The sequence below is a fragment of the Cyanistes caeruleus genome, chromosome 2 (assembly GCF_971803275.1).
Source record: "Cyanistes caeruleus chromosome 2, bCyaCae1.hap1.1, whole genome shotgun sequence".
Taxonomy (NCBI): domain Eukaryota; kingdom Metazoa; phylum Chordata; class Aves; order Passeriformes; family Paridae; genus Cyanistes; species Cyanistes caeruleus.
Genome location: NC_141702.1, coordinates 117,138,996 through 117,282,516, shown reverse-complemented (window position 1 = coordinate 117,282,516; position 143,521 = coordinate 117,138,996). Strand labels below are relative to the sequence as shown.

Genomic DNA, 143,521 nt, shown 5'->3' with positions numbered 1-143,521 from the left:
GTGAGGCTCAGAGAGGAACATGATTTATTGTACTCTCAGCTGTGGAGGAGGAGCTCATCCACACTGGGTTTGTATCAGACCCACTTGGCTACGCTATTGGAAGAGGATAATTATTGAGCTATCGTATTGTATGGTTATTCCTAAGTTGTTGATTTTTGGGGTGGTTTTTTATTGATTTCAGGAGGCAGCTAATTGCCATATGGCAGCTTGATGTTAATGTTTTATGAAGATCAGGAAACAAAAGTTTATGAAACAAAAGCTTTTGTATAGTAACTGCAGAGTTTCAAGAACTGTTTTATACTTCCTGACAGTGCAGGTCTGGCTTAATGGTTTGTTTTTACTGCTTAAGAGTGTAAACCTTTCTTTAGCCGATGTGTGGAAATTATATCCTCATCCCGCATTACACATTTCTCATTGCTCATTACTCATTCCTGCTTTCATTGCTGCCATCTGTAATCAGAGCTTTACTGTTTCAACTGCATGCAAAATGCTATCCTTTGCACAGTAAGATACTTTTCCTTAGCATTCATCCACCCTTTCAAAAAAAACAAAAAGGTGGGGGGAAAAGGGGGGGAAAAAAAAGGGGGAGGAAAAACCTACTCTGTCTATATTGTTTTTCTCTGTTTTGGGTGGAGTCTGTGTTAGATTTTGGTTGCTAGATGGTTTCTGTAGTAACAAGCAGAGTAAAATCCAAGCCTGAAAAGGCACTTTTAAAGGTGCCATATCTTGCCTGAAGTATTATTTATCTAATTATGGTTATGGAATGTTTAGTTTCTCCTTTATATGAAGGCAACCTCTTTTGGGAGTGCAGACTGCTGCTATGAGAACTCGATATGTTGTGATCTTAAAACAGGAGAACCACAAATCTTGTTCCCAGTTGACTTAAGCTGCTGAAAATAATAACAAAAAAGCCAAAGGCATTAAATGCATTTTTAAAGATTGCTACAGGCACAGACCACTTTGGTTTTTAGTTACATAGGAAAGGAATAAGAAGCTAAGTTCAGAAGGACACTTGGATTGTACATGTTAGTACAGTAAGGAGGGTGTTGGATACAAGCAACAGTGGTTTGTTTTGTTAGACTACTGTGTACAAGGAAGAAATCCCAGCTTCTTCAGAATATGACTTTTCAGTACTCCAATTTTTTTGTTTATTTCTCCAAAGAGGCTTTGCAGGTGTGTGAGAAAGTAGGCACACACATGGTTACTGCTTTTGCCTTGCTTAGGCACAAAAAGAATTCTGAAAGTATTTCAAGATTGCTACTTTTCTGTCTCTCCAGTACAAGTAATGTACTTTCATTACTTGTATTCCTGACAGTCTTGTCTGCAACAAACAGTAATGGTTTCCTAAGGTGGAGTTTCCTTTTTTTGGAATCTCATCACCTGTCAGTTCCCTCCAGGATTTAGCAACCTTCTGTCCATGAGCCCTGTGAAATGGGAACTTAGAAAAGCAGCTACACCGGGTTTGTCCCGGTTCTGTGTCCTTTGCAGAGACAGCTTTGTCCCAGCCTTCAGCAGGAATCTTAGTTTGGGATGGGTTTGAAGGGATGCACCCACTGGGCACAGCAGGGGCACCCCAGAACAGCAGGGACACCCCACAACAGCAGGGACTGTGGGTGGAACTTGCCTGAAATCTGAGGGCCAGAGCTCATTTCCATCTGTATTTCCATAGTGCTGGGAAGGCACTGAGCTGGAATTCCTGCCTGGGCTTGCATTGCCCTCCGTAGAGAAGAGGCTGAGAGCTCTTGCACCTCTGCAGGGGCAGGGAATTTGCAGTGGGCAGCCTGGTTCTTGGCTAGGAGAGCTGGGTCTGCTCTTTACTGTTGGTTCTTGCGGGGCCTTCTGCAAAATATGCTTGGCTGCCTCCACTGAAGTTAGACCAGAGCCACTGAGGGAGGTCTGCAGTGGAAGGGACTGATCAGTGTGGGTTTAGTTTGAAAAAAGGCAGGGATTTTCATCAGGGAAATAGGGGAGGACCCTGCAGGCTTTTGAAGCTGAAAGTGTTAAAAGCTTTGAAGGGGACTTCAGGTAGAGCAGAGTAGCAAATTGATAACATTATGAAAGTTCAGGTTCCCACAACAGCCTAACTGAGGAAGATTTACAATTTAATGAGGCTGATAATCCCATTAGAGATTAAATTAAGAAGGTTTTTCTGGGAGATCAACAAGAAAATGATGAGTATTGTACAGTAGATTGGCTCATAATGCCAAGGCTAACATGTACTTCTTGCACTGCAGGACACTGTTTCATTCAGTGTGTCTCATTAAAACAAAGCCTTCAACTCCAGCAGTGTTTCACTACAAACAGAAGCAAATTATTATTATTTTTTATTACTATTACTACTACTGTTATTACTATCATCATCATTCTGGAAACAATATGCAGATTAAAAGATGGAAATATCAACCAGATCTGCAAATCAGCACAGCTCTACTGAGCTGGTTCTCAGACAATCCTGTTGTTTTTATTAGAGCAAATCCTCAGGAGGCAGGGTGACCACATATGAAAAGTAATGTATTTAAGGTAACGATTGACATAACTCCTGTAGCTTGGAACTTGCACAAACCACTTTTTATGGCATCCTGCACACCCTAGTGATGGGAAAGTATTGTATGGAATAATGACTCTGTAACCACAGACTTCAAAAGTATAGAATGTCTGCAGCGTGATGGAAATAGCTGTTTCCACATCAATAATGTGCTCACAGGCATATGGAAGCTTAATTGCGAGGCCAGTGGTGATGGGAGGAGGAAGGGTGAGGGGCTATCTGCCTGTGGCTGCCTCTGCTTTACAGCCAGAAACAATGATTCAATTCATGATAAACTTGAATTTTGCATTTTTTTCCTCAGGATTTATTGATAATTTCATGTGGGACTTCATAGACCAAGGGAGTTACTGACTCCTTAGGAGTTAGGAAGAGAGATAGGGTTTGTATTATTCCTTATAAGCATCACTCTGGCTTGTTGTGTTAAATTGTTCTATTTTAAGGGTGGTTCTAACACAACTTTTTCTCCTGCTCATATTTTCTCTTTTCCTTTGAATGAAAAACCTTTTACTTAAAAGCAATCTCTCAGTTTGAGAGCTTTTTTTTTTTTTGAGAGCTCCAGCTTTTTTGGTCCATTTTCATGAAGAATCCTGATTTTCTAGTTGACATCATAATGGTAGGATGAAGGTTGTTTTGATGTCACAGTCTGTTGCTATTGAAACAAGTCCTAATGCACATGGAATATGTTCTCCTAGCCCTGGCACTGTAGATGAAAGGTGGGCCTAATAGCTTTAAATGAAAAAAATGAGTGGTTTTGTTCTGCAAAACACTGGTATTATTGTTACTCTTTTATTCCTGTTATTCAAATGACAAATATGTTGTCATTTTACTGCTTTCAGTGTCCAGACTTACAGCAGGATTACTTTAAATCTTCCCTTGCTGGAATCTCGTGAGGACACCATGGAGTCTGAGATCCTTAAAATTTCCCCACATTCTCTGGGGAATGGCACCTTGAGACTCAAAGATCAGAAGGAATGGAATTGAAATTCTCCTTTGCTTAACCACTAGTACTTTTAAAGTCCATCAACATTTTTAGTTGTTTAGGATTAGCAGTAACCCATGTTCTCTAGATGTTATTACTGAGGGGAGGATCAAAGACTAATTGATTCATATTTCCTGGTCTGCTGATTTATTTTTTTTTCCCCTTTTGTGTTATTTTATGTTTTAGAAATAGTTAATGGTTAACTGCTTCTTGACATGTTAGGCAAAGAAGTCTCCCAGGTTTGTAGATGAAAAGATTTTCATCTTTGAAAATATAACCCAAATGTACCCTAGAGGGCAGAGTCATTTAGAGAGAGCTGCTGCACACCTGCCGGGTTACTGGTGCGTGCCCACTGCCTGTTCCTTGGAGAGAGGGACCAAACCCTGGGAAAAAGGTGTTGGGAGCATGGGTGGAGCCTTCTGGTTTTTGTGAGCAGCAAAAGGTGGAGAAAACGTCCTGTGACTCTCCTGTGTGAAGGTTCTGAGAAAAAGAAACCCAACCAACAAAAATATATTTAAAAAAAGAATCAGTATTTTGCGAAGAGCTCCTTATAACCCAGCAGGCCACGCTGCTGGCAGGTGGCTGTTGCAGCTCAGGCCTGCTGCAGGGTCTGAGCCTTTTTTTGAGGGATGCAGTTAATTTTCAAATAGAAGCAGCTTAGTTTTTCTTAGCAAAGAAAACAATCACGGCTCTTTTCAAGAGCTTTCTCTTCTTGAGACCTGAGCCACTCAGGGGGTTACTGCCTGCTTTTCCATCCAAGTGCTGAGCAGAGTTTGTTGTCAGGCCTTTCTCCATGGCCTGGGTGTCTGGGAAGAGTCTGGGAAGGTCTTTGCAACTCCTCTCAGTGGGAGTAGTTCCTTCAGGGTTTCATTCCTCTCTTCTTTACCTCGTGCATCTTGGGGGGAGGGAAGGGGAAAAAGAGAAGGTCAAGTACTGGGACACTTTGAAGAGTGTGTCTTTACCAAGATTTGGTTTTTCTCTCTTCCTAGAACTCTCATTACATGATCCTGGTTTTCTGAGCCAATTGTTAGCCCAAGGCCAAATCCTTAACCTTGGGCTAGATAACAAAAGCACAGCTGAGGTGATCTTGACTCCTTTAAAAAGGCTGTCTGCTCTTTGATGCACTCAGAATGAGACGCATAATTCATTTTAGTTCCAAAGGTTGTTCTTAGCATGGGAAATTAGCAACCTCCGTGATAAAAAGTCAGCATGTTAGGGTTGTGTGTGTGTGTGTGTACGTGTTTTATGTTGATCTCTGTCTTCCACTGCATTCCACATCCTGGAGGGTGTTGGTGTGTCTGGGGAGAAGCCGAGACCAAATCCTATCTGGGAAGTTTTGCTTCGTGTCTGCATCTGTTCATCCCAAGGCCTGAGGACTTCGTGCCAACGATAGGAATCAGCATTTGGAAAATGTAGCTTTCTGACTTGCAGCTCTGAATGTAATTGGAGTGTATGCTCTGGAGAAACTGTGATCAAGGTTTTTAATGGATGTCAAAACTGGTTTGTGAAGTACAGCCCTCACCAAGGACCCCAGAGGCGAGAATGTGGTGTCATTCAGTGCAATGCCTTGCAGTCCTGCACAGAAACTCTTCTTTATGGTGTGCAGCTCTCTCCAGCAGGTCCTTTAGGAGTTTTTCCTTTGGGACAAGGCTCCTCCATCATTATCCTGTTTTGCTGAAGTCTTTGTGGTGCTCTGAATAAATTTGGGGGTTTATTTTGTGCTGCGTTCTAGCAAGCCTGATGGCAAGAAACAGCATCACTGGTGCTGTAGTGTCAAGTGGGCCAGGTCACGAGAAGCAGTGGAATTTAGAGGCAGGCTGACAGCAATGGGGAAGGGCTTTTGTGGGTGAAACTTAACAGGAAATGCTGCGAGTCAAATACAGCATCAGGAAAAAGATGAGTGTAACAGTGGGGCCTTCAGACCAAGGACAGGAGAAAGAGCAAACTACTCAGCTGTGGAGCTGGAGTTGGAAAAGTCCCTTGTTGTCCCTGTGTGCTAATTCTCAAATAGCTCTTCCTAAGTGGTCCCTAGCTGCTTCCTAAGTGTTTTGTAATGATATGTACCTTAAAGAATTTGGAGATGCCTAAATGCACTGCTGTTTATCCTGTAGGGTAGAGATAGATAGCTCCATTATATGGCATAATGACAGGTTTCATCCCTTGGTAACAAGTTTGCATGAGGACCAGGTCTGGCCAGTATTAAATTGGAAAGCAAAGATGGCTTTGTGATTAAGGTGCTGGAGTGGGACGCTGGAAATCTGGGTTCAAGTTGTGGGTCAGCCATAAACTCCCTGTGTGACCTTGAGCAATATAATTATTCCGAGACTTCAAAGGTATCTAAACAATTTGGACACCCATTTTCCAGTCATTTTAATTAACTGGGATGCTTTGAAATGCTCAGCTTTAATCTCTCTGTGCTTAGGATTCTCATTTGTAAAGGCAGGATAATAATATTTCCTTGCGCATGAGGAAGATGTGTGCATTAGGGATTGGGAAGTGTGCAGCTGCTCGGAATGCAGCAGCTTGCAAACCTGGTGGTGGGGGGAACATGTTGAGGGGTTTAAATCCAGGTATGGATGCTTTGTACAGGACAAACAGCCCATTCCATGTGGGCAGGAACTGGGGGACAGCTCCTTATTGCGATATATTACCTTCCTTTTGGTTGATGGGGGATAAATACCACTGCAAGTAAACTGCAACCAAAATATTCACTGAGAGCAGCAGCTCATTTCTTCAGGATTTCATTTTGCTCCATAACAACATCTTGCTGTTTCTTTAGTATTCTGTCGTTCTTTAATAGTGAACATTAAACTTTTACAGGACAAAATGAGTAGTTATTAACATTTCCATTTCTGGAAACATAACAAGCTGTGCTCCCCCTTTAACCTCACCTACGGTTCTGTCCCTTTGCCCACTGTTAAGTGACTGTGTAATGAAAAACCTGCAATGCACACAGGCAGAGGGAAGGGTTAAAGGAGCCAAGGGAGTCTTTAATTCCTTCGTTTTCTGACTTTTGTGGGTTTAATACACAATCTTAACATTCCATTAGTAAGTGGTTGCATTTTTTTCTTTTTAACCGAAGAGATTAAAGGTTCCTTCAGATTTTGCATTTTTTCACTACTCTTTAGTCGTGTCAGTTTTGTGTGCTAGGCAGGCAGGAGGTGAAAATCTGTCCTCAGTGACCATTGGTGCTGCTCTCAGAGCCCAGGGCTGGATGGCTGGGAGTCCATAGGGGACTGCTGTTCCCTGAGGAATGGCTACCAAGGTCCAGGGTAGGGAAATATTTCCAAGCCCTTGGATCTTGGGTTCCTCACTTTACCCAGTGAGTAAAGGGCTTTGTAAACTGCTTGCAAAACCCTGAAGTGTTATGTGCTGTCAGAACATCTGATCCTGCAGGAAGTTAATCAATATGTCAGTGATAAATAGATGTTGAAATAAGGTTTTGTATTTAAATATGAAGGAAAGAAATGGCTGCTGCTCTAAATATTTTCCCCTGAATCAGTTGCATGGGTGAATTTGATGTGAATCAAATCAGAGCCCTTTTCACTCCTCTGTCCATTATCTTATTGCTCTGTGGGCAAGAAAATGTGACTCTCCCACGTTGTGTTAGAACTGTGCTAGGCTGGCAAGGGAGAAAATTGTTATTTATCATAACTAACTCTCAAATCTGCCTGTCAAGATATGTTTTTCCTCTTGAAATTTGGGGTTCAAAGCAACCATGAACCAGACTTTCTTTAATGTATTTGTGGGGTAGGTGAGCAACTATTCCTCAGTTTTATTCTAAATTCTGTATTCTGACCATCCTGGACATTAGATGGAAAATCTTGTTCTAAAACTTCACTGAAATAAGATAGTGAGAATTCTGGTTGTAATTGTCACTGAAAACAAGACAACCAAGGGTTGTAAAGGATTTGGGGTGGTAAATGCTATTTCCAAAGATTTTCCTTTTACTTAGATTTAATTTTTTTTACTGAAAGTGAGCTGGTGAGACATACTGTCAAATTATTACTTCATATATGTGCAAGCAAATATCATCTCTAAGTATTTTGCAGAATAACAGCTGCTTTAGGATTAGTCAACTAAACATTTTCAGATAGCCTCACCTCCTAGAACCTGGTTATTTTTCTCTGTTTGGTAGGTGCACAGTTTAGAAACAAAAGTAAACAAAAATGGGAAAAGATCAGGTCTAGATATATACCAAAAGTTAAAATTACCTTAGATAAAGAAAACTGCCTTTGTATTTTCCAGGGGAAGATAATACAATGAATTGACTGTAAAAGGTAAAGAACTAAATATGGCAATGACTTTTCTGATACTGGCCTGATTCAGCAAAACATTCACATTCTTATTACCTAGTTTGTTCTCTTGGCCCATGAAAAACTTCTGGACAGAACTTAATTTAGTGCATTGTTACAAACTCTGATAGCTGCCTGATTTTATCAAAGTTCATGAACCTTTTGAGCTGTGACCCCCCTCATGCCCCTGGGGTTCTGGAGAGGGATTTATGGTTTCATGTGCAAAACAGTGTGAAACTTGGCACTTTCACATGGCCTGAACTCTGACAGCTCCAGGAGCTCTAAGTGAGCTCAAACCAGCTCAAGAGGCAAAGTAAAGCTTTATTGAAGCTCACTGGACTTGGACCAAATTCCATGTTACAAAATCTAACCCTTCATGTCCTGTCATTGCCTTATCATCGACATGGAGGAAATCCATGCTGCGTGGCTGTTGTGAAGATAAATTCAGGAACATTTATCAGGTGCTCCAATGAGGATGGTGACAGTGGTGGTGGTGGAGCAGGAGCGCTCAGAACAGAGGTCAGTGACCCAGATGTGAAAGTCTGGAATGTATGGATAGGACAAATCCTGAGCTCTTTCCTGCTGAGGAGCCAGGGCAGGCCAGTCATTAGGGCTGTCTGGCAGGGAGAGTGAGTCACAGTCAAATCACACACTCCTTTACATCACAAGCCTTTTTCAGGGCCTGTGCAAGCTGCAGCTCATACTGAAGGCCAGGTTTGCTTCATACTAACTCTGCTTTCACTGAGGTTGGGTGATTATGAGGGGGAATTCAGCTAAAGGTCAAAAAACCTACTCGTCCCCTGATTTATGAACCACAGAGGTGCAGCCTGTATCCAGGTTCATTAAAATATAGCATCAGGTTCCTAAAGTTATTCATGTGCAACTGGGCAGGTCCCCATTTTTAAATGGGGCAGGTTCCCTTCATTTTTAAAAGAATTGAAGTCCCTGGCAGTCAGTGGAACTGATGCTGGGGATTGGGCCCACAAAGTACAGAAATATTTCTTCCTTTACTCATTTCCTGGCTTTGCCCTCTGGACTCTCTGGCTTTGGAGCTTTCATCACTCAGGTAAGTCATGTTATGCCTCTTCTTACCAGGTCCTGAAATAAGCCAGTATTGCTCACCTGAATTGGCTGTCAGTGAACACTTCTGTGTTGCATTGCTGGTATTTCTATGCAGTTCAAAGTACTCCAGGGATCCTCTACAGGTGGACCTGTCAAAATGGACCTTTTTCAAAGGGGTTTGTGATGGTTGCATTTACATGGTGTGGATCCCAGCTGTGATCCTACAGCGTGTTTCTGATGGCAGGCACCTCGGCCTATGAAGTCCCAATAGGAATATTCTGCTGTGAACTCATGCAAAAGGCTGGTTAGCAAGAAGTGGGTTTGTTTTTCTGGTCATAGGCTAAACCCTTTCAGGAGAACTGAAACTCCCCACATCTGCTGGAAGGGGCAGTGTGGTAGGGATTTGAATTGAAGCAATTTGGGAGATGTGTGGAATACATGAGGGACAACATTTTGGTGCTGGTGCTGGACAGAGTTGACTGGTGGAAGCTGGACCTGCTGCTCCTGAATAAGGAAGAGCTGTTTTGGGAATACTTGGCTGCAGTATTGTGAGATGGCTTTTTAAGCACCTGAGGAAAGTGAGAAAAGCAAGTAATATAATAATCACTCAAAATTTCAAGCATGTGGACTTTGGCTTGTTCAAGGAACTGGTAAGCAGAATCTCCTGGGAGTCTGCCCTGAAGGACAGAGAGACCCATGAAAGTTGCTTGATCTTCAAGGCCAGCCTCCTCAAAGCAGCAGAACAGTCCATCCTGATGTTCAGGATGCTGAGCAGGTATAGCAGGAGGCCGGCGTGACTGAACGGGGAACTCCTGACTGATTTCAAATGCAAAAAGGAGCAGGATGGAGGTGAAAGCAGAGACAAGGAACCAAAGAGGAACACAGAAATATTGCCTGGGTGTGTAGGAACAGAGTTAGGAAAGTTGAAGCTCAGCTGGATGAGGCTTTTGGAGCGTAAGCGGGTTACTTCTACATGCGACACAAGGGAGACCAAGGAAGATGTGGGCCCTCTGCTGAATGAGGCAGCTGATGAAAAACATGGGGAAAGGCTCAGGTGTTCAGTGTTTTGTCTGGGTTTTCATGAGGAAGATCTATTTCCAGCTCTCTGCACATAATGGCAGAGCTTTGAGGGACGAGGTGGTACACCTCTCTTACATGAGGTAAATGAGGCACTACGAGTTCATGGGGTCAGCCAGGATGGTCAGAGGCTGCTGAAGGCCTGAGAATGTTTAACATCATCTTTGGTTGGCCCTGATGAGACACAGAGCATCCTTAGGGAGTCTGCAGGGGTCACCAGTACAGGACAAGTGGTTGGTGAGCTGGCCAGAGGAACCATCAGAGAAGTGAGTTGGGAAATGAATGCCAGTTCCTACAGCTGGCACAGAAATGCCCTGTGCAGGTGTGGGGGTAACATTTCTTCACCTGGGGAGCTGGGAGTCCTGATGGATCCAATGTGCTCCTTGGTTCCTGCAGGAATAAAAGGCAGTTCTTGCTGGATGGCCTGGCCTGACTCTTGCTCATGAGGATGCCACTGGAGAAGTGCATCCAGTTTGGGACTCTGGCAGAGGTACAGGCAAGCTGGGGAGATCTCAGGGAGCTGTGGTGGCCCAGCAGCTGGGCTGGTGACAGGAGGAGAGGTGGGGGAACCCTGATTGATTTAGCGCTCTGCCATGACCCAAGGGCTGTAGAGGAGATGAAGCCAGAGTCTTCCCATGCACAGAAGAAGGAGGCAGCTGCCATGAATTATAGCAAAGAGAAATCTGACTGAATATAAGGACAAAATTCTTCACAGCACTAATGTTTTAGCACTTGAACCATGAGAAATTGTAAAATTTCCACTTTGGGAGAGTTCCTGGACTTGGCTAGTAAAGGTCCTGAACAACCTGACCTAACCTGGACTGGCTCTGTGAGCAGGAGGTTGAAAGAGAAGAGCTCCAGAGGCTCATTAGTAATTCTGATTTTGTGACAGAGAGAAAAAAACTGAGCAAGAGCAATAGATGCAGCAATGTAAATATGGTGAGTTATTGTTTCTGTGTACACAGTGTTATTTCTACTTTGTGCTCTATTTAATGAGCAGAGAAAAAGAAAACATTGTTTAGTTTTCTTTTTTTTTTTCTTCTCCCCAAAATAATCAAAAATGTGTAGGCAGATGTGCTTAAGTGTGCAGATCTGGGTATCACATACTTGTTGAGACTGTCTAATATCAATGAAATAATGTAAATAATAACGGATCATTTATTTTTGCCAGTTGTTTTTTCTCATAAATAGCAGTGGATTAAAAAAGATCTCTGTGTGTACCCAAGACACCTTAAAGCTAGGTTAGACCTGAACTTTCACAAAAAGGATTATTCAGTGCAGGATAGGAAATAATTTTAGTAGAAAAATAAAATATTTAATTTCTTTTCTCACAAAGTTATCATAGCATGTACAGGAACACAATACAATGACGTTTCTGACCAGTTAAAATATTTTAGAAAGCAAAGAATTTGGCAGCCACTGGCACCTGCTGAAATACAAGCCCATGCTGGAATATCAGGCTTCTGCTGAAATATGTGCTGAGAGTATTTTTATGTTTTAAATATGACTTCCCATCCTGGTATTTGCAGGTGCATTGTACTAAAGCGAACACAATCATTTTGTTAATTGCAGTTCAAGCTCATTAGGGAACTATAAAGGCAGAAGAATGAATGTAACCGTGCATTAAATGGTAAATGATTTTGGGGTGGGAAGCAGTCAGGTGTGTTGCCCTAGGCTATGATTTTCCCCAAATTAACATACATAGCAAAGAAAGAAAGAATGAGGCGGGTGGGAAGAAAGAAAGGCCACAGGTCACCAAAGCAAACCTCCCAAACTCCAGTGGTGCTGAAGGGAAACATCAGCTGCACAGTCTGCCTGGGACTGGCTCGCACCAGCACGGGTTTGATGTTGGGATTTGGTTTGTTCCACCCAAAAATGGTGAAATCCAAACCACCTCAGCATTGTTCACGTAGTTAACGTGTAACTGAGCTCCAGCAGGCCACAGCACAGCTCTGGGATGGGCAGCGTTCATGGCTTGTATTGCAAGCCCACCTTGAAGCGGTGTGCGCTTGAGCAAACAGCCAAACATTTCCCTCAGAGCCCTCACGGAATGTTTGTAAACTCAGAAATGTGTTTACTGCAAAGCTTGGTTGCTTCCATCTCCCTGCCGGACTCTGGAGCCAGCAGGGGTCCATGGAACTCCAGATGGTTGGACAAGCACGTTTTGCTGCCTCAGAATAATGATCACTGAGCAGAATGAAAACCTTGCCAGCACTTGGGATCTGAGCAGCAGCCCTGAGTGTCTCAGTGGTTGGGTCTCTAGATGGACACGGCTCCAAGAGTAGTTTCTTTGGCTGGCTGTGGTTTGGAACTTCTGGAAGATCAGACTCATTTCTGTTGTCTCTTGTTTTCTGTTTCACCTTTGTTTGAAGTGGAAATACTTGTTTTGAGCAAGGAGGAAGGTCCTGGGAGAACTGAATGCAGAACTGAGTAAGAATTTTCCCCTGCAATGATTTCAGCTGATACTGATAGAGATTATTTTATGCAATAACCCCTATTTTTTTTTTCTTTGCTCTTGTCCATTTCCCAAAAGCATTTCCATTTTATTTGTATAAGCAGTCTCCAAAGGCAAAAGTTTTGTGACTTTCAGAATATACCTGTAGAACAGCAGTTGAGGTGCAAATGACCTGAAGATTTCTCTTAAAGCTTTCAGAGAAGGAGCTGTTTTCTGTCTAGTCCTAAAAGAATTCCTTTGATAGAAAAAGAGAGAAATACCATGATTTATTATTGCTTCTGTCTGGTAAAACAATATACTCCTTAGCCAGTGTTTAATCATATTGGGTTCAATTTCTTTCTTTGTTCTTTAGTTGTTTCCCAAGGAGAAAACAGACTTTTGTGGACAGTCTTTGCTCCAAGCTTAAACATAGCTATGAAAAGCAATTAGTCCAAATTAGCAAAAGTGGTATAATAGTCACTAATTTTATAATTATTCACAAAAATAATTGCAGTCTAAAGCCCAGAAAGTGTACATAATAGACAGGAGGATTAGTATATTTTTTCTCCTCACTCTCATGTAGCTGGTGCTGTGTAGGGTCAGGGGAGAGCTTCTGGAATGGACTTGGCTGAATTTTTTCCACCAAATCCTCTGTTCTTTGAAGTCCCAGCTTTGGTAGCTGCAGACAACTTGATTGTCCAACATGAGACCAGTAAAACCAGATTTTGCTGGTAGACCCAGTCTCTGTGGTGGCTTCCTTTTGAAGAACCAAATATGGACAGTTAATTTGCTTTTGGAAGTACATAGTGTGTAACGAGATGGATATTTGTTCCTAACAGCTTAAACACAGAGGTGTGTTCTCTTGTCTGCTGTATCTATTCCAAATTAATTCACTTGCAGCTTTTCTTAGCACATTTGTTATTTGCCTGTTATGTGTAATAGGTCTGCAAAGACAACGTAGGCAACTTTGTGAGTCTAAAATTAAAGTTCTCAGTTTGAGGTAGACAGATGATGAGCTGCTTGGCTCGGTGAGGGAAAAGTAAGAATAAAAAACCTTCTTGCCTGACAGCTAATCAAAAGTCATAATATTAGAAAATCAACCATGCCCATGGCTAGACTGGTACAAAAGTCACCTTTATTAATGGCATATAGACAAATAAAGTAGAAATACTTTGTAAATATTAAAGGAAGGAATTTCAGCTATAGTGGGGTTTTCTGTTATTATGATGGGTGGATCTGAAATCTAAAATTTCCCTGGCATTTGCTGTAAATCGGGACAAACCCTTCACAATGTAGGAGTTTCTGTGGCAGAGTTTCTCTGTGTGTGTGGCATGTGGCTGATGTGGGACTGGCACATCAGCCTTTTGGGAAAAGGAAAAAAAGAACTTTTTCTTGCCTCGAAACAGTGAGATATCAGCCAATTTGAGCAGCTCTAGCACCACCGTGCTGTTGAGATTTGGCAGCAGAGTGACTTTCACTTTGCTGCCAAACTCGGCCACTTAATGAACATTTCAAACCTCTCCCCTCGCACGTGCTCGGCTGATGTTTGAGGGGGAAACCTGGAAACCCTGGCCTTTGCAGAGCCAGCTGGGGCTTCTCCCTGCTGGGGGGTGGCTGCTCTCCCACATCCAGCCCAGGATGGCTCTGTCCCTTGGGGAGATGGAGGGGGACATGGTGAGAGGGGAATTGCTCTGATTGTATTTCCATAGGGGAACAATCTCAGAAATGCCTGCATGGCTGGGTGAGGATCTCCCTCTGCTCTCCCAGGAGAGTGCACAGAACAGAGGAGAAAACAGGGCACAAGACTTAGGTATTTTGGGGAGGTGATATAGAAAAGTTTGTGCTCAGCATGTTTCCTTCCAGAATCCTGACGTGGAGCTGGCATTTTTCCATTCTGCAAAGGCCCCAGACAAAGCTCTGCAGCTCCCTCTTGTCTGCCCAGCAAAAGGCACTGTCTGTCCTTCACACAGGTCCTGTGCTTGCTTCAACTGCTGGAGTCTCTTCAGCAGCTCCAAGGGTCCCAGCCCTGCTGGAATTTGCTTCCAGCTGTTCAGAGGATTTTTTTGTAGCTTTATTTTGATTTGATTTTTTTTTTTTTTTTAAGTCAAGGACATCACACACATGTGTGCAAACCGTATTTAAAAACATTTAGGATATACCAAAATTATCTTGCAACTTGAATTCTCTTCCCAACTCTGCTCCCATTTTCTGTGCTGTGATACAGCCTTTAATTAGACCACTACAATTACAGACCTGCTTGGGGAATGAATCAGGGTTGTGTGGTAAAAGACACCATTGTCCAAGGATCTCTACCCCATTTCTGGCAGGAGTGGAAAGATGAATGGTGAGTGAGGTGGGGGTTTGTGGAAAGGGGAAAAAGTATTACAGTCTGCTGAGATGTTCACTAGGGAATTAGCACTTTCAGTGCTTCTGCCAGAATGATTCCAGGCAAGTTACTTAAACCAAACTCTCCATGGGTGGTCACTAATTTAAGTGTTCCTCATATTCTGGGTATCTGACTTGAGACCCAGGGTATCAGCCTGAAAACCTGGGCAGTTTCAGGAGAAGCTCAGGAGAGCTGCAGTGTAGAAAATACCTTTGTAGAGCTCTGAAAAATGGAAAATCTTTGGCATTGCACTGTCCCCATAGCCATGGATGCTTCAGCTCCCCTTTTCCTTCTTTGCTTCCCAGCCTGTGAAAGGAGGAAGCTCATCCTTTCTCTATGCTGGGAAACAGCAAAGATAAACTGATATCTGTGCAGTGTCCAGAGGGCCATGGCACACCAAGGCAGGGCTGCTCTGCCTCAGGCTCGAGCCCTGGCTGCCCAAGGGGGTCTGGGAGCACCCTGGGGCTCATCACACCGGGACCAAATGGCTTTGGGGGGTCAGAGCAGCCCCTTTCTCTCCCCGGCTGAGCCCGAGACAAGCACCAGGAGTGTGCTCTGCCATCATGCACATTCATGAGGACAGAGAAGGTGGCTCCATTTACCGTAATTCTGCCTTTTTCTCACTTTTGGGTGCTTGGCTTTGCAGGAACATCAAGTCTTCTTTATCTGAGTAGCAAACATCTCCATACACCCCCCAGCAAAAAGAAAAATACTTTCCTAATGGTCCTTTGAGGCAGAAGGCGCTGCCTTACTGACTTGTTATTAGGAAGAAAACTTGGATGCACAAATGTTGATCTTTTGCTGCACAGCAGTTTATGGCTGGATAAAAGGTTTCTGAAAATAGGTTTGATTTAAATAAAACAAACTCTCTCCACTTTAATTTTTCATGTGTGAACTCTTCAGAGAGCGCTTCTGTCAACGTCATTACAGCGCATGCCATTGCGTGCCAAATTAGAAGTTTCAGGGTCTTTGAAATTAGGCATCTGTTATCTCTTGCCTGGGGTTTACTTAATGAAAACAAGAATTCAAAACACGAATGCGCGTAATCTTTGCAAAAATACTGATGTTTACAGTTTGACCTTTACTTTCTAGTGTTTCACTAAGGGCTAAGTATTTGGAATTATGCTTTGGCTTATAAATGTTTATCATCTAATGGGGATGACACCAGAGTTCCTGCAAAAATAAGAGTTCCTTGGAATAATGTGACTGAAAAAAGTTCCACAGTAAGGGGGAGAAAGGGAAATGATTGGGATTTCTGGGCAGGTGTCCTTACCCTGCCAGCAATCCTCCTTTTCTGGGGGTGCCCGCACAGTTCCTCACTGCCTGTCCCTGTGCTGTTCCTGCCTCCAGGTAAAATCCAGGGCTCTGGGGGAGGCCCCAAAGGCCATCCTGCAAAGCTGGTGGCAGTGCTGGGCAGGGTAAGAGCTGCAGTGGTGTGAGCCAAGGGACAAGTTCATCCCACAGTATGAGCTGTGTGAAAGCTGTCTTGCAATAGTGGGGCTGTTCCTGCAGCTGTGCAGGAAAACCTGCTGGGTTTTGTCCTGGTTTTCCAGCGCTATGTAGGAGGCTGTAACAGGTGGGATTTCTGGTCAGTGTTTTTAAGCAGCTGGAAGAAGGGAATGGGGTCAGATATGGTGTAGGAAGGGCCAAAAGCTATCATATAGCTCCAAGTTTTCACTTTTTCTCCCTTACCACACAGTATCCTGCTTTTCCTGAAGTTGTCATTCTCTGTAGGGGATGCTGGGGCTGCCCCTTAGCTACAAAGTACTACTTTTCACTGTGCCTTTTCCACAGGTGCAGGAAGTCAGTATCAATTCAGTTCAGAGCAGGTGGCTCAAGGAGCCATTCCTGTGTCCCTTTTTCTCTGCTGATATAAACATGCAGGGATGATGTTTGGATTCCTCTGCTGTCAGTGAGGATAACTCTGGCTCAGTCTTTCATGGGTTTCTTTTATCAATTCTGTTTATTGATGAGCTTATTGCTTGATTTCTGTCCCATCTTGTACTGTTTTTTCACTTGGCTGAAGAGCAAACTCCTCTTCCCTCTCTCTCTGTATGTGCTATTCCATTTCTTTTTCCCCAAATTTGGCAATAAAAAATGGAGCAGGTTGACAAACTTTCTGCCAATGTCTCCAGCATTCCATAGGATTCATTAACCCAGCCTTGAGGAATTGCTGGAACAGGGAGCTGTGCAGGAGTTGGGAGTGAGAGGTCCTTCACCATGTCATACCTTCCCTTCCCCTCCAGGAACAGGGCTGATAAGTTTTGTTTATTGCCTGCCTTTGAAGATATTTTTTAGTATATTAAGTAGTGCAGATATCCTGATGTTGATGGTTTTTCAGGCCTGGTGGTAAGGAAGACAGTCCCACCTCTGTCCTGTCCTCCTCCCTGTGTAACCTTACCCAGCAGGGTGAAACACAACCTTTTGAATCCATAGGGCATTTTTTACTTGTGGAATAGACAGAGATGCAAACACAGTTTGTTAGGTTGCACATTTGTCCAATTTCCTGATAGAGGCAAAGCTGCTCATTAGCTCACATGAACTGGAGAGCAACAAAAAAAAATCCTCAGAGATATCACACCAAATTCTAATCTCAGTTACAAGAGATGTGTGACTCCAGTGGTTTTGGGAAAGCTATTGCTAATGGGTCACTAAGAGCAGGATGTAGCCCACCTTGATTTATAAGTATTTCATCCTGGTTCATGTATTAACAGATAATGGCAATGCTAATTTGGTCTGAGTGCTGGAGGTGACCGATGCATGTGCCAGCTGGAATCATCTGGCCACAGGAAAAGCAGAGATTCTCAGGTTTAGGACAGGCTTGCAGGCTGTTAGACCAGACATACATATTTATTTAAATTATTTACTCTTGATTAGCAAAGAACTTTTTTTCCTTGTTTTGGAACAATTTGTCTCCCAGATTGGGTGGCCAGAATTTGGATTCAGATTTTGTTGAGAGGACTGCTTGACATGATCTGCCTTGCTCTGTGTGTGCTATGTCAGGGTGCTTCAGCTATTTTCCCTCTGCTTTCAACATTGTGGTTTCTAAATTCCTCTTCCTTTCAATGGCCAGTGGCAGATGAATTCCTTTTCCTTTCTTATGAACTAAGAGGTGCAGCAAAGTGCAGCCACTGGAATACCAGTGTTTCCATCAAAGTTATGTATCCTCTGTTAGGACAGCTTTCCAAGCCCAGCGAGTGTTTATGTGGAACAGTTGAATTTAGTGGCTTAGCATCTGAATAGTGCCATTATTTTTTTTCATGCAACTTTCCAGTACTTCTTTCCACTTTCCCCACTTTTCCAAGCAGGCCATTGTTCAGTGTTATCTCTGAAAGCACTGTCAGATAACACTGGACAATCAGTGGTACAGTACAGACATTGGGTTGTTAATTATCCACTCCTCTATCAGTGTAGTTGTGACAAGGGGACTTGTCCTAATGGGGTGACTGGTAGGAAGCTGGCTGCTTTCCTCAACCTGCAAATGCTGCATTTATGTTGTCATCTGCATGTTTTGGTTCAGATTTTGGTACATGCACACTGATTTCACTGCCATTCTCATGTGTCTTGTGTGTCTCTCAGGTTTGTAGGTATTGCCCGGTGACCTGGATGGCAGCTTTTCACATGCAGTACTAAAACAAAAAGAAACAAAAGAAAGGAAAAAACAAACCTCCTTAACCCACTAAAACACCCTGAAACACACCCTCCACACCCCCCACGTTCCATTAGAACATTTGGGTTAAATGCCAGTGGAGGGTCCAATGCAGAAAAACCATTTCCTCTCAAGTTTCTCAGCTGTGTGCTGGACCAAGCAAACATCCCAAGGGCAGAGGGCAGGCCCTGCCACCCACGGTCGGGGCTGTGTGGTGAAAATCCCAACAGTGACAGGAACAACACAGTTTTACTGAAATGTGGTTTTTCTGGGCTTTTGTCGTACCTGCAGTGTATTGGCATCTCTGCTGTGGGAGGATCAGGTCTCTTACAAGAGGGACCTGCCCTGTGAGGATGCTCAATGTGTTTTCTGTCCTTCTGTGACATTTCCTTAGGTTTTGGGTGAAAGACAATCCGTGTAGTACCTATTTCCAGTTCTAGTTGGGGAACAACCCTTATCAAACACACTTTTATCCCCAAGCCTTCTGTTTTAATCTGAGCTTTATTAAACAGAATTATAAACAATTGTCATCACTAACACGGACAAAACCACATTTAATCCCGAGGGTCCGCTATTAAATTTTACCCTCAAAACTTTTGTAAGGAGTCCGTGCCTAGCATCACCTTGGTTGCCTGGCTTCTACATCCACCAGGGCCCTTTTTTTTTTCACATTTCTAGTTTGCTGTTGAGCTGCCCATGTTTTGTAACAGGGCTGTAAGAGTGTGAGCCCCTTAGCTCAGGTGAGTGCTGCTCTCTCTCTGCCGGGGTGCCAGACTGTTCCTGGAAGCAGGGAGATGCTGTCTCTCAGCACATTTCCTGCTGCTGGGGATTGGAAAAGCTGCTTGCCCTGGGAGCAGATGGCCACCTCTCCACCCATCCTCTCAGGTATGGGGAGGCAGCCAAACCCAGCTTAAAAGAGCAAAGCGTAACCTGTTCAAAGGAGAACAGAAAGGAACATTTTTTCAAACAGCTTAATGAAGCACTTGTTAAGGACTGCCAGGGACACATTTCCATTCTACACAGGATATTCATTAGGAAAGTAAACACCCTCCAGCACCATTTGTAGGAACAAAGCAGCTTGCATTTTCTAACGAGGTGTTAATTTAATGAAGGAGGGGACTGCCAGAGGAGCAGGAGGCAGCTCCCAGGGACAGCCACCTTTTCCTGGAGGAGGGGGAAGCTGTGCCTTTCGCTTTGCCGGCTGCTGGAGGCAGGGACGAGGAGCTGGGAGGATGCGGAGCTCCAAGCGGGGCTCCCCAGAGCCAAGAGTCTCGGCTGAACAAGCAGCTCCCCTCGAGGCGAAGGTTTCAGGGTAACCTTGTGGGTGCTTTTTCCCGGGCACCGGGATTGATGGGATGTATCTGCAGGGGCAGCTTCCACTTTGCTGCCCCTGGGCAGGAGCCCAGAAATTCATTTGTGTGGGGGCCGTGCTCCTGCTCTGTGCCCTCCTCCAGGGCCTGGAGTTTTGAGACTTCCCAAGTCTCTCTCAGGGTCCCTGATGCTTTATTTGTGACCCCAGGGCAGGGTAAAGTAGCAGCTACTCAGGTGTCAAAAGAGCCAGATATTTGTTTCACAAGGGAACTCATCCTGTGGAAAGGTTTCACATTTTTTCCCTTTAAAATGAAACAAACCATTCTGACTAATTTCTTTTCTGTGGGAAATTGTCCTTCTTAAACTGATCCCACACACAGACACGAAATGTCACAGCTTCTTGCAAAATAGAAGCGTGGCAGATCAGCCACCTCTGCTCTGGTTAAGGTATCCATGGATTTGTGACTCGCTGTCCAGAAAGAGCTGGTGCAGGGCTAAGGTGTGTTCAGGCACGGGTCAGGGAGTGAGGCACAGCTCTGGGGTCACTGGCAGGAAAGGGGGGTGGAGTGTCCCAGCTGGCTTTTCTGGAGAGGTGAGAAACACCCGGAACACTTTGTCCTGCTGCAGCTGGGGGATGAAGGTAATGTGTGTGCTCCCAGGATGAGCCAGGTGTCACCGAGGGAGGGCTGGGAGGCGAGGGCGAGTTTTTCTGCATCTCATGCCAGGATTTTAGCCTCAAGCTTATCCCTTATTTTCATACATGTGTGTAATTCCCACCGGGGAATTTCTACCAGAGCATCCAACCAGCACAGTTGCTCCTCGTGGGGACAGGGCCAAGGCAACGTGTCCTCCCAGCTCTGGGAGAATGGGAATGCCTGTGGAGCTTGGCTGGGGATGAGGTTTAGGAGTTGGAGGGAAGGCACATGACATGAGGCCGGATCTCATTTGAGATCCTCTCCTGGTTTTAGATCAGAGCATACAGCATGCGGGAGAGGAGAGCAGAAATAAGGCCACACGAGAAATTCTGGCCATGAACCCATAGAGTCATTGGGAACACTGGCACAAATGAGGTCATTTCTCATGTTTATATTTCTGCATGCATTGTACAATCCCCGTTCCTCCTCCTCGTGTCACTGAGATGTGAAGGGAATTTCCTGCGCACGCACAGCATTGTCATCTTAGGGCTTTTGTGAGCATAAACCACTTCAAGCAGCGATGAGGAACAATACTCTGTTCTGGCAGCAAAAACATAAAGTTGGGAAAACTCCCACTCCCTCAAATCATTTTCCTTCTGGCTGCTTGATGAATATTTTATTTGAAGATTAGGAGAAGCGGCCGCATTTAGCAGCTGCTGCCTCGTTCCAGCACTCTCAGGATGCCGAGGTTGGCTCTCCAGCACCGTAAATCAGCCCGGCTTCGCTGCAGGGGAGGGAGCTTGTGCAGAGCCCACGTGGAGCCCTCCTTTCCCAATGAACTGTAGCTTTTCTGTCAGACCTTAAAGCAAAAAGCACATTGGAAGGGGCAGCTTTCACCTTGCAGTGTCTCACCTTCAGCTGCGGTTCACTCACCGCAATGGGACAAGTTGGAAATAAGCGTCTCCTTAGGCTTTGGGATCCTGTGAAATAGGAATATATGTATTTCTTTGGCTACTGAATTAAAAATGCTGCTTTGCACTGGGAGTGAGGGATGGTGGGACACGTTCAGTCACAGGGTTCTTGTCACCGGGCCAGGTCTGGAGTGATGCAAAATGAGTCAGTATTCTACTAGAGTTCAATTAAAAGCAGATGTGCAAATGAAGATCATCTCCTGCCCACCCCTAAATCCTGCCCCCAGCCTCTGGCCTCGCCTCAGCTCTGAGGTGGTGGCTTTGGGCAGCAGAGCTTTCCTGAGGGCAGGCAATAAAGCCATTCCAGAGCTGTGTCCCAAGCCCCAGGCTAGAGGGGAGCTGTGGAAATGCAAGGCTGGAGCTTGGGGTCAGAGCCATCGGTGAGAGCAGCCCCGAGGCTGCTGCAGTGGGCACAGCTCCCCCTGCCCTGCACTCCCCTGCAGCACATCCAGAACCCAACTTTGCTGAGGTCCCACCCTGGGCAGGGCAGCTGCCACCAGTGAGGGGACAGGCATGGGGCAGTGCCACGGTCCAGCAGACAGACCTGAGAGAAATGGTGGTGCCCCAGACACTGCAGTAACACCCCTCTTCCAAAATTACACTTGAAAGAGGCTTCAGAGTGCAAAAAAACAACAGAGAAAGAAAAAAAACTGAAAAAAAAGCCAACCCTCGTGTAAACCCCAGGGCTGGAGGAATAAAAGTGCCAGAAAACATTTATATTGGGCTCCCTTGATATCAACACAGATGAAATGGATCCCCATGCTTCCCTCCAAACCGCAGGCTCTAAAGTGGATTCCAAATCCCATCCCCACTTTAATTTAAGGGCCTCCCAATTAGACCTTTGGATGCCTTTCAAAGCTTTGTATAAATTGGAGATTATGCATCCAGCAGCAGAGGCTTGTCTCCTCTCAGAGCAGCCACCGGCCGGAGTGCGCTGCCCAGGCTGCCCCGGATTCTGGCAGGGAAATTCGGGTATCAAACGTGTCCCTGTGGCCCATGGAGGGTGGCTCCAGCCCCGCTGCCTCAGGACAGGTTTCTGCTCCACCCATTTGGTGTTAGAACTCCCTCAGTGCTGCTGCCGAGGGCTGGAGGTGGCAGGGCTGTGGGAGTGAGATGTTCTCCGGTGTGCTGACTGAAGTGGAAAAATCTCAGGAGAGGGGAAAAAAGTAATTCTTTTAGTTTGATTTGAAATGTTTTTTGCTGTTCTTCCTCTTCCCTCCTCCCCCAAAGCAGCAGTCAAAAACAAAAAAAACCCCTCATTACAGACCATGGCACAAATTCAAATAGTTTTGGTCATGCTGTATTTTTCCTGGTTGATTTTAAAGACTTGTTGTTGTTGTTGTTGTTGTTGTTTCCCAGAACGAGGATCCTCCTGTATTTTCAGAAGAAATAATACAGTCCTAGGTAGTGGAATCTTTTGGTGGGAGAAGGAAGAACCAGCGTTTTTCATTCCTGTGTGAACCCCAATGTTTCCTCCAGTCCCACCTGCATCCCCTCTCCCATCTGCCTCTGCTCCAGGGGCTGCCCCCACTCCTGGAGCTTGTGGGTGATTTTTATCTCCAGGACTGAGCTGTTCCCTGTGTGAAGGGGAGATGTCCCTGTGGAACGTGGGGAAGAGAGCTGTGGGCACAGCCACCTTGCTGTTAGTGCTGGATGGGGACCAGTGAATGACTCCTTTTCCAAGGGTCGCACAGGATGGCTGGAAAAGGCTTCCCTAAAGTGGCAGGTGATGTTGGGTGGCTGCTGTGGTCTTGCATTTCTTCTGCTTCTCCTCATTTCCCACCTGCATTCCCTGTCCTGTGCAGCTGCTGGACTGTCAGATCCAAACAGACTCTGGCTCCTGTCCCAGGCTGTTTGGAGATCAGGAGCTGCCACTCAGAGTACTTTGGATTTCCAAAAAAATGAACCAAACCTGACAGAGCTAGTTTGTTTTATTAAGCTGCATATTGTTGTCCTAAATTTAAATATCTGCCTTTAAATATCTGCCTAAATATCTTAACTTTAAATATCTCATCAGGCTGCTGAGCCCAAACTCAGTCTTACTGGGCCAGCTCATTGCACTGGCACTACCTGGCTTCAATGAGTGGATTAATTTAATAATCAATGATTAATTGAGTAAGGGCTAGGGAACTCATTTACTTGGGCTTTTCCACATCAGTTTGGGTCTGGACTTCCTGGGGAGCTGGAGCTGCAGGGAGTCCTGAGCCTGGGTCTGTCACTCAGCAGATTCCTCACTTTTTGGACCAGTTGATGGGTGCCAAATACAGGATTTAATTTTTTTATTCATCTCTTTAAAGTCATTTTTCATGGTCAAATGCCCTATTTGGCATAGTTCAAATTAGGACAGTCTTTGTTTTTGGCAGAGGAATGGAGCACTTACAGGATGGCTAATTTGCTGCTACCACTAATGCCAACTGCTTCAAACTACTGAGCCTTGAGTGAGGCATGTAGGGCCTGACTGAACTTTAAGGTTTTTTTCTTATGCACAGGAATGTCCCATTTTTATCAGTCTTCCCTTGAAACATGAGAATCCTTCTTTAAAAAAAAACAACCAACAGTCAGGAACAAAATAATTGCAAAACCCAAAGGATAAATCTGTGTCTGTTAATGCAAAAACCACAACGTCACCATTAAACTGTCAAATTATCCTCTGTTTAATTTCTATATAAAATTTAAAACTTGCTGCAGACAGCCAATAAACCTCAAGGTGATAGGACTTGTTTCTGCTTCCATTGAAGTTGGTGGCAAACCTCCCATTTATTTTGGTGTGTAGGATCAAACCCCCAGCACATAAATAATCCAGCACTGAAGGTGCTCTATGACTCTTCTGTCCATATCTCTCCCTTCCTCTCTGAAAACTTCTGAGGCTGGGCCCAACATTGATCTCATGCACAGGCTGGGAGCATCTTTATTTCTTTCTTTATTTTTTTTTTTTTTTTCCCTTCTCTTCTTTGTGGGTTTTGATCTCTCCCTTTGAAATGGAAGCAGATTCCCTGCAGGGTGCTCTGTGATCATTTGCTGGGTGTAGTCGCATGCTTTCACTTCTTGCTGTAGGTGAAATGGCTCATGTGCAAGGATATTAACTCTCTGCTAGGCAGGAGCAACATTCCATCTGTTTTCCTGGATGTTTAACAGAGGAGGCAGCTTCCCCCCAGCCCCATAAAGCCTCGGTGTGTGCCTGGAGTCGTGCAGAGCTGTGGGAGTGCAGCATGTGTGAGAGGAGATGTTTTAGGGAGAGGCAGGTCTTGCACAGAGCCAGGGATAGCCGTGCTAAATAGAAGATATCACCTCTTGCTGTAAATTCATGGACAATCTAACACTTGTTGTCAAATATGACCTACTGCTCTAGGAGAAAATGTCATTTCCCCTTGGTTTCACTGGAATGAAGCAGTTGGAGAGGGAAGTTGAGGAGGGAAATTACAGTGATGGGATAAGGGTTGGGAGAGAAAAAAAAAAAGTCTGTTTTAACAGGAGAGCTCTGGTTAGGCCCAGCCCAAAGAAGTATGTAAGAATGTGCTTGTGATTTGCTTCCAACAAAATTTTTAAGCCCATACTTAACTATAAGCATGAGTATCTCGTTGCTTAAGGTTAAGCACGTGCTGAAATACTCATCTGGAGGTAAGCCCTGGCTGGCAGGGCTGGAAGAAACAGAGATCACATAATCAACCTCCAAAGCAAGAGCCTAATCCTACCCAGTCAGCTATTCTGGGGGAGTTTCCAGGAAGGCAAAGAGGTTGCAGGAGGTGGATCTGCATCTCTGATCTTACAAATTTCCTGGCAGGTGCAAAAGCGACTGCTCTGAACAATACCAGAGGTGTTTGCAGGATTGGCCTAAGGCTTTGTCTGCAGTAGCAGATGAGGTTAACAGGCTATTTAAAACAAACAAACAGCCCCACCTCCCTCCAAAAATTTCAGGAAGATGGTCCCTGTGGTTGTGGTGTGATTTTAAAAAAGATTTAAGTTCTGAAACTGTTCCTATAGCTCTAGAAAAAAAAAAAAAAAAAAAAAAAAATCAGTCTTTTCTCCTTTGCCTCAAACGGTTCTGTAAATTCATATCCTGAAGTAGCATCTGTATTATGGAATCAGTCTGGGCATCTCTTCTTGCACCCTCACATCTTGGCTTTTCTTATTATTTTTTTAAAAAATACCAGGTGATGCTAAGCAAAATGATGTTTACTAATTATGAAGTGGGAATTTCAACAGGAAATTTTCCAAATAATTGTGCTTAAGGAATGTGTGTGTGTGTATGTGTAATGGGGTAAACGATGCTCTTTACTCCTGAAAAAATACATGTGCACACACATGCACAAAATAACAAGGAAGAAAGGGAAAGGAAAAGCATTTGCTTAGGGATATGGAACACAAAACTGATTTTATTTTACGCCCTTGGAGAACATTACGATGAACGTGGTGCCATCTCTTACTGTCTGTGAAATAGGGGGTGGTGTTTCTAGCAAGCAGAGAGAGGCAAACACGAAAGGAGAGAGCACAAGAGCGCTGCTGCAGGGGCTGGGGTGGCCACGCTCTGCTGGGGGCACGGGGGGGGCTTTGGGCACTCCAGGCTCCACCCAAAGTGGGCTCAAGGGTTTTCATTGCTTCTGGCAAAGGCACTGTTGATGAAGCCCCTGGATTTCTTCTATCTAACGGAGACGTGAGCGAGGCGATTGAAGTGTTTCCAGGTGTTGCTGGCTCCAGAGAACGCTCAGGAGGGGTTTTGGTGTGCCGGTGGTTTGTGCTCTGCAGTCGGGGTCTGTCCTGCAGCACCACACCCTGGGACAGCTGGGACACCCCACAGGGACAGCAGCATCACTCCCATCACATGAGGCTTTGCTGCCAAAGTGCCTGGTGGCTCTAGGAACGCCCTCCTAAGTCACTGCTTCAGCCTCTGGTTTAGCTGGACTGCACTGCAGAAAAGGTCTGGATCTCAAATCCCAGCGATGTGTTTGGAGGCCAGGCTGGGTCTGTCCCAGGATGAAACAATCAGGTGGAGTGACATGGATGATGATCATATGGCAGGGATACCTTGGTAAGGCACTGTGGTAGGTGGGTCCCAGACAGTGTTCCAGCAAAGACCTCGCCCTTGGATTTTCATGGAGCTCATGATCCACAGAAAAAGGTAACAACGTGCTGGAAACAATAGAAGTTATCTGCAAGCATGTTCAGGAAGGCCTGGGGCTTTCAGATGCAAATACAGAAACATATTTAACATCTTGACTTCTATTCTTTTGTCATAATACAAAGTGGAAAGACAATGTTTAGTAAATGTTTACATCTTACAAAGGGGAGTTTTGCAAATTGCATTGTAGCTCTTTGGGAGGAACCAGGAAAGAGGGCAGGATGTTAACAACATAAAAAAGAATGGCAATAAAACCCACCCCTAATATTAATTGTCTAAGAGGAAATGCATCTATCTCTCATCAGGACATTGCAGACTCTGCTTTGCATTGCTGGAAGCCTGAGAACACTAATCGTTTTTTGGCATGGAGAAGCAAGTTCTTGCATACTTGAAACATAACTCATTTACAGTTGTTTTGATGGATGCTTAAAGCAGCATGGAGAACCCCCAGGTCCCTTCGGCTCGCGAGCAGCAGAACTCAGATGTAGATCTGGCTCAGCTCCCCGGCGTGGGAACTGGAGGGGACTGCTCTGATTAAACACCTCCATTCTGTTTTGGTCCTGAGGTTGGCCGTGTTATGCAATGAAAATCTACCAACAGTTTTCCCTGTGAATTAATAACACACCTGAAAGGATTCTCGAAGGATTGTTCGCACCGGCGGGATGGCACGGAGCCACCACAGCAGTTCTGCAGCGAGGTGGCAACAGCTCACACTCCCCGAGGGTCTGGGCCCCGGGCAGGGCTAAGGTCGACCCAGTGCTAGGAGGTTAAAAGAACAGGGATGCCTAAATGCTCCAAGGTGAGCTTGGGAGGGAGGAAGAGCCCAGGGAGCTGCAGCCTCATCCTCTTCCTCCTTGCAGCAGCAGCTGAGGTCAGTGCAGCAACGCCGCAGGACACGGGTGATGGGGGAAAGCAAGGGCTGAGCTGTAAGAATGAGCCCCCAAAATCTGTGTGTGCATTTGTGCACAGGTCTGGGTATGGAGAGAGGTGGAACAACAGGTTTGTGGCTGCAGTGAAATCCTTCATCGCTGGCCAATGCCAGACAGGGTGTAAAAGCCTCAGCCGTTGATGTTGTTTACTCAGATGTGAGCCTTTGCCCCACGTTTCAGTTCCTCCCACACTGCTGTCCAAAGATGAGTTGGAAGATGAAGATTAGCACCATCACACAAACTCCTGTGGAAAGGGACTTGTGCTCAGCCCCCAGCCCATTTCTCATGGAGCCCAGAATGCAAAACCCTGAAGTAAAGTGGTTCCCATGGGCAGTTTCTCTAAGTGGTGAAAATGGTTATATTTACATTGAATTATTTTGATTCCATTCTGAATGGAACTCACAAGTCCTGTGAAGCTGCAATGAATGACATTTCGTTTGTTGGCAGGAAAAGGAACAGGGTTATGAAACGTGACTGTCAAGGATTCCTGCATGTAACTCAGGTGTGGCTTTCTATGGGGAAGGATGCAAAGATTTCTGCATGGAAATCCACTTGTGGAGATAGAGAGCAGCTGATGCCAAACACTGCACAGCCAAATTTTTTCTTTCACACAGGCTACGTCAATGCCTGTGCACCTCCCTCGTTCCAGGTGAACCAGAGACCTGCTCTTTTGCTGCTGTTATTTTCACAGCATTTTCACTCCTGTTCTACATGTACCATCCTTAGGAAACTGGGCAGAAGCACATTCCAGTAGTTAAATAACACCTAATTTTTTTTAGCTCAGTTTTCCTGCATCTCTTTCTATTCCTCCCTTTCCCTCCCCTCCCTTCCCTTCCCTTTCACCTTGAAGCATCCATTCTCCCTATCGGTTCATGGCTGTCCGACCCTGCCGTTCCTGGTGCTGCACATCCCCCCTGACAGCTGGAAACTCTGGGAGCCTCTTCCTGCTCCACCCTCCACCCAGGAGGTTTTGGAGCCCTGCGGGGAGCTGCAGACTCGCTGCTGGCTGACTTGGAAGGGCAGGAGAACTGCTCCAAACTCCACCTGGTAGTGAGGAAGGTGCAGGATCTGCTTGACCAAGAGGCTTTGTGGAAAATAGTTCTGGAGGGAAGGAAACCTCGGAGCAGTCAGGGCTGTGCAGGAGGCTTGGGATGGAAGCCCTGGACCCTGCCAGTAATTAATGTAATAAATAATAGAAACAAAATAAAATTCTAATTGTCCAGGGTGAATATTGGCTAAGATGCTCATAATCATGTGAAACCTCCACTAGGATCTTCTGTGAACACAAGTGAGCTCAGAGAGCTTTTTACAGCCAGAATCTCCCTTAGCAATGCTGTGTCCTCACAAAGTGGGAATGATCTGCAGAACCTTTAGCATTTTGCATCAAGATTTTGTTTTTTTAAGGATCCTTTTCATAGATACTGACTACAACTTGTCATACATTTGCACATGTTGGGCTGTGATAATGTGGCAGCTGGGTAAATAAAGGACATTTAGGATATCTGACTTCCAACGTGATTAGTACCGGGAATTTTTATTTGTTTTTATTGCAGCAGGACAAAATTTGCAAAATCTCCCAAATTGGCTTAAAGGCTTAAAGTAGCATTTTTAAAAGCAATTGGATGTTTAGGCTTTGGCTTCCCTCTCATTTTCTGTGGGAGAATGTTAAGTCGAATGTTCAGAAGCATCACAGTTCTTTAGCCAAACTCCTTGTGGGTACTTGGTAGGTTTCCCTTCCCTGTTTCTAATTTGGTTTATACCCCAAAGCCAACTGGTTTTTGCTTTTCGTTCTGTGGGTGGGAAAGCTTGTGAGAAGGTATTAACAGCTCTGCATCCCAGGCGAGTGATTTCTTCTCTGAACTTTCCTGGATGCGTGGAGGAAATTCTTCTCCAAATCAACAGCATGTTTTCAGGCCTTTGTTGTTGTTGTTGTTTTGTCAGGCTGATCTACATCAGGAAACCTGAGCACCTGGAGAAGGTTCAAGTGCAGACTGAGCTTCAGGTCTCAGCATGGACTCGACAGATATTAACAACAACTACAAATCTTTCATCAGCAGAGCTCTCCTGCGTGTTCGTAATGCCTGAAATATTGTTTATGGCTCAGGGTCTGGTGCTCTGGTTGCTCTTCTCCGTGGCACACACACAGGATAAGCGATTCCTGCCCTTTCGGCAGCTTTCACCTCTGGTTTGTCTCTGGTTCCCAGCTGGGGTTGGTGCCCTGGGTGCTGCAGCCACCAGCCTGGGTGGGGTCTGTCTGTCTGTCTGTCAAGTGTGGCCTCCAAATCCCTCCCTTGTGGTGGGACATCAGCTGGGAGCTGCTCCTGCCAGCAACAGGCGCGTGAGGCACAAAATGAGATGGTCACAGGCAAGCTGCAGGGTCCTGGGGGAAGCCACACTTCCTCCAAGTCATCCCACTGTCCTGACCATCACAACTGGCTGCTCACAGGCACTTGCTGTGGTCCCAGCTCTTCCCACTTGATCCAAGAGGGAGAGCTACACTGCAAAGCCCTTCTGTCTCCTTTGCTGTGTTCTGGAAAAGGTCTTTGTTTCTCCTGTGGCTGTTAGAGGGGAGCCAGTCCCTGGGCTCTGAGCCTCTCTTCTTCCTCCTTCACTTAGCAGGAGTGACAGCCACCTCCTAAGGAACATCTCCTTTCCAGAGGCAGAGGACAGCTGAGTCTGACCTCGGAGGAAAGGCTGACCAGCAAAAAGAGAAGCAAAAAGTGTGAGGATATGATTTTCTCTTGGGGTGGAAAGGCACTGAGGAATCTCCTGTGCCAAGGTTTACCCAAGCTTCCTTTCCCAAAGCCAGCTGGTTTCTGTCACCCTCAGAAGCCCCCAGAGATGTCCCCTGAGAGCTTAATGGGTCACAGGTTTGGGTCAGAGTAGTAATTCCTGTAGCAATTCCTCAGCTGGGGGGAAATGTGTGCTCCAAACACAGCAGGGACCACAAAAAATAGATCATTGTTTAATCAGATTGTACTTCGTGCTAATACCACATTTTCTTCCTCCGCGAAAAGATTGGTGAAAACTTCAACTACATTTCCAAATTAAATTTGTTAAAGTGCTGCACCCAGAGTGTGTTTGGGGGAAAGCCCGTACCAACATTAATTTAAAAGTTCAATTCAGTGCTGAGGGTTTAGGGCTAAAAATGAATTTAGCAAGGTACTAGTTAGGCTTTGATGCTAATTATTTTAAGTATCATAGGTTCTGATTCACAAGACAGTAATCACAGGTCGTTATTACTAACATTATTAGGTTAAGTTAAAAATTAGCTTTTAGGCTTAGAGCCTCATGTACTAATGCACTCTGAAATGAAACACCTGTGTGATGCCTTAACAGACAATTGAGGGAAATTAGGCTCCTTAATTAAATGAGCTACAACCATGTCTGTTGTTACACTGATAAAAAATGGTGTTTGCACCTTTAGACAGCGATTTTCCATTGCTGAAATGGGACACTGGTTGGAAAAAATGATCACAGATTTTGCAGAAGAGCTGTGACTTTGCTTTGAGACATTGGGGTCAGTGCCCCACCCGCTTCCAGGAATAAATTGAACCAAAAGTAATTTTGTTGGCTGGACTCTAAAATAGGATCAGCACGTAGGGGGTTTTTAGGAAAACACACACACAAATGCAGTTTTCTGACACAGCTTGGATGGCAGGGGACAGTACAGACTCTTTTCTTTCTGAGACTTCCCTGTTTGGGTGCCTCTGCCACATCCAGCAGCAGCCCTGGCGTCCAGGGAGGGATGAAGCAGTTCCAGCAGGATTGGCTTTTACCTCTGAGACAGCTGTGGCAGCTGGGATGGATCCCCTCACCCGTGGTGCTCCCATCTCCTCTGCCAGCTCAGGGCAGGTGATGGCCCTGCTGGTGTCTCTCCAGCGCTCCCAAGACCTTGAGACAGCACAGAAAGGTGGCTCCAAGAGGCACTTCCCTCTGCCTTTGTGCTCCACTGGTGCTTTGCCATCGACAGCTCCTTTCCAGGTGCACTGAAAGGTACTCGTTTTAATAATGTTTTAAATGGGATGGTTATTTCCATAAGGACTATTCTACTTCCTTTAGCTTAGGTTATCTGTGCCACAGAAACTTGTTTCATTTGGAAGGGCCTGATATTTGCATTTCAATGGGACCCTCTAGGTATAAAATCCATTGAAAAGTATCTGCAGGCGTGTTTGTGTGGGATTTTGGTTCCTTTGCATCTTGCAAAGAATTGACAGATATTTAATTCAGAGAGGGAAGGAAGTAGGATAATGTCCTCATCTCCAAGTGTAAAGTTTCTTTACAAGGAACTATGGAAAGCATAGATAATTCAATTTGCCCAAAAGCATAGCCCGAAATAGGGCACAAATTCCAACCTCTAATCCTTCCCTGCAGCCACAGGATCATCTTCCTCCTCTTGATCATAAAGAAAACCCAGGAGCTGCTGTTGTGCAGGAAGGCAGGACAGGGCACTGCACCACAGGGATGGATTAGGATTATGAGGGGCAGCACCTGGAGTGCGGGGGCCAGGGAAAAGCAAATGCAGCAGTCACCAAACCAGTCTGGCTGCCCCAGCCCAAGGGAACACGCTCCTCCCAGCCAGCATCAGCCCACGGGGAGTTCAGCACAGAGCAGGACAGGCCAGCAGGGCTCCAATTCACCTCTTGCCCTTCACAAGGGGTTTGGGTTTTCCTGCCTTTGTTCTTGCTGGGGCTGGGGTCTTTCCTTCTGTTTTTTCAGACACATCAGGGCCTCCTGCCAGACAAAATGAGCCTGGTTTGCAGCATGTGTTTTGGTACATGTCCATTACATCCATTTTTCTCCTCCACCTGTCCAAAATAGGGTAGGGGTTGGCTTTCTTTTTTGGAATGAACCTAAGAAAAATACATGACAATGGAATCTCCTCCTTCCAAAAATTGTGTCCAGCTGAAAAGCTATCTGCATCACCAATATGCATTCAAATATACAAAACCACTCTGGATTTTTCTGATAAATCTCTCAAGGAAAACCAGAACAAAAAAGGGGAACTATTGCATTGAAATTGTTATGGGGAAACGTACAAGAACACCTGCAGAATGTGGAACCTCAGGAGCCAAAGACTCCCTGTTATATTTTGTGTCTTGAAATACTGGCAGATCCCAGTTTATTGGGTTCTCAAAAGAAAAATAATCAGTGGATTACTCAGTCGTGTCTCAAAGCACTTCAATGTGCTGAGCATGCCATCTCTTTTTGGTTTTCTTTTTCTGGAGAGAGAAGGAGGGAGATGGAGGAAGAACTGGGGAACTTGGCACGGGGGAATGGCTCTTTGACTCTCATTCCACTGCTTTTGCTGCTGGGTAATTAGTTGGTTGCCAGCGGTGTATCTGGCTATAAACAGAATTCACTGCATCACCCAGGAATGGTGGGTGGTGGGAAGTTCTGCCCATGGGGCTGTGGATTAAGTGTGTTGGTGCTGGAGGATAGGGTGTTCCTGTGAAGAGAGAGCCCTCGACTTAGGAATGTGCTCCTCACAAAGGTATGCCAAAGCCCTGGGGCTCCCGGCATCGAGGGTGTGATGTAAGATACAGCTCTTTGTTGAGAGCTTTTCTCCTGACATCCTTTCGAGCCAGGCAGATGTGTGGATATCTCCCAGCAGTTACTCCTGGAAGGAAACATTACTGGATATCCTAAGGGGTAAACAGTGCTCAAAGCTGAATTCAGAAGTGTTGTCTCTGTTTTCTCTAGCTCTGAATGCGCTGCTAACTATTTTTAGGGTGAAGCACTTATGTCTTACAAGCAGTGGCCGGTTTCCAGTATGGATCCCAGACCTGCAGAGGTGTCCTCTTTGAAATCCAGAGGCATGAGGAATCTGCCAAGACTTAGAGTTTCATTCCAGACCCAAAGCTCAGATCATACTCGGTGAAGGAGCTGCCACAGGGAGATGGGATTGGATGGCTTGGAAGAGCACGAGGCAAACAATGGGGCTGATGCTGGGCTCCATCCACAGCCCTGCTCCAAAGGCCAGCTCCTGGCCCTTCAGCTCCTTGTAGCCAGAAGAGTTGAAAGAGGACCGAGCTGGTGGCCTTTCCTGAGGATGGCAAGCAGCTGTGACCTGCCAAGACAAGGTGAGCACACCCTGCACCTCCCTGTGCTGCCACTTGCCTTTCCTGGTGTCCCTCACCCTGCTCTGCACAGGAATCTCCTGCTACCCCTTACTCAGACATAGAGGTGCTTTCTTCTGTAGCTTCTTGGGGCTGTCTGTGAGCTCCCTGCCTGTGATGAGGGAGAGACCAAAGCCACCAGCCAAAGTTATGGTTCCATGATTCCCTGTGCTCCCTCCTTTGGCTCATTTGCATTGCAGGACAACTGCTGCTTATTCATCCGTGAATTGTATTTTCCATCCCGCAATTTTCATTCAAGCTTAGGATGAAAGCAGCTGCTGTTGTGTACATAATAATAAGGATATTCAAATATTTATTACTAGACTTTTTAAGAGTCTTTCTCACCATTCAGGCTGGAATTTTACCCTCAAGTAGTCTAGTTTCTGGTTGTTTGAAGGGGTAAGGTTTTTAGTCCTAGATGGAATTGAGGGAGGAGAGGAAGAGAAGGGATAGAGACAGACACAAGCTGATGGATTCTCTCTTTCTTATCCCTGTATTTCTGTGCAGCAGCCCAGTGTCTGGCATTCCTGGTTATGTGGGATTCCAGGGTCCAAGCAATGACCGTGCTTGGTTGAGTTCAGTTGCTTGCCCTTGGGTTTCCACCTCTTCCAGGGAAGAGGAGCTCCTTGTGGCCTCCAAAATTCACAACACAACTGATGCTGAATGCTCAGAAATCCTCCTAGCTGAAGTTTCCTAGCTAATGCTATTTCTATCAACTTTTCCCTTCTGCTTTAACTGAGAGAGGATCAAAGCACTGGGAGCAGAGAGCTGTCATTACACAGCCTAGGAATTCTGTATTCCCACCTCAGATTTCGATTCAAGTCGGGGATCGTGTGGAATTCCTCTGAGGCCAAGTGGGTTTGGATGTCAAACCCAGAAAACAATTTTCCCATTTCATGTGATGTGGGTGTGTCACAATCCCTTTGGCCTTGCCCCTCCGTTACTGGGCCAGGCTGTGCTCCACCTCAGCTGCACTTCCACTGGACTTGAGCTCAGCCTCAGCTCTTGTAAGGAATATAAAGTCCAGCCAATGCCTCTGCCTTTCAGGTTCCACCAAGAGCACTTCCAGTAGCTCTCCTAGTGAATATTAAAATCTACTTACTGCCAATAAAGCACTAATGATCTGTGCTTCAAGGGTATCTTTGATGTGATGATCTCAAAGCAAATCAATTCAGGGTTATCCCACACCCATGCATGAATGTATGGAAAAATAAATCCTAACTTCACTGGCAAACTGTGCCATAATGGATGGTGCCTCACTCTGAGGTCCCAGAGCCTGGCAGTGATGGAGGTGTGAGAGATCCAAACTAAAACTGGTGTTATGGCATCTTCAGCAAACCATCTTTGTTGCTCCGGTGAGTCCAAGTCAAACACTTCATTGGAAAGTTCCCACATAGAAAAGAGACCCCAAACAAACTTTTGTGCCAGAACAAAGTCAGCTCCACTTGCAGGCTGCGAGCAGCAGGCTCCACGTGCGGTGCCGCAAACCTGACATGAATCAGAAGGTGTTTGCAGCACTCAGCTGGAATCGGGGTAAAGAAAAGGGCTGTGCATTACTCACTTTATTTTGGCAGGATCTCATGGTTTATCAGGCCATGCACAGCCCCTGCACACAGGTCCCTCTGCAGGAAGCTGGGGCTGCTCCCACCAGCAGGCAGAGGTGGAAATCCAGCCCCAGCCCAGTGCTGAGGGGCTTGGCCCATAGGTCTCTGGGAGAAGAAAGGTTACAGACAACTTTGCTTCTGGGGTCTCTACACTGCAGTGGCCTTTGGCTGAGGAGGCACTTCAGCCTTTTCTGATTAGGTTGAGTGCTCTTGTCCTGTCCTGCATCCCTGAGTGGTTGGATGCACAGATGGGCAAAGAAGAGGGGTGAGAGTCACCGATCGGTCAGCACTCAATTTTTTGTGCAGTACATGAAAAATCTGCAGGATTGCACAACAAAAGCTTTCCCTCCCATGTCACACTTTGCCCTGAGCACTGATGGCAGTGGGACTTGGAGTATATTTGGAAATATTTAAATGCACAGTTCTGGCAGAGGAAAGGGAAAATGGCTTCCCTCCAACTACCTCAGGTGAGGAATATTTTCTGCAAATTGCCGTAAGATGTGATGCTTTTTTAAGGCTCACAGCTCCTTGAACACGTGTCTCCTTCTAAGGGATGGATTCCCTCCATGCTGACAGAGTTTCTCGCAGTACAAGCCATGGAAGATGTAGGCAGTTCAATGGGAACAGTCCCTAAAGCTGAGCAGATTCTCCCATTTGTCCAGTTGGGAAAACATCTGCATGTGACCAGAGGCTTCCACGTTAATCTCACCCTTTTGCAGTTCTGGGTTATCCTTTCGTGTGAGTCAGATTTTGTATCTATACAAAGAGAAGCTTTAAACTGCCTCAAGTGAAGTATTTTTCCAGTACTTTAGCACTAATTAATCATTAAAGTGCCAAGATCAAAGGGTGGGGAACTACAGTGTTGGTATGTTCTTATGATCACATTGCGGCCAGTTCCTCTCATAAATCCTGGTATTTTGTGAGTTTCAAATCAAATCTCCCATGGAGAATGATTTGGCAACAAGATGGTGGGCTGCTTTTCTTTGCACTTTTCAGAAGTTAGGGGAGCTTTGACTCCATGAGGAATGCAGGATCAGCCCCACAACAAAAAGACCAACCATATTTTGGACATTTTGGCACCCAAAGAAGCCAGTGATTCAGGCATGGACATGAAAACCCAATCTTATGGAGAGAGAGTCCCTGTTCTGAAGATCTGGTAGCTCAGTCAGAGAAGCAGTGAAATGGTGGAGCCTGGAGCCTATTCCAGGGGTAACAAGGCAGTTAAAAGGGTGTAAACCTCACCATGAGCCAGCAAGACTTACAACTGAAGTGCTTAAGTTACTTCTGAAAGTGAAGCTTTTAGAATAATGCTGCCGCTTTTGAAAAAAGCGTAGCCTAAGGCCGTGAGTTCAGCGCAGATGAACTCAGCGCTCAGTGGCTGCTGTCTCCTCTCTGGGACAGCCCTGGCACCTGGGGATGCTCCAGCTGCAGGCAGAGGCGTGGGCATGGCAGAGGTTGTGCCTCGGCTTGCTCTGATCCCTGCACCTTCCCAGAGCTGCCACGGGGTCCTGCCTCCTGCAGAAGCCACAGCGCTCCCTTTCCCTCTTTGGTGGGGTTAACTGGTGAGAAATCTGCAGCACCCGAGTGCTGGGGAGCTGGGGAAAGCCAGCTCTAGTGCCCATGGCTCATTAAAGATGGAGAGAGGAACACAGGGGGTGCACACAGCAGGTCCTGCTGCTGGTGCCCACCCCTGCACGCCACAGCCGAGTCCAGCGGCTCTGGAGGAAAGGCAGAAGGCAGGAAAAGGTGTTCTGCTTTTGTAGGGGCTGAGCAGACCAAAGGGCTCCGTGTTTTGTGTCTGCAGCAGGAGAGATTGGGGAGCAGCGAGCCAGAGGTGAGGCTGGGATTGAAGGAGGGGCAGGGCAAGACAAGCACAAGCCAATGGTACAAGCAACAAAGCATCTGTAATATTAATGGCCAGTAATGGCTGTCCTAGCAGCAGACAGAATGGAGCAGTAGTGTTTCTGAAATGGCTTTTTTTTCCAAAATATGGGATGTTTGCAAAGGCCACTATTCCTTCTTAAAAAAAAAAAAAAAAAAAAAAAAAAAAAAGAATAATTCCTTTTTGCTCTCTTTCTTTCTTTCTTTCTCTTGTGGGATGCCTGGGACTTGACAGTGTGGGCTCTTGTCCAACATTTGTTCTGACCTAGATTTTAATCTCTGCTTTGTTCCCCTTACCTTCTGTTCAGCTGGCTACCTCTAGAAGACATACATATAATCTATAAAACATTTGTGTTTCCCAATAATTTTAATTTCTATTTTCAAGAGATACTCAAGACTGCAACAGAAAGTTTTAAATAGCAGTGCCCATGAATGTTTTGAGCTGTCAGGGCCACTTAAATAAATGTAATTGTCAAGGGACGTGCAGAGCTTTACTTTGTAACCCACTGGTTGTGACAGATCGAAAGCAAAGACAAAAGGAGGGAACAAAGTGCCACCCTGGGAGCACTGGTACCTGTCAGTGGTGCAGGGCAGCTTGTTGGGAGAGCAAAGGTGCTGTGCAAAGTCAGACGTGGAGGGTCCTGGTAACCCGTGCAGTTTATTGAAAAAATATTTTGTTGGGAAGTGTTTTCCTGGTGGGAAGCTGGAAACACTGCTGGTTGTAGGGCAAGGCAGAGCAGGCCATTCCCTGCTGGGGGTTAGAACCACCCGGCTGTCACATCTTTGTGCTGCCAACGAGCACAGCCTTCTCCACAAGGAGGTGAAGGCTTGGGGAGAGCTGGGCTTTCCCAAGCCATGGAGATGTGTCCTGCTGGCTCACCTGGCCCTTCTGCAGCTGGGCAGGCCCACGGGGACAGGTGTTGGGGAGGATTTCCCGGCGTGTGCCATGCTGGGGTTTCACTCTGGAGGAACCACGTGTGTGCACAGCTCACATTCTGCAGCTACTCCTTGAGGAGGACGAGGTGATGGTGAAACCCCACCGCCCCTCTCCTTCAGGTGCGCACCGCCCGCTGAAATTCACCCGCTAATCCTGTTTGATGAGCCAGAAAGAATGTTTCAAGAATGTTTCATCCCTCTGTAATTTTGTTAACCTTTCCTGGCAACAAAGAAGAAAAAAAGGGCAGGTAATGAAGTTTGAAAGAATGTAAAACCTAGACAGCATTTGGGAAGGGTTCGAAGGCCAACACAGGACTTCTCCACACGGCTCCTCACTTCATCTGAGATGTGGGAAAAAATCCCAAACAACCTTGTGGGATACTAATTCAGTCCTTGGTTTCTTTCTTGTATCAATTCTGCTAACTGTGCCTTAAATTTGGGCCAGATGCACGATGGGTTTTATGATGTGGTACTGTGGGGAAATCTGGGCTGGATTTAACAGAGGCTCTTCTAACAGGGCTGCTCTGCTTGGGATGCTCCAGCTATTCCCTGTGCCCCTCTGGGAATGCCTTCAGCAGGAATGAATGCTTGGGGGCACCAGGTGGGTGAGGTGATGGGGGCTCTGTCAGTGTGGCGAGAGGAGCAGACACTTTCTGACACGCTGGGTTTTGCAGGGTGCCTTCCCTTGTTTGGGCAGAAAATGTCAGGTTTTGCTCAGGTTCATTCCTGAGTCAGTTGTGTGCTGCTGCAGGAACCACATCTGTACATTGCCAGGGCACATCCTGCTCCTTGTCCAAATGGACAAAACAGGCAAAGAGGGATCGTGCTCATCCTGGGGTCTCATCCCCCCAGCCGGGCTGGAAGCAGCACAGCTCAGCGCTATCTTGCAATCAAAACCTAATCACGAGACTGTCCTACTCCTTTCTGATCATGTCACATCCCAAAAGCTTTGTGGAGGATCAACCAAATCTCCTGTGTTTTCATTTGCTAAGCTCAGTCAAGTGATACAAAGCCCAGAGTGCTTTTTCTGCCAATCTGAATTTGCAGTGATTAAATTGCACTCTTCTGAGGGTTAATTTTCATGGACAGATATGAATAATTATAAGTTAATATGCTTAAGAATCATAAAGAATATTTGGCAGTCTTTACAGCTATTAAGCTAACTGAAATTGGCATAATTCTTTTGAATTTAGGCTCTGTAATTTGGTATTGTCTCTTTTTTTGTTCTCTCCTAATAATCAGATCTCTCTTCACATCTTTTCTCCTCTTTACCCAGCATGTTTTTCTCAGCTCAATTGGTTTTCTCATCACCTGTTCTTAAATCTGCCAGCTGCTACAGAGATTGAGAATGTTGAGATGACTAAACAACAAGGACCCTGTGCATGTGTCTGTAGGTATAATTTAAACACAAAATTCAAAAATACCCTCCTAAGGCAGTGAGTTCCTCACAGTATAAAACTTCCTACAGGAATCTGGGGCTGTGAGTGAGCAAAGCCACCTCAACACCAGCCTGTTGAACTACATGTGCTTTATGTAATAAATAAATACATCATTTATTTATTATATATTTAAAAGGTAAATTGTTGGGGTTTGTACAGGACTAAATGACTACAGCTAGTGCAATGCAGGGTGGCAAATTGGGATGCAACAGTTTGTACTGAGGACAAACCATTCCAGTGGAACACAGAGTTTACCCATTTTTTCTGTGCTTTTGATAAATGTAAATAATTTGAAAAGTTCTTTATGCAAGGCAGAATCACAGCAATTTCACTAAATTTACTAAAAATTAAGGAAAATGTAGTCAGAAAAGGAGCATAAATCCAGTAACTCGTGACTCAGGACTGAATTAAATTCCAACTGAGACACAAAATGTCTTTATTAGACAAATTTCTGCCTAGGATTCATCCAGGGAAAAATTTAAAAATACAATTTACCCCCTATTTTTATCTGTCTTGAGGCCCTGTTAGCTGGGCAGCTGTGGTGCTGATGAACTCAAATTTATGTGTTCACTCTTGCAGTCTGAGACAACAGAGTGTGTGCCCTTGTTTCTGATGCTTAGCTCTGAGATCCAGAGAAACACTGAATTTCATACAATATGAAATTATGAGCATGTTTTCATGGTGATACATGAAAACAAGCGTTAAAGTTAGATAGAAAAAGCTGAAAGTGTGAGTGTGTAGAGTAGAGAGTTTTCTTTAGTCACTGAGTGAAAAAGTTAAAGTTTAGAGTTTAAAACAGTTTGGAAAGCAGAAGACAAGATGGAAGATTAAGACTTGTTTCTTTTCCTTCTTCATGTTCTTCTTCTAGAGATTTTTGGGTAATAGTGAGTGATTGGACAGAAAATGCCACAGTGCAGCACACAGGTGATGGGTCATTGGGTCATTAAGAAAAACAATATATGTATCTATTGTTAATTGGATAAGAATAAGTATAAAGATAAAATAACTGATTCAGGGCCATTTTGTGCTTTCAAAGCCAAAGTGAGCCACAAAGTGAGCCACAAGGCCATTTTGTACCATCAGAAAGAAATGAACCAGATTGAGGTGAATTGAACTTGTGCAGATAGTCTGGAGAGACCCGAAAAGTTTTGTGATAACATCCTAAAAAACATGAGAAACAAGATCCCAACAGGCTTTGGAGCTTTTGTCCTGACCCCAAGGACTGTGGTAAGTGGGACTCCCCATGAGGGAGTATCCCCAAGGAGCTCAGCTCAGAGGAAACTGAGAAATCCAGGAGTGAAAAAAAAATACAGAAGAAGTGCAGCAGAATCAGAAAGAGAAAAAAGAAACAAAAAATAATTTTTAAAAAAGTAACATTCACAGGGCATCAGCCATCGCTGGGCTCATGCACCTGAGGTGGCACCAGGAGAGACCATCACCCTCAGCTCATTTCTTCTTCCCAATTTCTTGGTCCTTGAATGCCTCAAGGATGCCACTGACTGACAGCACACTTCCCCTTGGGATGTGATTGTACAGCAGGGTCTCACCTGCAGCCCTGCCCTCTCACACCTCTGTGCTGTGCCACACGGGAGATGCTTCCTGGCTGCTTTCCTGGCTGCTTTCTTTCCCGGCGTAGGAAGACGTGGAGAGGGTGTATTATCATTTCCCTGGCCATTGCAGGTGCAAAGAATTCAGTAATAATATTTGTTCTGGAGCCAAATTGCTCTCAGACTGCCTCTGATGTTTATTCAGTTGAGGAGAATTACCCAGCTCTCAGGCTGCACAAGTCACTGGGTAAGAATTCCCAGACAGGGTAGTTTTCTTCCTTTTATTTTATTCCCTTTTGAAATATATGTCTAGACGAGTGACAGGCAAACGTCAAATGGTTTGGCTGCATAGTTGAATGGTACCTGAATATTTCCTCCCTCAGTCCATCCCCCTAAATGCACTTGACCTGTCCCAGTTCCTGGAAACTGGGCTGAGAGCCTCAGAACAGTCTGTCTTGGGATCTTTTCATCTCCTCCTGGTGTTGAGGAGTTCAAAGACCTTGAAGCCATAGAGCTTTTGCAAATACTTTGTTTTTTTGATTTCAGTTTCTGTTGCAAACTAAGAAACAACCAGGAAGCACAAAATGGTAAAAAAAAATAAAATACATATGTATATTACTGGCCAACCCTCCAAACCTTAACCTAAGAGAAAGCTGTTCTTAGTTTGAATGAAAAATGCAGTTTGATAACAGGAGAAGTGTTTGAATCCCCTTTTAAGCTCATTTAGACTTGGAGCTTACTGCCAGTAGCAGGCTGCCCTGGTGCCTGTGGCACAGAGCACTGCAGACATTGCATACTCCCATGGAATGGGCCATGCAGGACATTTCACTGGAAAAGCTCATGGTTGTGGTCACAGGAGCCAGAGAGATGCAGCTGGACAAATCCATTTGATTCCAGTAGGATTTCACATGGATTAAGTCTGTGGCTGGGCTGATGGCATTTGCAGTACTGGATCAATACCTTCCTGCTCTAAAATAATGCCAGAGCCAGTGCTGTTTCCTGGAAACAGTTAATTAAAGGTGAGTGAAGGCAGTCAGGAGTCTGTTAGATTGTCTGTCCATCCATTTGGTTACTTATTTGTCCAAGCAGAGCTGCAGCTGCTCCTGCCCCCTGGGCAATGGATAACCAAGTGTTTTGGTAGAGTCTGTCCCATTTATACTGTATCATAATTTTAAAAATTATTTTAGATGTGGGTTTTACTTTAGTGAGTCCTCCTAGGAACACTCTCCACCTCAGCTGGGGCACTTCCCTCAGGTTTTGGAGGTAGCAAGGGGGTGGGAGAGGTCTGGTTCAAAAGGCAGAGCTTTGGTGTGGCTCTGGTCTCTCCAGCACACACTGGCTTGGTGCTGCCACACAGCAAATACCTGAGCTGAGCCAAAGCACCTCACTCAGTGTGGGAGTGAGCTTCACTGCCATAAATCAGGTAGGAACAGGGAAAACCACTGATTTCTGCCATCCAGCAGTTCATTCCTGCTCTTATTCTCCAGTTAGCAATCTATAAAGAAACTATTGCAAGACCTGACTCTTCTCTTCGGAGCCAATAACATCCCCTGTGCCAGGTGGAGCAATAATTCAAAATAGGGCAGGCCTAGGAGAGAGTTAGATGGGGTTAGGAAGCAAATTCCAGAACTCCAGCTCCACTGCACCTGGTTCCTTACTGCTAAAGGCTGAGTAAGGAGAAACTCAATATTGCTGCTTTGCAGCAACGCTGGAAGATTGTAATTTCCATTCCATTCAAATTTTAACATGAAAAAAAGTATTTATGTGGCTTGATAAGTTCCACGCGTCCTTCCCACCTGTTTCCATTTTAATGCAAAAATAGAAACTCTTTAGTTCATATCTTGTTTCCAAGTTGGCAGAAGTCCCTGGGCTGCTCAGTAGTGCTATAATTTAGAGTATGATGTAGCTCTGTGTCTCTGTCTAAAGAATGAAAGAAAAACTCTTTAGGCAGAGGGGTGCAGTGGGACAAGACTGGTAATAGATGCCATGGATGGGTTTAGGCTAGAATTAGAGCCAGGTTCCCAACTGAAAGGACATCAGAAAATCTGTTTATGAGGGAAGAAAAGATTGTATAAAAATTATGTTTCTGCCTAAGAAATGAAAGCTCAGCCCAAAAGAAAGCAAGTAACCACTGATATCACAAAAAAACCTGTCCTTCATTCAGTGTTACCCATCCAAGGGGAGCTCTTGAGCTGCCCTGGCCTGAGGGGCTGCTCCACGTACGGCTTGTCAACATGGAGAAAGGGTCTTTTATAAACTGTGGCTGATGTCAAGAATAAAAGACTTTAGTGAATAATCCTGAATAAGGAGCAAGCACTTAAACAAAGAGGCACTGTGGAATTTACAGACAAATGCATGAATTGGTCTGTTGTAAAATGGACGGCGTTTTACTCAAGGGTGCAGTAGACACTTCCAGCCTTTCAAATTTCCCCCAAGTGTTAGAGGCTAAGTGCTAAAGAAGATAAAAAAGAGAGATGCTAATCAGTGATGGGATTGGATCTGTCCTGTGAGTTTTGATAGGTTCAGGCTGGACATGAGGAGGAATTTCTTCAGTGGCAAGGCTGGTAACCATTGCAAAGGGCTGCCCAGGGAGGGGGTGGAGTCAGCGTCCTTAGAGGTGTTCAAGAGGTTATTGAATGTGGCACTCGGTGCCACTGTCTGCTTGACAAGGTGGTGATCAAGGTTGGCTCAGTGATCTCAGAGGTGTTTTTGAACCTCAGTGATTCTGTGATAGGATTTGTGATAATTGATGCATTATCCCATCTCCAGCACACCTGGATTGGCTTCAGTGCTGAGATCACTGTCCTGCAGCTGGTGAAAGGCACAGCAGCAAAATGGGAAAATTCAGTTGGACAGTCTGGAAGTCCCTGCACCTTCACCTCCTCCCACCCAGCCACGTTAGCCCTCCCTTTCTGTGCACAGAGATAACAGCTCCCAGCATGGCAGGGTGCTGATGTCACATCTGCAGTTCCTATTGCACTGCAGGAACACTTATTGCTTTTAAGCTTTGGGGTCAATGAGAAGAAAAAAAAAACAGTAAAAAAGAACTGGTTCTGCCACAGCTCTTTGGCAGAAGAGCAATAATTTCAGTGCACACCCCCCAGCAATGCTGGGTTACAGCAGTGGTGTTGCCTGCAATGAAACACCACAGCTGTGCTCTGCTCTGCCTGAGACGGGAATGAAATGTTCTCTCCTCCTCTTCTGTTTGCAACACGGGCAACAGGATTTTGGATTGCATTATCTGAGTGGTCAACATCCAAATTATTTGTCCAGATGTAGTGCAGCAGGGCAAAGAATCCCACCCAAAAAACCTGTGGTGTTACTTCAAATATGTATGTGAGTATTTCCATGCTTACAGCTCTCCTGTGTAGGTGTCTAGTGCTTCTCACTGATTATATAACCATATGTTTTATTTTGCTCTTAAAAAAAAAAAAAAAGATTCAACACATTTTTGTGACATGTTAGATCAGCTAAAATAACACATATAATAATCCTGCCCAGATTGAATTTAATGCTACCATTCCCTGATTCAGGATTAGAACCCAGTGAGGAAAAGTGCAAGTGTGTGGAAGTGGTTGGGACTGTAAATGCAGTCCCTCTACACTGGGGACACACTGATCTCATTTAGTACAGAAATAATATTTTTCCATGACCTGGATGTACACAGATGGTCCAGTCCTGCACAGTACAGGAAAAGCTCCCGCTGAACTAAGAGGAAAATCAGGTTGAAGATTCATGATTGCAATTGAGGTCACTACAGCAGGATCAGCGTGTGTGGAAATACGCTGATATTGCAGTTTTTCTTTGGAAAAAGTTGTGGTCCAAACACGGTGCTCTACTCTGAAGAGTCACAGCAAGAATTGTACAATTCCTGCAGTAAATCTCGGCTCCCCTTCCACTGAGGCTCTCTGCAAGCACCTCACAAACTCATGTTTGTGAGCCAAATCTGCACTGGATTATCTGCATGTCCAGCAAACAGGTTCTCCAGGTGCTACGTGGTAACACTCAGAAACTCCTGATAACTCCGTGTGGCACCACAACAGAGCCAGGGCAGGCCTGAGTCACAGCGCTCAGGGATGCTTCCCAGACACATGGCTTTCAAGGATGAGGCACAAGCTGAGCCTCAGGTGAAGTTTATCACAAGTTTGGCCCTTCCTGCCAAACCCTGGGACGGCCGGCTGACAGGGAAGTGAGAACGACATGGGGTAACAGAGCACAAGGTGACATTTTGTGACACAAGGAAATGGCCTGGCAATGCTAACTGCCCTGTGGGGCTTCACACTGCCGTGAGGGCTAAGCCTCCAGGAGAACTGGATACGGTACAGCAAAGGGAAAAATGTCTTTGGGCAGAGTGTGCAAGCAGGGCAGTCTCAGGTGAGCTCACTTCCAGTGTAGCTGAGAATTCAATGCAGAAGGGCAGCTGAGAGCAGCGATGGGTTTGTTCCAGGCACACCAAGCCAAGCCCACCTCAGCTCTCCTGCAATAGGGCCATCTGTGGGTCTGGCTGGTGAACTTTAGGAATTCAGTGCCAAAGGTGTGCAGTTCACCTGTAAACAGAAGTGATTCTGCATCTGGCAATAAAAGGCACTGTTGCAGCTGAGCCTTTCTCACCAACCTGTGTTCCATGGTTTGCACAACCAACAGGGATAGACTGCGAGTTATTAAAAATAATAAGCTAACAAATGACATATCCCTGCCTGGGGAATGAAATCCTTGACACACCAGATGGGCTTTCTTATCACTGATTTCTCCTGGTTACCCACTCAATATTGATAACATGCTCAGAGGAGTTCAGAGAGTTGTGCCAATAAACACAAAAGCCTAAAAGTCTGCTGCCTTGTCTGCAACAAGGCTTCATGATAAGAGATGAGAAAAGAAAGTTCTTTCCTGTAGTTATAAGGAGTTAAAAGCTGTCTTTTTGGAGAATGGGTATAAATCTGAACATTCACAGTCACTGGAGGTCACTGGTGGATCCTCTCAAGCTCTTGGCTGGTGTCTGCCACACATCTTTGTGTGAGAGAGGTTTCATGCATTACTTAGAACTGAGCTGTTGTTGAAACACTAATTTGATAGTGTTCAGAAACATTCATAAATAGTCTGCTAAAAAGGATGAACAGAGAGAAGAGAAATTTTGCAGATGATGTGAATCTGGCCACAAAGCACTGCTGAAAGGGTTCAGGATCCTGAGTGGCTGGGCAGTGAAATGGCTGATGCAGGGCAGTGCCAACAAAGGCAGAGCACGTGCAGAACACTCACCCTCACTGTACTTCCACACAGATAAGCCCTAAAAATAACATTGGGCAAAGACAGCTGGGAGGCCTCTGCAAATATCATTTAAAGTCCATCAGAAGAGACAACAACCACGTTAGGAATGAGCTGGCAAAGAGGCAGGAACAAATCAGAAGACATCATTACAGCATTCCTTGGTGAAACTGCATGTCCATGGTAGGGTCTTTTCTGGAACACCAGAAGAGTTGGGCTGAACTGGAATGCACAGGAAGGAAAGCACGCAGGATGAGGAGAGATGGGCAACAGCTTCCACAAAGATGGAAAAATAAGGAGATGAGGTGCCTTCAGAGTGGAAAGGGATGACAAGAAGCAGGAGGTTCAGTAAAGGTCTATCAGATCATGACTGGCACAGAAGAAAGCAAACAGGAACCGGCTGTTCACTGGTTCTCCTAAGAATTAGAGGGACCTGGTGGTGCTGTCACACAAGAAGGTTTAAACCAACAGAAGGAAGTACTTTTTCATACAAAGCATAATTAAATTGTGGAACTCACTGCCACAGGATGTTGCGGAGGCCAAAAGTTATAAATGGCTTGAGAAAGGGATCAAAAACATTTGAGGAGGACAGATCCATGGGTGGCTGTTAAAACACGCTGGTCTGCAGGCAGCCTCTGCTTCGGGAAGTCCATAAACCGCGGATTGCCTGGAGCAAGGAGGGTACAGCAGGGGAGGGATTGATTCTGCATCGCCTGCATCACCTCCTGGCTATGATGGGAGATGGGATACTGGGAGATGGGATACTGGGAGATGGGATACTGACCCATGTGGCCTTTTGCTGTGACACTGGTCAGGTCCCAGCTCTGCTGTCTCCTCTTATCTTAATTTAAAAATAAAAATCAAAAAGCAAGAAAAATACCACCTAAAACAGAAGAGGGGGAAGAGGCAGCCCCAGCCCTCCACACACTGTTAGTAGGCAGCCTGGTAGTTGTTTTATTTTCTTTAGAGTGGACTTTGTGTTGCAAGTGGCAGGAAGCCATGAACCACAAAAATAAAATAATTCTAACCCTAGTGCTAAGTAAGGAAAACAAAGATGGCTCAGCAATTAGCAGCATTATATATGTTAGTACTAAGTAACAACAGATGTCAGGACTTGAGCCCTTTGCATTCCTTGCAATCCTTTGGAAACCAAAGCCTTTTGACGTCGCTATACATTATAGCAGTTATTTTGGGGCTGGGAGAACAGCAGAGGCTCTTTGAACACTGAAATATGTAGGTTGCTAGGACTGTTGGTTCTTACCTGCATCTCCCTCCCCATCCTGTGTCCCTCTGCTGCCTTCCTGGGCTGGTGTGTGCTGTAAACCCTGCTCTGTAAAGACATGCGCTGGCCATGAGTCATTAGCAAGCATGCGAAGCTAATTGGCAAAATACTCATAAAAGATTTTGAAGGTGGGTTAATTACAATTCATTACACTGTAAACTGTCCCCAGGCTATTGTTAAAAAATGCAGGAGTTTCAAGGTCCAGTATTTTATGATTCATTTTGCCATGCAGTGAAAAACAGACTCTATATCAAACTACATTCATTATAGTTAAGACCACAAAATCTTTATTGGTTTTCCCAACATTCCCTCCTTGTTATGAGCATTCATATGGACTGCACATTTCTAGCAATTGGCAAGAAGGCATGAAATAAAATTTATTATATTTTCTTACCTTCTACTTGGTGCAACCTTAAAAACTGCCCGTTCTCGTTGCTTTACCTCTTCCCAACTCAGTTGGAGCTGATAGGATGGCACATGGAAAACAAACAGAAATGACTGGGAACAACTTTGCCACACCAATGATTCAGTGTGATGTACCTGAATGCTGCATGTGCACACAGGAACTTCAGCTCCAAAAGGATACTGGCAATGAAATGGAAACAGTTTCTCCCTCTAGTTATAACAGGTAATTAAAAAAAAATAAATCAGAATAGATACATTTTTACCAATCACTGGTATTTCCAGATGGAGGCTCTTGTAGCTAAACCCAGGATGCACCTTCAGAGAGAAAAAGGCTCAGCTTTACCCACACAAGTGACATTCCCCACATGCTCTGCTGGACCTTTGTCTCCTCAGAGCCAAATTCGCCACATTATAAAAGAAGATAACAGAGCCTTTGACTGTCTTTGCTGATGCCAGGACTGTCAAGTACTAGTGAGTAACTTGGTATAAATTGTCAATACTGCTGTGTTGAGAAAAATTTAATAGAGGACCCAGCTGTGACCCCTGTGGGAGCAAAGCCAAGCACTGCTCATCAGAGCCACCTTTGTGCCCCTCTCTGGGGTGTTCCTTATCTCTTTGTGCTGGCTGGCACTTGGGCTCTCCTTTGAGGCTTAAATGGTGCCATTCAGCCAGGCTTTGCTGAGCTCTGCTTTTGCAACTCCAGGGGTTCTCCTGGGCAGGCCCTGCCTGTGTGTGACTGCACCCAGTCCTGCTCTGCAGGTACAAATATGTCCCTCAGGGAGTCATTGTGGGCATTCCCCGCTCGGCCGAGCTAATTTTGGGGTTAACACATAAACATATCATTATTGCAAAGTAAATGATGTAGGCAGCCAGGGACCACGGCTCTCCCCCATGAACAATGTTGATGACATGGGTGGATTTGGTTCTTTCAGTTAATATTTTACTTTTTGACTTTTTTGAGGTGATGGGGAGAGGGGGAATACTGAAGAAATCTCTCACTCAGGCAATCATTGAATTGCTGGTCTTCGTTTTTTCTTGCTGAAACCTCTAAATCTTTCACTAAAACTGGACATTTTTGGAGGCAAAGTTTTTCATTCAATTGAAAAATGCCTTCTCCATTACGAAAGAATATTAATAGCGAAAAACAACCCAAACCCTTCCAGCTTGAAATTGGCCACGTGGGAATATCAGTTTGTTCTGGTAAGACTCCGTAATGGATTTATTGCAGCGTGCAATGTTTTTGTTTGCATTAACGCAGTGTGAAGTGATAAATATCTTGGGTTGGTTCTTTTGTCTGAGGTTTCCCTGGGAAACTGAATTTTCTTAAATGACAGCATCAGAATTGCCATATTTATTAGGACCAGAACTCTGGTTCCCAGCAGAGACATGCAGAGAAGAGAGAAAACTGACCTGAGCACTTATGATATTTGCCCTGGGTGTTTCACCAGGCTCCACATCTGCTCTGTCACCCTGGGGCTGATCCCTTCCGAATGACGCCACTGGAAGCTGCAACACTGGGAATGGGTCACCTGTGCCTCAGGATTTACAATGAAGACATTTTCCTACCAGGAGATGCACCACATGGATGTGCCTCTTGCTTCCCCTCCTGAAATGGTCTGCTGAGGACCAAGAACTGGGCAGATCCCAGAAGGTTTTCCTGGCACAGCAGCCGGAGCTCAGCTGGGTTTTCAAAGCCGGTGGGCGTTGGGAGCAAAGAACTTGGAAATCAGAGTTCAGTGACAGTGATATTTATGGGTACTCTGACTAATTTCTCTGCCTGGGACCTAACAACTATATCCAAAAACTAACAAATCTTCTTTTGCCTTGTTGTGTTTTGTAAGAATTATAGCTGTTCCTGTTGCCATCTCACCTGGAAGCAGCACACGGAGCAACTCTGGCAGCTCCGCTTCGTGACACTGAGCAATGTCAGTGCTGTCATTGGACAGATGGACCAGTGACTGAAATGGAAACAAAGGAGGAGCAAATGAGTGACCAAACTTTTCCAAACTCTCACAGATATTTGTTTCTAGTGGTGGAGGTATTTTGCAAGTGGCAGGTGTCAGTATTAAGTACTGAATTCTTCATTCTCCCTTTGGTCTCATTAAAATTTGGTATTTGTTTTTAAACAGGACTGACCTTTTTCATCACTCCTCTTTATGGTCATTCCTCTGTAAGGCTCACAGATGCTGAATTTGGGCAGGACCTTTTAGTCACCATATAATCTATAGTATATAATATATAATATGTGAAAGCTCCAAAATTTCAGAGGCTCCATTAAGAATATTGTGCAGAAATTGGGATTTTTGCCATTGCCTTGATTGGCTCCAAAATTATACCCTTGCAAGATAACTTGGAAGTCATCTTTGATTTGGAAATCATCTTGACAAGTGCTATGATCCATTGCTCTCCAAGGAGATTCCTGCTACTTCATTGTTTCGGTGAGGCTGTAAATAAGAAAAGAGCTTTACTCATCCAGTGCTCCTCTGGTCCCAGCTCAACTCACAGTACTCAGCAATGGGCAACAGCAAAATGTTAATCAAATTCCTTCACATCTCAAAACAAATGTTGAGTAGAGCTTCTCCAAGGCTGCAGAAAACTCTCCATGGGAAACTGTCAACATTTCTATTTAACATATTGTCTCAACATTTGGCATCTGTGAATCAACTGGTGAAGTGTTCAGGAAAAGAAAATTTTTTTAGATATTAGAACTATATATCTATGTGAGTTTATAAGCATAAAATGTAAATATCCCTCTATCTCAAACAGACATACCACCTACATAAGGTTTTTCCTTGCCATACATGTGTGTGTATATGTAATATTTATATATGACAAGAGGAAAGTTTTCAGCCAGCTCCAGCTGGCAGTCAGTCAGCTTGAAGGTAGAGTTGTTTTTCACTTGTTTGGTTAACAAAGTCCTTTTTGACAAATGGGCTTTGATCACCAGGGGCTGGACACCCCAAAACCTGCTCTGGGATGTTCTGCCTTTGGGATTGGCCATCCCTGTTGGTGCTTCCAGTTGCTGCCATCACTTAAGATCTCTGAACTTTTCTATGCAGGTATCTGGGGAGAGAGCTGGGCCCACCTGGCATCTGTGGCAAAAATCCCATTGACCTCAGCAAACCTGGTTTTCTCTCCCAGTCCCTAGAAGGTTTTTACAGATATGCAAATAACACACTGTCCATCTCCCTTAATTAAAGCCTCCCCCTTTTGCACTGTCCATGGTATTAATCTCCAGTTCCTTCAATCCCTGCTCTCATTCCAGGCCCAGCGGAAAAACCCCCCCCTCTCCTGCTTCCATTGAAATTCATCCAGCTTGGTGAGGTACTTGCTGAAGGTCCCTCATGTAAAGTGCTTCCTCCAGTAAATTCAAAGGGATAAGACATCTCACAATTGGCTTTTATAACCTTACAGAAAGTGTGGCTCTTTTCTACAGAAAAGCTGCTGACATTTTCTCTAGCATAGAGAACTGCTCAGAGACGTGCAGCACTTCTCCTCACTGAACCAAACCCTGTGGCTCAGAGCAGGGAAAAGTGTCAGAAGTGGTTGCACACATGAGGCACAGCTGCCACTTTTGGAGCCCACAGCTTGCCAGCAGAGATGCCATCTTTGTCATCTTTGACAACTTAATGGGATCACTGCCATGAAGGCACCTGGGCACTGAAGCCCTTCAGTGAATTCAGGTGCCCTGTGTGACCCTTCCCACTGGGCAGACGGAGCAGCAGCACTGGATTTGCTCACCATGTTTATGTCATGATGAGCACCTCCAGGCAGGGCATTCTCACAGCATTTCTGTACAATGGCTGATAGAAGGCCCTTGCCTCAGCTCAGCCAGGGCTACAGAGGCAAAGAGCAGTGCTTGGCAGGCTGCAGACTTCCAGCTAGAAATCTAACACCAAATAGTTCTCATTCTCTCCTGCTCTTGGCACTTGGCCTCATTCAGGATGATTTTGTTTTTTAAAGAAGGTACAAGACCAGATCCTGAGGGGCCTCTATCTCCAATTCCCATTACAGTTTACATTTCACTCACTGGCAGACTGTCTCAGAAGTGTCCCAGGGTTTCCTCTTCAGATTTTAAACCAGCAGAAAACAAGACAGCATGACCTCTCTCTGGTCCTGGAGCTGCAGCTGTAATCAGAAGCTTTATGATGAAGTTCAGCTGGAAGAGCAAAGGAGAGGAGAAAAAAAAAAAAAAAACCAACCCAAAACCAAAACGCAAACCAAACCAGGGGAATGCCATCAAAGTCTTTCAAAGTCAGAAATTCATTTTGCCTTTGTCAATGGCTGTGGTTTTCAAGGATAAAGATCAAAGTGCTGACCGTGGGCAGAGCTCTGACGAACGCTGGGCTCAGCCTGTGGAAGCCTGGCATTAGTGCCACACTTAGGCTGTGTCTAGACGAGCACGGGGCGCTCGTGCCAGCTTTGGCAAACTCGGCACCCGAGCGCTTGCATCAGAGCTGGAGCACAAAGAGTGAGACATCCAAATTGCAGAGGAGAGAGAGCAATCAGACTCCAGCAGAGTGGACCTGGACAAAGGAAGTTTAGGGGGAAAAAAGGGACAATCAACCAAAAAAACCCCCCAAAAAACCCATAAAAAATCTATCCCCAGAAAGACAGCTGAGGTGCACCCCATCTTCCAGGTCTTTGCATTGTGATTAATGTACACAGAAAGCTTAGATAACTGGGGGAAAGCAAAGCCAAATTTTTATCAATACAGATGAGCTGGCTTCATATTTCTCCAGCCCTTTCATGTGGAAATGAGACTGCATTTGATGGGGCCAAGCCCATGTTTGAAATAGCTCAGCTGGGATTTGCTTGTGGTGAGGGTTCAGGTGCCTGTGCAGAGAATCCTACAGCTGGACCCTTCCTGGGGGCAGAGAGTGCCTCCAGCTTCCTGCCTTTTCCTCCTGGGGAGGACAGAAACTCTTGCTCCACACCATCAACACACACCAAGCCTGAGCTGATGGACTGGGCAAAGGACAAGGTGGGTTTGGCTGCTGAGGGGTCCTGGCCTGCAGGGTCCCCACGTTCTTCCCATTCTCTTGCACAGGCCCTTAAAGATACCCCACTGGCCACATCCTGGAGGAGGTGGGTGAAAGGGGCAGGACACACACACACACACGGAGGTTCAGCAGCTCAGGCTGTTACACCTGGGGCCCTGCACGTGCTTGCTCTGGGGCTGCAGGCTGGGACACAGGAGAGAGGAGCGATGGCAGCAATCCCTGCATGTGGCACCCTGTGCCTGGCTGAGCCTGAGGCTGTGCTGGCTGAGGATGCCACACAGGCTGGGCACAGGGATGAGCTCTGGAACCACTGTGTGCTGCTGGACAGCCCCACCACCAGAGCGTCTCAAAGCTCCCCAGGGCCTTTAAACATTTCTCCTCACGGCTACTCTAGCTTCCACCAGCCACAACAAGTTCAAAAGAAACTGCAGATTGATGTGGGCAAACATGATCTGCAATGGATGAAGACAGACCAGAGGAAATATTTTCATAAAGCAGCTGGTTTCAGCTGTGCTTCACACCAGGGAATGTGCTGCCCATTGTCAGGAACATGGAGTAGGACTTGCTGGAAACAATGAGCTCAGAGACTGCTCAGAGCTATTCTCAGACCTGCTCCTGACTCACCTGCATGGCCTCGGGTGAGTTACTCGCAGATTTGTGCATTAGTTTTACCCACTGGTAGTGGCAGAGATAGTAACAGTCTCACAGAGTGGTGAGAGAATTAGTTAATTAATATTTGGAAAACAGTTTTTGCCTTGACGTCTTTGTGCCTTTGCTTACCCATCAGTACCATCAGAGATAATAACTGTCTCATGGAGAGGTACAAGGATTAATTAATTATTTGAAAAGCAGTTTGAGATTCTTGGATGAAAGGTCCTATGTGAGTAAAACATATCATTAAAAACATCTTCTGGTCCTCTGTGAAGTTAAAATAAAGCTGTAGCTTCTTAGTCATTCAAATAATTAAACCATAAATACTGTTTATTTTAATCTTCCCTTTAAAAAAATAATCTAATCTAGGCAGTGATACCAGCCAAATAATGAAAAATGTTTCAAATTCAGGAGACCTATCAATTTGAAGAGCTTGATTCTTAATTGTTTTTTGATGTCTATCATTGGAAAGTGAGGGCAATTATATTTACTGATGCTGGGGCAGCTGGGAGGACGCCTGCACACTCTCCTGGGCACAGCAGCTACACAGGGTTTCTCACACTCTCCTATTTGACTTGCTAACCAGCAGGGAGGTGCAGAACAGCCCATCTTACAGGCATATGCCAAAGCAGCTTCCCCAAAAAACGGGGGCTGCAGGAGCAGCTTCTCCTCCCAGGGATGGTGGAAAGGGGACAACTGGACCAGGAAAAGGCACCATCAGCCCTCAAAGCAGCTCACACTGCTTGTTTCTCCTAAAACTCAGCACTGAGTGGGTCCTGCACAGGTCCACAGGGACAGAGACCCCACAGCAGCACTGACCAACACTGCACAGGAACAGCAGGAGAAGGGATGGGGTCTATATTTAAAATCATCTTTTATTTAGAGAGGTACATGCTAAATGTGGAAACCCCTCTGAGGATTTATTGTAAATTGGGGCATAAAATACATGCATTTGGCCCATGTATCTCTCTTTGTCTCTAGTTTTTGTGCATGTTTTTGTTTTACAAAGTACATAGGGTGAAGCAGAGGCTTGTAGGATGAAGTTTTTTAATTGAAATGAGCCTCTTTTAAGGTGTAACTACTGCTGGGAACCTGCTGTGCTGGTCACCCCAACCAGCACCCCACAGAGGCTCCCCCAAGCTCCGAGGGCCTTGTCTCACCCTTTCCATGGCCTCCCACTCCTCTCTGCCTGTAGAAAATTTTGCAGCTATCACCAGTAGCCTGTGTGGGAATGTGGGGAGGAAGAAAGGATGTAATTGCCTTCCTGAGCCCCAGTGCTTTCATTAGTTAAATGTCCTCCCATCTTTCCATGCTAGTCCAGCTTGTACTGAATTTTCATCAGGCCAGAAGAGGCCTTTAGGGCCATTTGAAAGCAACCATCAGATAAAAGCGATTGTCATCCTCCTTATGCGGCAGGCAGGGAAGCAGACACGGGCAGACTGGTCACACAGGAAGGAGAGAGAGGAGGGACCCAGTGACTCAGAGCTTTTGACTCCCAGCTGTCAGCTTGAGACGCCGCTCCAGCCGAGCATAAAAGCACATGGTTATCTCTCAACTCATGAATAATCCCATTGATTTAAGCCATAAACTCCAGCATCCAGGCCTTCACTGTCTGACTACGCTCACCAAGAGTGGATAAACAGGAGTACAAGTCTGGATATTCCTTTTGATGTAGAGGAATGGCAGCTAATAGTAGTTTCCCAGGTTTCTAAGAAAACCAGCAATGGGGATGAAGAAGTGGCTTGGTCCCCAAGATAAGGAGTCCCTCAGGGGCGATGAAGGTCTCTCCACGCTGGACATGAGTGAGCTCAGCACCTCCCTTCCATTTGTGTTGGATGTGTGTGTGTGTGTGTGGTGCTGCTTGGTGACAGTGACCTCAGTGGTGATTCCCCAGGCACGATGCCCAGGGAATGTGACCCCAGTCCCCAGGCTTTGCTGGAGGTGAAAGGGGCATTTGCACATAGGATGATACCCAGTGTCTTCTCCCAGCTGGGGTTACTGAGTTCATCTCTGTGCTCACACAGAATTGGGAAATGTCTGAGTTGTGAAGGAATCTCACATGTCCCTCAAAATTCAAAAACCCAGTTCAGGGTACAGTTCACTCCCCTATGGCTTCTTCTGGCTTTGCCTTTCTAGCACAGGACTGAGATCAAGGGAAAAAAGAAGGAAGCTCCGTTCCTGTTGCTGATGGGAGAGTGAATCAACCTAAATTTATGGTGGTGTTGCTACCAGATGGTCGAGCATTGCTCCCTTCTATTATGCAAAGTAATAGCTTCACAGACAAAGTAGAAAGCACCAGAGACACCCGAGCTTTTGAGAAACACATCCCAGAGCTGACTGAAAAGTGTGGTTTACCTTTATCTGTTGCCACAGGATTTTAGCTGGATGTCTGCTGTTCAGCCCGTCCCCAGAGGAGAAAGGTGTCAACTCGGAGAAAGACTCTGAACCCAAAGAAAATGGGGTCCTTCTGTTTTAAGGGCAGGGTTTTGCAGACTGAGATAGGAACTGGTGGTTTAAATAAAATGTTCAACAAACCTGGGCAGAGCCCATTTTGCTTCTGTTTGTGAGAAGCTTTTGGTTTGGTCCTTTGCAGCCTTGTGATCTCTCAGCTGGAGATGTGTGAGCCGAATGGACCAGTACCCATTGCCTAATATGTCCAAATATTCTTCCTGGTCTGCATCCATCTGCTGCCTCATGTCATTATGGCATGTTGACATGAAAGCAGAAGGTGTGAATGGAAAGCTACTTCTGCTGGCTTTAGCTCACGACAGCTCAGATATGGGTGCAATGCTCCCCCGGACACTGTGTGAGGCTCAGCGTGTGCTGAAGCAGTGCTGGGGCTGAGGCTTCCAGGGGGGCTCCAAGATATAAAAATAGGCCAGGCTTCTCATTATGGCTTCTCAATAACTGAAATTCAGGTGATTAAGCCTCAGTTAGGAAGAGTGGCCCTTGTCCTCACTCAGAGCTGTGGGATCTCAGCTCTTGGCTGGTTTCTGAACCAGTTCCCTCTGAGACAAGAAGTTCTTTAAGAATCAGTGGCAGATATTGGATCAAATTCATCCACTTGCATTTGGGTGCAGATTCCCCTAGTGCAGACGCTGGAGTTTATAACCTGCATTTAATTTCCCCCTCTTTCATTTCCCCCCCTAGGATTACAAGGGGAAACAAGACCAGGAAAGGACAGAAAAGATAGAGGAGGAAAGGATCCATTTGTGCCTGGCTGCTGGGGACTTGGCAGTCCAACTCCTGCTCCAAGCTCTTCCTTCAGACTTCTGCCTGACCTCAGGTAAATTGCACCACAGCTTCCCCATTGCTCAGAAATGGTTAAATACACCACTCATTCCATAGCATTTACAAACCAACAGGTGGGAAGCATCACCTCAGAGCCAAGCACCTGTAAAATTGCTTGCTAAGGTATGTGCTACCAAATTCAAGGCACGGAAAACCCAAGGGTTTCATAACAAAATGTGGAAAGCCCCCTACAAATATTCCAACACTCCCTTTCAGGCCACACCCCAAAAGCAAGTGAGGCTATAATGGACAAATCCTCCTCTGGCAGGGGCCCAGAGCACCCTTTGCCCAGTCTCAGCCTACTTCAGACCATGCAAAATCCCTGTGGGAAGAGGCTGGCACGGCCCAGACGCTCCACGGCACTGTCCCCTTGCTCATGGCAGCAATGCCAGCTCACGGTTAGCGCCTCGGTGTCTGGCCAAAGCACATGGCAGACAGCTGTCTGAACCTGGGACCTGGGAAAATGGGATAACATCAGGAAAAAACAAAAACATCTTACGTACCTACTGCTCCCATCTCACCCCGCTCTGGGAGATGCCTCCTTGCCGTGGACTGAGTCAGCGCCTGGTCTTGTGGTCCCTCAGCTCTCCATGGAGCTGCTGCCTGCTCCAGGCTTGGGGCTCTTGGCATGTGGCACCCCACAAGCTGTGTCCCATCTGGGAGCAGTGGCTTGGCTGCTTGAACCCAGTTTGGGCTGGTTGGGCCCCTTTGTGTGTGTGACTGCAGCTCCCCAGAGGGTCAGGATGGAGCAGCAGCCCCTGCCCAGGAGTATTCGCTGGCTCCTTTCAAAAATCTCCCCAGATGTTCATGGGATCTTAGGTTACCACAAAGTATCTGCCTGGATCTGGGCTTTGATTCTCCACTCTGTAGCTTTATTCCAGGCTGGCTGGGGCAGTGCCTTTCCCTCAGAGACCACAACTGACAGTTCTCCTCTCAGGGAGAGGGAGGAATGGGGCAGTGGTTGCATTTTGAGGGTGGGGAGAGAGAAAGGCTGTTTGAGGCCATGGGGCAGCTGCAGGGCTGGTGAGGATTATCAGGAATCACCTTTTTCCTTCTCTGTGTGGGATGGTGAGGTGGATGTCTCCCCTCTGCCAGCTGTAACAAACATGGGGGGCTGAGCTCCAGCAGTAGATGTGTTGCCTCCCCCACCTGCTCCGCTGGTGTGAGTGGCTTCATTCTGCAAAATAAGGGCAGACAGAGAAGCTGAAATTGCCAAGTGGGAATTCAGTTTGTATTAACTCTGAGAGCTGGCCAAAGAAGGAGAAAACATCCATCTCAGGAGGGTTTTCAAGATTTGGACACTTGGCTTCACATTTTGGTATGTTCAAACGTGATCTGTCAACTCCCATCAAGGGAAACAAGAGGAAGAACAAACAACTCAGTCTGCTGAAGTCAGGGCTGCCATGGTTAGAAAGTTCGTGAAGCACATGGCTAAAAATAGGTTAGTCTGAACCCATGATGTGAACACAACTCCACAGCTGGATATTGCAGAGTTCCTTTCTCTCTTGTTAAATCCTGAAATATTAGGAAGTGAAATGCAAAACCAGCTCTTAAAAGTAATAATAACCCTCCTATCAAAATTAAAGCTCAGCTGTGCAACTTCCACATTCCTTAGCAATGTATTTGTGTTTGAGAAAATTCATGGTAAAGATTTTACTTACCTGAGCTTTGGGTGTCTCCATTATTAGTAAGCCACAAACGAATTGAGTGGATGATGCAAAAATGAGTGCCAATAAAATATTTACACCAATTCTTCATCCTGTGTGAAACTTCTTTTATATATATGCATATACATAATACTATAAATAATAGGAATTATGCTCATATTTTGTACTAGGGATGTAAACACTGGTCCCAACAGCAGTGGCAAATGAACCACTCACATTTTCTGATTGCATAATTTGCCTAGAGGATGGTTACATAATTACACTATAATTAAGTATAATAAACAGAGAAAATGATTTGAGAAGGAAAAATTATCACAGCCTCAACCACATCAGCCAGAAGCTCTCTTCTAATTAAGTTATTTTATTAAACAAAATGTTTTTAAGGTGGGTCTGCTTTGAAATTGTACATTATAGCCCATGTAATGCAATTTACTTTATAAGTAAAACACAGCTTGTGTATGGACAGATGATACTTGATAGGACTCATGAAACACAGAGCCATTGGGTCCAGCCCAGGCCAGGTGCTGAGTTCCTCACAGCCCCGGTCCAGAGAGCAGACCCTGAGTGCTGCTCTGGGAAATAGCAGCCTTTCATGTGCACTCACTCATGGGCTCTTGGTATGTTACTTGTTTGTTTGGGTTTCTTTCTGATTTAAGGGAGAGATGAGAGCACCAGGTAATTCTGCTGCTGTCATCCTGTAATGATACACTGGAGGCAAAGGACAAGAAAAGAGGCAGCTCAGGCTGGCCCAGATAACTGATGGTGTTTGGAGTTGAGTCTTGAAGCACTATTCCCTCTCCAAAGCTTTATTCTCACTGGTGGGGCTCAGCGCTTGATGAGATGAGAAGACAAAGTTGGCTTTAATGTTGCTGTGGCAGAAGAAGTCCAAATCACTGGATCCTGAACTACAGGACTCAGGAGGATCCCCTGATCTGCTCCTGTATGCAGCAAAGGCCACCACACACCTCTGGCTCTTCTTACAACTACAGCTCTTTCAAACACTTGCCCCTAGCCACCCAGGGCCTACAGGAGCCTTGGGGTGTAACTCTGCAGGAAGAGACTGCTCCTGCTCCTGTTCCCCACCACCACAGAAAGTAAAAATTATTCAGTTTCAAGTTTCAGCCAGAATATGTCTGGATACATCTGCCTCATTTCCCTTCCTCTTGTAAGTACCTGGAGATTGTGATCAAGCCTCTCTTCAAGCCTCTCTCCTGTAAGCTCTGCCACCTGATACTGATCTCTGCTCATTTCCTGGCTCTTCAAGGCTCCTCCAGCCTTGAAATGTTCTTTGGAAAGATTTCTGTGTACCAGCAACCTGATTTCTTAGCTATTCACTCCCTTCGTCAAGGTTTACTTGCAATCATTTAGGTTTTCTTTCATGTCATTGTAAGAAACAGCATAACTTCAGTAGCACATCCTGTTGGTACGTGCTTGGTGTGAGATTGAAGAATGGATTTGCATCCCAACATAAGGAGCAAATCCCTGGACAAGTCCAGGTTGGACGGAGCCCTGAGCAACCTGATCTAGTGGGTACCATCCCTGCTCATGGCAGGGGTGTTGGAAGAAGATAATCTTTAAGGTCCCTTCCAACCCATTCTATTCTATTCTGTGATTCCAAGGACAACCAGAGAAAGATGTAACTGTCCTAAAATATCAGTAGTGCACTACAGCACAAGGTCCTTGAGTTCAAACTGTTGAACATCATGTTATGAGAACATCTCCAAATGCCCAATAGGAAGATCTTTCTCCAGCTCTGCCTACTGCTCACCAGGGTGACAGAGAGCAGTGTGGTGGTCAAGAGGAATCTTCTCTTTTTTGGAGTTTTCCACTTGTACGTGTTTGCAGAGCTTTGAACCACAAAGTGCTGTGGGTTACTGATGGATTGCTGATGTGCGTGGCTGCAGGATGTCCCGGGGTCTGTATCCTCCTTGTGCCCACTTCAGCTCCTCTCCCCATCTCAAGCTCTCTCAGGTGAGTGGTGACCTGGTTTCAACGAGGAGCTGCCATGACAAGTCACGTGGCACTCACAGACGTTGCAAACTCAAGCCAAGGAGTCATTCTCAGATGCTTGGCAAACGCCAGACCACAGAAACTCAATGTGTCGTAAGATTCCACTTGGTCCCATAATGATGGGTGGGAAAAAGGAGGAGGATTATCCGTAGACCTCAAAGTGTTTTACAAAGGGAGACAAATGCTGCTATTCCCATTTATTGGATAGGGCAATGGCAAGCTGAGACTTGCACAAAGTCACCCAATTAATCAGCCAGCAAACTGCCACTGAAACCCATGCTCTGGTCTAAACAGGTTCTCAGACTGCCCTCATCACTGGAATATCTGAGTACCCTCCAGTTGCACATGAGGAGAATTTGGGCATGTTGGTGCTGGTCGAGGCGAACAGCTGCCTGTCCATCCAGCCCCCTTCCCAGCCAGCTGGACACCAGCCATCTCCAGGCTGAATGTAGCCACATTCACACCATCCTGAGCCCAGATGTATGAACCCCACCACAAGCTGGGCTGAAAGCTCAACCCAGCTCCTCCCTAACTCAACTCTGTGGCTTCCAGGGTGCAGCTCAGTTATGGGGCACACACAAAGCAGATGTGAGACTATCTCTGAGAGCAGACAGACATTTCCTTATTCTAAATCCAGTTTCATCATCTGTAGCGCCCTTCAGAATATTTCCTCGTGCTTTAGCTCCCACTGAGACATGGAGACGGAACACAAATACATTGGTTATCTGGTCATGGCTCCTTGGAGGAGAGATTTGGAAGATGATACTTAAACAGGGATATTTGGATACAGCACCATAAAAAAAAAACAAACCCAAAAAATCCCAAGTATATTTAGCAAGTCAGGAAAAAGGAAAGAGAAGGAGGGCATTTCTAAACTCAAGCTCCATTTGTCATGAGCAAGAGTACTAAAAAATAGGTAACTTAATGACCTGAAGGAAGACTAGCTGTTATTACAGGGCATTATACTGGCAAAGTTCCTGTACACCACAACAATAACTCTCTCCAGACTTCTCTTCCTTTCCAAAGCATGAGGAAACACCAGTGCATTTAGCCTCAATTCCCTGGCAGGCAGCATCACTTCCTTGTGAGAGCTGACACAGCCATGGGAAGGCTGTTCTTTGCAGCAGCTACAAAAGCCCTGTGTGACCCAGCAGGTCTGACGTAGAGCTGAAGAAATGAGTCTTGCTCCAAGGAAGCTAAAAATCCCAAGGTGCCCTGAGAGCTCATCCTGGACTACTCATGCTCCCAGGTTTAGAAATCCTTTGAGCATTGCTGAGTTCACATGAACCACTCCCAGCTCTGGAAGTCCAACTCTGCTCACGCTGACTTTGTTTTCCTCCCTTAGCACTGTCTGCCAGCAATGGGCCATTGGGTGAGGTGGACTTTGCTCTAACGCTCTCCCCTGTTTCTGGATCCAGATCCCTGCTGTCAGGGATTCAGTGGCTTCCCTAACTCATGCCCCTTCTCCTGGGGTAAAGCAGGGCAGCACGTGGTTCCCTGCAGCTTTGCATTTGCTGGACTTCAGTGCAAAGCCCCGAGTGAACGTACAACTGGTGCCTGTGCAGAGAGGGCACAGGGGCTGCTGCAACAACAGACCTAGTTCACTTGGCCACAATCATCCAGCAAGCTCATGGCAGAGCTGCAAATAATATCCAGACATTTTGCCTTTTGGGGCTGTATCTTCACAACAACACAGTTCTTCTCTGGGCATCTGGGCTTTTTCTCTTGTTGGGAGGAGCTGCTCAGCGAGTCTCCTTAAAGGGAAAGAGCCACACTTCCATTCTTTAGAGAAAATGACACCACCTACATAGGAAAACCCTGTAGATTCTTGCAATTATTGCCATGCATGGACAGATTTCCCTCCCTTTGTGATTTTTACCACTTCCTCACCATATGGAAAAGGCCTAATCCTGATGAAAATAGTCCTGGTTCCAGAAACGCCACCCAGACAATGTTGATTTACCTCCACAAAGGATGTGGCCCAGTGCTTTTGGCCAGACTTTCCTGCAGGCAGCCAGTCCCATCCCTGTCTCCTCCACCCAGAAGGCTGGGGAACTCAAGGGACAATAACTCTGCTCAGCTTCACCTGGCCCACCCAGGGAACAGCTATTTCTGTACAGACACGCAAAACCCAAGCCTTGTCCCTTTAATCTAACAGCGCGTGAATGTTGCTAAACCTAATTTGAAAAAAACCCTAAAACAACAGCCTGAAAATAGCATTAAAGGAAGCAGAGGATTTGAACTGCACTATATTTTTAAGATAGTCTTTCTGGAAAACACTGTATTTAAAAAATGTCCCATTTACCATGAAGTTTCTGGAAGTATAGAGCCATCCCAAGCTCCTGTGAGATAAGGCTTGTAATTTGGAACCGAGTAATGGAGTAAACACAATTGGTTTTGCATTAAGAGACAATGTGTCTGTCTCATATTGCCCCCACTCCAGAGGGGTTTGGGGCTATTTGTGCTGGAAATTAAAACTAAGAGCAATGATGATGGTGGTAGCTCATCCTCCATGCCTGACAGAGGGATGGTATCTCAGGATACAAATGTCCCTGGGGCTTTGGAGGAAAATCTGCTTTGGAATCAAAACTCATCACTTCTGATAATTGAAGATCCCCTGTCTCCCACACCTGCAGGACTGCTGATTTAAGGTGTGAGTCTGCAGCTGTTAAGATGTGGTGGGCAGAGGCTGAACAAAGCACCCTCCTCTTAAGGAAAGTTGCACCAACTCAAGACCATTCTAACAATAAGATCTCATTCCTTCATATTCACTTGACATATTCCTATTAAAGGAATAGAAAAACCAATGAAGCACAGAAGTTTCTGTGGTGGTTTTATGCCAGGCATAAATATCTCTGTGGGAGCCTTTCAGGCCTCTTTGCATTCCCACACCAAGGACCAGATCTGACTTTGGATTTTTTAATTTTCTTTCAATTTGCTGGTGTGAAATCTGACAGCCAGGCAGATGTGTCTGCCTTGATCTTTGGTGTGGATCTCCTGCTGCACTCCCCTCTGTCTGCCCAAGCCTCAATAGGGGAAAGTAAAATTGCTGTCCAGAACCATTATCACAGCACCCCAGGTCTGTAAATTCTCAGGAGTTTCATTCTGGAGAATTTGACCCAACTTTGATCCAATTTCAGAACTGGGTAGAAAGCATATATCCATAAGGGGAGCGCACACACTTGAAGCACCTGCAAAAACATATGGCAGCTTCACATCCCACTCAGCAGTTTCCTGGACTGAACACACAGAAGTGCAGGCTTTGTGAGACACTCCAGCAGTTTCTGAGCCCTGGGTTTCTGCCTCTCATTGCTGAACCACAGTCTTTCCTTGGCTTTCTGAGAGATACCACTGTGCTCCTAATCTGGCAGTTCTTGCACAGTCTTTCTCAAGTCTTACTCTTCCATGGCTTTTTTCACAGGTGAAGTTCCTCTCTGGCTGCCCTGAAAATCTCTTTCCTCCCTTTCCCATTGCAAACAGAGGTGTTGTGTTATCTCTGCTTAATCCTAAATGGTGAAAAGGACCATTTCTAGGATCAGTAACTACACTTCAGATATCTTGGGATTGTGCTGGGCTGCTAATCTGCAGAGCTCATTGCAAATTTTTCCAGCTACATCTTTTGTTTAATGAAAGATGTTTTGCCACAGGAGCTGTTTTCCTTAAATACACTTCTTTGAAGCAGAACTTCTAAAACTTTTGGCTGTTGTTTCTGACAACGATATAATTTTTCCTGTCTTATCAACATTTTCTGTGCAAACATACCCACCTATCAGCATGTTTTCCATGTCAGCAACCAAACTTGAGTCTAACATTCCTTCTACTACTGCCAAGAAAGCAACAAAACTCACAGAATGGATTTAAACAAATCATGTAGGTGTGGAGAGACCCTTCTGTGTCACTCTGTACCTATGCCACCCATGGGACACATTAGTTTAAGCCCTTAGAAACTCCCAGAGATGGAGATCTCTGCATCATCAGTTCCAGCATCTCCTGCTCTTTATGGAAACAGCTTTCCTAAACTCTCACCTCCTCTTGTCCTTCCCATGCAAATAGATCCATGACTGCTGCACTCCTTTACCAGACCCCTTTCAGCCACTGTCTTCACAAGTGAAGCCTCTCACAGCTGTCCTCAGTCTTTTCTAGACTAAACAAATCCAATTTAAAAAATAATTCCTTACAGGTCATGCTTTGTGAAACCTCTTATCAGTCCTGTTGCTCTCCTCCAGACTTCCTCTGGAGTTTACATCTCTATTTGAAGTCTGGAGTGTGGATCTGAGGCCTGGGCCTCTCCAGCACCACAAGGACCTCCATACAGAGGGTGCTCTTAGGATCCCTTCCAATATCAAGTATCTTTTTGGCCATGGCATCACGTGGTAGACTTAGGCCAGAGCTTGTCCTCTACCAGCTCCCCTGACATAGTGCCAGGAGCCTGACCTGATTCCCTATGTGTATTTTTATTATGCACTTCATTTTTTTCACCTAAGGTTATTTCTGAAGTGTATTCATAAATATTTAAGAACATTTAAGATTAATCCTCCTCCCAAAGTCAGGGTCTTCCAGATAATTTTGTTAGTTTAAGCTATTACTCCACCATCCAGACAGTTAACAGAGGTTTAAATGAACTGTGAGCAGCAGAGACCTCTGTGGATGGTCCTCTCACTTCATGATAGTGAATCATTCCTGCCTAATCCTCAAGGCTGTTATTCCAACTGATGGCTGAAAAATAGCAATTATGCTGATAAGTATCATTTCTGATACCAAGTGCAAAGAAGACTGAAGCCAAGAGTGATACCAGTGAATAACAGGTGAACCTCTGCTCATCCCCTGAACCGAGAAACAGGCTTGAGCACCAAGCCCTGAAACTACACTCTCCCTTTTTTTACAAGAGGACAGCAGCAAAACTGGATTATTCATGGCTCTGAAAGCAGGATGGGCACATCAGTATGCCCCTAGAGCCAAGATGATGAGCTAACCAACTTTGTATTGTTAGAAGAGTCCCCACCTACACTTTCACACAAAGGGCCGATTAGCTCATGCAAAACTCTGGGAGGATGCCATCTTTCATCGCTACCAGAAGATGTTTAATATACATTAAGTTGCCAACAATTAAGTGTTTGTGTGTGTGTACACACAGCCCAGGAGCTGCACACTGTGCCAGGGCAGAGCCATGTGCTGGGCACAGAGTCCACAGTGCCTGGGGTCCCTCCACCACTTCTGCAGTGTCCTGCTGCAAGGGAGCCATCAACACTCCATGGTCGGTGATGGAAATACTGAGTGTCTGAGTGCACTAAAATGAACAGGAATAAGAATATGAAGCATCACAGCCCCACAGCACAGAGCTCTCAAAACCACTGGTTTTGCATTGCTGCCAGCATCACCTCTATGAGAAGTGTCGCATGACCCAAAAGGGAAGTGAGCAGTTGGGAAGAATGGGGAAAAAAATCCTTTGAGGAACACATTCCCCTGTTCTACAGTGGTGAGCAGTGCTGTTCAGAGGAACAGGTTCAGTGAGGCTGCACACATCATTTGTGAACAACTGAAAATGTATTGTCCACTTTCAGCGGCCACCAGGAATTCTCACAGTGCAACCAGCCAGAACGATCTCCTGGCATCACAGATTTTATGTCACAGAAGAACGCAAATGAGAATCAAATGAAGAAATCCTCTTTAGCATGAGAAAACAAGAAAGCCAGTGATATATTTGCTATGTTTCAATGGCATACCTTATCCTCCAGCTAACATCGGAAGTAATGTCCTCTCACTGTCTTTTTCTGCACTCTTCTTCTGTCTTCCTCTTGCTGAAGATTTGCCAGATGTCAGGAATGCCTGATGCTTCCCATTAGCTTAACAGTTACCTGGAAAACAAAGTGATCAAAAAGTCATGCACAGAAATGTACTTTTGACAAACATATAGCAATGTATGTCTCCCTGACATATTTTCTGATTACAGCCTGAAAGCAGTAGCAGACACGGAGGTGTGTCACGAAAATGTTTGCTTGCAAATAGGAGATCTTTCTTACCTCTTGCTTATACAGGGAGACAGCAGTTATTGCATATAGAGGATCTTTCCATCTGGACCACCTGTATTCTAAGGAGTGGATGCTGAGGGTGTCACCTGCATCTCCTCTTCCCACGGATGCTGGGCAAATCAAGCCCCTAGGGAACTGCCTGTAAACTCATGTCCTACAGCTTGTGGGGAGGAATTATCCCAGAATAATTTTGGCCTGTTTCTGACAAAGAATAACTGGCTGGATCCCGCATGGTTACATCCCTGCAGAACCTTGCAGCAGTTATGGTTCTGGGAGCTGGATTCCAGCACAGCCCATTCAGCCAGTGGGATCTCCCAGTTCTCAGCCCAACATGATTCCCCTTTCACAGAGCAGGCAGCTCCCTCTGCTTCCTCAGGCCAGTGCTTGCACTTACCAGAGCGTTTTTACTCTGTGGAAGTCTTTGCACCAAATGACTTTGTCCTAATCACGGCACTGCCTCTGCTATCTCCCGCACAAACATTCCCTTCGGATCAACATACCGGCCTGGCCAGGAATCACACAATTGATGTTTTGCTTTCCACTGCCTTATCTAAATCCAGTTACTGCTCAAAATGAGACTAAGTCAACAGACTTAATTGAATGAAAAGGCTGTGAGACAACCTGGAGATTTGTGGCTGTGTGTGTCCGTGCAGGAGTTAATCACTGCACAAACACTTTGCCACAGACAGAGCCGGGCTGAGCGGGATCGGTTTCTCCTCAGCCTGGAAGCTCCTGACACACCAGGGTTGTGTGAGGTATTGTTGGGGCTGGCAGGAGGATTTAGACAGCACCACAAACAATGTACCACCACAGAGAAAAGCTGGGGATGGACAATGGAGCAGCCCATCAGCAAACACTTCTGCTTGCTGCCTAGATTAGGAGATAGCAGAGATCCCAGAGTAACGGCCAAAAATAATTGCTCCCCTGTAATCGCTGCTGTCCAGATACATGAAATAGCCCTGGGAAACCCACTGGGAGCAGCAGGTTGCCTGATGTCCTTAGCTCTTGCCAGGGAGGCAGCTGCCAGACTCCAGATGTCCCCAGTGGTCAGCTCTTGCAGGCATCACAGGATTTTCCAGGCTGTACAGCCATGGCATTCCTTCTGCAGATCAGCAGAGAAAGGTCTAACTGAAACATGAGGGAACAGCCACACTGGGACAGATCCTTGCTCCACCCCACCTCTCCTCCTGCCTTTAACAGGGACCATGAACAGACCCTATGGAAAGACCATTAAACCTGAACAGGGCCACAGCCAAGATCTCGTCCCCACTGTGACAGTGCTACACAAAGCTTCTCCAGGGCTGCAGGAGGAAGAGGACACAGCCTTACCCTGCAGTCACAGCCTGCCCTGGCAAAATCTGTGCCACTCCTTTTCCTACCACCTGCTCGGCTCAGAGGCCCCGTGCTGGCACCCAGTGCTGCTGCTGTTCAGAGAGGCTGCAGGGGGAATGTTCATGTTCATGCCAATGGTTCATCTTAGCCAGTGCCTGAATGGAGGCTGAGGCTGCAAACCTCCTAAAATAGACATTAAATATCTTCTAATACAACATGACTCACTACTTTCCTGGCTGGGAAGACACTCTTGGGTGATGGAGAACCTGAATCAGGTTCTTCAATAGGCAGTGACAGACTGATGGACACCTCAAGGTTCCTTTGCCATGAGCCATGTAGAGACAGAGCCATTTCAGCTGGGGGGCTGAACAGGGATTTTGGCTGGAAAAGCTCATTCCCCGCTACAGAGAGACACCGTGCCTTGCACAGGCCACTCACTTGTCACCACACACTGGCTTGGGGCCAGGACATTTGGCTGTAAAACTGCAGCTGTTTGGTGTCCCTTAGAAAAAGAGGGCACTGACACAGCCAGATCCTTCCTCTCAACAGGAGCTCTTGCCCTTTGGCATGCAACACCAGCAGACAGCACAACTTTTCCAGCTAAGTCAGGAAGGATGGGAAAGCTGATGAGCTTTGTGTTCAGGTGCATGTGGCCAGAGTGCTATGCAATGGCAAAAGAAACTGCTGCCCAGGATTTGGGATACAACAATAATACACAGCACTGTATTTCATTCTTTTAACAAGTGCTGAATATGCAAAGGCTCCTTTCCCAGCTTCTGTCTTTGTCTTGGAAGCTGGGGGAGAGCTGTGTGTATAATTATTTTCAGATGCCATCCACTTTTATTGATTATCTGAGTAGGATGCACAAATAATGGCAGCTAATGCCAGAGCAGAAGTCGAGTGAAGCTCACTCTCTGTTGGGAAAAGCTGAAAGGAACCCACCACGTGAATGGCTTATTGAAAACAGCCTGGGATATATTCCCTATAGTCATTCCCAAAGTTCAAGGGCAGGGCAAAAAAGAAGAAAGAAAAAAGAAGCTGTCTCTGTGTTCACTAAACTTCTAATATCTGAAAGTGCTTAAAAAACCACTCACACTTTTTTTCATACACTCATGGAAAAACACACTAAGCTTTTGACTCGATGGTTTTGTTTTTCCAGCGAGTCCCTTCCAGGCTCCGCGCGCCCTCTCGCAGTCACGTCTGCTGGGTGAGCTGGGAGCTGACAAACCCGAGAGGAGCTCTCTGTGATTTTGCCACATCGGGTTTCAAGTATCAGCTTGCTGGAAGTGCGGCGGAGAGGGAGGAGGGAGGGAAGTGGTGTGAGCTTTGCCAGCACACCTGCACAAGCTTTGGGCTCTCCTGGACACTTTGTGTGCTAATGATGTATAACCTGCAGAGCCTGGCAGCTCGCTCGCTGAAGACTCTACCAGACAGGCTGTGCATGCCTCTGATTCCTAATTTCTTAAAACAAGTAAAGAAATTGTCCCCCACTCCCAGCCCTGTGCTGTAGGTAAATGCCCAGGATGGAAACTGAGTTGTGATCAGCTGGGCAGAGCCTCTACCAAGGTAAGGAACAAAGGACAATTTAATTGTGGCGCTTTAGGTCTATGTAATTCCTCTTACAAAGCAAAAGGGAGGAAAAAAGCTGAAAGAGAGACAGAGTTCATTTCAGCTCCAGTGTTCTGCTAATTTTTCTTTTCACTATTAGAGATGCATCTGGATCCTATTTCTAATCCACTCTCAAATTTGCTTGAATTAAAATCCCAGATCACTGCTGTGTTTTCAAGTTGAAGTGTGCATAGTAGCCAAGGTTTATATTGCAATTTCTGGAGTTATGGAATGATGAGCTCCAAAAGCGGAAAGTGTGTTGTGTGCCTGAGTCCTGGGGAGAAAAAACCTGGTTGGCATCAGTGTTATTTGGAATTGGAGCCCATTTATAGAATAAATAGCTCTGAAGTTCAAACATGGCCACATTTTACATGTGGTTCTGCCCACTGGAGCTGATGGGTGTGGAAGAGCAAAGGCTGCCATGCTGGAGATGTAGGAATGGGAAGTGATATTTAATTAGAAAACCTGGATATTTTTCAACTTTCCCCTGACATTTAAAAGTTCCCCCATTAGTTTGGGACTTATTTTAATGAGACACTAACTTTCTGACTAAAACAGCACTTGCTTTGAAATACCTGCACTTTCTCTATTGCTCCCCAAATCCCAGTCCAGCATCCTGCTTATGCCTAAATCCAATAGTCTTGTTAGACTGGAACACACCATAGCTCTCATGGAGTTATGAATCCCCATATTCTCTGGGCTTTCATCTCTGCCATGACAATTCCCAGCCTCTGCCAGGTGAAGCCAGCCAGCCAATATTTATGGAAAATGAACAGACTGATCATTCCCAATAGCGGGCCACGATTATTAATTGCATCAGTTTACATTGACATCCAAATGGACAGATAGGAGCCAAAAAAGTGGAGTAATGGCTCCACCCATCTACCAGCCAAATGTAAACAAGGCAGCATGGTTAAAAAGAGGACTGGAAGTCAGGGCTGGCGCATTCTCCTTCTGCTGTGTTACAGTGGGATAGCCAAACTTCCACACAACCTTCCTGCCAGGCAATTCATCCAGCCCTAAACTGATCTTACCTCACTCACAAAGTTCAGTGGCTTCTCTCAGTATCAGCTTCTTTTTAAACAGGGCTAGAAGTGCACTACTCTGAGTAACAGCAAGAGATTCTATTTTGGAGATTGGGTGTTGCAGGGTCATGATTTAAACACGTTAAGTACCTAAAATACAGCTCAGCCCAAGCCATGGTTGGCCCTGGTGTTGTGTGTACATGTGTGGGCAGGGAAACTGCTGCAGAGGGGAAGGGAGTCCTGAGAAGAGCCCTGAACTTACCCTTAAAACTTTCTTCCTTGCCCCCCTCCAAATTGGCCTAAATTCAACTAAATTAAAGTATTCCCAAATTACATTTCCAGTAAATTCATGACCTTGAACAAAACAGCATCTGCTGTTTGTTGAGGCATCTTCGCATGCCATGGTTGATCCATTCCTCCTGGTACCATAACCTGGGGAAAAAGGATTCTGCTGCACTTCCAGTTCCCACTCCTAACCCTGAGACCAGCTTGGCCTCAGCATGGCCTGTGCCTGCATCTCTGAATACCACAAGCCTGCTCAGATGGGCTGGCTCAGAGGAGGGAGCTCTGGGAGCCTGGGGCAGTTCATACCAGTGAGGGTCTGGCCTGTGAACACTCGCACCTGCAGGGTGAGGACAAATAAAAGACCCATGCTCCAAAGCGTGGTGAGCTCCAGCCTCCTAAGCTGTATGAAATCCCACTTCCTCTCCACTCGTGCTAAATGTAAAAACAGAAACAAAGACACACACCTAAATAAACAGAAAAGCAGAGAGCAGAAGGGGAGGGAGGCCCTGGTGCACGCCAGCTAGCACAGAGAGATGTTTTCTATTTGCGGTCCTCCGTGTCAGACCTTGCCATGTCACGTGGACCAGAATGTGAGTGGGAAACTTGTTGGACACATTGGCTTTACAAATGTCTCACAATTGCAGAAACACCTGCTTTACATTATTTTCTTTGCTGGTCCACAACAAAATTCCGCCCTGGTCAACAGTTCTCAGCAGACCTCCTTTCCTCCTTCTCTGTGGATGGCTCAAATCACTGGTTTCTAAATCCTGGGCCACCATGAGATCACACTGGAACCTCCTTCAGCAGGAGCGTGCACCAGAAAGGCAGAAAGGCCAGTTCTGCTCAGAATGATGCCAGACCATTGGCCAGAGGACCAAATCTGCATGAGGCTGCTCATGGCTGGGTGGGGGGAGCAGAGGGGGCACCCAGCCCAAAGGCACAGGTCTAGACATCAGACCCATCTGTTTTCAGCATGAACCCCCCTGGCCACACCTCTGCAACTCACAGCACTCCAGCCACCACGAGTTATTGCTCTTGGTCTCCTCTGCTTCCTGTGAAGCTGGAATGGGTCTGAGACAGCGTCCAATGAAACCAAAGGAAGCCTTTCCATTAACTCAATGGGCTGTGGATCAGACCCAACATCTGTTTGGCCCTCTCTGCACACAGCACAGCCAATTCATTCTTTATCCATTCCTGGGCCTCTTTCTCCAATAGCATCCATATTTTTCCTACTTATGGTTGTCATTAGCCCCACTAAGCACCACCCCAAGAAGGAGACTGCCTGTGCCCCTTTGGCAACCAATCCCCTGGTGTGGCACAGCAATGAGTGCTGCCCCAACCCCTTATCATTTCAGCAGGGCTCTCCTCTCTCCTCGTTCAGGTTTCCAGCACATCCCTTTGAGCTGCCAAGCTCTTCCTACCTCCTTTCCCACCAAGTAATGGGCTGGTTGCACCTTCTCTTCTATTGAAAACCTGATGAAGAATCAGTGCTGAAACCAAACAACAAGGTCCAAAAGCCTTTAACACATCTGAAGAGCATTGCCAAAGCAGGGACAGGCTCTCTGAACAGGCATTTCCACTTTGGTTGATGACAGCCCAGGCAATGGATTCCCTAGAGATCTGGAGCCTGAGGGAGAACAGAGAGCACTCAGGTGCTTTGTCTTGTATTGGAGTCCAGGGCTACATTAAGAGACCAAGCAACAATTATTCAAACTGGCTGTATCGGACCGCGGACTACCTTATGTTGGGCAGAGCGCAAGAAGTTGAATCCAAATCCTCACCTCCTCACAGGAGTATTTAAAATTAAACCATACAACTACAAACATCATCCAGACACTCCTTGAACTCTGACAGGCTTGGTGGTGTTACAATTTCCCTGGGGTTCTTTTCCCACCATCCCCATATCTCCTCAAGTGTGAATTTGTGTTGAGCCAGTTCACAGCACTTCAGTTTCCATCTGTTCCCACCAAATTTGTGACTTGCAGAGACAATTATGGGACTGGGCACAAGTCTTGGTCCCACAGTGACAGTGACAGCAATGGTCCACGAGACACCATCCATTCACTGAGCAGTATACAGGATTAATCTTTTTATGACTTTGCCGAGCCCTTGGATTCCAGGATCTTGTTTTCAACCAGCACACATGGATTCCCATGCTGTGACATGCATGTCATTGCTAAGCAGAGCAACGGCCTTCGCTCACAAGCCAAGCTGCTTCTTCCAGCAGAAAAACAAGTCTCCAGTGCTAAATCTAGACAATCTTCCAGGCATGGAGCTGCAGATTCATTTTGGGCACTGCCATTGCCTGAGACCCCCATGCAAAATTACCTCCCCAACATACCCCCAAAGTCACAGGGGTTTGGAAATGGGAGCGTGTTGCCTGAGGCCAGATGTGGGGACTGGCAGGCTACTGGCACTGTGCAGAGGCACATCTGCATGTCAGGCAGTTACTCATTCCTGCATACTTCCCTGATAAAATCTGGATTGCCTAAAGCTGGTATTTTCACTCCAGTTTCCTTATCAAGGTATTTACCACCTCCTGTCTGTGTCTTGCAGACTGAGGGTGTTAAATGCTCCCTTATTCTCTCAGAGCTGGAGCATGGAGGAGCTGGAGCTGCCCTCCAGGATGGGATTTCTAACCCCACTGGAACAGGTAGTGTGTGGCTGCTGGCCTGGGCTCTGTGGGATCTCACCCTCTTTGTACCTGGGATGTTGCTCTGTTGATCCTCATGCTGCCTTCCTGAAGCTGGTGGGCTCCTTCAGGGCATTTGTTGTGGTGTTCTCTGGTAGTCCCCAGTCACATTTTAGAAGCTGTTTTGTCCTGTGCAGGGCTCTCTCCTGGTGTAGCTGTTGTACTGCTCTAGGAAGAGAAGGAGAGTTTGGGATAAAGCTGTCTCAAGAACAGCTGAAGTGTTATGGCACCTCAATAATGCACGTAACATCTTCTCTCTAAAGAGAAAAGCAAGTCTCTGCCTCTTAAATATCAATACTGTGACAGGCATCACAGAGGTAAGGTGTACTCGGAATTTTGAGCAGTCCCTTTCCAGGAGCACCCCACACCTCTTTCCCAGCAGATATCAATCATCTATTTTAGCCAATGGCTCTCACAACCCCCTCTCTGGGAGAGCATCACCCTGAACCCTTCACAGGGTGACCTTGAGGGCTCTGCTGTTCCCTTTGGAGCTTCATAAAAGGGGAAAAAGAGAAACATGTTCTGAAAAACAGTATCCTGAAAAAATATTCATTTCCTTGAGGAAAAATACGACTGGATTACTCATTGGGGAAACCTAAGCAACAGATATGTTTCAGTTTGGTTCCACAAACTTAATACTTCAGCAGTTTCAGAACAACATTTGTGGAGATTGATCAGCTGGGCTCACACTGCCTTGAGGGAGGATGTAATTTATTTTGGGATGCTGATTCTACAGACAAGGCTGTTCTCAACCCCTCCCATGAGTATTACGCTATAGGCATATAGCTTGTGCCAATCAATTTAAAGAATGCTTTTCAGCTAAATTCAAAAAGAATGAAAACTTCAGAAATGCCACCAAGTAATTTCAGCTCAAGAAAACTCCCAGTGTAGAGCTTTACAGACTTCACATAGAAAGATTTTCTTCTGGCATTTTTGCTCCATTTTTGAACTGGTGTTTGAGGTGCAGAAAAGAAAAAACAGAACTGTCACATGGGGTAGATTTCTAATTTGAAACTTCTGTTGAAGTTTGACAGAGGCTGTCTGAAGAAAGTGAGAGCTCTTCAGGTGTTACTGCCCAACTGTTACCAGCTTGAGCAAAGTTGTTTAAATCATCCCACTACAACTCCCCACACATGAAGTGTTCTTGTGATGCTGGACAATGTTTAATGAGATCCAGGGAAAAGGCCTCTGCTTTAGTGTAGAACCCCTCTGCTGGCAGATGTCAGATTCGGATCTGAGGCTGTCTCACTTGGCAGTGCCCATCCTGGTGAGAGCCCTCTGAACCAGACAGGCAAAGCAAGCCCTGTTGCTGGCAGCAGTCCAGAGGAGCCAGGCAGGGTTCACAAGCTGGGCTCTCCCCTCCCTCTGGTGTTTGGACAAGCCAACATTGAAATCAGAGACAGGGCTGCTATCAGTGGTGGCGTTAATTGGGTGCCAATTGCAAGGAAGACAGGATGACAATGCTTGGGACTGTATCCTGCATCCAAGCTCTAACTTCCTTTGCATCCTCCCTGGCGCTGCTATTAAATCTAGCTAGGCTGAAAGCAGCTCGAGACACGGCCACTCTTGCTGTGGTTTCTCCTCGGACTCTCTCAGGAGCTGCAATATTTTGGAGGTGCTGTGCACCTGCTGCAACCCCTGCCCAGGTGTCTGGAGAGTGGGGAGGAGCAGCCTGGAGACCCCTGGATCCAGAAGTACAGGAAAGCAGAGGCTTTTGCCCTGCCCTGCAACCTCCACAGACAGTGCATGAGAATAAAACATAGGGAACCATGTAGTGTGAGAGAGTAACTCAAAAATTACTCCTGTAGTGAAGAAACCACATAATATATTCAAGATGTCAGAGGTTAGCCATGGTGCATGTGAATCATGCTGCAAATACCTCACCTTTAACTCTGCCGTCGTAATTAGATTACAAAGTTTTTATTACGGTTTTAAATTCTGCCTTTATAGGTTGCTGTCCAGCTGTGCACTTAAATCTGGTTTTATCACACTTTCTGAGCTCATCACATTTAATTCTGCCCCTACAATGCTGGATTAACTTTAAGGGTCGCTGAAGTCAGAAGTCACTCACCCTTGCCCTACTAATGGATTCACAGCAGCCCTGCACAGCCCAGCCAGTGACGTGTACAATAACCAAATTTATCATCGGGGCGGAGGGGAAGCAAAGGGGGGGTGTTTGTTTATTTACTCCTCCGCTGGGTTCGCTGTTGGGACATTTGCAGAGATTACTGCATCCACGAGGTGTTGTTTACCTCCTCCTGTAGGAGCCTGCTGCAATGCCCAGCACTGCTCTGAGAGCTCAGAGGGAGGGTATTTGGGTCTGCCTGCGAGAAGGGGATGGCTGATTCATGAGGCCCACAGACCTGAATCACCTGAGGAAATGACCAGCTCTCTCCATCCAGAAATCACACCCTGCTGGTCCACTTGCTTCTGTCAGAACTGCCAGTCCTGGTATTTTGTGGGTCTCATCTCTGATATTTGAGGCAAGCCCAGAAGACTGAAAAAACATTATTTTTTTTATTCTATATATGACTTCTTTGTTGTTGCCTGTCATCAACAAAGCAGGACAGGGCACAAATGGAACTCTTCATCTAAACAACGTTCACCCACAGATTTTTACCTCAATCTGTTTTTATTCTCTGACCATCAAAGATCAGAGAGGTTAGTGTTAGATACCATCAAAGATCAGAGAGGTTGGTGTTAGATACCATCAAAACAAGATGATTCATTGCCTAGGAAAAAACAAGCATCCTGCAAACAAGCAAATAAAGGGGAAATCATATTCTATTTAAAAAACCCGAAAACCAAATTATCAAGAAATAAGGCGCTGGGGACTCCACAGGGAGTCTGAAAGGGACTTGGAAAATCAAACTTGCTCCAGTAGGAAGGACATTTCTCTCTTTCTTGCTAAGGAATACTTTATTAGGGCAGACCTGAGCCAGAGATGGACAGCATGGAATTTAGTGCAAAGTGGAGGGCAAACTGTCACTGCCATGACAATTTTTGACCTTTGCCTTTCAATGACTAGACACTTTTTTGGAATCAAAATTAATAATCTTCAGCAATATGCAACCTTCTCCCAAGGAATGTGAGGTGATTAGGGCAAAGAATTTCACATGGTCACAAAATATCTATCTCAGAGTCCTGGGCTTATAAAATACTCTATTTCCTCCATTAATTGTGTCCACGTGGAGCTGTAACTAAGTAGCTGAAACAAATAAAACCAAAGTAATATTGTTTCCTTTTAAAATATTTCACTTAATTTGTGGAAGAGGTTTAGGCTCATTAAAAATAGGCCATCTCCCATGAGGGCTTTTTCCTTTTCTTCTCAGAGCCCCTGGCCCAATGCTCAGTAACATGTAGAGCAGCACGTTGCTCCTTGGCACAGCCCTGGCTGGAGCCGCTCTCCCGCTCGGCTCCGTGGCTCCTGGGCAGGCAGAGCTCGCTTGGCCAAGCAGCTCCTGATGTACCATTGCCCTGAGAGGAACAGTCCCTGACTGAATTTCCTCCTTCCCTCTCCAGCTCATTAGGAAACTCCACTGCTCACCCCCATGGAAAGATGTGACTGTCACAATCCCTCTGTTTCTTCTCGGGAAATGACAATTTGTTAACCGCAACCAGAGGCGCAAGCAAAGCCCAGTCCTGAGCTACAGGCTGTCTGATGACACCGTGCAGGCATTTGGCAGCTTCTGGTGGATCTCAGGCTGTTCCCTGCTCCTCCAGGCCAAGCTGTGAGTCAGCTGTATCAGGGTGACACCAGGAACCGCTGTCTCGTCACCGCGCTGTGAGAGCTCCTTTCCCTGAGCTGATGTCAGTCACAAAACGGGCACAAAGCACACGGGACAGAAGAGCAACCTGGAGCAAGGGTGCCAGGCTGCAGCAAGACCTCCAGGAGACAACAAATGATTCCACATTCCTTCCCTGGGGAACGTCATTCTTCCTCCTTCACCAGGGTAGCTTTTCCAAGTGCGCTCCTCCAAAAGGTTGCACCCTCAGCCACCGCTGTCTCTAAGGAAAACCGGAAGATCCGGTGATTCCACAGTCCCTTGTGAACTCTCCTACTGCTGTGTGCTCTGACCTGGAAAGTGCCTGTGCTGCAGTGGGACTGGGGAGATGGCCCAAGGGTGGGTGAGGGAAGGATCTGTCCAAAGGGGGCCAAACAAGCACGTGTTTGCTGAAGTTAGAGAAAGCTTAGGGCAGGAGCTGAGCTCATGATCTCTGTGCTGGCATCTTTCACAAGGTGCCCTGTTGGCACCAAACACTCCTCCCTTCTCCCCCACTACTGATGTGGCTCCAAATGCTCATTGGGCATCTGGGACAGATGTTATGGTATGCACACTTCAGCTCTGTTTTATGGGGTCATTTCCATAAAATTAGAACCTATGATCCCTCTCCCAGTTTCTCCTTCTCTCTTGTGGGCTCAGTCACACTGGAAAAGAATTTATGCCAGCGTTACCAGGCAACAACCAAACTATTCATGGAAGCATCCCAGTCAAAAGGAGTTCAGAGGCTCCCCCAGTGCTGGGTCACTCCAGTTCTTCTCACTGGTTTTGTTGAGCTTCTAAGGAGGGAAGCCACATCTGGAAAATTACTGATGTCCTGCTGTTCACTATGGACACCACTGGGAACTGGCACATGGTCTTGTAAAGTCTGATTAGATCTACAAAGTAAACTCTCATTATGACCTCTCTCAAGGTCTTTAAAAACACATTTCCCCAACTGCTATGATTATATCCAAATTCTTTCATTTTGGTAATAACAACATCATCCACAGTTTCCTCTCTCCCTCCTCTTTTTTCTGATCATAATCTTGTTACTCACAATAGAAAAATCATTCCACAACTCCCTTTTCTCCCTGTGGACTTGATCTCTGGGCATGAACACTCTCCTCCCACCAGAAATCAGAATAAACATAAACAGCTCCTCTGCTGTGGATGAGCTGAACATGAGCATGGAGCTTTTCTGGACCATAAGAAAAAATCACTGTTATCAGACTTTCATGGGCATCATCATCATCATCAGTGTTATATTATTGCCTCTGCTAGAACCCCCCTTAGAGATGACAGTCAACACCAAGGCCTGATGAGTGTTCAGATGCTGTACCAACACAACATGAAGGCAGTCCATGCCCTCCACAGCCTGAAAAATCTCTGACATTCAAGACCCAGCTTAATTAAACCCCTGTCACTGCCATTCCTCTGCTGCCTCTCTGTTCTATGATTTGAATTCCTCTTTCTGCAGCCCCTGTGATCACCAGCATGGCTGTACCAAATTTCTCTTCTCAACACACAAAAGCCCAGAATTGACATCACTCCCAGCAAATCACTGGGATGGCGGTGAGGTTTTGCCCAAAATCTTGTCCCCACCATAAAAGCCATGGGAGAATGTGAGTGGGAAGGAGATTTCTGGCCCAAGTATGTTTATTCCTGAGTATAATGTTCTGCTCCAGGCAGGCAGGCACCAGTCCCAGGTGACTTCAAAAGAACTAATTCAGGATCACTTCTGAGCTCAGAGGGAGAGCTGGACCTGCCAACTCTGCAAGGACCAGTTTAGGAACTGCAGCACCTGGAAAAAGGCAATCTGACCACAGCAGGAGAACTCAGCCTAAGTCATTCTGGCATTCTCTGAGGGACAATGAGCAAAACTCACATACCTGACTGGGAGCGGTGCTTTGCTTCTATCAGATCTGTAAAGAACCATGTGATGGTGTTAAATATTTAAAACATTGTGATTGCAACAGAATATCCCACTTGGATGAATCATGGGAACCAAAAATATCCAGCAGCAGTTCCCTGTGCAGCGGGACTGTGCGTGCAGGTCACATCTGTCTATACAGGCATTTTCTGGGTCGTGTTCTCCAGGTGTGTTATATGGAGACATAAATGAACACTTGGTTTGAAGGCCTGAACCATTTGACTTTGATAAGATTTTATCTCAATGAACACAGAACTGATTGACATCTCATATTTCTTGGGTTTAATGAGCTCATAACTGCACTTTAATTGGTTTAATTACCAGAGCATAATATTGCAGGTATGTAACGCAGACCTGTAATATTGAGTTATACAATATATTATATTTGCTGTACATCATAAATTACAACATGCAATGTAACACAGTTTTTCATGAGAATTATTACCAGGATTATCAGTAGTGGATATTCAGCGACATGAATAGAAATTTCCTTTAAGTAATGTCTTCAGGATTCGCCCTCCTTGTGTAAGCTTCTAAGAACAACGTTCATCTGAGGAAAATGTGAAGGCTGTGAAATATGAAATTATTTCTAGGCTAGGGTGGGATTTGGCTTCAGAAAGCTCAGGGTATAAGTTCCTCCAAGATGTTTAGGCACCTCACCCCCATTTCAAATTTCCATGTTTGCGTCAGAAATACAGTTTTTCCTCTAGCTTTTTCCAAGGTTGGCTCAACGCTCACAGCATTTTCTCAATCTATTTATTGTCCACATTTTGGAAATTACTGTTAACAGTCCCCCAGTGTTTTCCTACTATAATGGTTTGGATTTCTCCAGTGACACAATTAGCAGCTGGGAGAAGCACCGGAGTGTGGAATTGCGTCTTTAATTATCTTCCCATTGTGAGCAAGGATGCCATGTGCCCAGGCAGTTATTACACCTGACAAGGACAATGTATTTACAATGGGTGTTTATACAGGCTAATTCCTTACAAAAATACCTTGACAGAAAGTGCTCCACCTGCCTCATGTTCCCTATCGCAATTGCTAATTAATATTATTGTACTGAAAATGATCCTATCAACTAAAGCCTCTTCTGTCATAACTGCTGCTCCCTGCCCAGCTATGCCTAATTAAACTGCTGCTGACTCACTCAGCAGGAAGGATGTTCAGCAGACCTGGTCTCACTGCTGTTTTACAGAGTCTCTGCTCAGCTCAGCCTCCCTGAGGCTGCCCTGGCTGCCTCTACTCGACTCCTGCTGCTGACTCAGGGTCTAAAGCCATAATCAGGTTCCTGGTAAAGTTCTGGGTTTAGCTGCTACATTTGAAGCCAAACACCATCTGATTCCCTTTTCCAGTCATACTAGTTAAAACATAGCTGTGAGGGCAAAATTATTCTGCAGGACACTGCACACAACTGTGTGTACTTTCTGTGTATTTGTCAAATTAAAATAATGCTTACACTTGTGGCATAAATAAGACCTGAGCCTTCAAAGTGAACCGGAGTGGAATTGCTCTGCAGTTCTCTGGGAGTTGTGCTGGGGAGTGGGGTGGAAGGCTGCCATCAGTCCCAGAAGGGTCAGGTTTGGTGATTTGGGCTTGTCTCTAGGTGTGTGAGGATACAGCCAGGAGTCTAATGGGATTGGCAAAAGGACATTACTCACCCCTCCGGAGGCCGCCTCCTCTGCCAAAGAGCTCCTGCGTGGCCCAGCTCAAATTGCAAAACCTGCATGTTCTTCTGTTTCTCATCTGTTACAGACAGATAATTACAGAGGTGCTAAGAGGATAAACGTAGTAAAGTCTGGAAGGAGAAAAGAGCAGTAGGAGAGATGGGGCATGACCAGCTGCTCTTGTCTTGGGCATGCCTGGGCTCTGCAGTGACACAGACGGGGCTTCTGGCCTGCAGGAAAATCAGTCATGACATCCCTGTGGCCAAGGGGGCTGGCTGAGGGCTCTGAGCTACAGGGTTGTCCTCACCAGCTTTGCTTTAGCTCTGCTACTGATGTAGGACTTAGACTTTTCTTCTGGGGAGCAGCTCTGCAGTGCATTTTACAGATAAATTCTAGGGGAATGTAACAAAATCCTGGGATGGGATGGCAAAGTAAGAAACCCACATGTCTGTGCCTTTGGGTAGAAAAAGCATCCAGGCTGCTCTTCCTGGAGCTAACTGATAACAGCAAAAAGAAACAAAATAATAAAAAGGGAAACAAGCTTAAAAATTGAATGCAACTTCCAGTGTATGAATTGAATGAGTGAATCAAAAAGACTAAAGGAATAAGAAAGATGAGGAAAAAGGAAGACTTTTTTACCCCCATGAAATCAAGGAATTCCTGTGAAGAGCAGGAGAGGAAATATTTATTCCCCAAGAAATGCAACAGTGCTGCTGTGAAAGGAAGCAGGTGGTCAGCACACTGTGGGCATCTTCAGCACTAACCAGGATTAAGGCACTGCAGAAAATGCTCCCAAACAACCCTGGCACCCCCTGCACTTGAGAAGCATGGAATTAAGCACAGAATTTGCTCTCTGTGGCAATGCCCTTCTTCCTCCTGCATTTGGAGAAAGGCTGGAGGGTGGCCAGGACTGCCCACAGTGCCTGTACATCCCAGACACTCCTTTATGGAGTCAGGGACTCCCGTGGGAGCTGAAGATGTGCAGCACCACATTGGACAGCACTTGCTTCTGCCACTAATAATAATGATAATAACAAAGGGCATGGAAGGAATAATACTGAAGCTTCCTTCCAACCTTGAGCTCTGTGTGTGCTGGGATAGCAAGGATGCCAAAAGGCACTTTGGATCCTGCTTTGTCTGAAGCAGTAGTAAATAGAAATGACTGGTGAAGCTTCAGAATAACCATATATGTATGTGATTAACAGGCTAAATTAAAAGGAATACACATCTCTTTCTTTGAAATATGCCAAAAGGGAATCACTTAGCAAAAAACATTGCTTTTTTTTTTGACTGCACTTTGTTTTAGAAGGAAAACATCCAGAAGAAAAACAAAAATGCCAAGAGTGCTGCAATTGTGCCATTTCCAAATGTACAGCATGAAGCTTTTGGCTTTTTTACCTTCAAGATTTCATGCAGATTGTTTTATACAAGACCATGGAAAGCAGGAATGGAGACAACTGACCTTGGCTCACTTTTCTGGAGGGAAGGTAGAAGAAGAATTTTTCTTCTGGGGTTATTCTTGAGCTCAAGTCAGGCTTAAAAATTCCTTCCTGTCAGGGATTCCATTTGGAGTGTTGCTCAGATGTCTCTCTCTGTGTCACCACGGTAGGCACCCATGAAATCTCCTGGTGTGCCAATTCTCACAGAGCCCATGGCCACAGCTGTGCTAAGGGAGGCAAGGAGCAAGGAGGTAACTTTTATAACTTAGCAGAGAGCATCACTGGCAGCAGTAGGTGATGAGCTGTATATTGTGACTGCAATCTGCAGCTCTGCCAAAAATATCCCCTTTTCTACTCCACTTTGAGCCAGCCTGGGTAATGACAAGGAGTCTTTTGTTGCCATTTGAGGAGCTGGCTGTTGGTCCAAGCTCTCTCACTCTCATTAAGGAGGCAGCAAGGGGGGAGCAGAGCACTGATCCCAGCAAGAACACGTGTCCTGGGTTGGCCCATCTGCAAAATAATTCTGAGTGTCATCCAGGCCAGAAGCTGAGTCTGGGATCAGACATGGCTAAGTTCCCTCACCACGATGGCCAGAGCAAGCATGGTGATAGTTACAGGGAAGGAAATGGAAATGTTCTGGGGAGCTGTGCCACAGAGAGTGACATCTGTGGCAATGGGCTCATGAGCTGAAGGATTTGGTGTAATACACATTTTGCAACAAGGTTGTATTCTCAGAAATCCATGGCTTGCCAGAAAAACAAATGAAATCAAATAGGCTTATGATTTGGTTTGATTGCTTCCAAACTCATCTTTAATCTAAGTTCTTTTCATGGTCCTCACAACAGGGCTCGCTTGAATCTCAAGGCCTAATCCTCAGCTGGTGCAGGCTGGAGTGAATCCATTTAACTGAGGGAGCTTTGCCAGTTTACATCAGATTGTGGCTATATTTAAGTGTAGGTCATTTAGAAATATGCAAGTACTTATTTCCAGCTATACTTTATGAATAAAGCAAATAAATCTGAAACCTACCAGAATACAGTGCATCCCAGTTCATATTTTCTTCTTGAAGGGACAAACACTATTAGTGAATCACACTGTAATGCAGGAAACCCATCAAATGGCATCAAGGTCTCCCCAGTCCATCTTTTGCCAAGAAGGGATATGCAGCAGATTGCTCACTGTGTTTAGAATGGTGGCAGTCCAAAGTGGCACCCGAGGGAAACTGCAGGAGAGCAAAAGAGACACTGCTCACCTGCAGCCTCCAGAACCTTCCACATCCCAGCCCTGTTGCTCCACCTTCACCACCCCTGCATTCCCACTGGCTCCTTCCAGGGTACCCCACAGACTAAGGGGGTGCAGATCCCTTGAAATAAATGGGGGCCCTTTCAGATTTTATCAGATGAGGATTTGGCTGTGGGACTCAGACAAGCCTGGTCTGACAGTCTCATGAAAGAAATCAGATGAGAGATGTATCTGGAAGGAACAAAACCTTGAACACTGGGCCCTTCCTCACATTTCAAAACTGGTCAGCTCAGCTTCCAGAACCCCAAGCAGCCTCTCTCCAGAGAATTTGGCATTGTCAGGGAAGAAGACCAACCATGGTTTGTCTCACTGCTGTCATGGGCTGGTTCTAAATAGGCCCCTCATTCAAGAGGGAGCACAAATTGGGAATTACTTGTGATTCTTTATCTCTAGGAACAATTCCACTTCCCACAGCCTAATTTTTAGCCATGAAGGATTGCTTTGACCTCAGGCCCACAGACCTGTGTCCACAGGAACATTCCCCAATCATGGGAACAGTCACAATTTAATGAATAAATGCATTTCCCCAGGAAGGGGAGACTGTTCATAACTTTAAGAAGAAAAAAGGTGATTACCTGGATTGAACATAGCTCAGCAGGTTGGAAGAAGTAGCAGCAGCTCCCTGAAAGAGGAGGAAAAGGAAAATAAGTTTTCAGACCCAGGGATCAGCAGCTCTTTCTGTCTTTTGGCAGTAGGCTCTACAAGCTGCTGTGCATTGGTCTCCAAACTCCAAACAAGACTAAATCCTCAAGGTAATATCTGAGCATCAAGAAAACAAACAGTGTTACCTAATGAACTCCTGAGTAAGAGAAATACTGATTTGGTTCTATGTTTTGTTGTTATTTTGGGGTTTTTTTAACATTCTTTGCACTTGATAATTGTCTCCCTTAGCGAAAGCGGTCACGTAAGGTGGAGGCAAAAGAGCTACATTAAAAGCCATAATTACTGCTGTTTCACAATTAGTAGTTCTATTTGAAGATGTTTTGAGTAAGATTTATGGCATGTTCTCTAATTTTTAATTTATAATTATGAGGAAGAAACTTAGCCTTGAGTATTTCTTCTCTAAAAAGTTTAAAATAACATATAGCACAGTTTTGGTCTGTGGAGAGGGATACAAAAACAGGAAAAAACATGTAGGAAGAAAAGGATAAGTTTTTTTTTTTCTGTGTGTGTAAGCAAGGTTTAAATGGAATAATTAAATTTACCATAATCAATAAAATGTGTGAGTCGAGTTTATTGAAGTGGCTATTTCCCATTGCATAATTTCCCTGGGGAACTTTCATTTTTAATTCAAAAATAAAGAAATAATAATTAAAAAAAACAAACCCCTGAGCACTTACTGTAAATATGCCAGCATATGTGTGAGGTTAAGAAAAGCACGAGCCTACACCCAGGAATCAAAGAGGGGCTTACCACTGCTTGACACTAATTGTAAAAGCTGAACATTTTCTAGAACCATAATCAAATCTTAACTGCCATTGGGGACTCGTTCAGCAGCTCACAGTAATTCTAATAAGATGCAGAGCCTTTCACCTTTAGGTCACCAGTTCAAACCCACTTTGGGTTGGGTAGTAAACAGAAGGCAAATCTGTGAAGTGCCAGAGCATCCAGAGTAGATCCCAGAACAGCTTTTGGGCAGGAGTGGGAAAGGGTTTTCCTGTGTTATCCATGTTTCCCTGGGGCTGATGCACCCACCTCCTTGGAGGGCTCATCTCGTCTCTCTAGGCCTCAGATCCTCCCTTCTGGAAGGGGGATGGGGAATCCTTGCTGTGCTTCCTCTGTTTCAGCTGGAGTCTCCCAACGCTCCTACCCCAGAGACCCTGGAACTGCCAGGGGGTTTTCCAACGCTTCTGTAATGCCTCCCTCAAGATAACACAAATCATGGGATCATCTCTGTCCCACTTCCACATACACCCTCCTCACTAATGGGTTCATTTACTTGAGCCCCTCACAGAAAACACAGATCAAACTGGCAACTGGAAGGACCAGGCCCTCACCCTGCTGACCTGGGCTGCACAGCAAACAGCAGCACTTGAAACCCAAAGCTGAACCCTCACCTCAGCATTTTCAGGTACAACTCCTTGAGGCCTGAGGAGTCTTGGCATCTTCCTTGAGGCAACCATGGACATTGGTGCTCCAAGCTGTGTGAGGATCAAACAAAAGCCACATGATCCAAGCAGCCTGGAGACAAATTTGCCTCTGGCACAGATGGCAGCTGTCCCTCAGACACAACCCAGAGGCTGCTTTATGGTTTATGGCTATAGGATGCAACCCCAGCCTCCTGGCTGCGATGGTGTGTGCAGTTCTGTGCACGTGTGAGGAGGAATAGAATCGTCTGAGTTCTTAATTGTGTCTCGTGTTACTACAGCTGAGAAGTTGAGGAGCTCTAAAGAACAATTCATTCATTGTCCTCTACACATCTGGGTTAATGTTTCCTCCTTGGATTAGGCTGTACCAGCGTGTTCCCTCTCTGCTCACCACAAGCCAGTAGTGCCAATTTCCCTCCATGGCAGCTCCAGTGACAGCTGTTTACTTGGAAGCTCATGAATTTGATATACAGGTGCTAGCCACAAATTAATGGAATACTTTCCAGATGCAACATCTTTAAATATTCAAACAATAAGCCAAAAGCACTAAGCTGTCTTGGCCATTTTTTTTCTCTCATTTCTGGATGTCTCTCAGGGAAGATGTAAACACAATTCTTTGAGCCACTGACCAGAACGCTTCAGATGTCTGAAAGGCCAGCAGTGGCATGAGATGCTGGGTGGGAGATGGCTGGTGGTTTTTGTCACCTGGAAACAAACAACAATGGCCAAGAAAGAGCAAAATGAAGCGAAAGGAACCCTTGAAGCTGAGCCATAGGAGGTTGTCTCACCAGCCTGCTCTGGTGAGGGGCTGCATGTGCTAGCCTGGACCCTGAGCTCAGGGGAGCTGCACAAGCTCCAAGGAGTGGATTCTCAAAACATCTCCAGAGCCTCATCTGGAATAGCTCAAAGCAACAATAGCAGTCTGCTGAGGATGTTCAGTGGGCAGTGGGCCAGGACCACCAAAATGCCTCAAACCTCTCCTTGCCTAGAAATTCTTCTGTGCAGAGGAGTGGAGACGCAGCTCAGAAACGGAGACACGACCTGCCCAGGTGTGCCAGCTTTCAACAATGGCATCACTTCGTGACCTCAATTTGCATCCATAGCCACCCTAATGCTGAGGACTGGGACAAAAACAGCTTTGAGGGGAAAGATCAGCATTCAGAAGTGAGCAAAATTGCTTTGGGAGTGGTGAACATTGAGTGTTATCTTTTCTGCTGGAAGCTGACAACAGGTCAAGCTGAAAGCATTGGTGAAGAGGAATGGCTGTGCTGAAGCTGTGTGGTGATGATTTATACCACCGCAGGGCTGGGCCAGGAAGTGTAACTTAGTTTTTAGCCAACTTACATCACTTCTTCTTCCCTCCTTGCATTTTCTTTGGCATTTTATTCTTTGCATTTACTTATTTTCTTCCACTGAAATTTAACATGATCTGGACAGTTGAGATACCAGGATATGGATTTTCTATCCAATAGTTAAAGGGAGGAACTTTCTTACGTACTTTTATCTACTTAAAAATACCAACAAACATGGGCTGCGTGGCCATAGATTGGAGGAGGGCAGGGGAGAGCTCCAAGAAACTCTGTCTGAATTTGAAACCAGTTCAAGCCTGAAATGAGGCCTGTTTGAAGATTTCTCCTTTATTCCCTCCAATGCTGTTATTAATTAGAGAATGAATAGCCGTTACAGTTATCAGCAACTTCATGGAACTGAAAAATTCAAGTTCATTATCTTATGGGAGGAAAATAAACATCCTTTTACAAGGTTTTTAAAGCAACACCAAGTAATAATAAACCACCCCAAACTCCAGTCCACAGGCAGAATGGACATCTGCTAGAAAAATATGATTATTCCCCCACCCACCACCCTCAAATTTAGGGATTTGTGGAATATGGGCCTTGCCTAAAATTGCTTGGCAGAAATCCCCATCTTAAGTTCTTATTTAATGAAATCATGTGGTAGTAAATCAAACACAGAAACAGGAATAAGTAAATCCACCACATCCTTTGAAAACAGTATGGTTTGACTCCATCAGCTCAAGTTGCCTGGGCAAGGAATTATCTGTATATGTCAACCAAAAAGCAATCACCCAACAGTGACCCACCTTTTGTGTTCACCTCTGAACACCACGGGAAAGGTGGCAAATCAGCGTCAAACGCCGAGAGGGAAAGCAGGCAAAGAATGGAAGAACAACATCAACAAAATGTTACAAAAACCAGGAGGTTGTCATGATTTAGTACCTACTAAAGCTGACAGAAATCTTTGCCCAGATCCTGTCTCTGTGGTGCCCTTGGTGCACTCACGAGCTTCAGAGCCCGAGAGAGGCCGTGCAGACTTTGTCACCTGACAAATTCTTTATTTATTTATTATTATAAAGATTTATATCTTTATTTATCATTAATTTGGTCCTTACAGAAACCGTGTCTGTTGAACTGACAATATTTGCAATGACTGATCCCTACTAAGTTATGTTTCCATTTTCTGTCCTATCTTGCCTCTTTTCTTCCAGAATAGAGATAGTTGAATTTCAGTGCCCAAAAACTCTGTGGAAAAAGTAAGTTCAGTGAAATTTTCAACTTTTTTTGAAGGAAACTTAGATGCCACCTGGAAAGTCATGACAAAAAATACACTTTTCTTGCCAGCATTTGCCTTAGGGGTACGAAAATATGAATTTCATTCAGTGGTATGTCCAAGAAAGAAATTGCAGAAGAGAAATCATCAAATAACACGTACAAAGAGAGTGTTCTTGTTGAAAGCAGTTGAAAAATGCATTTTATCAGATGCTGCTAGGTGCCCATTTTCATCCCAATCCACTCGGATTGCTGTTCTACTCACGGCTGCCACTTGGAATTAATTTGGTCACTCAACCACATGTGGAATCGCTCATCTCTCCGGTTTTTAAAGTAACTTCCACGACAAAATACCCAAAATTTGGTATCTTACCTCATCTCCTGACATTGTCAACTTCTAATTTAAGGTTTTATTTTTATAACTTGGACATACTACAATCATGGTGTTGTGCCTGTCGGTGTGTCCTGGATCCATAATTGTTTTGGAGTTGTGATTCATGACTGTGAAATCCACGTGAAAGGAACTTCCCAGAAATCCCAGGATTTCTCAGAATCCCTGACTGAAGGCCATTTAAGAAGATATGACTCTGTAATTAACGTTTTCTGAGGGAGTTAAAAAATACAAACAGCCCAAATGTGGCATTTTTACAACCTTAATAAACCTAAAGGCAGCATTTACCAGGTACACATTTTAATGACAATAAAAAGGTCACCATGGAGGACTTCATTTGAACTTTAGTTTATATTTGAACTATTTTTTGTTTGAGCTGAAATTTTCCCTGTATTAAATTCACAACTCAGTTCTAAAAAAAACCTCAAAAAACCAAACATTCTGAAATTAGCAAATATTCAAGTATTTTAATTTTTTTCACTAAGAAATGTGCTTGCTTATTTAAATTTCAAATTCTGTTTGTTTCCAAAAGCTTTTTCTTTCACTAAAACGGTAAATTCCAAACATTTGGGGCTGAACAAGTGATGCTTTTTAATTGTAATTTTTTTCACTTTAATTCCATTTACTGAAAAAAACCAAAAATTGAGGAAAATTATTTGCTCCTGCACTGCCCCCCCTACAGAGGGTGCCCTGGCATTAACACGAGTTACTGTGCCCTGTCAGATACGATGCTCTGGGATTGGGACTCAGGCTTCACAAACTCCACTGACCTCATTTCAGAGCAAAGAGGAGATGAATTTGGATTGAGCTTTCTGAGCTGACTGACCTCCTCCTCCTCCTGTGGCAGCAGGAGCTGGTGCAGCCATCAGGGTGGAAGTGGGTCCCATGTAACCCTACTCAAGCTCCGGAGAACCACAAGCATTACGTTTTATGGCTCCTGCAGAATACTGGGGGATACTAATTTTACAGGTGCATTCTAGCAAACTGCAGTCCCTAATATCAGAATGCCATTAAAAATAATGCACTCCTTATGCCCAGGCAGTTAATTTAATATTAAATCAATAAAACATTTACTAGAGCTGGTCAGGGGCCTGCTTGCTGACAGCAGACTCAGCTCATGGCAACAAACGTCTCCTCACCCTTCGCAGACAGCTGCTGGTTTATTGTGGAAGACGTCTTTGGTCCTGACAAATAGCCTCCCTAAGCCCTAATGAGTGCAGAAATTTGAAACATTTGTGGGACATTTATTAGCAGGAAAATACACCAGCCTTTTGGGAGATTCGGATCGACAGCAGCAATCAGCTGTGGTCCGAGTCTAGTCCAGCATGTGCAGGGAACACAAAATTACTTTCTTGGCTACAGGGAAAGGGATTGGAGCTCTTTCCACTTGGTTTCATCTCTGGGATATGGAGACTATAGTGGAAGCTTTTCCCTGTGATGAATTTTCACTGGTAGAGTCATTTTACACTCCACCAGGTTCCCAACAAAATCCCAAGATGGCAGAGATCACTGGGATGGGATCCATCACATCCTATCTGCTGTTGAACATGAGTGAGTCACCTGGCACGGTCAACTTTCCCTCTCTGTGGCTGCTTCCAAATTAACTCAAGCACAAAAGACAGGATATTGCCAGCATGCCTGACAGGCAATGTGGTACAGTGACATTAAGAGGTAAAATTAGGAAACTCTTTTGTTCTTTTTTGGTTGGTTTTCAGCTTATTTTCATAAAAGAGTGGAGGTCAACTTTCTACTGAGAATCTGAGAAGCAAAGCAGAACTTTTAGACCAACTGCAAATGACACATCAAATCAGTGACAACAACAAAAAAAGATTAAAAAAAGGAAAAAACCAAAAAGTACCAAAATGGAAAGAACTGACCAAGCTCCCAGGGAGCAGCAATCTGGCACTTCTCTCTGAAGAATGAGCAGATATCTTCTACCCAAATGGTTTTGTGAGGAAAGCACAATTACATGAAAAATCCCTGCACAAGCTGTTTCTCGTCATTGTTCTCAGAAGGCTGGATGTGCCCTGAGCAGACAGAGCTCCAGGGACCCAGGGCCAAGATCCTTCACTCAAGAAAGCAGGGTTGGGACACTGATTTCCATCAGAGTGGCAGGAAGCACTGCCCCAAACCCACTCCCAGCAACTCGTCTTCAGCACTGAGGACACAGATACTGGGACGGCTGGTGGAGTCATCTGGGCCAGGCAGGTATCTGCCTGGAGGCCAAGGTGCTTCCTGTGCCTTCCCTGAACCCTAAGACCCTGGGATGAGCAGGGTATGCCCAGCTCTGACTTGTCCTAACCCCGCTGATGATGTTTGTGTGAGGAGTGGCCCCACCGCGCTCACGGAAACACTTCAGCTGTAACCCACAAAGCCAAGCCTGGCCAAATTAATATTCAACTCAATCCCTGGGAGCTTCCCTTGGACATCAGCATTCCAGTACATCTAATAGGATGAAAACAAATTTCATGCCATGAAAGCAGAAAACTGGGTGAGGTCTGGGAGCATAGTTAGGATGTGGTTTTCATAAACACTCAGTACTGGCTTAACTGCTCTGATTACAGTCCAGGGGTAAGAGAGTCCCACTGACTTCAACAGAAGAATTAGGGCAGAACCAAGTGGTTTTGAAAAATCCCACCCTTAGATTTATATAATGTAGAAAATAAGAATCACATGGCAGCCTTCAGAGGGGAAACTGGTCCGTTAAAATGCGTATCATTATTGTAGCCACCATTTTTAATTAGAGGATTTGTGGCACTGATAGATGCGGCACAATGGTGGCTGGGGAGAGCCAAATTTCATTGGGGAGACTCACAAGGATGTCACAAGGCAGTTGAAAGCAATGTGTCGATGATTCCCTTCATTTAAAAAGAAAGCATTTTTAAAAACCCAAACACATTTGTAGAGGAAAAGAACTTTACATTGAAAGGAAAACAAAATCTTCTATGCCCATCTAACAACCCATTTCTATGTTCTTGTGCTCTTCCTGATTTATGACAAAAACATCTCTGGAAACCAAACATACATCTTAATTCCACCTTACCTTTGGAATGAACTCTACAAAACTTGTACTGGAAAATACAGGCTAAAGCTTTTTGCACCAGTAGCCTTTGCTAGGGAGGTGCCAGTGTCGCTGCTGGCCACTGTGGTCCTGCTGGCATAGAGGTAGCAGGTGGGACATGGTGTGATGCAGAGCTGAAGGGGCAGGACTCACTGCTCCAATCTGGAACACGTTATTCACCTGCCCATATTGGAGAAGAGTAGGACAAAAATGTTATTTAAAGGCTGAAAACAGCGAGCTGTTCCCTGAGGCAGGGCTTTGGAGTACATAACCATTTTGTCAGGAGGCTGCCCCAGGAAGCAGAGAGTGAGGTGGTTTCCAAAGGGTCTGAACCCCCCTGGCTGAGGCTGGGGGTCACACAGAGACAAACACAGAGTCTCTGGTGTTTGTCCCCAGGTCTGTGGGGACCTGGTGTGCCCCTCAATGTGATCACGAATCAGGAATGACTCACAAAGAGCACAGACTCAGGGAAGCTCAAAGGGAGGAAGAGGACAACCAGGACATGATGGCACCTTGGCTGTGCAAGAGGAGATGCTCCTGGGGCACCAGCAGAACAAAAAGCAGGGACATTACACTATTTCAAGAATTTTCCATCACCATGGATAGAGGGAAATGGCCACTGACCTGTTCCTCTCTTACCCCAAGTGCTCCAGCTGAATGTGGAACCTCCTCATGTGTCTTGACTGGAAAGTGCTGTCACCTTAATCCCAACGCTGTCAGCAGAGCACTTATCAAGCTGATGGATCAGGCTGGGATAAAAACAGTGCCTGTGCTTTGGAGCACTGCAGTTAAGTCCTCCCATCGCTCCCTGCCGGTCTCTCTTGGCCCTGCCCTGCTCCCAGACACGCTGATTGTGTTTTGCTGGTGCCCAGCATCTGCTGGGCTCGCTGCTGCAGGCTCCTGTCTCCTAAACCCTCACCCACACCCTCCACACAGGGTCCTTGTCAGCAGAAATGTTCCATGGGTCAGGCTCAGCTGGTGACAGCTCTGCAAAGCCAGGTCTGGTCTCTGCTCCCACCGCTGCACAGGCACTGAGAGGGAAAGAAGTCACAGTGAACGAGCCATTAACGGTGCTGGGCACAGAGATTGGAACCCCAGGGGAGATGTTAGCACCCTGCCCAGGTTTAGGCTCCTCACTCACCTCCAAAGGCACAGTGGAGGTTTCTCAGCGCTGTTCTGAGGAGTCTGAGGCTCCTGGCACCCATGACCCAACCACGACCTTCATCTGCCACGTGAGATGCCACCCCAGAGGCTTTAGAGGAAAGGATGCTTTTATCAAACATTTTTGCCATAGCAGACACAAGGAGCTCTTGGCCAGGTCCCTCCACTCTTTCCCCCGCTTTATTTGCACAGATGTTTTTGCCAAGCCTTGTCATCAGCCTGGGAGGGGGCAGTTGAAAAAAAAGAAAAAAATAATAAAAATGACCGAACAAGTTGAAGAAATTGCAAACAGTAAATCTGGCGCTCGCTAGGCTGAGCCCAATAAGTTGCTGAGGTTGTACTCTTCAGATTCGGTTTTAGGCTCTTGTAAATTTTCAGTTATTTTTAACCCACCTTTCTGAGAGAGCCTAGGAATGAGAAAGTAATTGTTTCATCAACTCAGGCTATATAAATCTCCTTGGGGTTTATTATTTGCTGTTTCATTTTACTGGCACAAGAGCTCCTAGGAAAGTACAATAACCCACTCCTTGATTTACAACTTGGAAGCAGGCGCACGCTGAAAACCCGAGCACGGAGCACCTGAGGAAAAGTGCTCCAACTTAATTGAAAAGCTTCAGGAAACTGGAATTCCTCGCAGTGATACTGTCACATGCGTCAGCCACCAGATGTAACTCCAATTTTCTGCTTTCATAATAAGAATCCAATTGATATCCCCAGAAAAAAAAAACCCTGCAGCCAGAATAACAGCACATTTATCACGGGCAGGTTTAAACCCTACAGGAGAGCTGCCCTCAGAACAGGGGTTAGGGAAGTGCTGGGGGTGCTTTTTTCTTGTAAAAAAGCTTTTTTGTACACATACCTGTGCATACACAGGTATCTGGATCTCCAAATGCAGCCTAGGATGAGAAAAAGGATGTTGGCTCTGGAGAGGAAACACAGGGAATGGCATTTTTTGGGGCCGGATTAAGAGGTTTCCAGCTTAGGCAGGTTTCATACCATCTTCAGTAGGGTTTGCATTTTGTCGGGATGGGGTTTGTTGTGTAGTGTTTATACTGCAACACCACCCACCCACCCACCCAGCCTGAGATCTCTCTGGGATGCCGAGATGGAGCATCCCTGAAAACAAAACCACTTTTCCCCCCATCCTTACGAAGCAGGCTCTGGTGAGAACTCACCTCAGCCCATAGGCTCAGGGCTATCCAACATCCCCAGTGGGATTTAGCCATCCTCGTAAAGCTGGCATTACTTGTCTAATGCAAACATTCCCATGGAGATTTTACATACATTAGGTGAAAAAACCCCTTTGGTTGTTTTCTTACCAGTTCTAGGCAATGTCTGACTTTACTCAGGATGCAGTTGGTTTAAAGATCTTCATTTTCAAAAGGACAGCTCTGCCTCTGGATGAAGCACAAGTGCCCCTTTGCCCCGTTCTACAGCTGAAATGAGTTATTTCAGACAGAAACCACAAAATGCAATGAAATTAGTGACACTACTGGAATTTAAACTCTTTTGTATATTTCCACAGTCAACAATCTTAATATACTGCACTCACACATGCACACAAAAGTATATATATGTGTGTAATAAATATATAAAAGAGCATTATAATAATATGGTCACCTAAGCAGGATGTTTGTAATGCCAGTCCCTTCCACATCAGAGTAGGTTGTTCTGCTGCTCCCACCCTCCTCTCTGCATCTCGTCCAAGGCTGTTGCAAGCTGAGTTTTTTTATTAAAAAAACCCTAAACTGCCCAAATTGTCACAGTAGCAGTTTAATTAGGCCAGCTAACTTTTGTCCTGTCATCCTATTTAACAGTTTCATCTTCGTTAGCACCACATACGTTGTGTTAAGGAGTAATTCAGCTCAAATATAAGAGGTCAAATTATTTCTCAGGTTTGTCAGACTTCTGACATGGGCAGATTTATCCCAGCAAACCCACTCCAAAGCCACTTATGGATAATGCCACTGGCATAAAACGCTGCCTTGGAAATTGGCCCCCACTCAGCCCTGCCAGAGGAAGAGCAGGACAGGCTGCAAGCCTCCTTGGTGAGAGCCATCACCCTCCTGCTGGCTGCAGGGAGTTGGGAATGTCCCTTCTTACAGCTCCTGGATGACTAAATGCAACTTTGCAGTATGTTGGGAGAAGGTGCTTTTCAGTACTTTATGCAAAGTGTCCTTCTCCCTCTGGAAGAAATGAAATGAAACCCTCTGGTTTCATTTTTTAATCGATTGCCCAAATCTCACCAATGCTTGTTTTTTCATGAGATATGGAAGGATGTGTCTGGTAGGAATGACTGATCTCCAGGAGCAGACTAACAAGGCAATTCCATGGAGAAGTGGAGAGCACCCACAATGCTCTGCCCTCTGCAAGAAGAGCCATTCCAAGGAGTCAGTCCAAAGTACTCTCATATTAACCTGCCTCTGAAGTTTAGCTAAACTTCCTGATCACTTAGACTTTCCATTTATTTTTAGGGAACCATTTCCAGTAAGTGGTTCAAGATGGATTACAGTTTAACTGGAAGCTTGGGAATAAAAAGATAGTCACAGAAAAGCTGGGTTCAATTCTTGCCTCTGCCACAGACTTCCTGTATAAATCTGGACACGCTGCTCCGGGGGGGAATTCACCCACCTAACTCAAAACATCGAATTTCAATGGCTCTGTTAAAGAGCTCAGGCTTCCATTAGAGCCAGAGGAATGAGATGGGCTGGGGGTATCCAGAGCAATCCCAGGAGAACTCTACTCCCCAACTGGATAGGGAGCACAGGCTCCCAGTAAATCACCTCTGCCCTCCTGATGTCCTTGGGGCTCAGTTTCTCACCCAAGAAATATTTTCTGGATTAGTGACAGGAATAAAGTCATACCCAAACAGAGCTTGAGCTCAGGACAGATGTGGGAGATGCACCAGGCAAGACCAAAGTTTGGATTTAAAATTTTTCATTGGTGTCTGTGATTTATAAAATTTCAGATATTAAAAAAAATGTAAATATCGAAAGTATGTTTTTATAAATTTGCTTTGCCCCCCTTTATTTTTCTCTCTCCCAATGGTTATCCCTTGGATTTTGAGAACCAGAGCATCACTGCAAAAGTACTTCTGATAACATTGCTGAAAACACTGCCACAAAACTTCAGAGCTTCATGAGTAGGCCCACAAAACCAAACATCTTTCCTGTCAATGCTTTTGAAATTAAAAAAAGGAGAATGTGTATGCTACTGAATTAAATTTCTTCTGTTCTTGTTCTTCTCCAGACATACATTGTAAGGGCTTTTTTTTTTTGTTCACCTTGAGCTCCCTACATCTGTAGAGTGAAATTATTTGAGAACACTGAAATGCCTAAGAAAAGAGAGCAACACCACGGACCAGCATCCAATACACTGGGTAAGGAATTTCAAAATGTGAGGCTTCGTGTGTATCAGGTTCAGCTCTTAACAATAAACATGCTGAACATTCCTGGGGCATTTTTTTTTTTCCTGGGGATTGGTTTTGTTTTTTTTCTTTTAGGACTGTAAGTAAACTCTCCCTTCACAAAATGTCCCATTTGGGATTGATGCTGTATCAGTATCTGAAAATTGTGCTACTGAGCAGCTACTCAGAATCCTGCTGGTGATAAATTAAACCAGAGGAAACGGATCATTTCTACTATCAGGGTCACTGTTGTCAACTCCTAACAGGGCAATTGACTTGTCAAGTTGTCTCTGAAAGCCTGAGCTCGGATTTCATTGCCTTTCACATTTTTTTTTTTCAGAATTGTATACAAGGGGTCTCTGAGCCTGTCTTTCACCCGGCACTTCGGGAAATTCCAGGCACCAATCCTGCTCATAAATTGCAGAGGAACAGTCTCAGCATGAGGCTCTCCTACTGGAGCAGCTCTGTGGAAATATTAAATACAAGAAAAGATCCAATAGGGATGTGCATGGGAACAGATGGGGATTTGCTTGTGTGTCATTATCAGACACGAGCAAGAAGTTAAATGGTGAAAGGTCACTTGGAAAAGCCACGGGACACCTCCAACAGCACAAGGAGAAGAAAAAGAAAGCTGTGGCATAGAGGATCACACAGTATTATTATGAATAACAACTAAATCCACCTGCTAGAGACCCACCAATAACATTTCCTAGTTGCATTTTTACATCTTGGGTAACAAACTGATAAATAACTATGGTAGTTAAAAAGCAAAAAGAGACCAGTTCTGTATCACATTCATTCAGCAGGAAAGAAATCTTCTGTTTTAAGCAAATTCCAGGCTAAGGAAATAGGTACAGCAGGAAAAGCATCTTGTTTTAGTATCACAGAGAGTAATGTGAGAAAGCAGAGGCAAAGCCATTTCAAGTGCTTTGCCATAATGTTTGGGTCATGCTGCTACCCAAATTAGAGTTTCAGTTTTCCAATAATGCTCTGGAGTAATGCAGAATCTCAAGTGATTACTTAAGGGAAATGTCACTATTATAAAAAATGCTCTTGTTCCAAACCCAAAATTGGTCAGTGGTCAACTAAAAAATTTCTTTTGTTGTTAGATTTCTTTTGGTGGTGGTAACGCTGCTGCTGCAACTAAATTGTAAGGGTTCTATTATGATGATTAACATCCATGGTCTTATTACTGATTAAATAAATAGTTCAACTTTTTTTTCTCCCCAGAACTAAGCCACATCAATTTTTCCATGGAAGACCTCAATTTCAAAGCAAATCATTCCTGGAGGAAAAATGTTCTGCTGAAAAACAGTGACCAACTCTTATAATTATGGTTGAAAATCCAAACACACCCAGAGGTACCATAAACCCTTGTTGTCTTTGGGATGTCTGAGCTCCTCTGGCATCTTCATATCCAGCCACGGCACCTCGAACGGAGGAGGTGAAGCAAGAATATGTGTTGGGGGTTTCTCTGCTTGGCCCTGTGAGAATTCCTCTTCCCTCCAGCCCCAAAAAGCCTGCTTTCCCTCCCAATTCCATGCTCTTTACCACCTCACCCCCAGTTTACCCTCTTGTCATTTCCTCTTGCCCTCTTCCCGCCGTATCACATTTCCAGTTCAGAATCTGTAGATCCACAATTGTTTAAAAAGCAGCTCAAACTTCCAACTTATAAACATCGCTTCCTCTGTCTCCTGAATTTATTTTAATAGCTGATATTTGAGCCCAGGGGATTGTTTTAACTAACACTGTATAGTCAGAAGGAATCACTTTCCTCCAGGCTACCTCTGGGTCAACAGCATAAGGCAAGACCCCCTCACATTTCATTACCCAGGGATCAGATCCCCTTTCCCAATCCATCACTCTGAAGCTCATTCCTCCTATTGCTCTCAGATTTGCCTGCATGATTCATGCGGTGCCAAATCAACAGTATATTTGCTTTTTTCTCAGTTCATTGTTTTTATTTGCTTACATGTTCCCTGTCATAGTTCAACTCATAAATCAAGGCTGGTTTATTTTTTACAAACCCGTTGAAAGTTTGAGCCAGTTTCCACTGTTATGAAAGACTCCCAATACTACACGTCCTCGAACAGGTGGAAAATGTCTGTGGAGGCTGTTTGGATGGGAACGATTTTCTAACTTAAAGACAAAGTAGTGTTTATTTATGGCTTAATCTCATTCCAAAACAAAGTAACAGTTCCCTGCACCGAATTATCTCCTTGTGATGCTATCCCACTCCCATATGGCTTTATTATTTAAATAAAAAATGTAATATTGAAACAACTTCTAGCTATTAAAGTCGTGTAACTGATGACAGCAAAACAATGTTCCTGAGATATTTTAACAGACCATTTTCCCTTAAGACAAGAACTAAGTGTTTGTCCTAACTAAATTTGTCATTAAAAAAGCAAGCAAACATCCCAAACACACTCTCCCCCTCCAATGCTTTTATTTAACCTTTACTTTTTTAGGCTCAGATAAAGAGTTGTTGATTTCTCAGGTTATCAGTGGAACACAAACACGCTTTTCCTGGTGATCTAGACACGGAGAAAAAGGGACTGCAAAGAGCCCCCCAGAGCTGAGTTCTGTGCACATTCAGGAGACTCACCTACCCCACCAGGTACAACAGAGAGGAATTGCCTCTGAAGGTCCATCCCGCCTCAATCCCACTCACCAGCTTGGAGGGCAATTGGCTGCTGTGAGTGACAGCTCCACCCCTACCTTGGCAATTTTGTGTGCTGTGGAAGTTAAGAAATAAATTAGAATAATTGAAATGTTTCATTTCTGTAACATTTCCTTTGGATTTGAACACACAACCATTTTCCAATATTTTTATTACAGTGAGAATTAATGTTTTATACACCATACTGTTTTAGATAGGAAAGCCATAAGAAATGCAGGAAAATTTTGTTTGACAATTATGAGCTTTGCTACCTTGCTTTTTCTTCAGATGAAAAGTCGACCAAAACTGATCTTTTCCTTGTAAGATACTTCAGATTTGACACATCAGCATTTTCCAACCACAGCACACTTTGAAAAAAAAACAACTCACCCAACTTGGGCAGTCCCTGTGAACTTGTACTCTCTGCTTGCTCCTTTCCAGCTCTGAGATCACTAGAGATGGATCCAATACTAGGTTTCCATGTGCCAAGTATCCCTTTGTCCCACACACAAGCTGCCATCTCACAGAAAAACACTTCCAAATCTCCTGCTTGGTGGAGTCAGCAGCCTGTCCTTCAAGTCTTTGCAAAAATCCTGAATTAATCTACTGTAAAGCCATTAGAAATAGTTCCCTCTTCCTAAGCACTTGTACTGTTTTTAATCAAGATCAGCTCTAAGTTCAGATCTGGTGTTTGTGAAGCCATGTTAAGTTTATGCCATTTGATAAAAATGACAAGAAATATATAGGAAAACTTAGAAAGCAGGTAAGTAAGGTTTCAGAAAGCTATTTCCTCCCCCCCAAAAAGCAGCACACACATTTTGTGGTAAGTTTTCATAGACTCATCTCCCCAGCTGAAGATGGCATTGCACTGATCCTTGTCAGTGGGATGGGGGAGAGGCAATGTTTGGAGCTGAGACCAGGCACGCTGAGATGGGGATATTTAGTGATGAGAACAAAGAGCCAATGGCCCAGGATTCCCTGCCACAGGCTGATAAATTCCCATCTGGAAGCAAGACCAGGGAGGTGATTTCTGCATGGGGCTCCATAGTCAAACACCTAGCAAAATTCTGTAGGCCAGAAATATGGATTGTCCAGCTAAGTATTTCCTAATGGTTTAAAAATGTATTATTTGCTCTTTCTGTTTGCCAGAGCAAGAAGGGAACTCTGCCCACAAACCTTAATTAGATGAGCTATAACGGCTGGAAGAAATAATCCCATTTTCAAGCACACAAACCTTTGCTGTGTGGGTCTGTGTGCCCAAAACTGTTCCAGCTGTACCTAACAAAGAAGATTACCTGTACCTGAGAGCCTTGTCTGCCTTATGTCCACAGACAGTCCAGGCTCCTGCAGCACCACTGCTTTAAACTGTGCTTTTCAACATTCCTGGCACAGCGAGACTTTAAGCTTGGGTTTTACCTCTGGAAGTAACAACACACTGGAGGCAATTAAAAATATTAAAAAAAAAAAAAAAAAAAAAAAAAAAAAGGGTGCTTGGCTTCTATTTGTCCCTTTCAAAATCTCCCCCACTGAAACTAAAATTATATAAATCCAATTAGGAAGGGAACTAAAAAGGTTTAGATTTTTATACACTCCTCTAAAAGACTGGATTAGCTGCTGCAGCCCCGGTGACACACGGCAGGACGCCGCTGGTGGACATAGACCCGGCTTGGAGAATTCCTGCTTTCTGCCATGAAAACAAGAGGGCTGTTGCAATGTGCACAAAACCATTATTATTCATCTCCTCCAGCTGCTGGGCAATTTTTGAATTGCTTCTCAATTTTTAAAGAAGTGATTTATGAGCTATAAGGAGAGGGGAAAAAAGCAGGGGTTTTGCAAATAGTCCTTCCTTTTCATTCCATTTGAGGGCATTAATTGCTCATTGTCTGTAATTAGAAACAAAGTGCATTCCTACTTGGATCACAGGCAGACAGCTACCCTGATGTGACTCCATGTACAATAAACCCCCAGCGTGGTCCTGCAGACTTCCTTGCATTAAAGATAACATGCACAGGTTTGAAATACATGGAATTGTGTCCAAAGGGCACCTGTGGATGAGGAGATCATTTAAGTGGCTGCTTTGAGAATATTCCTCCACTTTGGAAGTGTGCAGATTAAGGCAATGACCTGAGATACCATAAGCATTCCCAACATCTCCCCCTTCTAGTTTAAAGTCAAGGTCTTGGGCAGGATTTTACCTTTCCTACATCAAGGCAGGCCCCAGAAAATTCCCTGAAAAAGGAAAGGAAGAAAGAAAAATAATCAGACATAAATGGGTGTTTCTAAAATGCAGTTTTCCATTTCTCCGGGTTTATCTCTGTTTCTAAGCCTGGTAAATGCAAAAAGGTGAAATGCAACCGCATGATTTTATTGGCTTGACAGCCAATTTCCCAGGCTATAACTTGCCTTTAGGAAGTGTGGCTGAGAAAGCCAGTCCATTAACTTCTCTGTTGCTGTGAGCAAGCAGGAGAGCGATGGTTTCCACAAACGGGAGGGAAGGGGAATGATTCCCCACTCCTCACCTTGCTTCAATTTTAAGGAGGCTCCCATTGGACTAAACATCTTTTAGAGCAGGAACTATTTATAAAGCCACAGCTAAACCAAATTTTTCCTGGAGTTTCTGAGGAAGTCAAATAAAAACAAGTTATTTTGAGTCAGCCTTTCTGGAGAAAAGCAGGTAAAGAGAAGGCTCCACAATGAGGGTCAATGACAGGAACTGAATCCCTGGATGGATCCTGGGCTTACTTGGAAAGCCTCTTTACACAGGGGGAGTCCTTCAGGAGTCTGCAAACCATCTTTGTTTGCCACACAAGTTAAGCTTGAGGATTTTGCCTGAAGCAGCATAGGAAAAGCACATCTCATTTATTCTGTGAGCAGACTGGTGGGACTGCAAAGCTCTGGAAAAAGGACGAGGTGCTTGGGTGGGTGCTGGAACCCGAGGGCTGCAGGTGTCAGGGGAAACTGAGACCCTGAAACCCTGACTCTGGGCCAGGCGTGGTGACCCACCAGATGTGCCACAGCCACAAGCCAAGAGAACACAAAATAGTTAAAATTCCCAGGGACAGTTGTGTTTATTTTAAAGTTCACAGCAGCTCTTTAAATGAAGAAATAAAAACCTTCATCTCCAACTGCAGATAGACCTAAGCATGAAAGTGTTGTGGGGGAACTCATTATTAAAATACTGACCACACAGTAAAGGCTGAAACAAATGAGAAGGTATTTTTGTTTCCAATGCTAAATTCACTGGAGATATTTTTTTCACTTACAGGAACATCACTTTTGCTAGGTATGATACAGAAAAACAGCAACAGGCAGCCTCTCCTGAGCCCCTCCACTATCCATGCATACATGAAACATCTTCTGAAAACCAATCCCCCTTTTAGAAAAAAACCCAAATTAATTTATGTGCCATATCATGTCCTGATTAATGCAGATTTTGACAGATTTTTTTTTTTTTGTTTAAAAAGTAAACAAAAACTGGCGTGCTGCAAGAAAAGCGATTGCCTCAATACAGAAGTGCCAGTTTATGTCATCCCACAATTATTTTGAGCACTATAGTTGAGGTTAGTCCCTCCAAGGCATGTACAAATTGCAAATACACACAAATAATAATGCTCATACTTTTGGAAAATATGAAACCCTTTGTTTTGGAAAGGTTGTTCTTATTATTTGTGGCTTGCAACTGTCATCATTATTCAAGCCTTGTCTTCTTTCATGATTGTTCTGCAGCTACTGGGTGCTTGAGAACTTCCCCAAAATTAATATACTTCAAAGAACCAGACATATTGTATATAGCTTAATTGCAGCCTATATAATTAAGTTTTAAAATGATAAAAACTCTTCTGTGCTGTAAGTGTACTCAGACTTCTGCTCACAGGCAAGCCACTACATATCATCCGACTGAGCAAAAGGCCAAGAAATTCCATTTCATTAATTGTTTCCTCCAAATCTGAAATGTAATTACATATTTTCCAGGGACCTTTGACATTTTCACACTGTGGCTTGGAATCTGATCATACCCTGAAGTAAACTGCCTGGCTGGTCACCGACTTCACAACAAAATATGGTTGGAGAGGTAGACTTGGCCTTTTGCAGACTGCAGAGAGGAGGGAGCTGCACAGCTTCGGGTCAGGTTTTGTTACCAGAACCTTGCAAGGAGTGAGGAAGAGATAATGAGCAGAGCAGTTGCATCAAGTAATCACTTTCAGAGGAACAGAAAAGGCTCTGGGACAGAGGAGAGTTTCTCTTTGCCACAGCTGGTGCACACAGAAGTTTTTGAACTTTGCCTTTCCCTGAGTTTTGGCCACTCTGTGTTTCTGGACTCTCTTCATGGGCACCAAACCCAGCCCTGGTGAGCTGACAAATCTGATCCATATGGATGCAATGCTCCAACACTCGATGCCTCCAGGAAACATCCCACCAGGTAAGAGCTGGCACCAAGAAGCAGTGCTGCCATCCTCATTCTGAGGGGGCAGGTCCTTGGCTCTATCAGAAGGTGCAGTGATTTTATTAATGAACAGCTTCTTACTAATGAATAAACCATGAATGAACTCACTGGCTGAGAACTCCCTGAGTCCCATCAGCAGGCCCAGCCCTGTGCTAGTGTCAGATGAGTGTGCTGTGTACACACACACGTTAGCAAATAGCTGGTTCATCTACTTTTGTTTGGGGCACATTAGACCTCAGTGCAATCAGCCCTGAACTTCTGCAAATGCTAAATTCACATGAAAATTCCATTTTTAACATAACACCACGTGGGGTTTTTTAACCTTAAAATGCTTTTCTTGTGTTTCTTTGGATGCCTCAGCTCCTAGGCAAAACATATTTCTTCAAAACATTGCCCTGTTTCCCCTCAGATTCACGTACCTGAGAACAGCACCTTATTAGAAACAAAATCGATGGGTCTCCATGAATCATTACATGGAGTTTGGAAAGGAAAAAAGAAATTTGGCAAGCCTTTAGTCAGTAATATGTGCTTCTAAAACCTGCTCTTTGAAAGGGCCAAGTTATTACATTGTGAAAAGTAGTTACTCAGCACGTGCTGTAACTTTTCATAGGGATTTTTAGGCCAAATTTAAAGAGTGCTAATGATTTTGAATGCCAGACTTGAGACCCTACAGCAGGATGAGGTTTTAACAAAACTTGAACAACTGCCTTCCCTCCCCCAGGTCGTGCCTCTTTAAAGAGCTGGATTTTAGATGCCTTAAAATTAAAGTACCCCACATCTCCAGGCATGGAAAGTCTTGGCCTTCATCTCCCTTTCCATACATTGAGAGTAAACTCCCACTCAAGGCAGTGGGAAAGCTCCCAGCATCCACCAAAATATGCTGGCACCCTGAGAACTCCATTTATGACTAGCAATAAGGAGAAACCACAACTGGAAGTGCCTTGTTCAGCACTGTGAGCAATGATGGGGCATCAGTTCCTTTCAGACTACCTGGTTCTGGTACTGGGAGCAATCTCACCATGGAAACTTTAATTTATCCTCCTCCATTCCTTCCCTGAGCCCACCTATCACTCCAGGGAGGCCAGGCAAAAGGTTCTCTGACAGAAGTTTGTACTGAGTACCTTAGAAGATGGCATAACCCAAGGGTGATGTGGGGTGAGGGCCAGCACCTACTACTTGCTTATTCCTCTTGTTTATTTATTTTAATAAATAAATAAAATCATTTGTGAAGGCAGACTAGAGACAACATAAAATTAATTAGATCACAATTCTTGGAGCCTACTGAACATCACAGACAGGTGCTGTTGTGGGGAGAGTGAGGGAGTTGAACCTGACTCCTTTTCTTGCAGAGCTCGGGCTCAGGGGAGCTGAGCCAAAGCTGGAGCCCTGCAGTGAAGTGGGCAGGCAAGAAATCCCAGGGTGCATCCAGGCAGGCATCAGCTCCGAGCCCCTGGACTGCCTCCAGGTCCCCCATCCACCATCTGGCTCCCACAATGATGCAGCTCCACTGCAACCCAAACCCTTCTTTAACATTTCCCAAAGAAAGGGAAGAAAAAAAAAAAAAGGATCATTTACTTCCTCTAATTGAGAAACAAGATAGGAAGACAGATAAGCCAAGGGAAGTTGGCACAACTCCATGGACTTCAACTGATGCTAGAGATCAGTGTGATGAGCGTGGCAGAAAGAACGAGAGCTCGCTCCTCTTACTGCCCTGTGATGGCAATAGCAGGCTGGCACCTTACACATCTCATCTGGGCACAGAAAACCTCTCTAGAAGGGAGCTCAGTACTACCAAAATGAAGGCCTCTCCATTTACCCAGAAGGAGCTGCCCCAACACTTTTTCCCTTGTCATTCACAATCTGATTCTTTCCTTGCTAGGACAAAAATAATACAGTGCTAGTTGTTGCCAAATATCCACTTCTGAAATTCAGGCCCAGTCATTTTTAGCTAAGCAAACTTGGCACAAAATGAGTGTTGCCTATGGACAGAGTTTATAACGTGGGAAGTTTGCCAGGATCCTATTGCAGCCTACTTTGAGGTCTGGTGCTTCACCTTCTCACCCTACAACAAAGATTAAACAGTCTTCTAACAAGAAAAAAGAGAAAAAAAGAACACCTGATACTATTTTTCTTTTCCCTCCCTAGGAATTACAGTCCACAGGAGATGAATTTCAATAATGCCATGAGCAAAAACATGGCTTTGCCTAAAGCCAGCAGAACCTCTCCAGGCTGGGATTATTTATGTGCAACACACATGTAAACACACATGCACACACAGCCAGCTTTAACAGGAGCCTGGGAGAAGAACTCTGCTCTTACTGGTCTAAGGGCATAAAATAAAATACACTGTTAAAAAGAAAAGATAAATAATTGCTGTGAAATAACTTAAAGCCACAGGAACCTTCCTTTAGAAAGATACTGGCCAGCCCCAGGGTACTGCAGAGGAAGGGGTGCTCACACTTCACCCCATCAGGGCAGAATGGATCCCAAAAACCTCCTGAGGAGCAGACCTGACAAATTCCTCTGGGCATTGTTTAGATCATTGCTCACAAGGGAGATGGAAGATGCAGCACCATCTTCCCCCACCTCTTCTCACTTGCAGCATCAGCAAGTCTTCAACAAATTCCCTGTTTTCCTCTCTGCAGAGGGGAAACTGAAAAGGACCAAAACCAGCTGTTTTGGTTCCCAAAAATTACCTGACACCCCACCAGGAAGGAGAGTCTCCACTCTATTAGGGCCTGTGCACAGCTCTCACCTCACAGCCTTAGGAAAGCATTTGGCATTTTCTGGGTGTGACAGAGAAGACAGAAAAAGAGCAGGATGGGGATGTTCCCTGGACCAACTCTGCTTCACCTCTCTGAAAGAACAGCTGAGACAAGAGGAGAGGGTGTGGGTGGGAGGGAGCCACGGAAAGATTGATGCAAATTCATTTTTAAAAGCCAAACAGATGAAAATAATTTTCACAGCCCCACAGCTGTTCTGTGGATTTTTTTTTTTCAGACCAAGCCTGAGCAAAATGCAGTGCAGATAACAATAAAATTTGGGGCAGATCAGGGCTGTGGAATCAAGAGCTCTCTGCTCTTGCTGGCAGTGTGCTCTGGGGGATGTGAGCCTCTCCTCTCCCACAGCCCTTTTCCTCCACCTGACACAGCCACTCTCAGCACACTGCCCTTTGCCCACCCCTCTCCCTTTCCCACCTGCTCTCCAGGTGTGCTGGAGAGGATGGGCAGCCATCCTCCAGGCCTCCTCAGCTCCCTGTAAGCACAAGACACGCAGGGGAAGAAAAGCTGAGACAGGGAACAGACACAAGCTCTGCCACTGCCCTTCAGGGTGATGCTGCCAAGCCTCGGACCACAGGACCGACAGACGGACTCACAGCTGCACTCACCCCGGTTATTTTCCTATAAACCAGCCCTGCCAACAGCAGCCAGCGCTTTCTGCAGCTTCCACTGCACTTTGTGCAGCAAGATCTTACACTGGTTTTTAAAGGCTACAAAAATCTCTCTGTTTTGGAGCCAGACAACACATGTTCAGGAACTTACTGTTGTGCTCCACGTCCTGGTGCCTGGTAGGAGGCAGAAATGCCTTTTCCAACACAGGGAAAGCAGGAGGGCCCCCGGGCACACCAGCTCCCTGTGCAATCCTTCTGGCCAAAGACAAGGCCCAGTACAAAGTGATGGTGCTGCTCTGCATTGGTCCCAAGGATTTTCCCCCTGAAGTCAGATTGAGTCTGTTCCTCATCCTCACTGGGTTTGGGAATAGCCTCAAAGAAATGATGAGGAATAGTAAAAATTATGATGTTTTCAGGAGTCCAAGCTGGCACATTTGCCTGCCTAGAGGTTCCTAAGTGGAATCAAAAACCTTGCTCTGAATGTTTTCTCTGGGACCGTTTCATTAAATGAAACTGTTCAAAAGTGCTTTTTTAAAAACTGCTGAGGCTCTGAAAGCAATACCTGGAGCAGACAGGAGCAGGGCCACTGGAAAGTGACACCAAATGGGGCTGAGCCTGGCTGCTAAGCCTTGAGGCAGGCTTAGGGCACCTGGGCCCAGCAGCTCCCCTTCCTCAGCGTGTTTAACCCCAAAACCACACCTGAACCCCTTGGGCCAGGGAACAAGAGGCCTGGAAGGGCATCCTGTCCTCGGGGTGCTCCCCCCTTGATGCAGCTCCCCCAGCTCAGGGCTATCACATTGCATGTTGTTTATACATAATGGCACAATATAAAATCCATTTGGAACCCGGGCTCACTCGCTGCTATTAAAGAATCCATCAGTAAATTTCATTTTTTATTGGTTCGCTTACAAAACTCACAGTGGTGTGTTGTGTTTATTTTTCCAGAGCACCAATAAAAACCTTTTTGATTAAAAGAAAAAAAAAAAAAAAAAGAGGGAAAGAGAGAAAGAAAGAAAAAGAAAGAAATGAAAAGCTGACCTGGTATAACCCAGGCGAGCGCTGAACCTCACCAGTGCTGGATAAAATGAGCTGAGAGGCAGCAGAGCCAATTGCTGAGCAAATGCTTGACTGTGGCTGGAACCAGCAAGGATTGAAACCTGTTTATGGGAGAATTTTTGCTTTATAAAAATAAGCATAATCAAACCCTGCAATATTAAACCAGGTTCTGTCATGGACTGATCACTGAAGGGAGGGCAGAGCAGATGCAGAGCCCCAGAGTCAAACACATAGGCCCAATCCTGCTGGACACAGCGTGGTAAATACTCCAGGTATTTATGGTGCTCCATTGCCACATTGCTCCAGAAACAGCAAATAATCTATGCTTGGTGTTTCTCTAGGCTTTTTTTTTTCCTTTCTTTTCTCATTTGCAGGCATGACTACATCTCAAACCCAGCATCCTTTAGCCTGCTCGGTCTTTGTTCAACCCTGCTACTGCTGCCTACAGCTGAACTGGAAATGTGAGGTGAAAACCACCATTAAATGACAAGGATCCCTTTATATTAAAGTCACCCAGACACCAGACTGTGCCTGTATGGGTGCAGAAAAATTGTGGATATGTCCTAAGCCAAGGCCACCAAGTCCTGCACAAGGAGGTGACAGCCTGGCTGCACTGCAGTTATGGCCCAGGTTTTCAAAATGATGTCTATGAAGAATAAATCTAATATTGAGTTATTCAGTCATAGGATTTTAACTTCCAGGGATATGAACTGGTTGACACCCTACATAACTGCAAATATATTGTAACTATGTTATTATGAAATAGTAAGAAATAAAATTTGTATCTTTAAAGCAAAAGTATATGTCTAAACATAATTTCCTTAACACATAATATCAATTCTCTATTTAAGAGAGTTGTTTTTTTTCTTTAAAATCAGGTTAATTCTGCCCTTTTTCACCTATTATTTCTAAAAACATACATTTATGCACCTTTTAAATGCAAGCAATTCAAGAAAACAACTTGCTTAAAATAGACATGATTTTTCCCCACTTATTTAAGAGAATATTCAAAACACCAGCTAAAATCCGTATATGGTTCAAATATTTGACAACAATGCAAGCAAAGAGAAAAGTGAAGTATTTTAGATTGGTTAGATTTTTCATTTCTCTTCTTATTTTTTAACCCATCTTAGAAAAAGTAAGAATATAAATCCTATTTCATTCACAAGTTTATAGGCTATTTCACTTATTACACCTTCTGGGATGTGAGTGAACTGCTCACTTTGGCTATTCATTATTAGTTATTAATTCTTGGCTGGCCAACATAGCAAGCAGCCTCACAGTACCACGGACATGGGGTTTGGGTGGGAATTTCATGGACATTCATAAACCAAGGTACAGATGCACAACTGGAACAGTTGTCCAGGACTGGAAAGAATATTTGCACTCACTCACTTTGGTTATCTTCACAGGTGCTCTTTAGAGGAGCACAAATCTTGCTGAAAATCAGCTCATGTTGTTACACCTCTCAGAGGCTTTCAAAATCCTCACTTTGGGGCTTGTGTACCTTGGAAAACAAACCAGGCCAGTTACCACGGGACAGGTACTTATCAGTGCCTGCCTGGGTGGACACTGCTAGTGCCTTTATCCACTTGGGAAACAAGCCATTAAATAATCCACAGAAGGCAGCTGAGCAGGAGCACCCACGCTGGGCAGTGCTGGGATTTGCATTCACTCGCCAGTTCCCTCTCCTGCCACCCAAGCGCTTGGCCTGCAGATAAATGGCTGCCAACTGAGCGGGAAGTCTGTCCCATCAAAATCTCCAAACTCTTTGGGAAAAGCCAAACTGTGTAAGAGCTGAAGCCTGTGTTTTCTTGCCTCCTTCTTGAGGGTGGAGAAAAAATGCAGCCTACACAAACAACACGGTGCAGGAAGCCTTTGGGGATTAAAACATGATACACCGTATTTCAGCAGGGATTTGGACAGGCTGGCAGGGGGAGGAATTCCTCATGGAAGGAGGAATGCCTCCCTCACCATCTCTAAATTACCTCGGTGCTTCTCTTGCTCTCTTCTTTCACCAGGAGCTTTCACTTGGAGAGAAGTCATTTGCCACTCAGATATGTGTGGAGAGAGCAGCAAAATCAGCCACTATTTTTACAGAGGCCTTTTCCTTTCTGCCCCGTGGGCAGAACAAATCCTACACAGACACAAGAAAACTATTATGCTTAGCCTGTTCCCAGGACAGGAAAAGTCCTCTCCCATCCTCATGAACATTGAACAAAATATCTCAGGCTTGCAAGTGCTATAGGGTAGGCTTGACAGACATGACTGCTGACCCGAAATATTAGCGAGCGCTGGAAAACACCCGGCTGAAGCTTTCTGAACACGGCCATCAGCGTGACTGCCAAAGAAAGCATCAGCACCCGTTACTTCATGAACCAACATGTGATTTGCAGAAACACTTACACGGCTTAAAAAGTCTAAATCCTGCTTTCAAAGGAGCTTAGTCACCGCAAAGTGATTTTGGTATCTCGGTACGTTCGGGGCTGGCCTTTGGAAGTGCAACTTTCCGTGGAAACGAGTCGTTGGTGATGAATTTCACAGAGGGAAATTCCTGCTGCACAGACATTACAGGAGTGCTAAAGCTCCCATGAAATCCATGTTCTTCAACACAGATCCTACACCTCCACTCCTGGGCTGATAACAATTACAGAGGTAGGAAACGTGGAGATCCCGAATGAGATGGGGATAATGGGATGGAGTGGTCACATCAGGATGGGTAACTTACTGCTTACACAAATTCTTTTATCATGAAGACACCAAAAAAATCACCACCCCCAATGCTGAAATTGCACACAAAATGCAGAAAAACAAAGGACATTCACATAATACAAGAAAATTATTGATTCAATTCAACAGCCAGTCCTAGAGAGAATGAGATACTTTAAAATTGGTTAAACAAGATCAGACTTTCCTTGCCTTTTGTTTAAGCCATCAACAGCTTTAGACCTGCCCTGGGAGAATGTTGTTCTAATATGGAATCCACACAAAGTTTTAAGGCAACTATTTTCAGAAAAGCTTTTGCCACAGCTAAAATTCCAGCCATGTGCCTTCCTGAACCCATAGTATCTTACAATTCCTTGCTATTGTAACTCCGAGAAATTAACCCCTGAAATCCTTCACCAGGAATGGGAAGAGCTGCTATAACAACATCCCAGCAAAAATCAGCATAGCTTACACCCTGGCAGAAAAAAGAACAAACCCCAATCAGTGCCATGAGTAACAGAAATGAAAGAGGATTTGTGCCCTTTTCCTAAAGGATTTAACATATTAGCCAGGAGCATGGGCAGGTAGAAAAAAATGGAAAAAGCAAATCCAAAATGTTTGAATCTTGAAGTTTGAAACTGAAAAGGAAAGTGGCATGGAAAGTCACTAAAAACCACAAATCAAGCTGCAGGCCAAACCCTTTGTCATTTAAAAGCCTTAGATCAGTGCTGGAGTGGCATTATTTGAATTTAATGGTCACAAAGTAAAGGGCTGTTTAATTAAGCATTGAAAACTTGACATGACTGTTTAAAATACCCTTCAATCTGCCATTAGCTTTAATGTATATTAATAACTAGAGCTTGCTGGAAATGCTCCACTGGGAGAAATTTTGGAGTGAGGAAAGCTCCAAAAATTTCTCTGTGAAAATTTCCGCTTTGTTAACTCTAAAAATCATGGAAAAACACCTTAAAGCAAAGTATTTCATTTTGAATCAGCTCAGTAGTAATGGAAAAACCCCACATAAGCATGTTCATCTCTAATGACATGCTGCCTGATGCAAATCTAAGTTTTGATCGCTAAAACCTAGAATTTATTTTTTTTTCTCTTTTTTTGTGAGCTGGGCTCTTTGCTTGCACTACCCAGAACACCAAAATCCTACTGCCTTGAGCTGTTTGGAGGAGGTCTGGAAGAATCTGCCTCTTGTATGATGGTTGCTTCTCCTTATCACTCATACCTGAACAAATCCCCACCAAAACAAGCCAAAAAAAACCCCAGAGAACTCTAAAAGGTTGCAAGGAACAACTTGAAACACTAATGGAAAGATTCTGTGAGACAACCAGAATAGCTGAAAGCATCTTTTTTTCCATTTACAATAGAAACAGTGGGTCTGAAAGTCAGCTAAGATCATATTGATGGTCTACCTAAGGACACCCATGGCACAGGTTTGTCCATATGAGCACTGTGGTTTCCTAGTCCAAGGAAAAGTACTGTTTCCAGAATGTGAGAGCATTGTCTTCACCCATAATACCAGCTGAGCAGGCTGCTGAACTCATTCCTGCTTACCAACACCTTCTTATTTGGTTTTCCACTGTGAGATTAGATCATGCAGGAAAAGTTCACCAAACACTACTGTAAAAAGAGATGAACTCACACAAGATTTTGTTGGTCATCGAGAAAAAAAAAAAAGTATCTTCTGTCAAACTACTGGAAATTAATTAACTTTGAATACTCAAATACATAAACATTTCTGCAAAAACATTTTGAGATGAAAAAATTATTTACTGTGCCCTCCAGGGAAATGTACCTTGTCAATCCCTTGTCACTAAATCACTTGCTAACAGTTATGGTGTGAGGTAAATCACTGTTTAACCCTGATGAGTTTAAAGGCCTTGAAGCCTAATGAATTCTCCCATTCATTCTGGAGGTTACAGCTGCTCTCTGGCTCTCTTTTAACAACCTGGTGCTGAAAAGATGTGATGTAATTTTGCTGTTTACTAAACAGGTGTCAGTAATCCTATCCAGTGATGTCAGGCCACTTGCTTGGAATTCATTTTAAGACAACTATTGGAGCTGCTGCTTTGGGATCACAAAAAGGCTCTTCCCTGGGGATCCATCTCCGAGACAGTGAGGTGTGGTTAATGCCACCATGGACAGCAGGAAGGACCAGGAATATTTCATGAACTGATGGGGTGAGCTCTGCAAACCCCACTGATCAGGTCACCCTCCCAGCTCTTGGTTTGCTCCGTAGGATGGCTCTGCTCACGTGCCTGAGTGTCCCAGCAAGCCCTGGTGTTCCCTTCCCACTGGAGCACGGTGAGGGAGATGGTGTCTCAGGGGCTCGAGAGGTAACAGGAGGTCCCAGTGCTGCCCTGGATCAGCTGTCCCACGGCTCCCTGGATAATTTCTGGGTTACCTCCCACACAACACGGAGGCTGAGGGTGGCCCCATGCCCACTCTTCCAGCAAGGCTGGCACAGAGCACAGGGCTGGGCTGCTGCTCCTTTCCCAGAGGCTCTGACAGACTCTGAGAGCTGCAGGAATGTCCCATATGGAGCCTCTGGGAGCTTCCCATCTCCAACAGCCCAAGAAACAGGTGGGCACAGCACTGATGCCCGCTGTGTTACACCTCTGGCAGCACCAACCCAAACCCACGCTGGCCCCACGCTGCTGCAGGGGCACTGCACATGCCCCAGGCAACACCCAGCTCTGCATGAAGCAAAAAAATGTCTTGGGCAGTCAGGGTTGGACTCCAGGAATGTCTTAATTTCATTGAGAAATGGTATTTGGTGTTAACAACGTGGTATTTTAATTGTTTAATGCTCACTTACTCATGCAGCACTGGGCTGTCGGGGCTTTCCAAGGATTTTGGCTATGTAACACTGGGCAGAAGGGGAATTTGAGGCAAAAAAATTAATAAAAAATAAGGCAAGAATGCTGGGTTTGGGTGAACAGTGATGCTTGGCCCCCATGCAACATTCCTTAGCCCATCTAGCTTTATTACCTCCATAAACTGAATAATCCTAATTAGGCTATCAAATATTTCTGGGTTTAGACAGAAAATGTCTGGTTTAACTAAATGAAACCTTTCACAAAAAAATGCAAAAAGGGAATTTTTACAGCACAAAAGATTTTAACTAGAAAACTTTCCCATTTTAACCCCACACTGAAAGTATTCCAGGTTAGATGAAAAATGTTTAGTCTTTAATGACCATGCTAAATACTCCATGAGAAAAAAAGTGTTGCTTATTAATGTATCTATGAAACAAGCTGTGTTCCTCACTGTTGGAAACACGTTCCTCTGACCATATAATTTTGGGCTCTAATTCAGCATTCATATGCCTGGAGTTTTAATGAGAGATTGCTTAGTTTCATCAGACCAGTAAAACAGCATCAAAACTTAATACAGGTATTTGTGCAGATATAAAATAATCCAATTTGTTCAGCTGAACTTGTAAATTAAAGGCAAGTGAAGGGACATTTGAACTCAAGTCTAAGCAAACTTGTTATCAGACCTCCATGTAGAAGGGCTTACTTGGCCCTAGGAAACACTGGTGTTTGGTTTAAGAGGCTCTCTAAAACTCCTTACATTAAAATCACACACTTCAGACCCAAGGAGCTCATGAGCCTGGAAGTTTGTGTCTATTTTTTCCACCTACACCAGCTGCATTTAACAAAACACATCACCAAAGAGCCCATCATGCTGCAGAAACTGAGCAATGATTTAATTTTGCTTTGTAGAACCAGGCTCCTGACAACTTTTTTTTTTTAAAATCGTGGTAATGGATGTAAAACAGTGTTTTGTTTGCTTAAATAGAACATTTTCTGCTCTGCACAAACTAATTTTCCAGGCCTGAGCCTACGTGTTTTTTAGATTTTTTCCCCTTTCAGCTTCTTTACTGGGTATTTAGCTCTTCCTTCCTTAATGGGAATTTAATAAGACCCAGCTGACAAGTGCTCAGTGAAGTGACCAAGCAGCACCTGAAGGAGATGGGATGTAAGATCCATATAAAATGCCTGAGTACAATCACTGTTATTAGAAGGATAACCAAATGAATTCATAATGATGGGACACTCATTTCAAAGTGTTTCCATAGCTGTTACACATCAGGAAAAATACGGAAGTTACCTCATTTTCTCCAATCCTAAATAACCTTATAAACTCACCAAAGAAATTAATTAGCCAATATTTCTTGAAAATTCATAACAAAGTTTCCATTTTTCCATCAGATAATTCCTTAGTGCATTCTGGTTTTTAACTTCCTTCGAGTCTGGATCATTTTGATGTGTGAACAGACATTTTGTGTTTCCATGGGTTATTTCCACAGGTTCAAATATCTTCTGTAATTGACATTTTCCTGCTTACAAAAGTTGTCAAACTTGAAAGTAGCAGTTGATTGATAAAACATGGGTTTTGTCTGTAACTTAAATTCATTGTTGGGACTTACTGCTCAAGCTCTGAACTTTTCAAAGTGACCTGCATTGAGAGTTTCTGGGGGTTTTTGGTTTGGGTTTTAGGGGTTTTTTTAAACCATCTATGTTTTAAGCTACTTTTATAAAATAGAAAGCAGCAGCTGCTTTTCCCTTTTTCCTACAGGTAAATCGATTCAACAATTTGCTTCCACTTTAGAATTACTACTCTCTAAATAAAGGAGTGTAACTTGACTTTAAAATAAAATCTTCCAAAGTCAACTTCATAATCATTCACTAGCATTTATCCTTTCCAACCCTGACCATAAAGGAAAAGGAAAAAAAAGCAGAAAGCACTGAGAAAAGCTCTGACATTTACAGCATCACAGAGGATGGCAGCTACAGAGGCCATAAAGCAGCACCACAGATATTAATTAATACTTAAAAACTCCACAACAATGTTAATTAATATTAAAAAAATCCTGCACAATAACTACAGAAGGAACATTTCTTCGTGCATGACCCAGAGCTGAGTAGGGTCCTTCTGCTGGCTTTAGTGGATTCTGTGCCTTGTTTGCAATAAAGACACAAATAAATCAGCGCGGTGCTGAATGAGCAGTGTTGGTACAGATGGGGATTCCTTTGCCTCTGCACAAGTCATCACCAATACAGCACTTAGTGTGGGCAACTTTTCACCATTTCCACCTGGATGGCACTGAATTATAAACACAGACAGCAGCACCTCACTGCTCTCCTCTAGGCCAGGGTCACACCACCCTTCTGCTGACCCCAAGTTCTTTCTGCATGTCACAGAATCATAGAATGTTTTAGACCTTAGAGAACACCTGGTTCCAACCCCTGCCATGGGCAGAGACACCTTCCACTCTCCCAGGTTGCTCAGAGTTCCATCCAGCCTGGCCTTAAACACTTCCAGGGATGGGGCAGCCACAGCTTCTCTGGCCAGCCTGTACCAGGGCCTCACCTTGGTCACCATAAAGAATTCCTAACATCTAATCTAAACATGCTCTTTTCCAGTTTGAAGCTGTTCCCCATCTTGCCCTGTCACTCCAGGCCCTTGTCAAAAGTCTCTCTCCATCTCTCTTGGCTGCTTCAGGTACTGCAAGGCCATAAATAATCATCCAAAGCCTTCTCTCTTTCAGGCTGAACAATCCCAATTCTCTCAGCCTTCCCTCATAGCAGGGGTGCTCCATCCCACAATCAGCTTGCTGTCTCTCCTTTGGCCTTGGCTCCAACAGGTCCCTGTCCTCCCCCTGCCAGAGACCCTGGAGCTGGGTACAGCACTCAGGAGGGCCATGTCCTGCCTTAATTCCCTCAGGGCAGGGACACAAGATTTGATAAAGCCACAGAGCGTGAGGGAGCTGGAGAGGCTGAGCTCTGCCCAGGCACAGCTCTCCCACAGAGGTCACCTCCAACCTCCCTGCTCCTTAACACAAGCCCCTCTGCTCAGAGATGGCTCATTGACAGTCTGTGCTTTAATTTGGCCCCACTGTAACCAGTGCAGTCTCAAAACTAAATTCAATTGTCCTGGATAGGGATGGAATAAAGCAAGAGGTAATTTATGGATTTTTTTTGGAGTCCTGGCCCAGGCACAGTAGTTTCACATGCCTTTGGCACAAAACTGTTATTGCTTTGTGAAGCAGTTGTTGTTTCAGTGACATGACTTCCTGCAGGGGCGTTTTAATTATGGTTGGTGTATCACCCAACTTCGTTATGTTTTGCTTTGAAGTTGTCCTTTGTATCTGACAGCAAGAGGATGGAAAGCAAACATGACTGTTTATTCCCTTCCCCTTGCCCTGCATTGCCTTGGTGCAGCCGTTGCTTTGGATTACACAAACCTGGAGCAGATGGAAAAGGAGATCCCAAAGAGGCCAGACAAAGTGCATGTACCTTTGGGCTGGCAGGTGTTTTCATCTACCCTTATGAACAGTCAAGCACACATATAAACCCACCAAATGGCAGATCAAGCCCTGAAGACAGAAAATTGCTGAAAATTGTTAAATTATTACTTCCAGCTGAAAAAAACCCCATAAAAACCAACTGAAAAACCAAACCAAACTAAAATCACCATTCCTGAACTGAGCACATCAGTGTTATACTGGGAGATGCTTCACTATAGCAAAGGGGTGATATTTGCAAGCATTTTCATGCTTGAAATGAATTGCATGCAGTGATAGTCCAGCCCCTCACAAAAGTGAGGCAAGGAACATTTCCTGGTTGGATTGCCAAGGTAGGGAGGAAGGATTCCACATTAGCCAGATGGCAGCAGAGTATGCACAACCTCCAGTGGGCTGCCAGAGTACACCCCAGCCTCAGTCTCCTGCCTATTTCTGATGAATTTAGGTACCCAGGGCTGGGTGATGACACTCAACTCACCATCTTCAAACACAATCCACCTCCAAATATATATATATGTGTGGGTGTGTATATACAATCAATTATTTTTTTTTTAAAAAAAAGCAATTCAGAAAAAAGATGGCCCCCAAAAGCCACTGTGCCAGCAACCACATAAAGCATTTCACACCATCTGCTGCAAAGCACGTGCCCAGTGAAGCTGCCAACTGGGATGCTCATTTTGGAAGAGCCCTCATTCCTTATCTTGAGTGAATTTCAACAGCTTCAAGGACAGACAGGACAGATCTGGTAGGTTCATCAAAATCTTCCCTCTCCCTATCAAAGACACCAAGAGAAGGCACCACAAGAACAGTTTCTAGCAGGGTCAATTATTATTAATGGTTTCTTCATTAACAGAGCAACTTCATTCGCATTCTGCCTGTCCCATGGAGGACAGAAGTTCTCATCTTTCAAAAGGAATCTGAGCAAGCCATGTGGAGATTTTGCCGTTTGTGGCTTGGGAAAGTGGAGATGAAAGACTTCTAAGACCTTTAACTTGGGTTTGTTTTCTACTCTGGGAGGATGATGACATTACTCACCACATGTATCATCTTCCAGCCCTGGAGACCATCCTGGGGAGACCCAGTGGGCTACAGAAATCCCTTCTTATTTCAGGGCTTTTGGTTTTCCTGTGGTTTCCACCACCACAGCCGAGATCCCACCCTGAGAGTTTGGAAGTTGGATACTTCAGATGATATTCATATTGAAATTTCAAAGAAGTGTCACATGCTGCTTCAGGGCTACGTGCAGCCAGAAATTCTCTGTTTCTATAACAAAACTGGTTTTAAAGGGGGTTTTTTGGTTTGTATTTTTTTGCCTTGAATGTTGCACCGTGCTGAGGAGATACCCTAAAATGAAGGTGTACCTACACCCCTTTTGTAAGAGCTTGGTGACTGTGACTCTCTGCTCATGGGAAACACAAATCCAAACATACAGAAAAATCCTCCAGCCAGCTCTCTGCTCCCCTTTCCCAGCCCTGCACACCTGGTGTTTTACATACACAGAGGAGTCTCTCACTGCTCCCACAACCCAAAGTCTGGACTTGAGCAGTGAAGCTGAGCAGGACACAAACCTGGCACATCCTCTACTTGCTGGTCCCTCTCCCTCATTATTTGCTGAGGCTTCTTTTCAGGTTCAAAGCCTTTCCACAGTGCCCCAGTGAATAAACCTCATTAAAGAGGAGAAGAGTCAACTCCTGACGCTGGAGCCCCTCAGCTCACACACCACAGTCACACCAGCTGCCCACGCTCACAGCCACAACATGAAAAACCATCCCGAAATCCTATTGCTTCAGAATCTTTGAACCCTGACAGATGTTCAGGGATGAAAGGGGAAATGAAGCTGCCGAGTTCCTTTCCTGCCATGACAGAAGTGTACACACAAGTCGACTACGTCCTATGGCCAGCCCCACCCTCTGAAATTCTGAGAAAAAAGGGAAAAAAAAGCTCAGCTAATGAGAATTGCAGCACCGTTCACACCACAGTAGCTAAGGTTGTATTTGTTATAAATCCCCATTTCAAGGTTTCTGTCGCTCCGCCATAAAAATCATTCTGGGTTGAAATTTAGCATCCAAGCTTTCTGCCCAAGGACAATATTTTTGACAGAACCTGGAAACAATTGGTTTGGCAAAGAGCAGCTGAAGTTTTAAAGAGTGCAAAAAAGAATAGTGGTTAGTGGTGTCAGATATTATTATTTTATGCTCTCATAACTTAAAAACAACTAATTTAGGTTCTGTGGTTGTTATTACTCCATAATTTCCTCTGAAATAGTTGGCTCATTCCTAATAACAAGCTCCTGCAAACTGCTAGCACTTCTCTAAATAGAAAAATAATAGTATTCCTAGGCCAAATCTAGGGCTGCCACAAATTAGCTTAGTGTCACAGCTGCCCATTTAAATCAGCTGAGGGCTTGGCCCCAGGTGTTAAGCAAAACTCATTTTTGGTGTGTGCATGTGTCTGGTTGGTTCCAGTAGCCCCGAGCTGGGCAGTTCCCAGGAATTCAGATGATTAGGTAATGTCTTCAGGATCCGACAGAAGGGACGGTGCTCTCATCAAAGGCTGTTGCTAAACACAGCTTGACTTCATGCGCTGCAATCAGCACCTCCACCTAGAATACGTAAGGATTTCTTGGGAAGCACAGCCACACCAGGAAGCCACGCCGCCTCCAAGCCCGAGCTAAAGCCAGGCTCCCTCACAGCAGTGAATCACTCATGTTTAGCTACTCTGGCTTTGCTCTGGAGAAGCCAGTGTTTTACTTCTCCTGAGTACCTCTTACACTGGACCCTGCATTTTGGAGGCCACTGCTTCCCAAGGCACAGGAACTCAGGGCTGTTACTGGTCAGAAGGTGGTTCTGCAGTGCCTTGGCGAATCAGGTGCTTGTTTTTGAACTCAGGCAGCACTGGGTTTCTTTTTAGTGGGCTACAAGTAGGATTTGGATATTTTCAGAGAGGCCCATCACAATGACCATCTGTGCCCTCTTCTTTGAACACATATAAATGATGTTTTCTTACTGAAAAATAGCACTCACATAAATGAGTACTTCTAAAAGACACTTTTGTGCTGTCAAAGTTTCTCATTCATACACCTCACCAAGGTATTTGGGAACTTGCAAATCTTTTGTGCATATACCAGAGAAGAGTGTTTCTTCTTCCTTACCTGATAAATTTTATCTAGCCCTGAACCCTTAAGATTCACCTATTCCTTCTGTATTTCCCTCAAGTTTAATATCCACATTTAAAATAAGCACTACTCAGAGGAATAGAGTCAAAGAGCAGCAACGGTAAAAATTAGCCACGCACCAGGTACAGGACACTTGGGTCCTTATCCAAAATTCACACTACTTATGCAATTGAATCCTGGTCTAAAATTCCCTGTCCTGCCTGACCCCCTTTGACAGTCTACAGCTGTGTACATAGTGATGGGATGCTGAAGTTGGCACACTCAGCACAAAAAACAACAGCTGGAGATGGGCTGACTCTTCATGTCAATATATGAGAATTTTTAGGTGATCTGACACCTATCAATTCCTCTGTGTCCATAACATTCAAAGTCAAAATGCCACAAGTTTACAAAGCAACTTTGCCCTTAAAGGTTGCTCATTAACACATAAAAGAACCCAACAAGGGCTCTTTTAAAGGCTCCAAGCAATTACATGATAAAATAGTGTAATTTTTCTCCTTATCTTTGAAGCAGGAGGACAAGGCCCTCGAGCAGATGAGAGATGGCTCATGGGCATCTGGAACTTATGCCCACAGAGGGAGGAGAGGAGCAGCAGTGGATGCTGGGCAGAGCTATTAGAATACCATCACCAGTGCAGCAGGCACCAGCATTGGTCACCAGAGACAAACCTACTCACCTGACAAGAGTACTAAATTGCACAGTGTCAGATGTCAAGAGACCTTCCCAAACACTGTTTGGAAAGTCCAGGCACTGTTTATGTTGGGGTGGGGGAAAAAGTATTCATTCCCCTTTGCAATGGGTTAAGCAGCTCTTACCCCTAAGATAAGCTACTTGTGCTAAAATGTCAACAACTGACCTAATTTATTTTAGATATGGAGCAAAAGTGGCCTCTGCTATTCGAGTTTCGGTGGACAGTTTAGGGGAGGATAAAAACCAGAAGAAAAAGGATCCCTTTTCACAAAAAGGCATTATACCATCCTGTCAGTCCATGAGGTTTTTCTGCTTGAGCTACTCCATCTTCCTAAATGAAGTTAAAGAAGTCCTCTCTGTTTTGAAATCGACAATCTGAAAGCAGAGTAGAAAGCAAGCCCTTCCTGAGAACTAGCTAAAAATTCAGGGATAAAAATAGCAGCTTTCTGCTTTGACACAGCAGCTCTAGCTTGTTCCTGTCAAGGTGGTTTTAAAATAGTATTTCGGGTCACAGCCAGAGAAAGCCCCTCTCAGCTACCATTTCAGAACTCTGCTTGGCTTCTTCCTAATCCCTGTAGCAACGAGAACAGGCTCCTAAAAATACCCAGGAAAAAGTACAGGAGCTCAATCAATCCATTACTTTCAGAATAATATTTGTAGATTCCTCATTTCCCTCTGAGATACCATCACATTTCATCATGGAAGTCAGGTTAAGGTTTTACTTGGCATCTGCAACTCTGTGGTGAAGGGAATAGAAATTTTGGGCTTCTAACAGCTGTGGAGAAGGGCTTGAATATTACATCATTTATCAGTAGTGTTTCCAGAAAAAAGGAAACATTCCATGAAAAGATAATTTACTTGTCTTAATAATGTAAGCAGGAATTAAAGTGGAGAAATCCCTTCTGGCAGGATTTTTGACAGTTACCTTCATTTTCATCCTTGCTGACTGCATATGTCTGCTTTGAAAATGAATACAGTTTCCACTTCAAAAGGAAAAAAAAAACCAGGAAGAGAGTGTGAGAGGGAGCCTGTGATGTAAAACTCATCGACTACAATATTTTCTGGGAAGCTTACCTGCCCTAAAGTCCTCACAGGCACCTTGGAGAATATTAGGGAAATGTTTAAGCACATTCAGTAGGAAAACACGTCAGGGTTTGGCTTGAAATAAAATGTGCATTTAGGCAAAGAGAAGTGATGGATCCAAAACTGTACAGAATAGGTACACACTAATGACTTTTTCCTAGTCAGAAGAATTGGAAATAGTTCAGGAGAAGAGGAAATGGTGACTTGTCAGTTCCCATGTTATCATATCACTGCTGCTGTTAGTGGCAGGACCCAGTTTTCTCTGCTCCCATGAGATCCCTTCTGTGCCAGGCTCTGTGTGAGCACAGAAATTCAGATCAAATCACCAACTACTTCCTGCACCTACAGTCAAAAGGCATTTTTGGATGGGAGGTCCCTTCTTGCACCAGGAGCACCAAAGGCCAGGGAGGCTAAACTTCATTCTCTGGCCTAATGAGGACCAGGCTAAATACTGCAGGGAAAATGTTCTCAAGTGAGTGGGATAAAACAGTCTCCAGGCTGGATATAACTCCTCCTCACAAGTCCCCTGGTGATTCCTGTAGAAGTGACAGTGAAGCAGGTCCCACTTGGGACTAACCCAGGTCACCTTCATTGGATGCTCCTGCCCACCTGATACTTCAACTTTTTGGTTAGAGTGAGAACTTAGGGCCCAATTTCTCAACTGTTTTCCAATTTCCATTAAATCCAAGGCGCTAATATGGTTTAAAATTTATAATGTGGTAATTTCCTATACTGTTTAGAATGAGAGATTTCCATACACTATTTCTATCCACATAAACTTGTTCATGAATGCTGTTCAAAAGGAGAAAAAAAAAAAAAAAATCTGCAAGTCATACTGAAACCAACATACCCTACTGCAATAAAGGTGGCTGGGGTAGAAAGCCTGTCATATAACACAGCCCCACTTAAATAAAACAATGATGTCTGCACAGTGTTTTTAATTACTTTTTTAAATCCAAATATTTTCTGCAGACCTGCATGTTAACTCAGTCACTCAGGGTAAGCTGGTGCAAACTTATCCCTGAAGCTATAATAAGGTATTAATTTTTGCCAGAATGACACATTCAAAAAATCCTTGCTTGGCCACTGTGCGATGAGATTTCCTTACCAATTGCAAATTGAAATAAGATAGATTTATGTTTTGCTGATCTCTCCGGTGCATGTTTTCAAACCTGTCTGTGGAACCACAAGGAACAGAACCCCAAATATAGAAGCACCATCAGACAGACCAATTTATCAGGATCCGGTACTGAATTTTTCAGACACAGAGCTTGGCTTCCTACCCAAGGCACTGCCAAGCTCTAAAACAAGTTTCTGACAGCTCCTCGGAGGTGGTGGAGAAGAGAGGGTGTTTCTGACCCCAGCCCAGCAAAGCTGTGCTACCTCAAAGCCACATGGGTCCAAATGGGGAACAAGAGCTGCCCTGGGCGAGAGAAGAGAGGAGCAGGGAGATGAAGGCACAGGGAGCTCACCAAGCACAGTTTCCAGACAAGCTGTACTGGACTATTTTAATCCCCTCTTAAAGCAGGGGCTGCAAAATATAGGATACTTTAACAGAGACAACTGATGTAACACAGGACTGGAGTCCCCAGGTTCACTTTGAGCAGCAGATATTGAGCCCAGAGCACATCAGACATGTCACAGCCTGAGGAGCCACAGGCAGGAGGTGGACACCTCCACAGGCATCTGTCTGCAGTCCAGGTCCCTGCCCCAGCCACAGGGCTAAAGGGATAAAGACTTTTCCCCCAGTCTGGCTGGCTCTCCCTATTTGAGCAGCCTCCTCCAGCTCCCCAGTGAGACCCCAAAGCCCCAGCATCACTTCCCTCCCCTTGTAGGGTGGCTGGAATGGAAACCCCACGGGCTCCTCCCAGGGCTGTGGATGAGGAAGGGTGACCAGCTCTAAGTAATTTAACGAATGCACAATCCCCTGCACAGAAGCCCTTTATGTGAAATCAATGAACCACTGGCTGTTTCAAATCTCAAACAAAATACAGGAGAGTTTTGATTGTGGTTTAGAAAGAAAACTGGAAGGAAGGTGTTGGAAGGGGAGCAGATCTCACCCAAGGAGATCAATATGAGTGCTGGGATTAACGCGCTGCTGGCAATTCCTCCCGAATACTGACAGCTTTGTCACATGCAGTTTCACTGCATGATTTTATACATCAGGAACTTCTTGTGTGCTTTAAAAAAAATAAAAGGCCTGTGTGAGTTGACCTCTCTGACATGGTTTCAGTGTCCAGTGCTAGGAGCAAGGGAACAGCACAAGGAAAAGGATAGGCTTATGGGATGCTCAGCAGCGTTTCCAGACAGCAATGTGGATTTATAAGCTACTTGAAGAATTTCTTCCAACTCTGTTTGCCCACTCCCATTTTCTCCTATATAAATGATTTCTAGCAAATCACAGCCTCCACTCTCCTCCCCTTTGTGAAGGGCTGGGATCCAGCTGGAAGCTGGTCCACCGGGAAATAAAATAAGGAAAGGAGTAAGCCGGCAGCACGATCCCTTGGCAGCTGGTGCTGGAGACAACACTCCCCTCTAATCCACAGCACCACAGAGTTCAGATTTCAAGGGAATGGCTGCCTCATTTCCTGCCAAGGCACCTTGCAATGGCACAGCAGTGCTCCACCAGGATGCTCCAGAGGCCAAATCCTCCACAGGACTTTGATGGACCTCAGCTGACAAAGGAATGGCTTTACACTGCTGTGCAAAGCCTCCTCAGATAACTGCTATCTGCAACATAAACCACCATCAGCTAACAAGGACTAGCTGTTCCCAGCACAGCTGAGATTTTACTTGAGGTATTTACACTGCTCTTTGCCATAGATAAGGAATTATGATAAGAATTCAAGTGATTGTGTTAAAAAAAAAAAAAAAAAAAAAAGAGAGAGGAAAAAAAAGAAGAAAGGAAAAAAAAAGAGCAGGGGGGAAGCACCCAACCAGGCAGTTTACAAACACAAGAGGTTTCTCAGGAAGGAACTGGGTAAAAAGGTAGTTTGGGTGTCCTAAAAGCAAGGGCTAAGACTTTGAGTCTGGGTTGTCTCCCTTCCAATTGCTTGTGAGACTCTGGACCACTGAATCTTACAGTTCTATGACTGGAAATTAGAGAACACTAATATAAGAAATGCTTTTATAATCACAAAGTCTCATTCTATTGACACAAAGCCCTTTTACAGATGGAATTTCAAAATTATATCTTTTTTCTGATACCCAGGATAGATTCTGGGATAAGCCTCTGCAGACAACACTGCAGGGGAATTGCTGAAGGTTTTGGGTTCCTACCAGGGAATTGTGAGGACACCAGGTTTTTTTTCAATCTGGTACCTCCAAGGGTATCCTCACTGCACACACGGTGCCCTGGAGGTGGCAATCCCTGCCCCATCAACCTCCCTGCTCTAAGACTCCCAGGGATCCCAGAAAGACAGGATATTCAGGACCACCTTACCAGTTTGTAAAACTGAAGACAGAAAAGTGGTCACTACCATGGAGGAATTTAGGAGATCTTGAGGATCTATTCCTTCCACAAAAACCCAAACCAAACCCACTCCAAGCCATTGGCATGACTTGATTTTTGCAAAAGGTGCAGAAAGTTTCTTGTCCAGTACATTTAGAAAATACTATTTTAATCTCAAATCAGAACAAAAACTTATGAAAAATATTAAAACAGGGCAGCATTTCAAGTGGAACAGATACTCAAAGGTCAACCAGCTGCAGCCAGACCTGAACAGAACCCTGGGGCAGAGCTCTCCCCATCCCTCCTGGCTGAGGTCCATAACTACTGTGGGAAGCCATCTGCTCCATGGAAAGGTGTGGAGCACATTCTGCTCTCTTCTGCTTCCTCCTTACACAGCAAGGAAGTAATTTAGCTCCCAAGTGCTTGTCTGATCTTGGGAAGGTGCTAATTTTAATATTATGTCTCCTCTTTGCAGGCCTTTGCACCTCTGCTTTCATGGTGGAGATAGCATCAGCCCCACCAATCCCTTGTGACATGTACAGGGACAACACGTGCTTCTGGCTGCCTGTTTTTGTGAGAGACATCCAGACACTGCCTGGCACAAGGGGATCTTGCTTTTGGTTGGAGCACCTCTGAGCAGCTCTTGCAGCAATTGCGGGACATCTCTCAAACACAGATAACGTTGACTTTGCAGAGTGTTCCCATCCCAAATTGCGTCCTGATTTTAGGAAGATTTTGATGTCACTCAGGGCTAAACTACCTGGTGTGCGGTAAGAAAAGGCTCACTTTGGACTTGAAGGCAGCTGCAATCTCAAGCCCTGCCTCTCTGATCCAAGTGCTTTGCAGTGAACAGTAGCAAAGCAAATATACTGCTAGTGCAAAGAAAACTCCACTTTTCAGGGGTTTGTGCACTGAGCAGAGCAGATCATATTTCTGTGACTCCACCCCACCTTTTTTTTCCCCCCTTTTCTTTTTCACAATGACATTGGCATTTCTTTCTGCATTTAATTGCAGAAGGGTTGGACAGACCCTCCCCACTCAGAGCCCTGTTTGCAAGTGTCAACCCCAACTTGGAGTTCAACCCTCAGTCAGCGGAGCAGTAAAGCTGGCAGGCTTAAGTACTACAGGAATGCTAACATGGCAGATCTGAGAGAGTTAATTTGGCCAGAATGCACTCTAGTAATGTTTATGTTTTAGATAAAGTGCCTACAATGTTGCAGCTTGCCCTTCTGACCCCATTTCCTCATTCGTGTGCAGCTCAGAGAAAGTGATACTTAATTCCAAATCTTTGCTTTTATTAGCTCCCAGAGAGGGATAGGATTTCATCCCAGCCTTATCTCTGTTATAAACATCCTGTTACCATTCATATCAGGGGGATATCTTTGGGAAAATGATTAAATACTTTTCTCCAGACACAGACAGCATCCCCCGATCGATTCTGCACAGTCCGGCATGATTGTGCACGTGTGTGTGTTGTCAAACAGCACGAGCCTCAGCGTTCCAGGGGAAATTTTACATGCAAGTGTGAAAACTCGTGGGGCTCTTCTACAAAACCCTGATATCTGTACATTTAGGAGTTCAGTGCTGTATCTAGACCCAGCTTAGCCAGAGAGGTTGAATTCTTCATTCTACCTTTTGCTAAGCGTGCTGCAAACCACCTCTGATTGCATAAGTCACGAGCAAGCATGACCTAAGTGCTGGTGCTTTTCCAGCTGCTTTCAGGATTGAATCAACTTGGACATTCTTGCAGTAGCATTAACAATATTTACTATGCATTTCTAAGGTAATTTTCAATTAAGCAAACAAAATGATGAAGCACTGTGTACTCAAGGCAGCTGACACTTGGAAAGCCCCTTCCTCCCACCCTACCACATAGCACTGCTCTAAAGCAGCAGCTCTTCAGCCAAGGCACCTTCCCAGACTTAAAGCCCACAAAAAGAACTGAAAGAATCTGAGAAAAGACTGAAAGTCTCCCCAGGCTGTCCAGCAATACATGTAGGTGGTACTTGTAGAACCTCTGGTCTGTGCATTTCAAAGGACTCAAAAATGAAGAAAGCCTTCCCCGCAGAATGGCCTGGGTGGGAAGGGACTTTAAAATTCAACTCATTCCAACCTCCCTTCCATGGGCAGAGATATCTTCCCCTCTTCCAGGCTGCTCAGAGCTCCATCCAGCCTGGCCTTGAACACCTCCAGGGATGGGACAGCCACAACTCTGGGCAATCTGTTCCAGTGCCTCAGCACCCTCACAGCGAAGAATTTCTTCCTAATATCCAATCTAACCCTACTTTCTGTCGGTTTTAAGCCCTTCATCCTGCCATCACATGCCCGCATAAACAGTGCTGGAGAGGCTGGGGCTTGGAGGGAGACTCTGGATGTGTTTCCCAGAGCTTGTGAAAGATAAAGGGCCTAATAACTTAGCACATGCTGAAGCTGGATGCTTTGGCAGTGCAAGATGGGGTTTCCTCATGTCCCAGTTGCATTTCCCGTGTGCAGTTCATGGAGATGGACAAGGAGAGGAGGAGGTGTGACAGGACAAACCTGTGTGCAGAGGCTCTCTCTGCTGTGGCTGTAACCAGTGCTGACCATCAGCTCCTTGGGACATCTTGGTGCCTAGCTCTGCACCCACCCTCCAGTTCCTTTATACTGGAGGGCTGGGCTGAGACCATAAAACCCCATATGGCCAACATGAAACCCTTGAATTCACTCATTCACAAGCACATTTCCAGTGTCACAAAGGATGGGTAGGAAGCCAGTTCTCCATGACTTTCCACCAGAGCCATGTGCCAAATTATGCTCTTTTTGACCTAGAAAATACATATGCTGCCCAACTAAACCCCTGGATTTCCAAACACGCTCAGCAGGCAGCACTGCTCCTCCATGAGGAGCCATGGTTCAGCTCCACATTCCACAACATGTGTCTACAAACACTTCCATATGGCAGAGAGTGCCTGGAGCTGGGGCTCAAGCCAGCTCCCCACCAAAATACATCCAAATTCTGAAAACAAATGTAAACCTGGGTCTATGTGACTTTTAAAGGGCAGATTGAGTATTAACATATACATGGAATTTGGAGTAAAAGAGAAAAAAAATGCTTCCAGTAGTTGGAATGTAACTGATTGGACAATTACAATTATTTTGCATGGAAGTTGAAAAGGAATTTTTTTATTATACATGGATAAAAGGAGACATCTCATTTTGGAATTATTTTTTTAACAAGTTAGTAAAGACACAAAGACAAGAACACCACCACCAAAATATTTTCTTCCATGTTCTGTAATTAGCTTCTAATTCCTTTAAGATTTGAAGGTTTGACTAAACCCAGTAATTTAATAATTTAATGAAAAAAAAAAATCCCCAAGTGAAATTTTAAACAAAAACTGAATTTTACATGGAAAGTTAGTTCCTGCTTCTTTCTTTCTTTTCTGTCCAAGATTGAAAGATATTAACTAAAACTGAACATTTTTCAGAATTTCTTTTTCTCCTCTTGCTGGAGGCTGTAATAAATCAAGCAGACTTTCAATTTAATATTTTGATTTTAACAGCCTTTGTACCTAATTAAATAACACACCCTCCAGGGGACAAAAGAAAGGAACAATCCCTCTGTTCTCCATCCCTTTCAGCCTTTCCTTCTTGGAGAAGCAGAATGAGATGCCTTGTGCAACAGGGGATGATCGTGACCAGGGGAAAGTCTTTTTGTACGCCTTGAAACATCACCCCATCGCCTTGCTCAGATGGGCAGGAGCACTGTGGGGCCACAGAGGCACCAGCTCATCCCACAGCCCCCAGCACTGCACATCCCAGTTTCCTGTACCACATGGAAAGGCTCATTCTCAAGCAACTGAAAAAAAATGTTCATGGCTTGTACTCAAGGAACCTTTCCTAGGAAGAGCCTCCACACGGGCACAAGTAACAAAGAAAACAGAGCTTTTTGGGATCATCACCAACAGATCCAGTCTCCTCAGGAGGAGGAGGAGAGGCACAGTGGCTTCAGAAAGGTAGAAACAGGCTCAGAGGGGTGCAGGAGGCACCTATTTATCTCCCCACCAGCCACTCCTCCTGTCCCCAGGCAGGGTTAAGCTCCCCCAGCAAACAACACTCATTTCCCTACTTGGCCCTCAGCCAGAAGATTTTGCCTTCCAGTCATGTGAACTTTTCAATTTGAGATTCTTACAAGCTGAGCTTACATGAAACTGTTTCCTGAAACAAACTGTTCCCATTCCCTCTCCACCCCACTATTCCTACTAGAGCAAAGCCAAGCCCCTTTATTGATCAGCCAACAATAAAGAAAGGCCCAGAAAATCTGATGCATCCTTTAAAAGCTGGGGAGACTTGGTCTCCTATCAGCTTTGTTCAGTTTAACTACACTCCCCTCAAACATTATGTCCCTTAATGTGTATTTAAATAGGTCTTAACCTCTTGGGTACATTTTCTAATGACCTTTGTTTTAACTCAGAGCATTCACTGGTGCAAATGAGATGCTGTGAGCCATGTGTGAGTCATGAGTTTTGCTGAAGTGAGAATTTGATCACTGATTCCAATAAAAAGCAGATCAAATCCTATATCTTTACTTCCAAAAGCCAGCCTGCCTGCTGTTTTTTACCATGGCTTGATATAAGAAACATGACATTACATCGCAGGATGAAAATTGACATGAAATTATTTATTTCACTTGGGAGCAGGACACCCCATTAAGTAGAAAGCTTTTCTGAAGGAAGGTGAATGGGCAGTGGAAGGGGAGGAGTGTTGATGGCTGTTGCTAGATACAGCACATCAGGGGGCCTGACTTGGGGGATGAAGAGTCACCATTAAATCTGGACATTGTGTGTGTCATCCCTGCCTGCAAACGAGAAGCAGCTCTGCCATGACAGCAGGGGAGGAAAGAGCCAGGAGAACGTGAGGTCAGAGAGTAAAGTAATACAAATCTGGTTATGTCACAGGCAGATGGTGGAACCTCACCTGGAATAACATGTGAACATCTGCTTGTTCTTTCCTTAAGATGAAATGTATTGGAAGGAATTAAAGACACAGGGAGGTATAAAGAAAGTGAAAACTGGAAGAATGCAGTCAAAAGACTAGATAAGGTTAAAAAAAAGTTCTTAAAAAAAGCACAAATCACCTCTGCTAAAAACTCTGATAAAAACTATTCCCAGGAATAGTTGCTTCTCACTTTTATATTACTTTTTGAGAAAAGAAAGCCTCTGTCCTGGAAAAGAACAGAGAAATTTTTTCTCAGCTTTTCAATCAGAACTGAAGCCTGTGTCAGTCAAAGCCAGGTCTCCGAAGCAGTTTCTAGGTGCATTTTCTAGGCAGTTTTTAATTTTCCTTTATTTAACTGGGATTTAAACATGCATTTAAGCCTGGGCTTTTCCAGGATCTTGATGACTAAATCTCCTCAGTCTCACCAAGAGAGCTGAGCCCTGAATTTGCCATGTGCCTCAAGGAGCCCACAGCCAGCCCATGGGAAGCATCATCCTGGGATCTGGGAAAAGGGAATGTACCATTAGGCTGGGCTTAGACAATCCAGGGAGCCAGGGGAATGCAGGTCCTGCATTCCCATCAAACCCTTTGCTAAACTGAGAAGTTAAGTGTGCCCCAGTACAAATCTGGTACCTCTGAGACAGAAACAGCCACAATGACAAGAGCCTGAGTGTGGCAGAGAGGATTTGGGGATCTCCTGCCATTTGCAGAGCCTTGGAGCCAGCTTTGGCCAGTTGCTGCAAGATTTGACCGACTCAAATGACAAAAGGATTGCTGGAGGTCACCCCCACCTTCACAGAGATCCTCAGCTTTCTCCACTGCAGCAAACTGCCCTCCTTCCATGGTAATGCTGATTCCAATCAGGAATACACGAAGGTTTCCAAACACAGAGCTTACACCTGCTTCTTTTTAAAAAAACAAACACCTTTTTCCAGTTTAATATTGGGTCTCTGATCCACCTCTTCTATATTTTCTCAGTAAGAACATTTTGGTGTTCAAGGAACTGTCAGCCTGGGTTGGAAATGCTGAGACCTGGCATTTCTAGATTAAATGTCAACCAGATGTTTGTGCACTTCCCTCACAAGCCCTTCAAGAAGCTTCAATTTGGTATTGTGTTTCATTACTAGGGAAAACCCAAGTTCATACCTTCAGCTGGAGCTGAAAGGGACTGAATGAATGCCTCAGGCGAAGAGGGAGGGCAGAAGAAATGACAGGTACCTGAGCAAGAGGAAATACTAATCCAAAGTGCAATACACAAGAGGTGGTGTCTATCTTTTCTTTTTCTCTAATGTATTTGAAGCCTGACTGAAATAAATTGGCTTTGATTCCAGAAACTACTATTTTTATATACTACTAACATTTTCCCTCAACCACTGAAGCAAGGGAAATGTGGAACAGGACATTGCCCTTCCCTTAATCCTTTCAGTCTCAGTGCCAGAGGTGGCACTGCTTCTGACAATGGAAAGGGGAAAAACTGAAAGGAGATTTATTCATAAAAAGAGACAAGGAAGCATTACTGGAGCCAGAACCATTTCTAAAGCCCTTACCTGAGATGCAGAAGGACTCTCATTTCTTTGTGCAACTTTCAGAGAGAAGCCTCAGTTCCTGCTATGTTAAATGGGATTTATAGGAAGATTTTTTTTGTGTTTGTTGTGTCTTGTATGGTCTTTATGGCCAGGGACTCACCCTTACTGTGCTTTTCACATGTACTGCAACAGGGCCTCAGGCTGAGATGGGAGCTCTAGGTGCCAATGTAGTCAATAAATAAGGACAAGTAACACAGTTACAACATGTGGCTGAGGACTGGCTCTCATCCCAGAAATTCAGAGTGAACTTTCCTGGTTTTGTTGGTTTAGTTTATTTCTAGTTTATTGGCAAAAGTAATTTTTTGAACTGCATTTTTGGTATTACTAAACAAATCAACAGGGAGACCTGGACAATGACCCCACAAAATGGGCCTCATGAACATCTCCAAGAGGCAAGGAAAGAGGCAGCTAAGGGCTGTTCATAGAGCAGGCAGGATCAACACCCCCTCCCAAGCCAGATCCTTCCCTTACAGCTGCATCCAAATTCCAGAATCCACATTTTTTGGATTAAGCATATCTATAGAAAGAAAGGCATTAGCACATGCACACACCCTGCTAGAGTTAAGGTTTGTGGTAAAGGCTGAATTCTTCTCCACATAGAACAAGCTCCAAAAGATGCTGTTGCAAGTAAAACCCCCAAAAAATCCCCACTGGAGCAAACATTCTGCAAGAAGTGAACACCTCCACAGCCTCCCAATCCACCCTCCATGAGCACAGTGCGAGTTGATTCCTAACCCATGAAGGCACAGGCAAGAATTCCCACTGAATTTCATTACTGAGAACAGGGAACAATTCCTCCAGGCTTGGCAAATGCCTTCCAGGCTGTGGCACAGTGGGACCATGATGAGAGCCTGACCTTGCACACTTGTGCACCAGGAGGCTGCAAAATAAATTGGGTGAAACCTTGCCTGTGATGAAGTTGGTGGCAAAATTCCCATTGACTTCAGTCAGGTCTGGGATTTCTCCAGTTATATTTTTGAATGTCAGGGCAGCAGCAGAGTACCAGATCTCATTCCAGCCTCCCAGGTCTGAGTGGAGCCACTTGTCAAGGTTCAGTGAGGACTCCAGAGCACCAATCCATTCCCCAGCAAGCTCACAAGATGCAGGTGAGCCCGGGGGAGGTGAGCAGGTTGGATGACTCTCCATAAATGTGTCACCCAAAATGAGCAGACAGAGAAATCTGATAACTTAGAGCAACTCCTGTGTTACTCTTTCAGCAGGGACACTGCTGAAGGCTTTTGGAAACAAAAATACTTCGTCACAGCAAAGGCTGGGGGACTCATTGTCCTGTGTCAAGTCTTTTGACAACACAATGGATTCTGAAGAGAACAGAGAGATGCTCAGCACAAAGATATACTGAAAGGAATAACAATGGGAAATGAAACCCAGACAATCAATCCATCCACACTGTTACAGAACAATCCCATGGTACTATCTTTGCAAGAATCCAAAGATTGGGAAAGTGCTCACGTCAGCTCCTAATCCTCTGGCAAAAACACACAGCTTTATCCATGTCCTGCTGAAGTTAATGAGGTTGATTTCAGTGCCACAATCAGAGCATGTAGCTTTAATGTATGGGCTTACCATTCCTTTAAAGCTAAAACACTTCCTAGGAAGCAAGACTAAGTCATACACATTGCTGAAGACATGTTGGTAAACATCTGATTAGAACCACTTTTAGGTGACAGTTGTTCTCTGGGAAAAGTTGCTAATGGATCTGCTGGAGAGCAGCAGATGGAAAACACAGAGTTTGGGTTTGAAACAGGGGAAAAGTAACCCCCAAGAATATAATTTTCTCCCAGACAAGCCAGTACAGCAGCTGGCCATGTCTCCTACAGAATAAAAACTTTTGTCTTTATGATCCTATTCTAGTATTTGAAGCAAAAACTTAATGTTTGGTTCAGCTCTAACAGGAAAAATATTGCCAGAGAGTAGATAAAATCCAGCATCTAAATTGCAAACCATTCACTTCATAGCTCACATCCCTGGAGTGAAGAATATTAAACATATCCCCAGCAAGTCTTCCTCATTCTTAAATATGAAAATTTTACACCTACCAACATCTCAGACAAGATAACTGCAAACCTTGAATGAGCCATGACCTGGTCTCTCATTGACAAATCCAGACTTTGCTTCAAGAAAATAAATTCTTTCTAGCTACCAGAAATCACAGCTATTCAAACAGCACCAACTGCGTAACCACAGATGAATCTTCACTACTCGGTGCATACTTGAACAGGGATATGCTGCCTGATTCTGTTCACAAATAATTAAAAGCCCCACCTGTAAAATCTGCCTTGGCGAGATTATATTGCTGAAATGGTTTTCTCCAAGCCCAACTTCTTTTGTAGTATTGAGGCCTGAAGTCAAAAAAGTTCTGCATGTTTGTAGTCAACAACTCCCAAGACCTTATACAATCACCTTAGTCAAACACACACACACAGGCAAGAACATGCAGAATCAGAGTTCATCTTGCAAGGTGGGAAATGCTGGAATGCCAACAGATGTGACCAGCAAAGACATTTCAGTGTGTTAAAATTATTCCTGAACACTGGAATGACCCTGTGCTTCCTAGAACTACAAGTAGTTAATACTGGAGGAAAGGATGGTTGTTGAATTGAGCCAGTAACAGTCCAGAACTCTTAGACACAGGAAAAGCGATGGTGAGAAACACATCACAGTTCCCTCCACCCCTGAGGTGGATTCTTCACAGTGGTGCTTGTTAGAAGCATCCTGTGTGTGTTTCTCCTGAGCTTCTTGCATAATAAACAACAAAAAACCCACAAAACCCCAACACAAGTCTCAAACTACACATATCCATCCTAACACAGGGATAAAGGCACCCAGCTAAGTGGTAACAGCACAGGAAATGCAGGTGTGTGGCTGGATGCAGCTTTCTCTGCAGATTTTGGCTCAGACAAGTCACAACACAAGCCTTGTGTGACCACAAGTCCTCCTGGGTTGCAGAGATAGTGCTCATAGTTGCAAAATAATTGTGCACACAGCAACAAAAATATGCGTGTTTTGGAGTACCAGTTGAAAGAAAAAGATTTCCCTTGTGTAACTTATTCCCCTTGGGTTAGCTGAAGGTGAGTTTGTCAGGAGGAAGAAGGGAAAGAGGAAAACCACTTGAAGCATTAGTTGAGCTGTTTTCAAAACTGATTTTGCTTTTAAAGAGCAGAACATCCTCCACATGAGTATCCTCACAAATCACACTTTTTCAGCCTTTGAAAGTTAATTTAAGAAGAGAGTTGTAATTCCCAGCAGGTGGTGAAGACACCTTCTGTTATTTGTGTCTAGTGCATGGACAACTCCAATCCCCCAGCCCTGGGTGAGCAGGGCCCAGGGTGATGCTGCAGAGCAAACCCAGGTAACACACAACCTAAAGCCCTCACCTATAGCAGCCAGAGAAGCACCACTGTTTGCAGCTTATCCATGGAGAAATTAAACAGGATAAAGAATATGTTATCTTGGTCAAAAATAGAGCTGGTGGCAGAAACAAGAGCAACACCCAGCCCCACTATTGCCCTTTACCACAGAAGACAAACACTTTCTGTGGAGGGAAATAACTCAGATATCAGACCTGTGTCCACACAAAATCCATCTCTTTGCATTATTTGTGTACAACAGTAAAGCACATTCCTTAGACAGGCAACATGTACTTCCTGTATTTAAGACATAGAACTAGGCCTGTATTACAAGCCTCCCCCAACTTCATTCCAGCTGCTGAGGTAAAACTCTTCCTGGGGACATCAACCCAGCCAGGAAAACTCCTCCTCAGACCACTGATTTTCCACCAAAGCCCCCCTTGCTCTAAGACCACACCTGCCAAACATGTGTCTCCCCCCTTTATCCTCCTCAGAAGGGCACCCCCTTCTCCAGCGCTGTACCTCGAGCCCCAGGGTCTGCTCCACACGCCGCTGCCAGCACAGGACAGCTCTCCAGGCCCTCTCCAGCAGCAAAGAGGAGAAATGGCTGCGGGAGCTGCTGCAGGTGGGCTGTGCCCTCACAGCCTCCCAGCCCTCCCTGCTCTGGGCCAATTCATTGCCTTAATGAGGATCACCTGGAGCAATTAACGAGGCACAAGCCTTGGCTGCTGAATTCTCAGCTGCTCTGAGATCAGCTGCTGAATAACCCTCAAATGCAGGAGCTGGGGATATTTGCTCTGCTGAGTTGAACCCGTATCATTTGTCCTAAAGCACAGGACACAGCTGGGGGCCAAAGCTTTTCCTTCAGCCTCTTTAGGGTGCAGGTGAGTGCCCTGGGCCTGTGGGCAGGGGGTGGCTGGCTCTTTGCAGTGTGTTTCTCATGAGAGCAGAAAGGAGCCAAGGCACCACAGACCTGCCTCCCTCTCTCCTGTGTGCTTCCCTAGGCCTCCACCTGCATTTGGGCTTTGGAGGAGGCCTTGAATGTCTCAGAGAAACTCCCTTTTGAAATGCTGTTTTCATACAAATAAAAAAAAGGAAGCCTTCTAAAATAACCTCTCAATAAAGTACCAAAACATTAAAATAACAGAATTGACTAGAAGTGCTAATTTTCAAAGAAAAAAATGCCATTGTGTTCTGTATTTGACCTGAGTTTATACTTTAACCACTTAACAAGTGTCAATTTTAGACCAGTCTGCTTGAAAAACACTGAGAATTTTTTCCTTCACATTTTTAGAAACAAAACTCCTTTTCCTCCCATGTTAGTTACAGAGCAACCTAGACAACATGGCAAAATATGTATATGTTAAAACATACTTGGTGTAGCTCTGCAATAAAATTCAGCACCTCCCGCTGAGCTCCAGGAATGCTGTAAGATGTTATTGTGCACCCACTGACCTGTCAAAATAAAAAACCCCCTCAGAACCTCTAACACTGACTATCTGCTCAGTAGATCACTGTACATCAGTATTTCTGAATATACTTTGTCTGTCCACCCTCTACTTGTTTGGAGCAGAGAGTAAGCAAAATGAGATGGTTTAGGCAGATGCTAACATGTCCTGAACTAGGTTTAAAGTCCTTAGACAGTAAAATACTCTTTATTTATAGTGTACTGCTTCTTTCACAGTTCAGGCATAGTTCAGTCCCAGTCATATAAATAATACTCTGACAATTATAATAGAAAAAAACCCAGTGTATAGACCTACTTATTACACCAACCAGATAAGCCCTTTAAGGGTAGGGTAATTTATGGACTATGCTGGAACGTTTATGGGCTAATTAGGCAGAGCTATAATGATAATGAATTTTATGGACACTGAAAATACCCTGCAGATGAGCAGCCTGGCAAAGCACAGAATGTCACACAGCTTTGAAGACCATTCATCCAGCACTAGTAAAATACGGCTCTGGGAGAGCCGAGGCTGTGCCAGCAGCCAAAGCAGCGCTGTAAACAACTCCTGCCCCCCAGACAGATGGGAGCTGGGAGCTCCTGCAGCCCATCCTCAGCCACTGGTCTTGCCTGGTAAATAGGAGACATGAAAATATTATATTTGTTTGGATAGCAAATAGTTGCCACCAAAGCACAAAGGCACCAGCCCAGAAAAGCAAGATCGATGTGTTCCTAATTTTCACATCTTTAAGGAGCAGACTAGATCATTCCTGAGATTATAACTCACTACTTCAACCCTGATTTTTTGGGGATTGAAGTTAGTCATGCAAGGTAATTGTCTTTTTCTCTCTGCAGTAATGGTTTTGTCTGGCTCTGGAAAGGATAGAAGCCCAGAAAAGCTGGATTTTCAGGGACAACCTTCTCCAAACTCAAGAACTGCCCATGCCAACAATCTGAAAAATTATGGCAGCAGGAGCCTGCATGGATGAACACAGAGCTGATAAAACTGAGCCATAAAAAGGAAGAATACAAGAGGTCCAAGTAATTACAGGTGACCAGAAATGCAGCGTGTCACCAGACCAGTCACTGGAGCAGGTTGCCCAGAGAGGTTATGAAGTCTCCACCTGTGCAGGTATTGAAACCCTAGGAAAGTGTTCCAACTGTCCGTGCTCAGAGCAGGGGTGGGGGACAGGACGCTGTCCAAGATTGTGGATGAGCAGAGATGTGTGTGAAGTGCCAAACACACCTGAGTCAGAGCAGCTGGGGAGGTGCCTCCATCCCCTCATGCCCAGAGGCCTCTCAGGAGGGTCAGTGTTCATGGTTTGTTTTCTCCCAGCTGCAGACACAGGTGGGAATGCCCTGCCCTTTGCACAACTATCCCATGGTCAGAGCTCTCAGCTGCATGTGGGGAACTCTCCCAAGAGTGTTCATGTATTTTACAATAAATAACCTTGGCATAAAACAAACCAAAACAAAACGAAACCCAAGCAAAATAACCTTGGGAACTGGAATGAGAGGCCAGGAACCCTACCTGCCAGCTGGATGCCCTGAGTGCTGTTACAGACCTTTTCTTCCCAAGGTATTTTCCTCCTTGGAGCTCTCTGAATCCCCAGTCTGTGCTGAACAGAGGCTCTTGACTGTGCCAGCCAAGCCTGTAACCTCAAGGCCATGTAACACCATAAACAGAAACAACTGGACATCTCAAAGACTCATCCAAAAGACTCTGCAATACATATGTCAGCTTTCCTGTAGTTGTTTTTTCTGATTCTGTTTGCCTGCTTAGCCTTACAGCACATCTCAGCATGAAAGCAAACAGTTCAGACATCCCTAATCTTCTCACTGCTGCTCCTACGTTGTTATCTCAGGGCAGGCCTGGCTTTGCAGCCACACATTGCATATCACACCTCAGTGTATTGATTTAGCAACAGCTTCCTCTGATTTATGGCTGCAACTGACATTAGAAGTGGTTCCTGTACAAAAAAATATGTGATAAAACGTGGCATAGTCAGTAGAGATTAATTGAAAGTCACTAAACCTGCCCTGTGAATAGTCCTGTGCTTCTAAGTTAAGCACACTCTGGGGTTTACAGGTATTCAAGCAGGGATCAGCTCTGTGCTGCCCAGTATTTCAGGAGGTGTTCTTAAAGTTGTTTGACCAACTACAATTGTAAATTGAAGGTAAATACGATTTTCAAAAGCTCCACAAATAATACTTTTGTTACTCTAAGTAGGAATTAGTACCCACATAACACAGACCTGAGAGTGATTCCTCCAGCTGAATGAGGACACTTCAATCCTGAAATGAACTGGTTTCAAAAGCTCAGACTTGGTCCTGGGAAGGATCTTAGGTGCCTTCTGCAAATCTTCCTCTGCCCAGTGAGGAAAGGTGGCCTTAAGCCTTAGCAGCATTGAGCAGGGAATATCCAAATATGTGATTTAGGGACTTGGAATAGGCTTTCTTAGGAGAAAACAATTTGACCTAAAATGAGGACTCTTTGGGACAGGAACTTTGGGCCTGCTAACTCATTTCAGTGCCTGCTGACATAGTTAATTACAGATAGGAAAATCAGATGGGAGCCACCTCCCCCAGTGCAGACCTCTGCAGCTGAATTCACCTTCAAACCCGACTTCTTGGCCAACTAGAGACGCTTTTTTAGGGGCTGATTCCTTTGTCCCATTCCAGGGTGAGCTCTGGGCTCAGAGCCCATTCCTCTGCCCCAAGGGCACCAGGGGGACTGGTTCCAATGTGGCTCTGAGCATCAGCCTCTGTAGGTGGATAAATTTAGGTGAAAGAAATCCTCTCTGTCCTGAAGGGATGTCAGATCCCATTGCAGTCATGCATCCCTCCAGTTTCTGCTAGTGATTTATATATTCATTAATACACATGAATTCATATACACATTAGTATATGACCTTTTGTCTGCTTGGGATTTGGTTTATTGGGGCACCAAAAAACATCACAATTTCTCATGGGAATACCTGAACAACTTGTAAATTCACATATATAATGAGTGTATTAGAACAGAATTCAATGAAAAACAGAAATCCAGTGAAAAACATTGATGGTCAAAACATATTCTTGGAGATTCTCTATTTCCTTTAGGTTTCTGAAATACTGAACACACAAATAGTTTTAATATTACTACTAGAACCTTCAAGGCTTTCCCCTCTTTTATTTTTTCCTTGCTTGAAAATGGAGAGACATTGGAAGTATTCTGATGTGTTTTGATCACCTTTCAAATCTCATCCTGTTTTCCAGTCAAAAAAAGAGGGAAAACAGGAAAAAATAAAATGAAAAATAGGAGGTTGGAATTACAGCTAAACCATGGCAATGCCACAACTGAATAAGGAAGCAAAAATTTGGTTTACAGAAACCAAAATATAGAAATCTCTCAGTCTAGTACTTCGTTCTGATTTAGGAAAAAAAAAAAAAAAAGCGTTTTCCCATATTTCCTTCTCAGTCTGACTGGAGATGAAAACTTGTGGCACATTAATCCCTTCCTAAATTAGATATGCCCTCTGAAAAGTATGGAATCGTGGGCTATAAATGGCCTAGCATTAATTGCAGTAATTTCCCTGTGGCTGAAATGGATGTTGCAAGGCCTTTTATTCCCTTAAATTCTCTTCATCCTTTCTTTAAATAGCTAAAGTGTGAATGTGGCCTGACATTTCTGTTCCTTTGGGGAGCAGTTGCACCCCCTGACCCTTGGCTGTGTCTCCCAGAAGCTGCAGTCATTTTCAGTTAAGGGTAATTGGCAGCAGAATACACTTTGTTCTGTACAGTGTTAAAAATGGGGGACTTTGTTTTGCCAACCTTCCTGAACTTCCCTTCAGTTCAACGAAGGAGTGCAACATTTGTATAAGAAAGAAATATTGTCTTCAATGGGAAATGTATTCCATGTGTGTTATAATTTATATTATGACAGATCTTTCTTAACGTACAATATTGTTATTCACCGGGTGGAAAGAAACTTTATCAACTTCTTTCTTTCTTTTGGAAAAAAATGAGTTCTTTGAGGTGACCATAATTTTTATTTGCGGAAATATGTGATAAATTTGAATAATAAATTTATATTAAACCTCCCATTTGTATTTGATTTCCTTCATAAATCTGGGTAAGATGTCAGTCGAGCTGTTCATGTATAAAATATTAGAATAAACATTGCCTGTCTAATTGAAAAATCTGTCTTCATCAAGGACCTGGAGCTGAGCTTAAGAATGAAAGATGGAGGCTTTATTTAATGCAGCTCTGCCCTGACTGTCATGAATGCTGTCTTTTTCCTCCCCTTCACCACCTCAACAGGAACAGCAAAGCTCTATTCCCCAACTGGTCTTAAAGGCAGAAATACAAAGATATGCAGAGAAAGCAATGGTGGCTGGTGTCTGTGGAGCGCTTTAAGGGACTTATGTTCGTGAGCGTTAATCCTCCTGCACTTAGAGGATGGGAGTTGCATTCCCTGCTGGATTGGCTGGCCCAGGCTCAAAATTTACAGCCAAGGTAATAATCTTCCAGGGTGACCCCATGGGGTCACTCCCGTTATCACCAGAGGATGTAACTACAACAGTGGGGAGAGATAAAGGTGAGAGCAAAAAGGGAAATGAGAAAGGAGGTTTGGGAGGGTTTTGCAGCTCAAAGAAGGAAAAAAGGAGGAAAGAAAGGGGCAAAAAGAGAGCATATGTGTGTTTTCAGAACCTCTGGGATTTCCCTGGCTGACTTAAAGCTCAGAGAGTGACTGTGAAAACCTGCCAACCCCACCAGCATGCTCTGATCCAGCCAGGCTTTCAGGAGAGCCACTGCAAAGTCAGTCCTGGTTCGAAATGGAGACAGGGGACTCTTGGAGCAGGTGAGGGTGAGAGCTGGAGGGACTGGGAGGGGACCCAGAGAGAGCAGCACCCCAGGGAGCCTGGCTGGAGGGTGGAGGGCGCCTGCTCTGCTCACAGGGGCTCAGAGCTCGACCCTGCTGAGCTTCAGAGACGTGCAGTAGGGCTGAGCAGGACCCTCTCAGTTTGTTATTCCAGAAAAGAAAAGGCCTAAGTTCCCAGTAATTAACAATTCCAGGGTCTCTGGAGCTTTCAAAGTTCACTTGTAAGGATGCACGTAAGACTTTGCTGCCCCCAGGAAGCGCTGAGGTGAGTGAATGAGACACAATGCTGGTTTGTAGAGAGCAGTCACCAAAGGAGATAAACCTCCACTCTTGTCAAGCTGGATCCTTCCCAGGGCTCACAAACAGCTCAGGGAGGGGGGAGGCAGCAGTGCTATGGACAGGGAGGAGCTGCACCCAGATGTGGACTTGGCTGGCAGCAGACAGATTTGTGCAACACTTTGAGCTGGATCAGGTCAGAGATACATCCCTGGTATCTCCTGCAGATGGGAGCAGCTGCTGGCTTGCTGTCCACAGCTCTGGAAACTGTTCAGTTTTTATCCCATCAGACACTTTCCCTACCACCTTGCTCAAAGCACTTGGCTCCTCCAAACCTTGGATTCCAGTTTTTTGAAAATTGTATTTCATTGTCCTTCAGCTGTGGCCCTGATTCTCCCACCACAGAACCAAGGGTCTTCACACTGGCCTCGGAGCTGCTTTCTGTCCAGCCCTAAGGAAAAGGCACAACTGGAGTAACAAAGAGGAATTTGGAGATGAGAAAGAACAAAGAAAACTGCCAAGGAGGCCTAAGAAGGCATAACTTGCACAAGAAACAAAATCTCAGTGTAAGCCACAGTCATGGGTCTATTCTGATGAACACCAAAGGTGGCATAACATCAATATTAATAAATAATTCTGTGGCCACTGAAAACTTTATTTTCCATCTTTTGGAAGGATATCCTGGACCAAGGGATTGAAGACATTTCTAAAAGTTCAGTGTCTACTCATGGCTCTTCAAGCACATCAGGAGGACCTTTGTGAAGGGAAGAGGTGGGTGAAGAGCACCTATTTTAGCATGTCAAGCCCTCCTTTAACTCAAGGATCTCCCAACCCATATAACTCCCGGTAAAGAGAAGTGAGAGTACATTAGAAAGACAGGAAAAGGGAACTGATGACTTCAACCAATGTAAAGAAAACCAGAGACTAACAAATTTGTCAAAAAACTATCAGTCTGTCAAAAGAAAATAAACTACATTTCTGCTGCACTCAGAAATTAAACCAGTATCAGCCTCAGCCTTCAAAGTACTGGAGATCATGTGTCTCTTCTTGGTAGCTGGAAATTCATCCAAGGCTTAAGACAATCTCATTTGTCTCCTGTTGCAGGTTTTTGGCCCTAATAATTTTTCATGTAGGCAGTACTGCTACAGTGGAATTACAGCCCAGCAATGCCTTTTACCTTTCAGGGAGAAACTAGGGAGGGACAGGATGACTTGTGATAGAAATATTTTTTGTTCAGCCAAAAAGATAAGGAAAAAAATCCCATTTACCGCAACACGAGTACTCAGTAAGAATCTAAGAAAACGGGAATGAATATTTTTTAAGTCTTGAATGAATCTGCAAATTAAAATGTCTCATTTTCTGGTTTTGATGAAACACAGAAACACTCCAAGGAAAGTAGAAACTTTCTGTGATTTGCTTGCTTTGGCAAATCACATATAATAATAATGATAATAATTTTTATGTACACTGCTTTTACCACCCTTTGCTCTCACCATCCCTTTATTAAAATCTAGGGAATCCTCTTATTAAAAGACATGTAAAGGAATAAGCTAAAAGCAAATCACCTCTCTGTTTGCATTAAGTGATAGTGGAGATGTAGAGGAGGTGGATTCCAGCCAAAGTCAAAGGAAGACCCTGCCATGTCACTGGGAACAACATTCAGGTGGCAGCAGGGAGTTCAGTCACAGAACTTCCCGCAGTGCTGCACATCAGAGTACAAGCTTTTAACTAAGCTTTGAGAGTACCATAACAGACTGAGAGCAGATGCCAGAAGTGGCTACTAACCGTGCTAGA

At 44.8% G+C, this 143,521-nt stretch overlaps 2 protein-coding genes and 1 long non-coding RNA gene across 7 annotated transcripts; 2 read left to right on the top strand and 1 right to left on the bottom strand.

Moving 5' to 3' along the window:
• Positions 1–33,120: 33,120 nt before the first annotated feature.
• LOC111926451 (uncharacterized) lies at positions 33,121–97,622 on the top strand. Of its 2 annotated transcripts, XM_086873921.1 has the most exons (6): positions 33,121–33,472; positions 39,206–39,319; positions 47,916–48,087; positions 56,669–56,804; positions 96,073–96,202; positions 97,460–97,622. In XM_086873921.1, the coding sequence occupies exons 1-4, from the start codon at positions 33,289–33,291 to the stop codon at positions 56,709–56,711; spliced, it is 513 nt and encodes a 170-aa protein (XP_086730047.1). In that variant the 5' UTR covers positions 33,121–33,288; the 3' UTR covers positions 56,712–56,804; positions 96,073–96,202; positions 97,460–97,622. The 2 variants fall into 2 exon arrangements, with proteins under 2 accessions (XP_086730047.1, XP_086730055.1); XM_086873929.1 differs by lacking the exons at positions 39,206–39,319; positions 47,916–48,087 and having other exon boundaries at positions 33,289–33,472.
• On the bottom strand, positions 50,178–135,799 carry LOC147655168 (uncharacterized). 4 transcript variants are annotated; one of them, XR_015281969.1, is made up of 14 exons: positions 135,663–135,799; positions 94,143–94,259; positions 93,683–93,745; positions 92,804–92,914; positions 92,302–92,693; positions 91,645–91,842; positions 85,614–85,697; positions 84,132–84,178; positions 83,434–83,476; positions 83,284–83,316; positions 82,278–82,481; positions 80,810–80,894; positions 79,597–79,701; positions 76,358–79,143 (listed from the first exon to the last, which is right to left on the bottom strand). XR_015281969.1 is itself a non-coding variant. In XM_086873940.1 (8 exons), exons 1-5 carry the CDS (start codon positions 85,683–85,685, stop codon positions 82,394–82,396), a joined length of 315 nt encoding a protein of 104 aa, XP_086730066.1. In that variant the 5' UTR covers positions 85,686–85,691; the 3' UTR covers positions 76,358–78,117; positions 79,111–79,143; positions 80,810–80,894; positions 82,278–82,393. The 4 variants fall into 4 exon arrangements, 1 of the variants encoding a protein (XP_086730066.1); XM_086873940.1 differs by lacking the exons at positions 79,597–79,701; positions 91,645–91,842; positions 92,302–92,693; ... (2 more) ...; positions 94,143–94,259; positions 135,663–135,799 and having other exon boundaries at positions 76,358–78,117; positions 79,111–79,143; positions 83,284–83,348; positions 85,614–85,691; XR_015281972.1 differs by lacking the exons at positions 76,358–79,143; positions 79,597–79,701; positions 80,810–80,894; ... (9 more) ...; positions 94,143–94,259; positions 135,663–135,799 and adding exons at positions 50,178–50,308; positions 51,895–51,992; positions 52,137–52,390; positions 57,854–57,986; positions 66,210–66,341.
• On the top strand, positions 135,633–140,670 carry LOC147655167 (uncharacterized). Its single transcript, XR_015282043.1, has 2 exons — positions 135,633–136,024; positions 137,443–140,670. It is a non-coding gene; the product is annotated as an uncharacterized LOC147655167 (long non-coding RNA).
• The last annotated feature ends 2,851 nt before the right edge of the window (positions 140,671–143,521 follow it).

Coding starts and splice junctions, on each gene's coding strand:
- LOC111926451 (XM_086873921.1), top strand. CDS start 33,289: ATGGGATTGGATGGCTTGGAAGAGCACGAGGCAAACAATGGGGCTGAT. Junction 39,320..47,915: donor AGGACCCTGTGCATGTGTCT/GTAGGTATAATT, acceptor TTCCCAACTCAG/TTGGAGCTGATAGGATGGCA. Junction 48,088..56,668: donor TCTCCCTCTAGTTATAACAG/GTAATTAAAAAA, acceptor TTCCCCCCCTAG/GATTACAAGGGGAAACAAGA.
- LOC147655168 (XM_086873940.1), bottom strand. CDS start 85,685: ATGTCCATGGTTGCCTCAAGGAAGATGCCAAGACTCCTCAGGCCTCAA. Junction 83,477..84,131: donor CTGAGCTATGTTCAATCCAG/GTAATCACCTTT, acceptor GCTCTCCTGCAG/TTTCCCTCGGGTGCCACTTT. Junction 83,349..83,433: donor CTGCCACCATTCTAAACACA/GTGAGCAATCTG, acceptor CCTGCATTACAG/TGTGATTCACTAATAGTGTT.